At 38.8% G+C, this 130,621-nt stretch overlaps 3 protein-coding genes across 12 annotated transcripts in view; 2 read left to right on the top strand and 1 right to left on the bottom strand.

Moving 5' to 3' along the window:
• Nucleotides 1-10,118: 10,118 nt before the first annotated feature.
• IDE (insulin degrading enzyme) lies at nucleotides 10,119-79,335 on the bottom strand. 8 transcript variants are annotated; one of them, XM_074830961.1, is made up of 25 exons: nucleotides 79,239-79,335; nucleotides 68,157-68,341; nucleotides 66,552-66,759; nucleotides 65,591-65,760; nucleotides 62,254-62,376; nucleotides 58,661-58,773; nucleotides 58,083-58,245; nucleotides 57,349-57,441; nucleotides 56,708-56,799; nucleotides 55,030-55,110; nucleotides 52,028-52,131; nucleotides 41,539-41,641; nucleotides 40,445-40,567; nucleotides 37,938-38,020; nucleotides 33,421-33,565; nucleotides 30,549-30,659; nucleotides 28,386-28,506; nucleotides 26,063-26,154; nucleotides 23,981-24,092; nucleotides 22,718-22,885; nucleotides 19,682-19,954; nucleotides 17,568-17,629; nucleotides 15,951-16,023; nucleotides 13,947-14,014; nucleotides 10,119-12,748 (listed from the first exon to the last, which is right to left on the bottom strand). In XM_074830961.1, exons 2-25 carry the CDS (start codon nucleotides 68,314-68,316, stop codon nucleotides 12,653-12,655), a joined length of 2,937 nt encoding a protein of 978 aa, XP_074687062.1. In that variant the 5' UTR covers nucleotides 68,317-68,341; nucleotides 79,239-79,335; the 3' UTR covers nucleotides 10,119-12,652. The 8 variants fall into 8 exon arrangements, with proteins under 8 accessions (XP_074687062.1, XP_074687060.1, XP_074687058.1 ...); XM_074830959.1 differs by lacking the exon at nucleotides 79,239-79,335 and adding an exon at nucleotides 79,073-79,142; XM_074830957.1 differs by lacking the exon at nucleotides 79,239-79,335 and adding an exon at nucleotides 78,890-79,140.
• A 90-nt stretch (nucleotides 79,336-79,425) lies between these two features.
• KIF11 (kinesin family member 11) lies at nucleotides 79,426-104,371 on the top strand. 2 transcript variants are annotated; one of them, XM_074830953.1, is made up of 25 exons: nucleotides 79,426-79,583; nucleotides 82,666-82,708; nucleotides 83,955-84,050; nucleotides 85,283-85,407; nucleotides 89,839-89,971; nucleotides 90,094-90,191; nucleotides 90,280-90,358; nucleotides 90,695-90,880; nucleotides 90,964-91,088; nucleotides 92,889-92,979; nucleotides 93,275-93,517; nucleotides 93,630-93,725; nucleotides 94,400-94,488; nucleotides 94,998-95,085; nucleotides 95,861-96,049; nucleotides 97,178-97,385; nucleotides 97,656-97,828; nucleotides 98,116-98,238; nucleotides 99,228-99,386; nucleotides 99,787-99,926; nucleotides 100,551-100,830; nucleotides 101,879-102,101; nucleotides 102,352-102,506; nucleotides 102,822-102,938; nucleotides 103,585-104,371. In XM_074830953.1, exons 4-25 carry the CDS (start codon nucleotides 85,391-85,393, stop codon nucleotides 103,708-103,710), a joined length of 3,138 nt encoding a protein of 1,045 aa, XP_074687054.1. In that variant the 5' UTR covers nucleotides 79,426-79,583; nucleotides 82,666-82,708; nucleotides 83,955-84,050; nucleotides 85,283-85,390; the 3' UTR covers nucleotides 103,711-104,371. The 2 variants fall into 2 exon arrangements, with proteins under 2 accessions (XP_074687054.1, XP_074687053.1); XM_074830952.1 differs by lacking the exons at nucleotides 79,426-79,583; nucleotides 82,666-82,708; nucleotides 83,955-84,050; nucleotides 85,283-85,407 and adding an exon at nucleotides 86,420-86,738.
• A 21,019-nt stretch (nucleotides 104,372-125,390) lies between these two features.
• Nucleotides 125,391-130,621, top strand: part of HHEX (hematopoietically expressed homeobox) — a 5,458-nt gene continuing 227 nt past the window's right edge. Inside the window, exons 1-5 of one of the 2 annotated variants that reach the window (XM_074830950.1) lie at nucleotides 125,391-125,839; nucleotides 127,499-127,677; nucleotides 127,896-127,946; nucleotides 129,601-129,802; nucleotides 129,882-130,621. The exon at nucleotides 129,882-130,621 is cut by the window's right edge and continues 227 nt beyond it. In XM_074830950.1, coding sequence (XP_074687051.1) covers nucleotides 125,461-125,839; nucleotides 127,499-127,677; nucleotides 127,896-127,946; nucleotides 129,601-129,802; nucleotides 129,882-129,973 — 903 coding nt within the window. In that variant the 5' untranslated portion in view covers nucleotides 125,391-125,460 and the 3' untranslated portion in view covers nucleotides 129,974-130,621. Of the gene's footprint in view, nucleotides 125,840-127,498; nucleotides 127,678-127,895; nucleotides 127,947-129,600 lie in introns of both variants that reach the window. The other variant, XM_074830951.1, reaches the window with a different exon arrangement.

The following is a 130,621-nucleotide window of genomic DNA, read 5'->3' as shown; positions in this document are numbered from 1 at the left end:
TAGGCTTCACTCACATATTTCTAAGAAGTCACATGTGGCATGTACGTTCACAGCTAACACTGTTATTCAAATATCAACTGCTATTATTAACTGCTATTAAGTAATGGCTATTAAAATTTAAGGAGATTTTAGATTTACAAGGCTGAACTCGAAAGTGAATGAAGAAAGATGCTAGAACAACCGATTCATCTATTCTTTTCATACTGTGTGTAACATCTTATTAGACTTTCTATAAATCTGTGTAAGTCTGTGTAGGCCAAGGGCATGGCTTTAACCAAGCCAGTGTAATGGCTTGTACTCTCCTTCCTGGCAGGAGTTGTTTCAGTTCCCCACTCCCGACAGTGACCCAACAGCATGAGGTGGGTGGCTGTGAAGGAGGGTGGAGATACACACCTGCTGCTTTCAAGACAGCCAAGAGACTGATGCAGTCATCTCATAAAACTCACCTTCAGACTCATCCCTGTTTGCCTACATGAATTCACCTTTTCCTTTGCTGCTAGATTTAGATAATTTATTATGGCTCTCTCTATGTGAATCTGACCTGTTCTCTATGAAAGGCTGTAGCAGAGAGGGTCAGAAAAACAAAGCTTAGCAAGGAAACTTTAGCTTTCTCACTCTTGCTCTTTAATATGTAAGTAACATCACTTCAGACTTGCATCACAGTGGTTAGTAGGCATAAGTAGGTCTAAGGCCATTCAAGCTAATAAATCTCTGACTCATCTCTCCTCTGTATTGGGGTGATACCATTTCTGCATTAGCTGAGGTCTTTGAAGTAAAGAACTGATGAAAGACAAAAGGGAATTTAACAAAATGTCATAATTAATTCATCAACATTTTAAATCACCACTGCAATGTTATTCAATTTTGGTCAATGGGAAATTAAATAATTCAAAATATTTCAAATCTCAGAGCAATTATTCAATTGAAATCTTAAAAGTTCAGACCAATCTTCAGAGGGGTGTATTTCTAATGGACAGGACTTCCCTCAAGTCAAGAACATACATTATCTCTGCAATGTTCTTTCCAAGCTTACAGCTCTGAAGATCACAATTTACTCATCTGTGAGATTTTATGCACTTCTTGTCAGGGTATCATTTATATCTTATTTCCCCAAACAAGAAAAAAAAATATTTTTAGAAAGAGAGAGCAAGCATAATAAGCATTTAAATACAAATCAGCTGATTCAGAGTCCCTTCTCCATTTTCTATCTCCTTCAACCACATTGCCTTGTAGTTAGCCTTAAGTTAAACCAGTCAGATGAGCTTTTGCTCTCTGTGACAGAATTACAGAAAACAGGATAAGCAGTTTATCCTTCCAGTGTGCAAACCAGGCATCTCTTCCAAGCAGAGGTACTAGCGAGCCACCACAGCCAGGTGCAGCCCAGGGATGCTCACGCCCAGCGGTGACCCTGACGCAGGGGAAAAGCAAGCTCCTGCTGCACAGCAAAGAACAGAGGAAGGGGCAGACAATTCCTGTATCTCTGTGTAATTCTGTTCTTCCTTCACTGTGCAAAGCGTGCGGTTAATGAAAGTCACCTACTGCTGCCAAAGCAATTTCTCTTCTTGTGCTCTGTAATGAAGGCTCGTATCACCCCTCTTTCCCCAGCACTCCTGTGCCTGCACATACCTATGTGTACAGAGTTCCCCCTGACTAGAACATCTAGAGACAAGAGGAGACTATTAGTACAAACCTTTGGAAGGCTAAGGATCCTTTCTGTTCAAGGGTAAGTCAGCCTTAAGTTACAGAGCTCTGCAAGGAAATGTCTCCTCCTCCTCCACTCCCACCTGACACAGGAAGGCTGCTACCACCACCAGGTTGCCTGATACTTCCTTTAGTAACAGTGTTTCCAATTGCTAAGAGCCCTACCCAACTTTAAACACCATGCTATGTGGCCCACAGTGAGTAACTGTGGAATATTTCTTCTGCGATAGTTTGGTCACTTAATGGGGAATTGCAGCAGATCTCTGACAGTCTCAAAGTTTGAAGCAGGGAACTAAAAATTAGGTGGTAGGGAGGAGTTTCAGACTGGTGGTTGAGGTGGTGGCTTTTGTGACTTGTATCATCCCAAACACCTTGAAAATTCGAATGTTGAAGCTGCTCAGTTGGGATTTGATGAAAGTGAACTGCAATTTCCCAGGTGTTTTTGTGTAAGGGGCATGTTAAGACAAGAAATGGGTCTTAGCACCTTACCACTTTATAGCTGGACCTGAAAGCAGAAAGCCCATGTCCTCCAGAGCTCTCAATGACCTCTCTGCTTAGCCTATCCTACTCAAAGGCAGAAGATAAAATGTGGATAAAGCAACAGGTGTAGTTAGTGAAAGACAAGAAGGTTGGGGACTGAGAAGGCATTGAGAAAAATGGGTAAGAGATTGTGGGCATTTATCTGTGACACAGAGCCCAGGAGCTGCAGAAGGGCTCGGGGTGTGGGGGGGCTGTGGATCACAGATTGGGTGAAGGGGGCAGGTGATAAATGGGTGAGGAGATGAGGACTGAGGCCAGGGGAGATGGATGTGGATCCAGAGATGGGGGAGGTCAGGAAGACAGGGAGGTCTGTCACCATCAGGGGCTGGAGCAGTGTGTGTGCCTCTGCTCCTTTGCTGCTCTCCAGCACCTGGAAATGCCAGTGATGGGGGCTTATGGCACAGACACACACGTCCTCGCCGCTGGCACGTGATGGATCCCGTGGCTCTCCCTCACGAGATAACGCGGGTCTGTGTCACTAAGGTAACACATAATTAAAGCTGCCCTGCCCCCCTTCACTTTCCATTTTCTTCTGTTTGAACACTTGGCAATTACACCCCCAAGTCTGTGCTGTGAGCACTTTACTGTCAAGCCCCCCATTATGTCAAATGCTAGGAAATGCCAGAACCGCGATGGCCTATGCAACTGTATTTCTGCCGTCCTTTGTGAAAGGACCTGTTGGCGACATGACCCTCCTCTCTTTTCCACAGCCCCCTGCATGCCACTCTTTGAAACTTGCTCTGAAGGCAAAAGCGCTGCAGTTTTCATGCGTTTCCCTGTGGTGCCTGTTGTTACAGTGACAAGCACTCCAGTACAACCCTCCCCGGGGCTGCGTGGGAAGTGGGCAGCGCCGGGGGTCTGCAGTGCCGATGAGCTGAGATAATCTCAGTCATGATGCCCATGGCCTGACATTTGTAGTATTTTTCCTCCGAGTAACAGGCATCGCATCAGTCACACGCTCAATGCGCGGCAAAGACGCGGCTCCCCTCCTCCGTTAGGTGCTGCCGCAAATTAACCCCGTTAATTCGCAGACACCCCCCGCCACCCCCTAAAAAAAATAAAAGTGAGGCGGCTGTGAGGTACAACGGGGCCTGCAGCACCCCACCGCCCGCAGCGCCCCAGCCGCCGCCCGCCGGGCTGCAGCGCCGCCATATTGCCCCTCGTATCCCCGGCTCCCGCGGCAGCAGGGCAGGAGGCGGACCCCGGCCCCGGCCCGGCCGTGGCTCCCACAAGGGCCCCAGCCAGGGGGACTCTGGCTCCCGACCGCCATCCTCCATCCCTCACCCAGCCCCCTCCCGCCACCCCCAGCCCCGGCCCCTCTCACGGCCTCACGGCACCTCAGCTCGGCGGCACCTCCCCGCGGCCGCGGACCGACGCTCCGGGCCCGGCGGCAGCAGCCCCGCTCCTCCCGACGCTCGGGGCTCCGGGGGGGCTCGGGGCCCGCGGCGGGGAGGAAGGGGGCTGCCGCCGCCGGGGGAGGGCGGCAGCAATCGGCGGAGGCGAGGAGGGAGCGCCGGGGCCAACCCCTCAGGCCTCGCCGGCTCGAAAACCCTTGGAAAACCCTCGGACACCTCACACGATGGTAACTTGCAAAGATGAGGACTTCACACAGTCTTGCTCCTTATAAAATAGACATCTGGACCATTTCTACGCTTTAAAAGTGATTTATTTTCTCCGATTAAGCATTTAAAGTTATATTTTTATCTGTAGCATCATACAAACATGATTTTCCTCAGCGGAACCAAGAAAATTTTCATGCATAAAGTTGAGATGCACAACTCTTCACATTGTTACAGGGAAAGAACAGCAAATGTTGTATCATATAGCACCAAGAAGAATTTTAATTGCAGTGTGAAGATACCAAGAAAGCTTCTTGTTTCATGGTGAATCATTTAAGCTGACATTTTTATTCTGAAGTGTATGCTGTTTTCCAAGCAATGAAAATTAAACTTTACCTTAAAAAAATTAAAATATACCTGTTTAAAAAACTTGACACTTTGTAGAAATTAAGCTATGAAAATTGATTTATTTTCTTGCATAGCAAATTTTCTTTAAACTTTGAAACGGATAAGAAAACTTTTAAAAAAAACCCCTCAATTCTTCCTTTCCTGGTCTTCCCTTACCCCAACCTGGTCAAACAGTAGGAAGTAATTATTGAGTATGCATGACTGCATCACAAACCTGAACATTCCTCTGCAAATGAATCATAGAATCCTACTTTATTACTGTAAAATATGGCACTAAAGAGTTCAATATTTACTGTCAATTAAGTCACCACTTCCTGACTTTCCAGGTCAAAAAAATATTTTACTAAGTGCCAGCTCTGAAGACTCAACAAGAGACCAAAAAAAATCAAACCTCAGGTCTTTCACTCTCTTGCGTCACCATAAATAAAACACCGAGTTCTGTTGTTCATTCCCAAGGTGAGGGACTAGATGTGACAGGTGATGTCAAATACATACACATAGCCATTACCTGGAAGCACAGGTAACTGCTTGGAAATAGCACTGATTAGCACACTGTATATACTGGAAAAGAGGAAATATAATTCAACTACCCCTCCGACAAGGAGAGGGTAGTAACATTTAATATTAATATTAAATCGAACCAAAGGAAAGACCTGTTGAGTAAGGAGATTTGATTTGATGTAGCTGCTGCTCAAGAGCAGAACTTTACTGTTTGCCCAAGGCATCCGATACGGCAGGGGGCCAACAAAGACAGGATCACTCTCCTCTCCTGCTACCTTTAGCCATTCATACTTTTAGGACCAGGAAGTAACATTACAAAGTCACCTTTTTATATTAACAAGCTGCTGCTGGTCTGTGGATAGTGTAGTGCTATCCCTTCTCATTACATCTCTCGCAGTTGTGCCATCTCTCTCCCGTAATACCAGTCTACCACGACCGTGCATGTTGTTGGCAGTACATTTCTGGTATCACTTATGAGGGCACCTCAGCATGTTCAATGAACCAGAAATTGCCAACAGAGCATGTAAAATAGTTTAAGCTTACTGGTTTTGCTATCCCTTATACCCTTATTTAATCATACACATAAATCTACACTTGGTTTTGATTTTGTGTTGCAGTCCATTTTCTGAACCAGATATATAAAATCTTCTCACACAGTTCTGAGAAGGTATATTATTTACTTTAGCTTAAGAAAAAGTGATAGATAAATTACATTGCAAACACATACTTTACAAATGTAGATATACATTTTATCTTGGGGTTTATCTTTTTGCTTGCATGGTGTATGGTGACTCCTGGGGAACAGCAAGGCAGCTCCTCTGGCATCTTCGTAACAGATCTCTGTCACAGAAGATCTCTTCTGTGACCAAATTAAAGCTCAGTCCAACAAGCTATGAAACTACAGGACTCTATACAAGACTGAGACCCTGTATCTGGATCTCAAATTAAAGAACACACATGGATGTTACAAGACTTCTAGGGCTATTAAGCTATTCCAACAGTATTTAAGATTATTTTAAATGACTAGTCAGAGCTTATACCAAAACCATTGTCAAGATAGATGTATTTTATAATCTAGGGCTATCAATATGCTGCAAGGCAACACATTTACACCAGTTGTCAGGCCAGCTTAAGTATTTAGTTACTAATTATCTCAACTGCCTTTTTTTTGTGTCTGTTTGGTAGAGAATGTAGAGCTAACAAAATTAATAAGAGTTTCTGCTACTTTTATGCTGTTGCTTTCAAAGCTCAAAGAGACTTAAGACTGTTCAGACACTACAAGTTGTCCTGAAAATAAGGTCTTGTATTCACTCTTAATTACTCAATTCAACATTTACAAAAGCTGAATACATATTATTAGCAATACAGTGCCACAGTTGTGCATTGGTAGTTTACAGACATAACATGACCCCTTTTCAGAGGAATTTATAATTCATACACAACAACATGACAGATAGACATGATTATCAGACAAGAAGTGCAAAATGGCATGCAACTTGTTGCTTTCGACTTATATGCATTATCTTCCATTTCAACGTTACTTTTATTAAATGGCTCATAGTACGGGCAAGCACCCCAGCTCACACTTATATTTTGTATACACTGAGCTTAATACAATCTTCTATATTTTCACATTCATAACATCTTTAAACTAATGATTACTGACATCTAAATTCAAGTGGAAAATCCAAACTACAAACATTCTTTGTATATGCATTCTTCAAGTTACACAAAGCCTACAAGCTATTCCACTCAAATATGCCTACTTCCAGGAAAAGGCTGCATAAGGTACATTTTTATTATATTATTCACAGCAATAAAATCATATTGTGCATACAACAGCAGATCAGTCTCCTGCTGCGGCTGAGTAGCACCTGTTTTCCAATTATTTCTAAAACAGTTCTATTTGCTTAAATCTCTGACTTTGCTGAGGTTCAGCAGCAGTCCAGCCTAGCTCTCCAGGCTTAGACATACTGTAGATGCCATCTTTGTATAATTTTATGGATAAAGGTTACCATGATTAGAAGTTAAGTTCTAATCACAGAAAAAATAACCTAGAACACGCATGCAGCCCACACCCAGTGCACGCCAGTGCTAAAGGGACATCAATGACACTCTTGGCTGATGTGACAAATGGAAGTATCTGGTCACCTCACCTTGGTCAGAGACACATGATGCAATGCGAGATGAACAGCTGACATCTCTGCCTTTGAAGATGATACAAAGAGTAACATAACTAAACAATCAGCTTGTGGAGATGCCAGATCCAGTTATACATACAGATTCCTGTGTTCCTAAAATACATTTAATGCTGCAGAATTGTCACAATTACTTTCTCTTCCTACAGTTTTATCTGGAAATGAGTATTAATCAAATCTGTAAACAGAATAAATATCTGCATAAATTTTTTTTCAGATACCTGAAGCTTCACCCTTAATGGGTATATGCCAGTGAATGATACTGGTATCTCACAGTCAAAACACAGAACTTCACTTGCAGTAAGTGGTCATAAGAAACACTTCCCCCGCCCACCCCCAGTATTGCAGAAGGCTTGGAATGCACAAATATTAGCAGGCTAAAAGTTACTGTAATAACAAAAAGAAAAGCGTTGAACCCTTTGACAGCTTACTGACTCCAGAGCATTGATGGGCACTAATCTGTTGTGAACTTCCCTGTCTTTTAGATACATGCACAAATATTCATTTGGGTTGAAACCTGTCCTGCTAAACTTACTTCATTCCAATGCAAGTTGGAAAGTTTGAAGAACACAAAGTGAACCATTTTTGAGCACTATTGCTGTGAAATGTTTACATATTTCCAGTGTTTTAAACCGGTTCCCACATTGCCTTATCAAATGTACCACTAAGCAAATTTTTAAGACCCCTGTCTAATAAAAGTCATCACATTGAAAATTTAGATCTTCAAAGCCCAGTCTCAGCTTTCACTAACATTTGTACACATTCACATTTTCTACATCTGATATCCCAGAATACCATTTGTGCACATGCTCTGAAATGAATCAGCCTTAACCATGTAAAACGCATCAGTATTGATCTCCTACATCTCCCTGGAATTCTCAAGCAGGTCATGGTCTCTCTCTCCCATCAGTTTGTCCTTTACAACAGACTTCATATAAAAACGATGTTCTTCTATGCCACAACTCAGTGGTTAGTGCAAGTTACCAAAAAAAAAAAAACGAAACCAAACCAACTTCATTTCCATCTTCTATTAGAATTTTCTCTAGCCTATTTCTCCTACTTCCCAGGAGGTTAGTAATGTAGGTTGGGAACCTCCTCATTCCCTTCTGTTGAGCCTGTTCCAGTTTTGCAGAGTAAGCATTCACCACCAGAATATGTGCATGTATGTGCCACATGTACTATGGGACACCCAGGTCTGTGTACGGGTGGAGGTGAGGGCTGGAAGGGGGTCATGAGTTCCAGCTGCTGCTCCAGTGAAAAGTTTATATATCTTTGGCAGTCACTAGAAAAGTATCACAATTCCTTGCTCCCCTTCTTGAAAGGGAAGCCAAGCAGGCAGTGAAAAGCTGGAATGGAAATCTGGAGCAGGAGGAAGCACATCTAACACACAGTAAGATGGTGGCAAATCCTCAGAAAGATGTAGGATTTAAACTCTCACTAGGTTTTCCCCAAGGGCTAAGCCTAGTCACTTCCTTGCTCAGTGCAACAGTAAACTGAAGTCCCCTTGGAGCAGTGTATCTTCCCTCATCCATTGCACAGTCAAGAAATTTAATCTGGAATTTTACACTGTATCACTAAAAGGGGAGTCCTAAAAGTTAACAGCAGCAAATGCTGCACTCTTAGTTAACAGCCTTGGGGTGGCTTAGAAATACCAATTTAAGAAGCCATAAATATTTTCAATCTTAAATTCTATTTAGATGCTTGAGTTCAAATAAATTGGTTTAATTGTGACATTTCCCATTCTGCTGGGCTGTTGGTCTTACACACTTTCTTCCTTTAAATTGCAATTCAGATTTCACATAGTGTTATATTCCACCAACAGCACATACTATGAGTATATTCTTTGAATGGTAAAACAAGCTGAACTGTTTCAAAGAAAAGTCTTCCAGCAGAATCTACATAGGCCAGGCTTCTTTTGAAAATACATGAAAGGTAATTTCTGATTTCTTCTGCCTTTAAAATAGCACAGAGGTGCCTTGTATTGTGCAGCAGGCAGCAACAACATTAAAAACTGACTTGAAAACAAAGTATTTCAGAGTTGAATTTGAGTATCAAATTAGGTATCAGCTCAAGGGAAGGACCCAGGTGTCATTGTAGATGGCCGTATCAGTTCAATGGTCAGCTATTGAAAAAATATGGAAAAATATGAAGAAAGGTGTAGAAGATAATGATTTTTGACTTTACAGCAGACCTATAGCAAAAGCATACTAACCCGTTAAATGGTACAGAGAAAGTAGATTAAAATTCTGCTGGCCTTGTTTTAAAACAAGAGCTAGAAAATAATAAATGAAGTTAAAAAGCTGTGCAATGCTTTTTCCACACATTATGATTACACTGTGGAACTCATTATCAGTAAGGTCTGTTCACATCCAAGCGCTTAAACAATATTCTGAAAAAGCTCAAGCATTTTTTATGGCTAACAGTAATAGTTGAAGTAAAGTTGGACAGCTTGATCTTTTGCAAATGACAATAAAGACAATGAGACAAGATTTACACCAAACCCTAATGATTGGGAGTGGAGAAAGAGAGCCCTGATGTTGTGGACAAATAATTTTCCAGGTGAGTTGCGGGCATTTTATTTCTCCACTGAGAATGCCAACCACTCTTCCCAATGCCAAGGACAAAACCTGCCTCTTTTAACGTTGCTGTCAGATATTACTTCCAAGGAGCCCCATTAGAACAGCAGAAGTGTTTGCTGACTTGTATCTTTACGCTGTCAGAATTCAGAATTGATACTATTTACTGTTCTAACAATCACACTTACCCCTAACCTTTTGAAATGTAATCTGGTGTGCATAAACTAAAAGAAAATGACCAGGGAAAGTAATTTCTCAAAAGCAACACTGTGAAGCTGTACTAGGAACGATTCAGTCTGGCTGCAGTGATGCTCTGAATTTACAAGTTCAGATCTGATAATTAAAATCCTGTCTTGTGCAAATATTTCTACCTTTATATTATTAAGTTTTCATACACTCGGAGAGCAACAGAGGTGGATCTACCTAAAAGGTGTGGGATGCCACATGGGAAAGTTCTCTGAAACTTCCCTAGAAGTGACTGGGAACACTTCTCCAGCAATGCCTAACTAGTCCAAGCAACTGAATAGCAGAAAATCACAATTAACATATAATAATAAAAAACATGCACACTCTGATAGATGTAACATTACCAGTATGCAAAAAATTAAAATGAAACAAATTAAGAACTCCAAACACTAAATTCAGATTGTTTATTGTAAACAGAATAACTCTAGCACTCTGTCATACTGGCTGTGTCACATGCACCCAATTCCACATCAACTGCTTAAAATAGCACTTGCAAAAATTACAGTTATGTAATAATAATTTATGGTTTCTTACATAAACTAATTAACAAGCACTAAAATTGAATTACAGTGTATTCTAGGTAGTTTTTTTATTGCTTGTAGACACTGCAGCTTTGGATCCACTAAAATGAACCCATTAGTATGCCTGAGTTTATCAAAATTTACTGCTATATCAAACTCAGAAACTGTAAAATGCTGGAGAACACTTAAAAGCAATTAAGAGTTGCTGGAAAGCTACATGGGTTTCCACATCCAGTCACAGAACTTTGAAATTCTACATTTTTTCCTCTGGAAAACATGATATGTGAGCTTGTGTTAAATACACTGCTATTCCAATTTATTTATATAATTTGTTAAAATTAGAGTTGATAGTACTTCCATGAATATATATATCTATCTATTTTTACACACGATAGAAGCCATTTAATTTTATTCACCGTAAGAGTGGTATGTTTAAATACTAAATCCCAAAATATATATTTTTATAATATGTTGTCAAAACTTTTAATATATATAATACAAATACTTTTACTAAAGGAAAACTATAAACAAAAGCAAAATGCAAAAGGGTAAAAAGCCCATTTTATGTGAAGGATCCTGCAAAAATATCATTAACAGACACACCTTTACTGGTTTTGCTTATACTATGTTTAATTTTTTTTTCTTCTCAGGCTACAAAAAAAATGCTAGTGGCCTTCCTTGACAACAGGTTACATCACGAACTATCACCAAATTTATTAAAAAGATGTTCAAACATGTGCTGTTAACCTTTTAAAATACACTGTATTTATTCAATTAGAAGAGACTCTCAGATAAACACAACTTAAGGCCCTTACCCTATCAAGCATTCATTTAAGTTGGCTTCAGAACGAACATTTATCAATGACAAGAACAGCCCTACTGAATACACCAGGATTCTGATGTACAACACACATGTCACGTCAGGGCCTTAGTTTCAGGTTCTTTTAATAAGAAGCAAACTCTCAGTAACATCCCTGATGAGCAGATTTTGTATCTTCAGTGCTTTGCATACTCTATCCTGTCTGAATAATCACAATCAAACAGGTAGGAGAACTTAGTAAGATTCTCCCTTACCTGCTTCTATTTGGGGGCTGTCCCAAGCACAAGACCACTCTGTAGAAGTCAGTAAACTTGGTGAAGATTAGACACCATATATTGTTTTACCATTTTACTAGATTATGCAATATATATGTATAGTATTTCAGCATAATTCTTGATCCTTCTGGGATTTGTGCAGCTTTCTTAAAAGTAGGAACAAACATTCTGTGATGTAACCTGACCTACACCCTGTGCTAGAGCAGTACTGCTAACCCAGTACTGCACTGCCCCAAAAGCCTTCCTGAAGGACAAGAACCCACACAGATACATCAGAATCATGATGTACCTGATTCATCACAGGGCCCGAATCTAACATTCACCTGTTCTTGAGTCAAGAACTAACATGTGCTTATTTGCACTACTAAGTACTTTGCTGGACTGAGAGCTAACATTCATTTGAGGCAAAATGGACTGAGTTCTCCATCAGTACATACACAACTGAAAAAAAAAAAATGACACCAAATAAAGTATTTTATATACCAAATGGAAACAATTCACAGTAACACTGAAAAACTGAACAGGATGTTGACAGTATCAAGAGACTGGGACAATTTTTGATAACAAAAATAAGATGCACTATTAAAGTGTTTCCAGCATTTTACTAGTTTTAATATAAAATGTCCCCAAATTTGTATAGAAATATTAAAATCATGCCCATATCTTCAATTATTCTCATTAAGACAATTCTCTCACTTACTACTGTGTTGTCAAATTTCCTTTTATTTTCCCCCACAGGTCTTCATAAAACTTAAATAGAAAATATGTTGGTTGCATTAAGGATCAATTAAAAAAAGTATCATTCAACACGTCACTTCAAAAAATGTGGAAGTCTCTATTTTTAAGAAAAATTGTTGACCCCATCTCAAAAAGGACCTACTTTTCTCACCCCCTCCAGCCCCCAATAAGATAATTATTGGGACACTAAATGGTGTTTTTCAGGAGTAACAAGGACATTTCAAAGCAATTTGGTTTGTTCTGGAGGGTTATTTTATCAAAATGAAAATTTGAAGGGATATGCTATTTTAAAAATATACTGCATCTACAAGTTTTTTATTATTATTGTTTCAGTTGATTTTGGTTTTCAACAGGTTGTCTGTAATATAAATGACACATGACCACAACTGATTTTTATACTCTCTATCCCTAACACACAGCTACTGTCAAACGAACCAAGAAGTAATTCAGGACTTTCATAACGGACAGAACCATTTATCCTAATGATCTTTAATAATTTTGTTCATCATGAAGTCCCCTGAAACCATGTCAGTACTGATCATTTGCATTTCTTCATCCATTGGGGTTCTTCACAGTTTTGCAGCCATGAAATTGATATGTGGTTTCACCAGCGGAAAGAGTGGCAGGCTGCGCTTGAATTCTGTCATATTTTCAATCACGCTTGGCTGCAAAGAAGCGTATGCAAGAAAAAGTCTGCTCAATATCTTTAATCAGAAAAGTGAGAAATTCCTCCCTTTTCATTTTAACTTTTGCTACAGCTACATATGAACACATCTTTCTTGCTCTTTTCTACAATATTAGTGATTCACACTTCATTATTACAGGATCCCCCAAAATACAGCGTTATGTCTTATGAAATAAACGGTTTCATATTTACTCTAAATAATTTAAAACAATAGTTATAATGCAGTAAATTGCATTACTCATAATAGCAGGAACTTTAGTAAATGCAGAGCCTGTCTTTTAATTTACAAATTCTGCTTCAGAACATCCCAGCTACCCTTTGAATATCAGAGGTAAGATCATAAAAACAATAGCAATTCAATGAGCTATTGTTTTTAGTTGTAGTAAAAAAGTAGCTTTTAAACATTTCACTCATAATGGCTAATATATTCACATATATAGAGAAGTTTCCACTCGTGATGATTATTTCACCTGTATGGGCTGAATAAGAGCACAGATCTTCTACTGCATTGTGAAAAGTTAATTATCTATTGGGACAAACACTACCATCCTTCTTCAAGAAAATTAATTTAAGGTTCAGTAAGGGCCCAGTGCTATCATATCTAACCACACAGTGACATCTGTAACACTTGTATGAATAGCATTTCTCACATTGCTTCCCTCACAGGTTACATATTGACAGGAACGTGCATTAATATTTTAGGCTTTAAGATAATTACCAGATAGTTGGTTTTGTTGGTGGTGGTTTGCGCTTGGGTTGTGGTTTCTGTTTTTTTTTTTTTTAAATCAAAGATGATATATTTATTGATGCATATGCATCCTTCTCTTAACACTTGATACATCTGATCAGATACAATCAGTATTTTCAGACAATAATAATCTGTATTTAACCCACAGTGTAGATACTCAGTAGAGTTTACTACTATTAGCTTTCATTTCAATGGAACAGAAAGAATAAAGGTAACAGGACAGACTGTTAAAAAGAAAAAAAACCACCCAGGAAAAATCCCTGTTGTTATTGGGAATGACAGTGCATGGGGAAAAGAGCTGAAACGTTAGCCCCACAACAGCATGACTTTCAAGGAGTTTGTTTCTCCCTATAAACTTATATTTAATGATAACTAAACTTCTGTATTAAGAATACAGCCTGGGATTTTTTGTGTGTTGTTTCTTTTTTACCTGTGGTAGTGGTGGTGCTGGTGCCAGGTTCACATCATTTTGGCATGGAAATTCTCCAACAACAGGGCCTATTTAACATCACCAAAATTAATTCAGGACCATAATTTAATCAGTACCTTTTACATAATAAACTGTTTTCTTTATAAGACAGGTATCTATATAAAGCACAGGTTATTAATCTTGAAGTATTTCTAACTAAGATTTTCTGAAAATTTTGCTTTTATACTCCATGGCTGTCTTTAGAAATACAAAGAGCTTAATCCATTATTTGATTTGAGAACATGTGCTGAGGTAGTGGCTTTTATTCATTTTACTTACACATAAAGATAATTTAGAAATAAAAATTGCTAATCTACTGATCGGTGAATATTTAAAACTGTTTTTCAGTACAAATTATGAGAACAGTAGTAAATGCCAGTGGTATATGCAACAAGAGCAATGCAACAGCACATCTTTTAGTAAGGGCATGCTTATAGAAGCGTGGCGGTTACTCCACATACCAAAATTCTGGATAGCAGACTCTTCCCTGCCTGTCCCCATGCATGCCCTACTCCAGTCACCCCAAAACTTCTTTCTGCATCCAATCCACTTGTCCATAAGAACTTCTAGTCTTTCTTAAACCTCTTTTCTACCTCCATACTCAAATTTCAACCCTAACCTTCACCCTGGGAGTTCAAGTGCTTCCCCCTCCTAAAATCCCAGATCTCTACTCTACTGCTTCTGATTCTTTTCCACTCTCAGAGAAAATGGTGTGACTGCCTCCAGGAGAAAGGGAAGCTTTTTACCCTTCCTCCTTTGTGTTGCTCTCTAGAGGATGGGCACCTGCCCTTGGAAGAATACTCATCTGGACTCACGGGAAGTGCATTGAAGTCCCAACTTCTCTTTCATGTCAGAAGAGAGGCCACATGCCAGAATAAATGGTTTGGGACTGGGGAGTATGTGGAGAAAATACCTTGCTATCATCCCTGTAAGAGTAACCACTTCTTAGGTTGTCTCCTGTGCTCACCCTTGTCTTGGGAAGATACCATTCCAAGCAAATAATAAACCATTCTGGCAATGTAGTTACTACACTTTAAAAAGTTTTCTCTGGATAGGAAAAGTATTAGAGTTATTTATATTCAACAATGATTAGTCATGAAAACTGGGAAGATGCTTTAAAGCAAGTCTTCCTTACTCAGCTGCAGACTTACAAGTTCCACGGTACCATAAAAATCAATCATTCTGAAACTGCAAGGAGGTTCCTGACAGGCACACAGCTATCTGCTTCTTTCTGTTCTACGGACAAGCCTTTAATATTCTCAATCTCGGAACCAGTTACACGTTGGAATTTAAGTTCAGTATAAACTGGTGAAAAATCTGCACAAAACAACATAGAAGTTTTTCCTCTCAGTTTTTTTATATTAACCAGAGACACTTTTAATCTTTTCCTTCTTGAATTCTAAAATGGAACAATAGTTTACAATGCACAGCTAAGCTAGACTATTTTAAAATAAAACCTGAAAAAATTGAGAAAGTCAAAGTTTAAAATAGAATGTTTGACATTCCCAGAGGGTTGTTGTTTGTTTGTTTGTTGTTTTGGGGTTTTTTTTGAGAGTGCTTGAATAGAATTGTGGACATTCGTTGCTTGTCAGGAAAAAAAAAAATGAACCACATTGTATTGATAACTGCAAATCCTAATGTTGTTCTTCCCTGTAGGACTACTACAGACTTTTATGTTTGTTTTAAAATATCCTGTTGAAAAAATAAGTGGCATTTTAAGATATATTGTTTTAATATCAATTTACTTCAGGATGGCTGAAGAACTTGGTCACAAATATCAATCAGAAAATTTGAAGCACCCATGTGAAGAAAACCTATAAAAAGAAGTACTTTTTCCTCTGAAAGGTATATAATCTCCAGGGTTGAGTTTTTCTTATAGTGCATTTGTATCATATAACATGGCCGTCTAACTATCACTTGCTTGAACAGGAATTGATTAAATACTATATTCAGAACAATACTTACAGGAATCCATTTCCCTTGCAAGGACGTGTACTGATACCTTGTGTCTTCTGGGAGCATCTATTGCCAACAGCACCTACAGTAAAAAACATCAAATCTTTCAGGTGTGGGAAGTATCACTCAGGTATTATCAAACAGTAAAAGAATGAGAGCATTTAAATTTTAATTTAAGCTTTAAAATGTCCCTTCAAATATTATTAAAAGTCATCCATAAAGTACTTTGAATTATTTTACAATCAAGTTAAGAAATTTATGTACTTTTTCGGACTCAGAAAAAGTGGAAGTAATAAGAATTCAGCCAATAACTATCATAGTATCAGGAACGCAACCTAAAGTCTCTGCAGAATTTTCAGTTCCTAGCAGCCTTCTGGAAGCACATCACCCTGAACACAATTATTAAACTCAGCTGGACCAGCTCACCAATCTAGCCACTTATTTCTGCTCTGGAATACAGGATAATCATGCGTTAAGCGTTAGTGTAAGCAAAATAGTATAGATTCCTACAAAAATAGCATGTGGATACTTGTTCAAGTTTTTTATTAAACAACAGCTACTGAAATTCCAAGTTTGTCTTTGCTGCATATCTTCACCCGTGCTACCATACTATAAAAGCAAAACAAAGATGTTAGCATTCACTGTGCCATCTAAATAATAACCAGTTTGAAGCATTAAGATTAAATCTTACAAAAAAAGACTGTAATGTAAAAATTACTTTGGATAGTGAAAAGGATAAGACAGAATATCAAAGAGAAACCATTTTGAAAGACATTAGGCCACCCTCAAGAGAGAAAAAAAGAACACATAGATACACACATATCCATGCTTCTTCATGGGCAGAAATTTTTCCATCCAACAGTAAGTTCCAAAGACTTTACATCTACATTATTTTTCAAAGGATTCCCTGAGCTATTAGTTGCCCCATAAATAATATAACCCTATGTACACTTCGCAATACAGTGAATTATCATAGCCTATGAAATTTGTTACAAAACAGAAAACATGAGGCCAAATTTTTTTTTTTTTTGGGGGGGGGGGGAATGGATGGGGAGTGGGACGACACAGCACACACACACCTAGTATTTCAATTGCTTTTATTAGATATCTATCTAACAACTTCATGCTGAGTTGCAATGTACAATTATTGCATCATTATGCTGTTCCTTTGTTCTGCCTAACTATGAGAGGAAGAAAAAGAAGTGTTGATTTGTAGTGAACAAAGCTTTAAAAATATCTGTTTCATTCACAATTTATGCACACAAAATATTACTGGTTGAAGAAAAAAATAAAATAACAAATTTGCAATTTTGGCCAAGCTCGGTCATAGAGCAGCACATTTTTTATTCATAAAGAAAGGATAAATGAGACAACAGGAGAATAAAGGCTGGTAAGAAAAAGAAAACCCCACAACAAAAACCAATCCTTCTTCACTATTTCTACGGTATGCTAGCTGCCATTAAGCTAAGTAAGACTCAGGAAACAAAATTATTATTAACATATCTGCATCAATCACATCATCTATCTAAACCAGCATAAGTATATGCTTTCATAGTTCACAAAAATAACATGCAGTTATATCTACATCTCCTTCCAAGTAACATTTTAACTACGTGACTAACTTACCTTGTAGAACTGTATAATATCATCCTTGGTCAGGGTCTTTAGATAAGCCACTTCAATGTTATCTGCACAACAATAGTAAAAATTGTAACAGGTCTGCAAATCATAGCTGCTTTGTCCATTTGATTGGACTTACTAAAAAATGCATGCTTGAAGAATACTGATTGCACTGTATGTATGTTATTCAGTAGCTAAAGAAGATGTACCTACTTCTGTATATTTACCTTCAAATCAACGTTACACATTTCTAATGCAGACTGATTATAGATTTTATTCACAACTAGGAAACAGGATGGTAGGCTGTACTTTGGCAGGATGTACTTTTAAATAAATGTAAGGAACGGTGCCTACATCATACCTGTTAAGGAATAATCACCTTTAAGATATCTGGGGACAATGTGTCTCAGTAGCTACATCGCTTCATATAAATTAAATTGTAATCATGTAATATCACTGCTGCATAAGCAGGAATGTTTTTTGATGTAGGCATGCTTGCTTTTCTTAGGGTTAGCAGGAAGATCAAGAAAGAAATGTGTGCAAGAGAACAAATACACAGCTAACAAGTCTGTGAGGCAGGCTCTAAGTAATTAATATGAAGTTCTACATGAAGGAAATAAAAATCAACAAAAAACAGTTTGGAAAAATAGATGACATTTGGGAGAAAAACTTTAAGTAAAATCATAAAAGTAGTAATAATAAAAATGTAAAAACCTGAAGAAAAAAACCTTTCACTTCTTGAGGCTGGTATATGAATTCCCAATTTTGTCAATTCCAGTCATATTAGAATCATAAATGAAATAAAATTACTAGTGGGTAGAGAGGAATTAAAGATATAAAAGTCAAGAGAAATAATAAGTTGAGTGGGATTTAGATATGAAAGATATGACTACAGCTAGCAGTAACAAATTCTGGAGAGATACTAGAGATCCAAGTATGGTAAAAACAGAAACACTTAAGGCAGTGAAAAATTAAACTCCTCAGACACAAAAAAAGACTTGAGGGGATAAGTTTCCACGCCACTCCTTATACCCGGGCATGAAACCTTGTCAGTAGCTCTCATTCTCTTGAGACCAAGCTAGATGACAATTCAAAATTCTTCACTATTAAAATAGTTCAGTTAGCCACTGTCGACCAAAACGCCTGTATTTGCTGTTGTGGAAGGCCAACACTGTGCATGTAAAGCAGAAGAGGAGAAGTCACAGCATACAGAGTGAGTTTTATGTAGGAAGCATATTATGCATGGAAGATGGGAAATTAGAGCTGTGAATGAGTTGAGACATGAAAATGTGAGGAAAAGCTGATCTGTACCTAAAACTGATATTATTTTTTTTAATGTCAGAAACTATATTATTAATATACCTCAGTATTTTGGATTAAAATCTTCAAACAATTATGAAACAGGGAAAAACACAAATACTATGTAGGATCACAGTGTAAATAACTGTCAGTTCATTTTCAGTAATAACACTAGAAGTTGGATCTTATTTGGTCTTCTACAAGCTTATAATCTTCAAAGTATCATGGATGAAAAAAAATAAAATTAATGTTTCTTCAAGCCTACTCTAAGCTGAGACAGGTCACATGTTAGTTAAGCTATCTGCTGTTGCCTCTGCCATTGCTCCCTCAAAGGAACTGCACAATGAGAAGAGGAATAGGGTTCATATGAACATGTGCACCATCAGGAATGTCAAAGTATATCTGAATGCATCTCAGTCAAGTATTAGGCACATATGTAATACAGACATCTGAACATCACTTTTATGTGACATCAACATTTGCATTCAAACAACTTTCAATCCTTGACCTACTCTACATCTCCCTGAGCTTTAAGGGAAAGAATGGAAGGTCAGTGAAGTATTCATCAATCCCCATTATATGGTGAACACATTTATCCTCTATTACTAACAGCTCCCACAGCAGTGAGAGCACAGGCTCCACAAATCAGGTATTTTCTCAGGGCAGAGGGAAGAAATACAACTTACCGGACACAAATCACAAAAAATAGACTAAATTATGCACAGGTTATGTAAAAGTTTAAGTTGTTCCCAAATGAATATGACACTCAACAGTCACAAGTGTAGCCAAACTACAGCATTCAGTTTTAAAGGAATTAGTACCTCTGTCAAAGTTATACTGCTGGGAAATGATTTCTCCCCAGTATTTAGCACATTCTGCAGACAGCTTCTTTGGTTTGTCTAGACGACGAATTGCTAAAGCTTGGATATGTTTTTGGAAGGCCTCTTCTGTCATATCTTCTATGCATTTCTCCATAGTTTTTAAGAATGCTTCAACTCTGCTTTCTAAATAGTGTGGTGGCTTTTCAGATTGGATAATAAATCGCAGTCCTTGTATGCCATTTGCCCGACGTGGACCACTGAACACAATGTAACCTTGGCAAAACAAGAACAGTCACAAATTAAAAGAAATCCCTTGTTCTAGCATTAAGTTCACCAAACATGTCATGCTTGACAGGAACGCAATTTTAAGCCAAGTTTAATTCTGTATTATAAACGAAATAATGCAGGTTTTCAAAATATGCCACTGTATGTTTTTTTAAAACACCTTTATTTCACTGAGGTAAATATCAGGTCAGGGGAGGGGCGAGGAGGAGATGAGGCAGACCAAGACAGAACAAAAGGAATTCTGTCATCAGGATTAGGTAACCAGAAATTAAGCTATACTCTAGTGCTTCATTAGACTCAACATTAGGAGCTTATTAGTAATTTTTCGTAATGTGTAATCTGAATTGCTGCAATGTAAGACCACTATTTCTCAACAATTAGATAAAAAGAAAATACTATTCCCTTCCTTTTTGCTGCAGCTTTTGCGTATCTGAACCAAGCCTTTCTTCAGTCTTCTTCCCCTCTTTTAATAACAAATCTGTCACATTTCAGTCTTTTAAATGTTTTATAACTCTCTAATTGTTCCTTGAAGCTTATGTCAAAACTGGATACAGTAGTTCAAAGTCCTTACCTGAATACAGGAGTATTATTGTGTGTGCATCTTGAAAGCTCCTGTTTATATATCCCAGCATTTTACGCAGAAGCATGACACTGCTGATTTATGTTCTACTTCTGATCCACTGTAACCTGTAGATTGTTTTCTACATGTTACCTAGCCAGCTGCTTCCTAGCTTGTATCTGTGCCACTGATTATTCCTGCCTATTCCTGCCAAACCGTTCCTACCAAACTGCATCTTATCTTCAAGTCATGTTTCCAAAATGTCAAACTGATTTTGAATTCTATCTTCCCACACATTTTCAGCCTCTCCCAGCTTAATATTATCTGAAGATTTAGTAAGTATATTCACTCTTTTATCATCCAGAGTTTTGATGAAAATACTAAATAGCATTGGATCACAAAAGAGCTCTACAGAACACTGTTTTTCAAATGAACTATTCTTATCTATTCCTCAGTCATGACTTTCCAAACAGCCTTGCATCCAAATGTGTAGCACTTCCACAAAGGCAGTCTCTCTAGCTTGTTTGAGAATATTATGCGCCTTTCATACTATCAAGAAGAGACATACAACATCACCACTTCCATCCATCCATCCAAACTCTGTTTGTATAAAAAAAAAAAGTTATGTTACTTTCACCTGAGTTTGTCCAGTAATAGTCTCTCAGTTACCTTCTATGAATTTAGAAATGGTTTGATAACTTACTCTGTATTTTCCAGGAATCAGAATTAAGCTGACAGATCTGTAGCTTCCCTGCTCATCTCTTTCCTTTTTTAAGGAAACATATAACATTTATATGTGTTTATTTTTCCAGTACCTCATCTGTCATCCACAAATTCTCAGTTATAAGACGTCTAATTCCAGGATTTCATAATTTTGGGGTTTTTTAATGTAACGTAGAGTTCATTGTGCCTGAACTCTTTAAAAGCTTCTAATTACCTGAACAACCTTTAATCTGTTATTTTCCTGTTCAAATGCAAGCCTTGAACTTTGATCACTGGTATTTATTTTGGAAATCATCTGGTCACAGTTCACATTTTAAGTGAAAACTAACAAAGCCATCCTAAAACATTTTGATTTTTTTTTTTTCCACCATTGACAACTTTTCTCTTCCTCATAGTGCTAAGGCACTGCTAACTCCTGAACTACTTTTTCACTTAGCTTTCTCAGAGATCTTAATAACAATTCCATGAAGTTTACTGAATTTTGATGGTATTTCTACTTTATTCCCTCCTAAGTCTTGTGAACTCTATCATCTGGCAGTTACGCAGCGCTGAATACACTCACACAGTTCTTCCTCGCTGGTTCTTCTCTTTAGCTGTTACCTCCAACTTCTATACAAAACCTGCCATCAGCACATTTCCAAAAGCTGCTAAATAACCTGGGTCCTGCTGTATTTTCAGCAGATATCTAGATAGTTAAAATCCCTATGATGAATATGGTATGGCTGACTCTGCTAGTTGCTCAAAAAAAGTCTAATCTTGCCTGATATCCCTGGTAGTTCTTAGTCATCACACTGAGACATTCACATACCTGTCTCTCACCTTTAGAAAATCCATACTCCTCCTCATAAGTATTTCAATCATGCAAACTGTCATGGAAAGTCTCTGTCTCTCCTTGTTATCCTGTTTGGAATAACCTTACCAGTTCTCAGTCTTACTGGTTCAGATAATTATTTGTACTTACTGGTGAACAGCTGCATTCTTAAAGAGCCTGAAATGTATTTAGGTCTTCACCAACATGGCAGCTTACCATTATACATACAGCAGTATTCCCAAAATAGGACCTATGAATCATCAAGTGCACCTGGAAGTAGGATCACCAGCAGAAAAGACCGAACTACTACTGATTTTTCAAGAAGATCTAAAATTTATGAAACTGATCTAATTTCCTTTTGGTAAAAATTCTAGATATGAAGTTTTCTGTACAGTGATCAAACTTTTTTTTTAAGCCAGAGTTAGTTTCAGATATTTCAGACTTATCTTAAAAATTATGCTTGCTTCTTCTCAATTTAGAGTCTATGCACAGTAACATTCCTTTGAGTCATCAGCAGTTAAAATTATTTACATTTACCAAGTGCCCTTTAAATGGCACTCACTCAGCAGGGAAAGAACACCTCATCGTGTCTCATATAAGTGCATGAGTATGCGTGCATGTGTGTATACAGACTCAGAATCACTATGGGAAAACTTACCTAATTGTTCCTTGGTGCGCAGAGTATTGAAGCATGGTTCTGAGATAATTTGACAAAAGAGCTCCAAAAACATATTCTCAGAAGTGCTCTGCATGTCTGTCTGGTAATATATTTCAATGCCACAATTGTTATGAACTTCATTTCTCTGTTGATATACAAACCAACCTCCTAAAAGACAAAGTTAAAACATTTAAGTTCTTAAAAATGTACATTCTTATTGTCCACAGTTGTAAAGATAACAGTCTATCACTTGTGGAATGGAATTATAATAAATGGTTTAGGACTGTTAAAGCAGAATTTCTACTAACAGTATACTTTTCATGGAACAAGTAAAGAAAAGATTATTTTAACACATCGAAATGTCATATCTTGAGCATATCAGCAAGTAAATTGAAACTGGCTGCTTCTCAAGCAAATATTTTTGGAACTGGAGTGGAATTCTGCATTGCCTCTACTATATAAATAGTTTCTAGAGACAATTTGTCAGAAACATTTATGAACATTAAAAATAATTCAGCATTTAATACCAGCAGCTACTTTGGTGTATGGTAGTTTCCACAGGCTGATGATCAGCTATGCGTAATTGGCTTTGGCTGTATACCTACATATGTCACCATTCCTGTACAGTTCCCAGCAATTGCTTGAGCCTCCTTTCTTATATGTAAGATTTTTTTGCACAATAGAAGCAAAATCATATACAAGCACAATGAGACCAGAATAATTTATATTAGAAAAAACCCAATGTTACTTGTGTAAGAACTTTTAGTTTTCTCAAAAAGCAAGAGTTGTTTAGACAATTCTTCACTGAATGGTCAATTGATATTCAGAAGTGCTCAAAGAATGATGCTTATTCAAATGTGTATACTATGTGTAGCAGAGCGTGGGGCAGGGCTCTTATCTCCATAAATCATATCAAGTGAATTCAGATTGAATCATAGAATCATAGAATGGTTTGAGTTGGAAGGGACCTTAAATATCATCTAGTTCCAACCCCCAAGAAGTCCAGTTTGCATACACAGATTGAAATTGAAATAAAATTTGCTTTCAAGTATACCAGAAAATAATATATTAGTGTATAATTTTATTAACAAAACCACACCCTAATTATATTTTTTAATTTAAAGTTTAAAATAATTTGAAGTAAGTCTAATTTTGAAACAAACTCCTAAAAACAGAGTAATATTAATTTTTAAATGCCATTAGCAAACAGATAATCTCAATTTAATGAGCATTAAAAAATTGTAAATAAATCACTGAACTTACTGTCAGGAAGTTGCACTTCTCGGTATCTCACTAGCTGACTAGGAAGTAGTGGCTTTGTATGAGCGTGCTCAATGAGAGTGTCCTCAACCATCTGCATAATTCCTAATGCAGCCTGGAAGAGAAAACATAAAAGGATTTTTAACAATCATTAATTATTCTGTACCTAACAGTAGGTTAAGACTTTCCAATTATTGATGGTGACATGAGAGAAAATTAAAAAAAAAAAAAAAAAAAAAATCAGAAATAAAAAGTAGGGATATTGTAATTTAGCAAAAATACAGTAGAAGTAGATGAGAGGAAGTGTAGGGCTTGGGGGACAAGGGTTTTGTGGGGTTTTACATTTATCTTGTATACATATTTAACTACTGCTACTCCTCTCAAGTGCTTCTGAAATTAAAGTTCAATGGGCTTTTTTCTTTTCCTTTCACTTCATCGCTTTGATGTACTCATCTTTCAAAGTTTGAAAATGAGATACCTACAACGTATGTTTGCAAAGCAGATGACGTGTCAGCAGATGAAACTTTAAGAAAACAAATTAATGGTTAAGTTCAAACATGCATTCTATTGACGTGCTGGTAGCACTGAGACTCATGCCCAGATACTTTCTTTTATTTGATGGATTAAAATAATCATCAAAAAAATTAATAAAAAGTGAAAGAAGTTTAAAAATCATTAGTTTCATTCAAGGATTTAACTTCAAAAGCTTTACCTGTTAAGACTTATGTGTTCTTGTAGTGGAAATTACAGTAATGTCACAAAGTAGTTTTGGCTAAAAGCCAAAATCTCTTAGTCTACACTGCCACAAACTCATAACCCAAGTGATCTTATCAAAACCATGCAAAAGGTCTGAAAACTTAATAAATACATGCTGTCTCTCCCCAACACCCCCGAAAACCCCATGCAACATCAAAGACAAAAAGATTGAGGTCTAACAAAACACAGTTTGAAAGGTTAGAGAAAAATACTATATATTCTTCTAATCAAGTCACCATATTAAAACAAATTATTTACAACACAACTGTTCAGACAGATGTTCTGAACAGGATTGGTTTACTATTCATCCACTTGCAGGAAATAAATAAAAGGAACAGTCAAAAGACAAATATACAAATGAAATTAATTCAAGAAGAAATGGGAATTTTAAGCAGCTAGATAGGTCTAATTTTTCAAACAGAACAAATTCACTAAAAACTTTTTCAGTATTGAAAGGTGTCACAAAAGTATGTAAATTTTGATTTAATTTTAGTTGAAAAAATTCTTAGATCCACATTAAATTTTCTGAGCTTTGTCAGTGATGATCACATCATGGGCACTGAAGGATAGAGAAGTTTCCTATCCGCATCTATTCAGGGAGGTTTGCAGATCATTCCTAAACATTGCACAGCTATGGACGTAACAGTACATCCCTCCCAGTTCTCTAGCTGTAGGACTCTTCAACAGCCACAGTGTCACAGAGCTGGTGTAACACAGAAATACTGCTATATCAGCCCTACAAAAAAAGAATGCAAGAATGTACAGGCAAGGTACTACATTTTCTATTAGCACATATATTCAAATATTTGGTTAGACTTCCTATGCAAATACAAACTATTACTATTTTAATGGAAGATAGAACCAATATTTTCTGATTTTTACTAAAAAAAAGACGTAACTGAGAGCTGACACTTAATTTTTTATGGCTCACTATTCCGGTTTAGCTCTGTGCAAAGTACTTCATCTGGAAGGAGCTTGGATTCTTAAACCTTTGCTAGTTAGCCTGAAACTTCTAAATGGAAAAGCAGGGTCCGCAGCACACCGTTCCTTATGCAGCTTGATCACATCACAGTAATGACACGCAACACAGACTTTGAAATATTTAGATCATAAGTTTTTTATCGTTCCAAGAGCAATACAAGGGCAGCACTTGGCCTAATAAACCTGAAGTGGAAAAAAATGACACTATGATACTCCCATAAAGATAAAAAAGTACAAAGTCAAATTATGAAACTGCATTTGGCAAAACTGCTTTAAGATCTGAGATTAGTCTTCCATTATGCCGCTTTTAAATAAAAATTGTTTTATTAAAGAAAGCATCACACCAACCTGTTTTGTTATATTGCCATGGAGAAGAGCTTCAATGTGTAACCGTGACAACAGTTGAGCTATAAAGGCCTTGAGGCGGGGAAGAGTGACATCTAGAATAGATATTTAGACAGTTAAATCAATTATATGCATTTTTATGTTAAGAAGTACCTAACTCATCATTAGATATGGTGCATTTCTTAGAGGAGGAGAAACTCATCATCATAAAAAAGTGAATCTCTCTTAAAAATGCAACACTGGAAAGTTTCCAGGTCTAAATAGCAGCACTCATCATATAGTTTGTTTCGCTTAGAATTCACATACTGTCTGACCCAGATTCCAAAAAGAAAAGAAAAAAAAAAAGCCTTCTTTCCAATCATGCTGAACAAACATTCGTTCTCCAGAGAAAACAGTTGCTATCATTCAGGTGGTGTTCTAAGATAAAGCCTTAGTTATTAACTAAACAAGCAGCATGTAGTTTATAATGCTTGAGAAACACACTGTGCATTTACCATCCAGACTAAAAAAAGAACCTCAACTCAAATATGGTGTTTTGATAGTATCTTTGTAAGAAACAATATACAAGAAAAGTATTTTTGCAATATATCCCAGAGTACACACACACACATTCTATGCTAGCCTGTCTTTCATATATAGCAGTTTTCATATACAAGGCAAAGTATAGTTTAACATATAGAATCAGTGGAATAAGAGAGGAAGGATGGCTGAATGGATGGGGTGTTCATCCCAAAGTCAGCATCTCCAATCTTAAATCTCTGACACTCAAGAATACGCACACTGTATCAACAAATCTATCAGTTTCTCATTTTGTCATCTTCTCAACTAAAATAAAAACTAACAATAGTCATGTATTTCACAAAAGTTTTGAAAAGACAAATGCAAGCAAGATTATGAGGTCACTCAGTTACTCAGTGTGGGGTGCATACATATGTAACAGATTTGCAATTTATATTAGAAAAACCTATACTGTGGTTATCAGTCTTTCCCTCTCTTAAAAGAGGTAACTGACCACCAGTAAAAAATTCGTTTCCACATTTTTCCCCAATTCCAAATCAACTTTTTATTGTTGTATAATCCTAATCTTAATTTTTGCCTCTAGAATTGTTTAATAGTGCAAAAGATTACAGTCACATTGAGTGTGTGTGGGGGGGGAAATCACACATAAACTCCCTGTATTTCAAGCATATTTCCAGCAGTGTTAAGTAGACAGCATTCCTTTCCTGCATTCCATTTTTGGCCATTCTTATCCTGAATACAGTAGCATTAATCTTATGAAGACAACTTATACACAGAACAGAAAATCTCTTACGTTTTCAAAATTCAGTAGTCATTAAAAAAGGAATGACCTACATGTAGCTAAACCCCTGCCATGAAAAATCAGCATTAGTTTTGTCATTCACTTCACAGGCTGCACTGGCATCACTGTTAATCTCAGAGATACCTGCAATCATTGAAGAAACTATACAACTAAACAATTATACTTCTATCCTGCAGCAATCCTGTAGAAAAAACACACACCCTTGTGGCAGCTGGCTCAGGGCATCTATAGAGTCTATCTTAATGAAGAAGTTTTCAGCATCACAAACAGTATGGTATGGGTCAATCTTTGACAACTATGAATAAATACAAAAGCCAAATATTCTTCTTGAAAAGAATGTCTCATTGTATTCCAAGAAGATATTACAATTGCAAACTGTCCCAGTAACAGCCTTTTGTTGTAACACAGTAAGATACAGGTAGGAAGAGTTCTTCAGCTGTTACTAAAATCAATTAAATATCTTAATTTGAAATTTCTTCTTCCTCCAAATATAGTCGGGCACCTATTCTTTGTTAAGAACCACAATGTTCTTTATTTATTATTGTTATGTATCTTTCTCCTTTATTATCTACAGTTCTTTATTATCTACAGAAACAGAAGTTAGGATTCCCTGATAAAGGAAAAACCAACATAGCATGCACACTGGGAAGTACAATGCAGATACAATCCAACGTGTCTGCAAGATGTCAAGTAGAGACAAATGATTTTAGCAGTGTTGGTTAAGCACTGGATTCACCATACCCAGGCTCATGCCCACAAAGACATTCAAGTCTTGCCTGAACTTTTACCTGCAAGTTTTGCAAGTTGCCTGAACTATTACACTTTCTAGAAACTGGAGGACACGCGCAGAGGCGTTGACATCCACCAGCATCAGCTCAGGTTTGGCACTGCAGGGGCTTCACTTGAACAATTGGCAGAGTTCAAAATAGGTACCTTCATCAGTTTAGTAACATTTTCCACAAGAAAAAAAAAAAAAAATGACGTTTAAAACTGGCAGAACATTACCATCTAGAGCTTCTTTTAATTCATCTTTGGTCCAAGCAACTTCTGTCATCAGGAGTCGGAGATAATACATTGCATGTTGGTGAGGCTGTTCAGCCCTGAAGTTGTTAAGCGATCTCATGTACTAAAATGAAATAATTAAGTTTAAATTACAGAACTCTATTTGTAAACATAAAATATTAACCTTGTACTCTCAACTTGGTGTACCATCAAAAAGATACATTTCAAATGTCAAGAACATTCCCTTGCTTGTTAGAACTATTAAAAAATTGTGTTAAATTACCTCAGTAATAATGTGGGCTTCTGAGCCTATGGATTAAGCTGTGACCATTAATGTAGTTGGAATGAGCATGAAATCAAACTTCTCCATAAAAGTAATGACTGGAAATTAAATTATTGCAGTTAGACCCAAATTAGTATTTGTATCAAGTTGATCTACCCAGGAAATATGTATTCTTTGATGACCGTCTGGGGGTGGGGTGGTGAAGTATTGCTAATAGAAAATGTGTTTTTCTCCCAGTTGCTTCCCTGGGCTGACTTGGTTAGAAAAAATAGAGGAGCATCTGGGAAATTCTCTGCATTCTTTGCCTGGATAAAGGAGGTATGAGAGAATCAGTGATCTCCTCCAAAGAAACTCCCTTCTAGTCCTGCTGCACCTTTACAAAATAAGAAAAATCTTTTTCCCCTACCAGAGGAATTGGAAAGTGCAAACTAATAGTTTTGAAAAGATGGGATCTTTTCCAGTACAGGAGTAAAGTAACTCATTTCAGGGCATATGAGTGAGAAACGGCAAGCATGAAGTTGCTGAGGATGCACCCTTCTATCTGTTCCAAACAGGAGCCAGAACCTGGTATCTCCCTTATCTGTTTGGTGTAGCCACGAGGGGAAAAACGGCAATCTCCTCATCCAATTTGACTTTTTTTGTATTTTGTCCTTACTTTACATACACAAAAGGCCAAAGTCTACAAAATGACAAAACACCATAACACAGAGACAATCAGGGAAACATCCTAAACTAAATGAAAATCATGCAAAACAGATCATTCACAGACCTGTTGGTTGGGTTTTTTTACTTTGACATTTGTCACATCCAGTGTGACAAAATTCCAGACAATTTATAATTCTTAGGTACACAGAGCCCTAAATAAAGTGCTGCAATAATAAATCTACCTCATGTTTGATGTTCACCCTCTCAGAATTTCCTACTAAATAGTAATGAATGAAAACGGCCCTGGTGTCTGTCTAGGCCAGTCACCTGTTCAAAAATCACCAGCAGCAGAGGATTAAAGTAAGACTACAGCAAGCATGGAGTGATCTTCCCTGCAGCCCTAGCTCTCTCATCCACTGCAGACTATTTGCAAGCTTCCTGGGCCAGAAGCCAGCCTGTTCCCCAACACCAGTCTAGTCCTTGTGCACTCATTTATACCTCCACAACAACTCATTGCTATGAGTGTCAATATCTAATTTGTTCATTTCCTTTGTTCTACCTCTGTCCTGCTCTAAAGAAAGCACCAGAAGAACAATTATGTATCTTGTTTGGCTTGGCAAATGTAATCACTATTCATAAATTACTTCAGAAGCTAAAAAAACCCAAAAATCTATCTTACATTCCATATATATAGATCAGTCATTAAATTTAGGAAGTGAGACTTCCAGAAGTCAGCATGTACTTAACCAGCTGGTTACTTTTGCACCAAAGGATCTTGGCCCAGGAGCAAAGCTCCTCTTCACATCTGGGGAGAAGAAATGTTGCAAATCTTTTTAACATTTCCTTTTCCCCTTTATCCATTTTCCCCTTCTTTTATGGCTAGATCCCACTGGGGCCTTTCCAAAATGTAGAACAGGATATAAAGTTAAGATTTCCACTCCCCATCCCCCTTCTTAGCTTTCTACTCCTATCAAAGCAAGCTGTAATCCCTTGATCAATCATAAGGAAGACCGACTGAAAGAAGATTCCAGGGCCAGTTATTTTTAACCAAACAATATAATATAAACACTCCAGGGAACTCATGGCCCCAAAAAAGACAAAAGAAAAAAGCTTCTGCAGTCCCAATGAGGTGGAATTTCAATCTGTATTTCCATGGATAATCAGCCCTCAGATTTCATTTCAAGTCAATGTATTCCATTTTAAATTAATCCAAAATGTAAATTTCTCATGTAGCTTACCGCTTCCTTGATAATTTCAAATCGTTTTTCATCAATCTCAAAAGTAGCCATTTTCTCAATGATCTTCTTGAGCAATATATGTTGCTTGTCATTATAACCTTTTACAGAAAGCTATGGAAAAAGCGCATAATTTGCTTTAAATGTGGAAGATAAATAAAACAATTACGAAGTCTTGTACAATTCAATAACAATAGACTTTTTAACACTTACTCTAAATTCAATGTTATTCAACCTTAACTCATTCTGAAATAAAATCCCTTTACCCATCAAAAAGTAACTGACAAATATTGCATATTTGCCTAGAGTGATGAATGCAGAGAATTAATGTAATTTCATGTTGATGTAAGCAAATGGTACTCAGAATACAGATTTTTAATGATCACAAGTATTGAATCCAGTCAGTAAACTGCACATTTGGAGTACTGAAATGGTCTTACTCTAGGTTTCTTATTTTAGTAATGAAATCTAGATTCACAGCCTTCTTAAATATTCTCTCCAACTTACTTTTAACCTCATTTCATGTATATCTTGTTGCTCAAAAAAATATTTTATGTAAGTGGAAGTAAGCAATACTACAAGAAAAGGGGTACTGTCAACAGCAGCACAATTTATAACCAGGATGGCACTGGCTTGAAACACCAAGACAGTTAGTCTACAATCATAATGAGATATTAATCTGATCATATTTTTTTGAAAGCATACATGAAATAAACTTGGTAATTTAAAAAACAATCTAGAAACTTAAAAATGACTATATGACTGCATCAAGCTACAGAAAGTTTGTCTAGTGAAAAAAGGCATTAGGCGGCCTTTTGGGGGGGGAAAAGCTTCAAAATTTGGTACCTCGAAACAGGAATTGGATTTGTGCAGTTTAATTATTAAGGGTAAAACCAAATTTTAGGACAGAAACCAACATACAAGTGAATTCCTCCTTTCCAGTAGGAAGAATTTTTTCTTCTGTAGTTGCTGACATATCTGAACCATGAATTTGAAGAAAAAGCTATCTTAAATGGATTTATGACAAAGGCTGATATCCTAAATTAGCATAAGAATCCAAACTGTTCAACCATCACCATGAGTGATTGTTTTTAGAGTAGCATCTGTCCTTGCTTAAAGTATCAACATTGTACAGTTATACCTATCGATGATAAAACTTCTCATGATATAGAAAACAATATTAGAAGTTCGCAAATATCAAAATGGAGTAAACTGATTTTAATATGTGAAAATAGAATCCTTACAGTAGAAGAATATAAAGACCCTACAAAAACAGCTAATATTTAAAATAACGCCAGACTTCTAAACTGTGACTACAAATGAAGAAAATTACACACACACCCTTTTTTTTTTTTTTTTAAAGGAATTAACTGTGACCATAGAAACATCAGCAAGCTTTGAAACTGAGAATAGATAACCATGTTTGCAGTAAGCCAAGCGAATGCTACCAGGAAATGAGATTTGCATTGGATAAAAAAGAAATTGCAGCACTCATACAGAAAATGTAAAGACAATATACAGTATATTATCTTACTAAGATACTTTGGAAAAATAATATTTCTACAGGAAATTTCAAAACACATTTTGGTATAAAATGATGGTTAATAAAAGCTTTTAACAGAACTTCAAGAGAGACTATTAAAATCTCCTATCATAAATCTCATAGAAGCTGAGTAAGAAACAACCGGTTATCATAATATCAGTATTTATCAAGTAAGTATTGTCACCACTAATACAGATTGCAAAACGCATAATAAAAACAAACACTATGAAAAAGCCATAAATATACAGCATTGCATTCTAATGAACACATGCACAATCCATTTCCACAGCTCACTACAGCAGAATTAGAGAATTAAAACAAAATCTGTAAAGTTGAGATTAATTCCACAAAAAAGTTAATCTTTTTACACAGAAACCAGCAATAGTACTTTCAAGATTACCATGCAAGCAAGTAAAAATGGGAACTAGAATGCAACAACTGCACTGCACACATGTTCACAAGACACTGCAATCTTAAAGAGGTCACTCAGTACTGATTAAAATACAGTTTTGCTTTGCCTTTAATTCATGAGATATATGCAAGGAAAAAAACATTAACCATCTCATTTAGAAATGCAGAAGTCAAATGTTTTCTCCAAGCTCAACAACTCCCAAGCTGTTTCGTTTCCTCCTGCGTTTTTTTCTTACTTACAAGTATTGCATTCATTCCTGATGCAATGCCATAGATCAAACCTGAGAGGCGTGCTGCATATGTATACTCTTTTAAATCATCCTTCAATAACCTGATAAACAGGTATGTCATGTTGCAATGGAGAGGATCAGCATAAATGTAGCGACTAACAAAAAGAAAAACAAAAGAAATGCTTTGATACCTCAAGCAGTGACAAAGTAATGGATGAAGAAACATGACTGAAGAGTATGTATATGCAGCCTCATGATCAGTAGTTCTTGAACAGGAAAGCTGAATGTACCATTTATTTATTAGCATGAAAAGGGGGTCTTCTACCCCATCAGTCAGAAAGTTTTTAGTAGATGTCTGACAAACTGAAATAAATATGTAAGCTTGGATTAGGATTGCTTTCTTCTTTTTTTAAATGGAGGAACAAATCTTACAACTAATTAATTTCATGAATGATATAAAAATAAAGAAGAAAATTTGCTTAATAAGAATGGAAAGATTGTTGAAGACTTTGAACAAAATTCAACTTAAAATTCAAATTAAAGAAAGGATGGTTAATAAATCCAAGATCAAAAGGAGTAACAGCCTTAGACCCATTTTTAAATAAAAGTCCTTCCATCAAATCAATATAAAAATGTTGATGAGTGGAAGTAGTTTTAAGGCTCTAAGCTTTTCCTTGATTTGGGTACTTACATACATCCCATAGATGGTATTTTGGAGATCATAGTTCAAGCCAGCTAGTTCTGCTGCATATGCATACTCGTTGAGGGAGTCTTTGAGTAGTTCAAGGTACAAATAGGCCATGTTACAATGCAAGGGATCCACGTAAGCAAATGGGCTGGAAGAAAATGTTGAAAGTAAAATATGCAGTTTAAATTATTTCTCATTTTCTTTTGGCCTTTTAAGTTTGATCTGAAGGAAACAATATTTACTGTGAGTATGCTGATGGATCCCATTATGAAGGATTCTATTTCGAACTCAAATATGAACATACCTGAAAATAATTATTTAGCTTGCTTATGGTTTGAGTGATACCTAAATATATTGAAGATTCCAGAGATATTCTCTTACTTGTGCTCATAAATCAACATGCATACTTTGCTGCAGAGTCAGAATTCACCAGGAGTAAAATAAAATAAATACACCCAAATAACCAATGTAATTTAATAGACTGAAATGAAAGCCCACGTACTGAACATTAATTTAATTAATACTTCTACACTATCAGAAAACAAAGTAGTTTCTACTACAAAAATTAAGAGATTAGCCATTTGAGGTATGAAAAATATGCAGTACATGCTAAATTCAACTCAGGAAAGAAGTCTGGCATATCTATTTTCATACCTCTAAGTTTTTGTGTTATCTTTTTAATGGCAACAACTATACAAGCTCTACTGTTGTATTAGAAGCATCTGATCACATACAATACTGTTGCAAATTTCTCAAAAAGAGAAACGCAACTCAAAGACTCAAGCCATGTTTCAACTGTTCTAATTGTTAAATATCTGTGCATTTTCACAATCTGCAAAGTCAAGACAAGTTATTTGTACTATGATTGAATATTTATTTCTAAAGTTTCTGAAGTACATGTAAATTCATTATCAATTTCACAGAAATAATCAGGAGTATCTAAAACAACTTTCTGTCAGGATATGGCTTACAATTCAAAACCACACTTGCATTTATTTTCCCAAGCAGTCATATTCAGAGACATGCCATTATATATGTTTACACTTATATAGCATATTATTTCATACTGTATACCAACATTAATGTAGTAAAACAAAGATCACATCGCCACAACGCACATGCTGATAAATACATTGCAAAGGTATTTTTAAGAAGGTTCCTAGTAGTTTTTAGTAAGGCCTTGACTACTCCTTCCTTTTAGATTAAGGAAAGAAAGTGTGAGAAGAGATTTTAAAAAAAAAAAAATAATAATAAATTTTTTAAATCAATCTATTAGAGAAGCAGAGCATGCTATAGTCTGAAATCTTAGCCTAGGATATGCTTTTTTACTACCACTGGGTTATTTATTCTGGGCTTGGGCTTATGTAACTCAAGCAAACAGGTCAGTAAAAAAAAAAAAAAAAAAAAAGAAAAAAAAAGTACTCTGCTATTTGCATTTCTCCCTACAATGAGAATTTCCCAAAACTGAGCAACTTCAATATGCCCAATGATGCAAATCCAATTAATACTGAATTTTTTAATTAAGACTGAATTCAAAGCAAGATGTAGGTCAATCCTATGTTACCATAAACCTTCCTCCAAACTCATTATATTTTTTTCCATTTTGATACTAGAATAGCGACTTAATCAGTCTGAGTGATTACTATGTCCATATCAGTTATAACTTTTGTATACTCATTTAGCTGGCAAAGGCCAACAGGGAGTTTTGAAAATAATGAAGACTACTGAATCAGTAATCTTCAAGTAAAAAATAACAGAAAACAATTATTATAACACTGTTATGGGAGTTGCCCTTTACTACTGACAACTTTATAAATAAATTCTTATTATTAGTTTACCTTTTTTTGACTAAATTTGAGGAAGCAGAACAACTCAATCACTGACACTGTATTTGAAAAATCTTAAAAGTCTAGTCTTTTCCCCTTTCAAACTGAGCTGTAAGTGACATAGCTGGAATCAGTGTTGAAGCTTTGATCCTGGGTTACCTTATGAGCAACTCAACTTGCTTGAAATATTTCTTAAACTGGAAGATAGCAAGTATCTAGTTAAAAATAATTAGCATTGTATTTTTAACATCCATCTCTCTAAGCCTTGGGAAACTTTAAGTGCAGCGTTTATAACTACCTTAGAAAGTTTTCAGAACAACAGCACACTACATTGTTATTTTGCTTCCTTTTAAAAAAGGATACTTGTTGAGTTCTTAAGTCATAATTCATACAAAAGCAAAACCTTATCATCATCCTTCAGGCTGGATGATAAGTCCCATGTCAGAGGTTTTTACTGTGGTGTTTCTTTAATGCAAGACTTGTGCCATGTAAGGATTTTCAGTTTTGGAACAAGGTGACTTCAAGAGGTTCATCTACTCAGATTGTTCCTACTGGATTTGTGTGTTTGAGGCAGAAACCACCCTCGTCAACTTCCTCTTAATTCATCTACACAGCAGTTGCTGCTACAACATCTGGGTCAGGAATTCTTCCAATGATTCATGATGATCACGGCTGCAGGCAGAAGAAATCCTCGAAGTTTTTTCTATCTTACTGAAGCAGTCTGTAGTGTGAACAAATTCTTGTAATCTGCTACAAGGCACAGCCATCATATTCTGATCTAGAATTGAGGCTAAAACTTTTTATGAAAACACATGTCATTAAGATGACTTTATTCACCAATTCACTTGGCCGTAAGAGCTATTAAGTCTCATGAATAAACACTATACATTTCACCATTTTCTCCAATGACCATCAGCATAACCAGTCTCAAAAGAGAGATTTACTAACAATCTTTCTAAAGTATCAAAACCAGACAACCCTGCTTACAACTTCATTTGGAGATGATGTACCCAGCATTGTCAAAATATCCTCACATCCATTCACATACAATTACCATCTTAGTTTTAACAAAAAGGAAAGAACCCTTGCCCCCCAATCCTAAGAAAAAAGGCCAGCTTTCCACCTGTAACCATTCCTAGGAGGAAAGAGACAAACCACTAGTCCATTCCATTAGTCAGCAAAGCTCAGGTATTCCTGGCTTTTTAAAAGAGCTCACTGAAACAAAAGTACAAATCTAACTGGGAAAGACTATCACCACATATCTAAGTGAAGATGGCTCTGCAGGAGGGTGGACTAGATGACCTTTAAAGGTCCCTTCCGATCCAAACCATTCTATGATATTGTGCGTATGTGCACATACTTAGACCTTTGTGTGCTCTACATAAAATCAATTATTATCTTTTAATCATTCACAAACTGGTATAGAGATTGGATCACTCAGTTAGTTTGGAATTGATTTTTAAAAAGAACAACTCAGTGTTCATCAATAAAATCCTTTTTGGATTTTGGCTAAGTGTAGTACGAGGGAAAGCCACCAGGCATGAACAAAGAAGGCAAAGTATTGCAATTATTGTTCTCTAAGAGATGAGTTATTACCATTCTACTACCATTCTGATCTTCCATATCCTGACACATTGAATTTGAAACAGTTGTAATGTTTGCCCTGTGGTTTCAAAAAGCAAAAAGAAAGGGGAAATACGCAGGCAACATATCTCCCCCAACTAGTACTAACATCAGTACCAAGATTTGACACACTCTGAAAAAAACCCTCTATCTAAAATTCTGTCAAGAAGAATTTCAAGTGGTCACTCAAAACAAGGACTCAACAGTGCATCTACGAGCATCTATCAGAGCCCACATAATAGTATCACTGAATCATTTAATTAGGCCAAAGAAGGAGAGTTCCTGAAATTATTTTCCCTTTCAGTAGTCCAGCACAGAAATAGCTCCACTCTGAAGACAGCAGTATTATTTTTTAGTTCAATAAATCATTATTTGAAATGAACACTACGAAGATACATCGTCATGCTCACAAAAAAAAGGTAATTTTCCTGTGATGAAAATAACGCAAGACCAGAATTAACATTACAGCAATTTATCATGCATCTTGAGGTGAGAATCACACATTCATTGATAATACAGACAGTATTCTTCTAAAAAATAAAATAAAATAAAATCAGTTGTTGGTGTCCGTTAAATAAAATCCCACAATTTTAAACACTTAGAATTTTATAGTGGCTTGCATTATGCAAATTAAAAGAGAATTTTAACCTAAACCCATTATCAGAATAGTATTTTATAAAGAAAACACTATCTTAAAATAGTTGCAAATTAATGATTAAATAAAAATAATACACACCCATTTTTCAAGAGGTATATTGCAATATGTAGTAGGTCATATTGGCAGGCATATTTCAGGTATACCAAATAAAACATAGAAGAAAATTTGTTTTAGAAGTATTTTTAGATAAACTTCTCCTGTCAATATAGATGGAGCACCTCAAACTGTTCATTACTCAACTACTGCATAACTTACATGAGCCCTCCTGCTACCTGTACCTTATTGCATATTCCCAAATAAGGACAAACGTTTTAAAGCCTCATGCAAGGAAGCTTTTGCCACAGAAATGCAGAATACCAATAAACAAGAAACTTTTGGAAAGCAATTTATGTGATATACTTAACATTGCATACCTGAAAAATTCAAAGTTGAGACAAGCTTTTGGCAAAAAAAATTTGTCATCTTGCTTGAACCACAGTTTGCTCATAGCAGTGTCCTGTGTCAAGAAAAGAGGTTTTGTTATGTCACCTAACTTTTAACTGTAATATCACACTACCTTTAAAAAAGGCTCATCACTTCAAACCTCAGTTTAGTGTTATCCCCTTAAGTTCATATTCTTGCTATATACATTTGTATATACATCCATCTATCCTTACTGAGACTCTTCTTACCATATGTCACCTTAACAAGCAGTTAAACGGCTGCAGCATTGTGAATGAGCTTATGATCAAAACGGGAACTACTTTTCTAGAGCAGGAGTGATCAAAGACAAATATAGAGTTAGCTTCACAAAATTCCTTGCCAATGCTGGCATTAAAATATGTGCTATTATGCAGCACTACAGCAGCATATAGTTACATGGCTTAGACTAAGAATATAATTGTGTATTTAATGCTCTAGTAAAAAAATATTAATGCATTGTATGTTGTTTTAAAGCAACATTAGCAACAAAAAAAAACCACATTTAGAAAAAGTAGTGAAACTATCTGGAAATTAGTTAAAAGATCTGTCAGCAAAATTTTTTAGAATAATCTCCTAGTACAGAAAATAATCTAAACAACTTCCCCTATTGCTTTTTCTGCCACAAAAGCTGTGAAGTAGATACTCTCTCTTTGTTCCAACTCGAGTTAACTTTATCCCCCCAAAACCTTTTCTTTAAATTGCTATACCTAAGAAGAAGGAACTTTTAAATGTAAAATTATTTCTCTTTCTCATATTTCTGAGCAGATGTTCTTTGCTTCTCAGGGATTTGGTGTGGTATTTTCCTCCTCCTTTTTGCATAAAAGAATCTCTTACAGCACACCTTCCTCTACACAATACTCACCTCATACTAAAAAGCCAAATTACAGCTTGTCTCTGAGACAACAAAATTTTTATTCTGCTAAATTGCTACTACACAGTTCAGAATACATCTTACACCAGGGACAGAATGACAAATAGAAGAGCCTGTCTGTACTGGAGACCTGATCCAATAGCCTGAGATCCCTAGCTGCAGTCCATCATAACAATTTGGCCCTCAGGCCAAAGCCCATATCCTAACTGCCCTCTTTCTTGAGGGTTTTTCAGGGCAAGATGTGCCATTAAAACAGAGGTGACCTAGTGACATGCTGTCAGTGAAAATGGCCATCCTGTTCCTGCACTTACGCTCTCATCCCTCCCTTTCTCCACAACACTGATCCAGTCCATAGTAAGCTCACTTAGGCATATAAAGCAGCAGAAAAATTGCTTTTTTTGTACAGTTAATCTCTGTTGATTTAATTCTTGCAATGTTTTGTTGTGGGGTCAAATGTCAGGGCCCACCAAAAGGAAAATGACATACAACTGGGACAACAGACATACAACTGGGGAAAAAATAAAGGAGATGCAGGCATAGATGTCTATTTCATCAAGTACAAAAGATTAAAAACATTTTCCCTCAGAAAACATATTTTAAGGGGAAAGGAAAAACTAAAAGCAAATACATTTCCAAAGCAATGATGACTTAAAGCAAAGTTTTTGAGTGGATCAATTGCCTAGCTGCTACAGAGACACTGAAGGACCATCAAGTTTCTGTAGTAAACCAATTAATGTTACTTAACAGAGCTGTAGTATGTGTGTCCCTGCTGAGGTTTAGGGTTTCAGTTCAGGATGAACATAAACAATGCTCAAAGTCCTCTTCTGTTAATAATACTGCTTCAAGTATATACCTAAAATGCCCTGGGCAGAACAAATATGTTTTCCTGAAGGATGTCTTTGCACTGAAGTAGACTTATATTAATCTAGTGTGCAAAAAGTACTCCTGAATTGACTATTCAAGCTGGAGCACAATATGTAATTGCAGAAGACTTCTATTTATTCTCCAACTAAGCCTAGAACAGAGACGAGCATTAGCAAAGACAACTATCTTTAGAGAAGTAATTTTTAGTAAATTTTAGGTAGTCAGAAAAACTGAGATTTGCTAAACGTACTGAGATTATTAAATGATGCTTCCAGGAGACTGGAGAGTGATGTTTATTTATGTGTTTACATGTCTCTCTCCCTTTTCCCATGCAATCACAAGCTTTTTCCATCACAATTACAAAAGAATAGCCTTGTCTACACCCTCAACTTACTGAACGCTGTTCAACAAAAAAGAGTGGCAGTCACCCTTCCGCTGAATCAACAATTTTAATACTATTTCTATCAATTGTTAACATGCTTTCAAAAGGGCAAAGAGAGTTTAAGCTGTTTGCAAATTTATTTTTGTAGGAACTCAAAAATTCATAATCCAAAGTTTAGCAAGAATGAACTTTTTACTGTCTTTCTAGCAATATATTTAAGTTTTGTACTTTTTTGTTTATTATACTTTGGAATACGACATTATCTGTATTTTAAAAACACATAGGAAGGAACTACTAACTTCTCAGAAGGTTAGCTAGCAAACAGAACAAAGATAACTTACCTTGACAAGGGCAGGGTATTGTGTCGCATCTTTTTCCAATGGCAAAATCTCAAAGTTAGTAGGAATGAACTCGTTTTTCATTGGAAGCTTGAATTTCCCATTCAGGTCAGCATTTTGCCATTTCTAGATAAACAGGAGGAACAATGAGGCTAAGTAGAATTTCTGCTTAATTAATGTATCTATACTTATGCTGTAACAAAAGATTTAAAAATGTGTTCCACTAGCTTATGTGTAAATACTATTAAGATAACAGGGAAAGAGAGAAATAGCTGGGAAACCAAGCTGGAGTAAGCTATCAGCAGGATAAAGCGCTCTGAGGAGGAAGACAAAAGATAAAAAAATAATTTGAAAACTTTATAGTAGAGTGGAAGGTGATTCTATGTCTCATCTTTTCTGCTACTGTGAACTCTAAATGAAGGTATTAAACTAAATCCATAAGCAAAAATTCTCATCAAGAACATAGGTATGAACAAGCTAAAGAAAGTGAAGTATTCCTATGCAATGTCTGTTCAAAGCACGCTTGGCAGGTGCAATTTAGCTCTAGGGTGTGTTTCACAGCTACCTCTTCTTAGAAGAACAGATCAATGCAAGTTTCAATAAGGGTTTGCCCACCTCCTTTGTTGGAGTTTTGATTTTTAGAAGCTCATTTAATTGTCAAAATATACTCATTTTCTAAGTTGCAAAAATCAATTTCAGAAACACAGTTACATATAGCAGTTGTAAAAAGATCCCTTTCTTAAAAACAGATTAGTTCATTAACATTTAATAGAGACTTTTCAGTTTTCAAAAGTTAATGCTTACATTTTTAAGTAACCACTGCATATTATGGATCTTTCATAGCAAAAATGGTATGACATTCCCTGTACTTAACATGGTTTAAAACCATTAAAATGTACCTGTCTTGTGTAATAAGTATTTGAAATCTAAAGACTAACATAAGATCCTTACTTCTCATAATATTAAACAAGACTCATTGTACAATTTTCATGCTATGTAGAGCAGATTTGTTCTCTCTTCAACTAAATGGAAAATTAGACAAAGAATTTACCACTGTCACTTGCAGATGTTAGAATATATTAAAAGTTTTAACATGCCTTAATAACTTCATCTGAAATTGCTTCTTGCTTGTACTGTGTTCCATACCAGTCTTCCGTTCGATCAGTTTTTCCTTCAAAAGACTTGGAAACGATTGCAACTCTGAAAACAACGAGACAAAGCACTTTGGCGTGAATGTGCCTGAGAAAAGACTGAGAAATTATTCAGAGCACTATTTCTGTTCCATCACTAGAGTGCATTTATTTCTGGAAATGGTCCCTGGACATCTGGATAGCAAGTATATGCATACTGAACTACACACTAAGGTTAACCATGAAATCGGGTTATCAGCATAATTTAATTTTACTGTTTTTCTAGAATGTTACAATCTAGAGTTACACACAATTATTGCTGCATGCAATTTCTATTTTTTAGACTTTGTGTTCCAGAAAACACAGAAAGCAGTTCTATACTCAATTAGAAACATAAATCATAGAATCATAGAATATCTCAGGTTGGAAGGGACCCATAAGGATCACTGGGTTCAACTCCCTCCTTCCTATAGGACTACCTAAATCTAAACCATATGACCAAGAACATCATCCAGATGCTCCTCGAACTAAAGAATACACCTAAATAAGAGGAAATCTGGAATAAAGAAAATTATGAACTTAGCAGTATTTTTTCAGTAGTCTTCATAATGTGTATCAAGAAAACTCCTTTAATTCTTTTTAACAATGTACAACATAGAAGAGTATTCAGTGGAAATAAGTAGCTACCTTTAAGAGTAAATAGATGTTTATAAGAATTTTCAAATTGTCAAAAAAGGTAACACAATTAGAACATACTACATATTCTACATATATTTAACAATCCCTAGATGCCACCGAACTTTGTCAAATCTTGTACAGATGGCTAAAATGCACATTAAAACATCAAAATATACGTAATGTAAGTGTTCTTTTTTTAACGACAATATCTTAAGGCCAGGAACATTCTGCTGTGTATTTCTAACGTGCACAGCAAAGCAGGGCGTAAATCAAAACAGGCATATGGAGGTGCCTCAAACAACGGTATTTTACTTTACAGATATGTTACTGGAGAATACCCTTGGGATGAATTTTGCAATACACTGAGATTTAAATATGTAGACTATTAATATTGTAAATGCCTATGTCCTCGTCCCTCCTTTTTCATCTAATGTTTACACATAAATGACTAAATGATCCAAGAAGGTTGAAGACAACAGGATTCTGCTGTACTTAGTTCTAGATTCCCCTATTATGAAGATTTTCAAATTATTAGAAATTTAATCTGTGCATTGCAGTTTGAGTATCAGGAGAAGGCTCAGGGGTAAATAGCTAACATTAGATGCATTTAAATAAATTACAAGTGCATTTCAGAGTCACACGGGACTGTCAAGACACGTTCTCTAGCAATAGATTCAAACACTGAAGCAGGACTTGCACCACAGACCATCTAATTTTGAGACAATATTTTAAATCATACCCACTAAAGAAGGACAACCAAATCACACGTTTTAGAGATGCAGATTTCCTCTGGGTTGAGGAAGGGAGAAATTTTTACTCCCATCTTTGAAAGAACCACGTGATTAACATGAACAGGCACACATATACATACACACAAAATAACCCCTGCTCCTCTGCAAAAGTTATGCAATATCCAAACCAGAATGAGAATATTCATCTTCAAGAGATACGTTGTTTCATCTGTCATTGCAAATGCCAATAGAAATGGTTAACAATTTTATTGTGACTTCATACAAAATGGTTTCATATTTGTTTGCATGTTACATCTATTTCATTTTTTATACAAAAAGAACAATACTAAATAAATATTCAGCAAAGAACTAAGCACTTTAATCCTAGAGAATATTTGTTATTGCAACACAACAGACACTAGCTCGGTCAACAAGGTGAAATCTAATAGAGAGATTGTTGTTTACATTAAACTGAGCCATAGAAATATTCTATTATGCTTTGCATTTTAACTTGGACAGCTGGTGAGCAAAAGCTCTATCATGTACAGATGAAGTTGCTAAGAGACTATAAAAAACAAAGTCTAATAGAGTTTTAGAGCAACCACCAGGCCTTTCCTTCCATTAAATAAAAAAGGGGAAAAAAAAAAAAAAGAATAGCCTTAAGCTAAAATATTATCCTGATAAAATTCCAATAATCATGTGGTCTGAGCAGCAAGACAAAGGTGTTTTATGCTATAGACAATGTCTGTTATTTGACATTCCCTCCTTCTACCCTTCTCCAACGTATGGATGCTCTAACAGTAGTAACAATCCAAGCACCCAAACATTTGCTGTAGGAACATACTAAAATTAAAGAGCTAAAAATAATTCTGTCTCCTCAACGTATAGAAAATGAAATTGTGGAAGTCAGCATTGCAATTCTTCAAAAGCAGTTCTGCTTCAAGGGATCCTCCTGCCCTCCCTATACCCCAAATCACTACTGGAATAATTACTTACATTTTGAGCTCTCAGAAACATACCCACAATCACATGGAACAAACCAAAAGGCATTTCATCTGCCTGAGACTTACAACCTAAACCAAGATACAAGCACCAATAACAATGAACACCAGGACAGAAGAGGGGAAAAGAAGCACCACAGGTAGAAATACAATGCTATACAGTTATTTAAATGTATCATGATGCACCTTTAAAGTTACCATCTATTTAATGTTATTTTTGCATTTCATTTCTGTGGTGTTCTGTATAACACTATGAACCTCCACATGGTTTAAAACGGTGTTGAAATGCACTGGAAAAGCCAGACAGGCAATCTTTAATAAGACCTCCTTGTAGCATACTTAAACTCAACCAGTGCAATTAGGCTTCAGAGCCATTCATGAACAGGGAACACAGCTGAAACTATAAATGCAGTTTACTTCCACGTGCACATTCTTGCACATGCAAACTGTTGTAGTCCTCAGTTATGGTCAATTAACAAAACCAAGCACAATTTCTATAATGTCATACATATTTACTAGATACCATCTTGTTTTTCACTCTCCTGAAACCTAAAATGAAGCAACAAGTGACAGATCCACAGAAAAGTATTATCTAGTAAGAATGTGTGCTTTAAAATTAATGTACTTCCAAGAAAGATTACCAACTATTATATTCCAAATTTATGTAACAAAACTCAAGCTTCCAAGGGTGAAAAAGACTTTGAGACCACAGTGTTTGTGATATTAGTAATAGACATGTCAAAGCGAATTTGTTGCAAAAAAAAAAAGAATTTATACTTAAAAAGGAATTGCTTTTTTTAGAAAGTAATTTAAACTTTGTCTTCCAAATGATGATATTGTCAAACAACAGAAAAAAATTACACTTATCTCATTCAAATGCAGAAAATAACATGACTGAGACAAAAACACCAAAAGCCTAGGTTTGTTTATAACTTCCTCCAAAACCATCAGTATAAATGATGCGAGGAAATATAGGCTATTCAAAGCTACTTCCACACAAATCTCATTAGAAAACAGAGTAAGAGGGAAAACTATATGCAGAGATGTTGCTGGGGTGCAGCATTCTAATCATTCTGCAGAAGCACAAGTTATTTGTTGGGGTTCAGTAAAACTAAGTCTCTACAAACACTATGGTTTGTGGGAGGAAATAAGGGAACAAATAGTGATTTTCAAAATCTTCACTCAGATACAATGCAATTAAAAAAATAAACATATACATTCCATATTTGCAACATGTTTATCATCAGGGATGAGAACCACCGACTGCATTGAATTAACTGTTTGCTCAGTATCTGAAATACCAGCCCTTAGAAATATCTGCATCAACATTTTTGGCATTCATTTTCTTTTTCTTCCCTCTAGGATAGTACTAGTACTGCATTTCAGATATCAAGAGAGGAAAAAAGTCCACTTACTATCCATGGGAAAATGTTCTTTAGTTACTTAATCTGATGAGTCACTACCTTCTTAAATTTTAATATGAGCATTTATTCTGCAGATGATGAGGGGAAAAAATTGTGATGGAAATGATGGGAAAAATTTTTCAGCTAAGACTACGACACATGCCAAGTCTATTCCCTTATCTTCACAGATGGCTGGCAAAACCCAAGCAGTTTGAACAAGTAAAAACGATACATTTTAAAAAGGTTTCTCTCTTAGGGAAATTAAGCCACTAAATGCAACAAGTAGTGTGTGAAGGCGGGAGGGGGGAGGAGAATATGAAAACTTCCTGTTATGGTTCAGTCAAATAGAAGCACATATGGATACTTGCTGCCATCTGTGAGTATGGATATTTTTCCATACTTCTTAAAAACACAGTTTGTTAAGAAAATAACAGTCAAAAAGCTAAACTTTTAAAAAAGACATTGAACAGCAGTCTCCAACTACCCCAGTATAGATATGCCAAGAAAAGTCTAGTGTAGGTGAATTTCAACAGGGTTATGAAAAGGAAATTATAAATAAAACCACAACACAAAGGAAAAATGCAAATCAATGGAAACTAAACCATTGCAAGACACAATTTATGCAAGGCATAAAAAGAAAAAAACCCACACAAACAGGAACCCCCCCCCCCAGGCAAAGTTAGGATGATGTGGCGCACACTAATTCTTTCATAAAAAGGGAGAATAGAAACGTAAACATGAGCATAAAAATCAGTAAGTGGCAGATAACCAGAACACATATAGATATTTAAAAGCACATGTCCACAGTTTTTTATTACTATATACAATTTGCTCAAGATAAAAGAAGGAAGCGAGCTACTGGATTGATAGTTTACTACATGCGTATAGATACAGGTGTAATTAGGAAAAAAAAAGTAAAACACAAGGGGACCCCTTTATTAGCATCTATAATCTCATCTCTTTCTTTCAAGAGAGCCTACTAAAAATGCAAATCCACAGTGGCTTTCTCAAATCTTTGTAATATACCATGAAATCACTTCTAGTAATATTTAACTAAGGTTTTTTCTCCCCCCAAGATATTTTATCTTGCCAGCAATTTAAAATAAAATATTATTCCTTGTTATATTTTACTATACTTTGAAGTATCTTACTTAAGATTAAAAAATTCCTAGTTCACTTAATTCTACTTTTTAATTTCAAAAGATAAGTGCTTAAAATGTGTCTAAAAGGAATACAGTATTATATACAAGTTAATATCTTGTTTCAATCACATGAAAATAGGGAAGTTAATTAGCTCAGATCTTTAAACACCTGCTGCCCTGAACAAAATAGAAAGGACTTACACTTTTACATCTGAGAAAAATCAGCTTGCACTATTATCATAGAAGCTACACAGAAGCACAACTATAACTTTTGAGACTACACTGAAAAAAATACGTCATTTAGAGAAGCAGGAAAAAGCAATACAACACTTAAATTTGGTTTGATGTTTTGTGTTTCTTTTTTGTAAGTTATAGTTTTGTAGAAGACAGTCTAAACAAAGAGAACTAAGACGTGAATGTACAGTTGTTATGGCAATAGCAAACACTAGCGTGATTTTAGTCTACACATAATAAGCAATACATTTATCATTACTCTGACCACATACCATTCAAAGTATGCCTGCTGCTACATCATTACAAGCCTCCTGCAGGCCTCATTTGATCCATGTTAGAATATCAGGGCTTTGCTGAATACTGCTGTTAGAACTGCATTTAACCAGTCTTTGGTCACACTCTAGTTTGTACTTACTTATATTTAAGCCTTAACAGGACAGCTGTAGGCATAGCTGTGGGTATTTAAGCTTCAGAGAACTAAACTACTTATATTTACTACCTTTAAGCCCTACTAAAATCTCTGCAACAAAAAGAATACATAATTTCTTTAACAATAAACTGTAGAGGTCATAAAACCAGGTATATTTCAGTTTGGTATATTCCTTTATCTCCCAATATTTTAACTTTTTTATTCAAATGCTTAAAGTTACATAATCATTATAATCTATTTCTTAAACCAGGTAAAGTAAAGAGACAATGTGGTTAGTCCTGAGGGAAGATTAAATGCAACATATTTCTTCCAGCATCCAAAAAGAAAGCACAGTAACAACAAGCTAGAAGAAAGCAGGGCAACACCTAAGTCATGTAAAGCCCAAGATTACATGGAGACCCACCTACACAGAAGTTACTAAATGACCATCCCTCTCTGATCACAAGCTTTCTTGATTCAGTCACCATGCCACCATCAGTCTTCCATTATGAAAACTCTGAGACCTTCCTGTACAGAAAAGCATGCATATTCTATCGTATTTAGTTTCCAAAACACGCCCACCACTGTGCCTCTCCAGTCTAAATGTACTATACTTTGCTACTTGAAAAGTCATACACAGCATTCAAAACAGGCTGAATTTGAAAAGCTGAGATGAAACTGTCTCCATTATCTGAAGGATCAATGCTTCCCAGTTGGTTCAAATATTAAAGCTGATCATTTTCAGTCAGTATTTGCTCTAGATATGTTCCATCTTGAAAAAAATCCTTTTTTACTTAAAATTAATCCACAATTACCAAAGTCTAGAGAATGTTCCCATCTCCAGCAAGTCACTTTGTCAAATGCAAGACAACTGATGTAACCCTACAAAATCACTAAAAATAACATACAATAGTAAACATATACTAGTAAACAATTATCTTTGGTTCCTAACGTTTCAAATAAGTTACAGCTAAATTCCATGTCTTTTTAGAATTACTTTTTCCTCTCTATAAGATTCTTGCTCATCTTGCTCTTTCTTGCTCTTTTTTTTTTAACCAAGGACAAAAAGCAATGCAAAATTGCAACTGCAAGTGCAAATATGGGCTTATATTAACTAAAAGAACATTGTGAAACAGCTGTTTACTATGTATTTGAAAAAAGCACACCACATAACATTCTGAATTCTTCTAAAAATTGTCACCACTATTCCTGTGCTTCTGACCACATTCTATGGACTTGAATTTTCTCCCTCTGCCTATATTCTCTACACTTTCCTTTCTCACACTAATAACTTTTGAACAAGGTTAATTATGGCTATTTTATGCTGAAGTACTGTCAACTGGAAGGGATTGTCAGAAGGCTGGCATAGCCAGCAACAGGAGTAACACAGAAAACATGACTCTGTGGCATCCAGCAGCATCTGGTAAGCTTAAAGAGTCTATAAATGTATTTACATATATTAACTTCCTCAAGGAATTTTTGAAAACTTAAGCAAGCAGATGCTTTGGAAGTTCTCTGGCTAATAACAAAGACCCACTTTACATTATGAGAGGTATCCTTCGCTAAGATAATATTGACTGTTTTCTTGCAATGTTGAGCCACATTTTAAAGCTATGTGAAGCTGTAATAAACATCAGATCTGATTAAGCACCTGTAGCTTGTTTACTAAATCACTATAAAGCAAATGGTTTTGCTTGCAAACAATTCTAAAACCAGTTAAAAGTTCAAATTCATGTGGAATTTGGTTAAGCTTTCTTCAAAGAAGTAATTCTATATTCTCTTAGTTACTAAAAACAATCTTTATGTTAAAGGTAAACTCTTGTATCAAATTTCAAGAAGTTGGGCAGTAGATCAACATGAAAATACATTCAAAATAGAAGTATTTAACACAACAGGAAGGAGAACCTTCAAATTTTCTTTATTGTTTGTTCAAAATATGATCTCTCGAAATAGTCAAGCTTCAGTTGCAGTATCCCACACACATTACACATAGATGCACACCCACACACAAAGATTTAGGCCCTTCTTTAAAGGGCATTAATTACTATGGCAACTACTGTCACTGACATAGGCAGCTCCATTAATTTTCTCATTGCTTGTATACCCCTAGAAACACCAGAACCCCGTGACATTTACAAATACAGTTCATAATCCAATTTTATCCTACTTTATCCAATAATTATTTGAAATTTACTATCTTTCTAAAATCAAGTAACATTCATTTTAAACTAAAGAAATATACAAGACAGATTTTGTCATACAAACAAACATAATGAAGATTCCTGCTCAAACTTTTATGTAATTCCCAGTAACTTCAGAAGGCTGAAACACATAAACTCTAGAAATGTATGAATGCATGCCTCACTGTCCTTCTACATCCAACACTGAAAATTTCAGTGTGGAACATATTCAGAAACAGACCCCTCCCCCAAAAATCATTATTTTTTGTATTATATACCTGCTTCCAAAACACTGATAAACAGGTGTTCAAATACAGTAAGACTGATACAGAGAATCACAAGCAAGAGCTTGTTTCTGTGTTTTCATACATTTTAATAATATCTCTACACCTCTAAATTAATATTACTATTAAAATACACACAAAAGAGATAATAACCAAATTGCAAAAAAAATAAAAATTCAGACTCTAAAGTGCTAGTATAATTGTTGTGCGTGCAATCTTCTGGTAATTAAGATTGTATCACATTATAAATACATATTAATATATACACAAATTTACATATTGTCCTACTGAACCTCTGCCCTGATCAGTGCACAGAACAATTAAGAAACAGCTATTCAGTATTTTACATGATTTGCCCAATGCATGACCTGACTTCTTCTCTTTACAATATTTACCTCTTTCTCTAAATAAATAGAATTACTGAAGTGTCTCTTCTACAGCACTCAGTGTAACAGGAACTAATTTCATATTTAAAATAATCCAAGAAACATTATTTTCAGAGATAGGAAGGCAAAGGCATATAGACATCCACAAAGGTATACAGTACCCATTCATTTTAGATGCTCATTTTAAGACTACTTTTTTTTTAATTCTTTGCATTGCATGGTACCTCATAGATTAAAAGCAAAGCTTCTGTTGAGTTGCTTGTGGATTCAGGCACTCAGCAATCCCTCTGTTCAGGCCTTAAGATCTTAGGCGTACTCAAAAAAATAAAAAGGAATGAGTAATTGCTGGCTTGCTGTGAAAAGTCTGTTTTAGGAGCTTGTCTGGTGCCACTGAGGAAGTTTGTGACAAAGCAAAGGAGTTCAGTTCTCCTGGGCAGCATTAAACAGTCTTAACCCTGAATCTCTACTTTTCTCTTTCTGCAGATTCCTGTTATGCTCATTACACACCCTACAACTACATTGGTAGGTCAGGCAGAGCAATACGTGGTACTGGCATCTTATCATGTAATTCCAGAACGCTTCTATTCTGTAAGAACTGAAACAGAAGTTGTATGGGAGGGGAAAAGGAAGAAAAGCAGATATCTGCAGAGTTTAAAAAAAATAGCAAGACTTGGTAAACTTTAGTTTCTTTGCACTTTGTAGACTACACTGCACTCCATCTGCACAAGCTTTTCTGCTCAGTTCCTCCAAGTCTGGTCCCATCAGTTCTGCTGCTGTCCTACCTCGGGCTCCTTGTCTCACACCTCTTCTCTTTGCCCTGTTTTCATGATTCAGGACTCTCCTTGCTAATCCTGACATAATCTTTTCTTCTAGACTTACTCTCTTACCTCCAACTCTGTCTACTAGTCCCAATTCCTGTCCTCCTCTCATTTTTTTGTAACTATCCACAGCATTTCCACTAGTCAGCCTCTCTATCCACCCTTGACTGACATACTAGTTCCCCACAGCTACCAACAACCCCCCCTTAAATTACCCCCCATGATGTCCTTTGCTAGCTCTGTTGCCCCAGGCTCTTCCTCCCTTTATTAACCATTTGCCAGCACTTCCTCCTCCTCAATTAATATGCCCTTTTTTCACCTGTCCTCATTTTATTCTCTGCAGCTTCCAGATTCCTTCACTTGTAAATCATCATCTCAGCAAGTATTATTTCCCTCATCCTGCTCACACTGTTGTTCTTTAAGTATTCAAATAGACATTAGGCACATTTGTTCTTTCGGCCTCCCTTTTCTACCCTGCTTGGGTGACAACAGAAGATCCTCAAAAGCACAGGAGAGAGAGGCTTCCCCTTTTCCTTTCATCATCTTGTCTGACCAATTACTGAGCCCTGAAATTTTTACTGCAGCACACTCACTCTGTAAAAGAAAAAGCACATGTGCAGTGCAGTCATGCTCACATCCAAGAGGTGCTCTGGAAGTCTAAGAGATTCTAGCAGCTAAAGACACAGCTATTTCTACCCACATAAATTGATATTTTTCAGAGGGTATGCTAATCTGCACAAAGTTTCAAAGCTCTTCATAGGGAAAACATATATACAGCAGATAAAAGCCATCCTCTTAAGAGATTTCCAGACCTAGCTCCAATTTTACAGCATTCCACATAAAATGTCCCAAGAATTTAGTAAGGCAGGATAATTTTACTAGGCTTTTTCTCAGTACCAGTTGAGCTATTCTGAGCAAGTATCTTCCCAAAAACTATTTCAGTCTAAGGAAGACATCCTGCATAGAAAGGACTAAAAGCATGTTTCTGTCCAAACAGGAAGAGTTACATGCACTTCAGAGTGCTTGTTTTCAATGGAAAGCAGAGACATTAACACACAGAACAACTAACTCTTTTTCAGTGACATTTACTTTGGAACTGTTAAGAGACACCTAAGAATTTGTGTTTCCATTAGTTCATCTGCTTTCTTAAAGTGTTTGGTTAAAATACAAGTTATTGCAGTTTAACTTACCGAACATTTTCTGGTCTCAATTTATCCAGCACCATCTCTATTAAATCAGGCCTGAATTCTTCAAGCAAATATTCAGCAGCCAATACTTCTTCTATAGGATAATACTAAAAAACAAAGCCCAGAAACACTTAGATGAATTAAACAAAAACTATGCATGAAAAAACTACTGTTTTGTAAAGGAAATACAAGCGTATACTTCTGGTCACTAAATCTGTATTACCTTGGCAATTTCAAATTAGAAGTGCATAGATGTCTTAAAATCTTTCTCTTAAACAAAATGGAGTAGTACTCCATGTAATCATTTCTCCTATATTAGGTAATTTTATATATTGCGTATTACTGTTCTTTTCCGTTGAAATATTTTATGTTTCAATATAAAAAAATCACCCATCTTTAAACACTGTTTTGAAGTAAAGTAAAAATAACATGGTAAATGCTGACCCCTGGAGGATATTTTTAAAGATAAAAGAACACCAAGTACTCACTAGAGTGCATTTGAGAAAAACAAAACATAACAAAAGAAAGAAAGAAAAAAAAAACCCCACACACCAAAAGCCAACCACCACTAAGATTTTTAGGATTCTTTAAGAATTCAATTTTTATTTACAGTATTTAAAGGAAAGTTTATTTCAATTATATAACAGCATAATACAAATTTCTACCATTTTAATTCTAACATTTTTTATTCAGGATCAAACTGAAATTCTCTTAAGGTACATTGCAACTTAGAAGAAAACCAATTAAAATTCAAAAATTATTAGTGTTGTTGACAGGATAACTTTGTTGATAAACATCTGTTTACCAAGGGAAAAATACCAGGTGACCTAAGCACCAAGTACTTCCAGTTTGCCATACAAGTGTACTCCTTTTGACCAGAATTGTTACAAAATGGCTTTCTAAATTGCATACATTACACAAAAAACTACAGTGGAATAACTTCCAGAACAGAGTAACTCACACAAAGAATTTTGGAAAGAGAAAGGGCTGAAGGGGGCGGGTGGGGTGGAGACCAAGGAAAGTGAACCAAATGTGTGCTATAAAAAATTCAAATGTGAATGCTAAAGATCCAGAATTTGAAAGGTCTTGTCCAGAAGATTCATTGTACACTGAAGAATGTTCATTTAACTACATTCTGCATAAACAGCTAAACAGACTAAGTAACCTGAAGGAGAGATTTTAAGTAATCTATGCACTTCTAATCTGAAATTACCAAAGCAATACAGATTTAGTGATCAAAAGTCTATACTTTATTTCCTTTACAAACACAGGCCACAGTCTGCCCACCAACAGGAATTGAACATAAAATTTATTCGATTGCTTTGTTATTTTTGTATTGCTTGAGCAGGCGAGTTGGACAAGATGACCTCCAGAAGTCCAGTCCAACCTCAGCCATTTTGATTCTGTGATTACTTTTCAGCAAGGTCAGAGAATAACATAAGTAAAATAAAACAGACTAAACCAATCTAGATACGACAATCAGATTAAATTGAAATTTTAAAAATTATACGATTAAGGAGACAAAGCAAAACCAAAGAAAAAGGGCACTGCAAACTGGGCAACAAAACCTGGAAAACATCAAGCCTACACATGACAAATATGAAATATAATTTGACAGCAAGACCTTACTGTTGACTCCTCAGACCAGCACAACTGTGCTTTAAAGATTAACTTCGGTTTAGTTGAATAAACAGGTTTTTAAAATCCTTTTGGTAAATACGTCACAACTTATGACATGACATTTACTCATGCTAACTCATACATAGGTTCTCCTCCAAGTCACAAAAACCAGCTAGTATTCATAAGCACATGAAATCACCAAACAACAGTTCTAGCTTGGTTAATTCAAAGCATAAACTTAGTATGACTCAGAGGCAATAAAGAGAACTAGAAAAGTTATTTTTCTATTAGCGTTTAAGCAACTAATAGCAGAATCAGAATTACCATTCATACTGCAAAGCACAGCAAAAGAAAAGCAGTGGGGGGAAAAAAAAGTCCTGAATCAATACCCTGCTCTTTGGAACACTGCTGGCAACTTCCTGGCCTGATTTTTGGACACAGCAAATGTAATCAGGAATGATCCAACAAATACACACCACTGAAAGACTGTTACAGAAGTCAGAAGTCCGTTTGTTAAAGAGATTTTACGCATTTGACAGAAGAAAGAGACAGCATTCCAAATAGGAGCTCCTTTAAATATCCATTTAAATGTCTTCAGTTAAGTCTAATGCTTTTTAGTAAACAGAAAGACAATTCTAAAATTAAATATCATTATTTTAGAGTTTAATGTATAAAGGTGCAGGAATGGTAACAGGAATTCTTGCAAAGAAACCAAAAATGCCTCTGAGTAGTCATTAGCTGTGCAATGGAGAATGGCTGCAATGTATAGAAGTTGCATGAATTTCACTAAACCAAAAAAACCCACGTAAATCTTCCTTTAGTGCAAAATGAGGGAACTGAATCTTGTAAAAAGTATGAAGACTAAGTATAAGCTACACTATGATTCTTTCAGTACTGATACGTAATCACACTTGTAGAGTCAAACATTTCTAATTTGCGATCTCAATGCAAACATTTCTGCTTACTTCAGTATTTCAACATTGTTAACTATAGAAGCATTTAGAAACAGTGCTTGTGTTTATGATAAAGTATTATTTCTCTAATATTTCCCTAGAGAACATTTAGCTACTAGGTAGACACAGAATGACAAGGTACATTATTTCTTAACACTGAAACAGATCAAATAGCAACTCCAGTTACTGTAAAGTCAATTCTACCAAGTATAGAAGTATAAAATGGTAGAGAGTGAAAGAAATGTGACTTATTGACTGCCAAAACTTAATATCTATGCAGCATGATATTAGCTTCCTAAGCTCAAGAAGTGCAAAGGACCTTTGCAAATACCTGTATTTATTAAGAGTATAAAAAAACCGTACTGCTAAATGATTACTATATTGTAAAAAAAACCCAAAAAACGAACAAATAAAAAACCCACACACACTTACATGCAACATTCCTCCAAGCTTTGATGTATAGCCTCGTGGTCGTTCTTTATCTTTAAATCTGAAAGCCACAGCATTTAGATCCTAGGAAACAATGTAGGAAGGGTTGAAAAGCATGTATTAGATACTATTTTAAGAATAATTATTGGCTACTCAATTCCCTTTTATAACATAAGAAAAGGAAATTTTGTTGTAGCTGTTTTATAGTAGTTAGGTACCTAACACAAAAGTTTTCAGTAATATTCAAGTTGTTCAAAACTCACAAGCAATTTTGAGTAGTCTCACAATGTGAAGTGTTACACAAGTCTAAGTCCTGTTTGTAGCAAGAGATCTATTCCATAACTCATATATTTAAATTTGCTGATAATCTGAAAACACACCAACTTTGACACAACCAATACATAGCATTCCAGTGCAGTGTTCATTGTATGTTAATGAACTAAAGCTTCTCCCTCTTCCTTTTTTGTTCCTTTTGTTCAGTCAGCCAAAAGGTAAGTTTAGAGACAGAACAAGTGTGTTTCTTTATGCTGTCTTAGCCACAGAAATGGAACACATCATTCTTAGAGTACAATGGCAAGGGTGAATTAGAGATCTAAGACTATAAAGACAATGGAAAGGACAGTCCCTCCTTCTGTGAAACCATGCAGTCTGGTTAATTCAACAATTCAGCTGAAAATAAACTCTCAAAAGAAGATTCTTTTCCAACTAGCTTGCCAGCTCTTCTGACTCAACTCACAGCCTCAGGAGTGCTGGGGCTGATACAAGAGGAGCAAGGGAAAGCCACAGGGATGAGATGAGAGGCTGGAACTACCTCTTTCAAACCTTGTATTTGCTTACGATGTCAGTGAAACAATTCCATTGGGACTTCTAGCAGAGGGTAAAAAGACTTCTTCTACAGATATACAGTATCAAAATGCACAAAACAAAGTTAACGCATCTGCAGAATTTCTACTCTGACAGAAGAGACTCAACAGTTTTCACCAAATAAAGCTAAGATGGAACAAGAAATCTTTACCCAAGTATTTGTAGGGAACCAATAAGACTACATATAAAAATAAAACTGGTTTTATTTCACACTGTCACTGAGAAGTGCAGTACTATTTATTTCTAATAGGATACTTTACATTTTTGCTCTGTGCACACAGAACATACAGGCTTATAAGAAGCATGATAAGTTCAGCAAAGACAAGCGTAAGCCAAACTACTCCATGAAGTTTTAGTTCACCTCTCAAAAAGGTAAAGGAACAAACAGCAGATTAAATGTCCTACTGCCTTTACAATCCCAACTATACAATTTGATACATGAAAGAAGAGAGGGGTAGAGTAACAGCCATTTCAATTTCCAATTCAATGTTACCCCTCACTGCAAATACTTCTGCCCTCCACCTTCAGTGAAGACTAAGGAAGTTTATGCAAAACCCTTGCAGACAGAGTAAGATACTTCTTCCTCCACCTCCATTACGCTATCATAAAATGTCAACTCACAGCTCTGTAAGAGCATTTCACATCTACTTTAAGACAATATATTCTGAAAATACTTGTCATTTGTGTCATGCTGCACCTTTAAAATTAATAAACTTAATTACCATGTGATTATTATAGGGTATTTTCACAGTCAAGGAATCTGTTTCTACTTACAATCCAAATTTGTAAAAATACAACAACCGCATATTTCAAGTACCTTGCACTCTTGGAAAACCCATTCTTGAGGTCCTTCTGTACGTAGTTTTTGAATATACTGAAACATGTGCAAAATAATATCTTCAACGTGCACTGGAAAGAAAAAAATACTTGCTTAATAATTCACTCGGTTCTGCACAAAGAAAAAATTCTGATGAACACAAATATGTAAGGTTTTATTTTTAATTACACCCTGATACATCAAGGTATTTAAGTACATATGCAATTCCACTGGCAAAGTTAGACAAGTTTTTCTCAGACATGAATTTAAGTAAGTGTTTTAGTCCCCAGCTAATTCTGAGAGCCGCACTGAACGTGTCTTATGTTAAGATACTGATTTATAATATAATTTAACTGAGGTCTAAATAGTATAAGTAGCACACAAAGGTATTGACAGCTTTTCTTTTAAAGAAATTTACTTTATGATGTTTAATGAAATACTTTAATATAACCTCAAATAAGTTGGTTTCTTATGTTAGATGAAGTGTGCTAGCACACTGAAAGGATCTGAACACAGAAGAATTACCAGTTAATTTAAATAAATTGGCTTTCAAGCTATAAACACAATTAGTCTCTTTGAATACAAACACAAACCCAGCAGATCAGAAATAACACGGAATGCAGACATAGTGCTTCACTTACAAAGTCCTTCCTCTGTCAAGTCTACATTAATGATGAAAAACATGAAACCTCTAGCACCTTCCTTCTGTCCTCCAACAAGAGTATTTACCCATCCTGTGAAATCAAAAAGAAAATATATTACATAAACGTATGTTACAATTTATGCTACCTTTTGTATGCTTCAGCAACATTAAGTTATACTTTTTTTTTTTTTTTTTAACATTTTGACCACTTTATACGTTCTCCTTCTCTTCCTTAATGCCTACAGCAACAGTGCAAGTCAAACATAACACAACTCAGACCTACATGATTTTGTGCTTAGAGTGATATGGCAAACTCAAGATCATTTGATTACTGGGTAATTTATTTCTGTTTGGAACACAGTGATATAAAGAAAAATAGCAAAAGATACACTCTTGTAGTCTTCCAGACATTAAGAGACCTGACAGTAGTCTCTAAGTCAGTGACAGAATAAAGACAAGGCCATTAGGTCAAATTTCATGTAACCCTCTAAATAGGAGTAGATAAAAGGGGAGTGCAAGAAATAATACCTTCAGTAGTCAGAGTGCCTATTATTTATTTACTTTTACCCATCACAGAAACAAAAATAAAGCACAAAATCACAACTCAAATTACTCAAACAGTTGGAGACTTTAAATTTAACATACAGAGGTCAATTTTAAGTGAAACATAGCTAAGCTTTAAAAAACTGTGTAATAAATCACTTTTTAATTCTTTACCTTCAAAGGACTTACCTTTGGCTTTAAGCTCTGATAAAAGACTCCCTGGGCCTTCATGCCCGATCAGATGACCAAGGTAATGGCCAGGGTTTGATTTATAGTACTTCTGAAGGTCTGGTATAGGAAATGTGACATAAAGATTTCTAATATCCTTAATGGGTACCACTTTGTAAAGTTGCTGAGGGAAGAAAATAAACAAGGAGATCCATGAACAAAAGGAAACTCTCATTACTTTACTCATCTCTTATAAGGAACACTTATAATGTTCCCTTCACACACACACATTTTATTACAAACATTATCAACAAAATCTCAAAAGTAAAGGTATGTAAAACTTAGGGCAACACTTTAGCTATTCGTGATGCAAACAAAAAGAGAATTAATTATCTCTCAGTTGCTTACAGCTACAACCAAATGTACAACCTTTACTAGAAACTTAGCATGGAAAGGTGGGTGGAAAATTAAGAAAGAAATACAGAACTTAACAGGGACACTGATACAAAAGTAGTGAAGTACACAAGGTATTACTGAAACATACAAAGAAAATCATTTAAGGTATACATTCCTGACAGAAGGTGTATCTCTATACATACCCGGAGATGTTCTTCTTGGAAAGGATGTTCAGGAAACTCTGGTATAGGGACATTTTTATTCTCTACTTCTGAAAATAACTTTACCACTAAGCAAGTCAGCTCATCCAAGGATTCTAGAATAAAGAAACATTAGAAAAAGCATAATCATTATCTGAAGCTTCCAGCAAATTTGGATTTTGTATATTCTTTGGGGGAGACATGAATTATACAGAAAAGTAGTTGTAATGGTATTGATGATTATTAATTTCAGAAAGGAAATCTATATTAATACTTAAGTTTTGAACTATAACATGCTATAAGCACCATGCTTATTAAAGGAAGGCTTCAACCATGATTAAAATAAATCCTGTAACTGAAAAAAAAAAAAACTTTAAGTTTTACTAATTAGTCTAAGCTGGAACTGAAGAAAAGACACATCAGATATTGAACATTTACAAAAATAAATATTCCACAAAAAGCTTAAGGGGCATGGAATTACAGGTGCAAATTTTCCAGAGTGGAAGCATCTTTGCCAAAACTTGGATTTTCTTCAGTCTCAGCTCGCCTCCAGTACTTCACACACACTGTGAACCAGGATCATCTGTCCTAGGCGCCCCAAAATTTCATACACATGCATGACCTGTTTAAGCACTTCTACTTTTACATCCATTCTAGCTTCAGCCCGTAACTAGTACTCTCCAAAAACAATAGAAAGACCATTTGCAGAAAGAATTTGATGTTGTGCACAAATTCACCTAAATTGACCTATACAGTTTCTGTTTAAATACTGACTTCAAAATAGCTATCTGCTTAAAGAAACACATTTTGGTGCACTTCTCAAAGTGAAAATAAGAAAGACTCATCCATCAAGTTTTTTAGCATACATCTTTCAACGGTGGGTGTTGAAGAAAAAACTAGGCATTTCCTGGATGTCTCAAAGTACAACCTTAATCCTCAAAAGATTTCAAAAAGCGGTCACCTTGTTAGTCAAAACAATCCTAGTACGATTTAGAAAGCAGAATCTTTTCTGCCCAACATATGTGTGCTCCTACACTCCACAGAGAGAACCGTGCAGGGAAAAAAACACCAATGCAAACCAAGATGTGTCATTGTATAATAAAATTTTGTGAACTGCAATAATTCTATTAAACACCACTATTTTGTATCAATGTCAGCAAAATTCATGTTCACTTAAGCTTTACAACTACAGTAAGGGTTTTCTTTAGGACAGATTTCCAGTTGCCAGGGTGATTCTTACTGAAAAAGTTTCCATTTAAGTCTGTATGTGAACTGCTATACTAAAGCTGTTCTATGATTACTTGGTGAATTTTGCTTTTGATTAGATAAAAAAATAACTTAATTTCATTATTTAATTTCAGCAAACTTCTGAATATTACTATTTACTAGAGAAATTATATTCTGATTCCCCCACCACTTTTTACTGACATATATTTTTATTTGTTTTACATTACTTACAAAAAGTGGTGGGAAAATCAGAGAATTACTAGGCGGCACATAGCTTTAGACATCCATTTATTTCAGAATGCACAGGAGTAGAGAGATCATGGGGGACTTGCAGTGTGGAGCTCAACATAGTTTCATGTTATAGAATTTCTAACTATTTGTTTATGTGTTAATTAGCAGTACTGCTACATTGATAGCAAGGTATTTCAGCAAAGCATTTATGGAATAATGCTAACAAGGTTTGATTTCTGCAGTTTGTTTTTTGTGGGTGGAGCTCCCTGAAAATCTAAAAAAAAAAAAAAAAAAAAAGGGGGGGGGGAAGAATGTGGACCTTGTGAATTTTCAAATCTGATGCTAGAGGCATGCCCTCAAATACCCAAATCAGTCATTAATATAAAGCCTTCCAGAAAGCAACTGCATAATTCTCTTGCTTGAACAAATAACAGTAAGAAAAGGCATGTGTTTTTTCAGGGAAAAACAGATGCAACTTTTGTCCAAATAGCACCTCACTGTTACGGTGACAACCAGTTAATTAAATATGACAAATAAGGGTGGTTGTACAGCATTTTGTATACAAGCAGACTAACAAAAAGCCTGAGAATTACCTTTCAAATTTTTATTTATTTATTTTATAAGACTGAAAGGAAAAATCCCAAAGATCAATGTTTCACAGGCTCCTAATTTTTCCAACTACTGAACTATTTAAAAGGTTAACTCACACTAAAATTTGACTGTGGAAAATGACTAGTAAAACCACCTAAATTCAGGATTTTAACATGAATAAATTTTGTATTTTGTAGTAAAAAAGTACACCTCTGCAAACTGCAGAAATGTTGGAAAGGTTAACAGATTTGAAGACTATTTTCTACATTTTACTGATATTTGAAATGCAATGTCTGTTCTGGAATATTGTCTGTCCAGTAAAGAACTAAAGATGCCTGGAAACCTTGAAAACAGAACTGTTGAATGAGGAAGAGAATATTAATTCAATTGTATTAAACTCTGATCAACATCTATTTACCTTCAATTAATAAATAAACATTTTAAAATAAATTTTATTTTGCTCAGGTAAAATAAACAGAAGAAAAAAAACTGAGAATGGGGAAGCATCTCTTTCAAATAGCAATAAAAATAAATTCACAATATTAAAAAATATTTCCAAGATATCTTCATCAATATTACAGTGTTTACTTGCAGAAAGTTTCCACATTCCAGGAGAATAAGCAAGGCATTTCCACACATGACATACATTAAGCCCTACTGGTATTACCTACATACCTACTACTAACATATCAGATACCCCACCTTTAAAAGAATTTAAAAAAAAAAAAAAATCTAATACATTTTACTGTTCAGCTGGCAACAGTAAAAAAAAAAACTTTCACCATATTCTAATCAATATGTGGTGTTACAGCAGGTGAGATATAATAATAAATGGAATTGAAAGGAATTAGGGAGCCTGGAACTGATTCGGTATGTTAATCAGCTTCATACTTGGTATCCTGTAAACAGATAGTTGTAAAGGAAGATTTCACTTTGCTAATGAGTTCTATTCCATTCATACTTGCCATCTGAGCATTACTGTAAAATACCATAAAATACTAGTCTGCCAGCATATTTTAAAAAAGCAAGCAGTTTTCAACACACTGTTATTAAGCTTTTGGCAAACCTATGTAAAATATCATCTCAGATGTGGAAGAGTTTAAGCAGTTGGAACCTCTGTTAATTCAGAAGTAAACTAAAGTAAAGGCTTTTTATCTAAATGTTAGGTTAGGCTTATCCTTTGATAATACAGGAATTTTTGTAGTGGAAGGGTAAGTCTAACATATGAGAACAGTATCAAAAGCCTTCCCAACATCTGAAACCAGACAAGTGTCAGTCTTCGTAAGACAAACATACAATGACAGCAACTGGTGACTTGATAATGGATTTAAAATTTTCATCTTATTTTTTCTATTGTAAGCTTATAAACACATAAATTTATACATTCCAAGTTGCTTTGGAGACCACTAAACAAAAAATTATGTTTGGTCAGTCTCCACAAGTTTTACTTTCTTCCCCTTCTGTAGATTTTCACACTTGCATACACTTCATTTTTTTCAAACATAAATACATGTAAAGTTTTATTCAGCCAACAGAACAAAACTCACCTCTTCCTAAGACACAAATAGCCATTAAATTTGATGAATAATAAGTAGAATGGAACTTTAATAGCTCTTGTCTTACATCTATTCCTTCTTTGGTTGGTCTAGTTTCCAGTGTGAGTTTGTTCCCTGTAACATAAAAAAAACCCCTTAACAGTAGTTGACGTTTATGAATTTACAAATCAAAAAGAAAAATACAAATTAATAGATCTGCTTTCCTCCAGATGGATGGTAATTTTAAAAATAATTACTGTGCATAGTAAGTAAACTGGATCAATACTGTCTCAGCTTATCAAAGACAAATACTCTCGATCTGCACATTCCTAAAAAAACGAGGATGTTTTAGTCTTCCAAATTAATCTTTTTAATTTGAAAGGGTTATTTCAAATCAATGCAAGTAAGCACAGGCTCTAATTAAGAAAAAGGTTTTTCTTTGCCACATTTGGAGTAGGTTTTACTCCCATATACACACTCCTGTCATAGGAATCACTGTGTGAAATTATTTGTAGCATTGTGCACCACAAATTACAGCCTAGTATATTAAATTAAATAAATAATTGCTAACTTACAAACATGATTTGTAAATTGTGACTGTTCAGCTTCTGCTTCACAAACAGCTGAGCTGTTGCTGCAGTAGAGGAACACAACTAGAGAGGAAGAGAACTACAACTCTCCCTGAATAAGCCCATAAGCAGAAGATACCAAACTTTCTCCATTAAGTTATCTTCCTGTTAATTAGTGCAATCTTTACATCAACATCAAGCTTTTAATAATTTACTCTAAAGACATACTCTACATTTATAATCAAAGCAGAACTTGTGTTTAATAAAGGTAAGAACTCAAAATAACAGAAAAATTAAGAGTCTATGAAGAGCACACTGGATTTTAATCAACTTCACTTTTCACTACTACACAGACACGTGAAATGGTCAACAGAATCTACTCACCACAACTGCAAACTAATACTTTGTCTGTTAACTTTGAGATCAGCAACTCCCTTAAGCCACAAACAGACCAGGTATAGAAGAGAGCAAGTGATAAAGAGGAAGAGTAAGGCAAGAAAACATAGCACAAGTTGACTTGTGTGTTTGTAGGAAAAACCGCAAGAAAAAGAGAAACGACAGGGAGAGCATGCCCGCTATGCATATATGCCCAGTGCACAAATCCTACAGTCACAGATATAATACAAATCAATGAGGCAAAATTAGCTACATAAATAAGTATATTGTCCAGATGTTTGGTGATTAGATACAAGTCTAATTACAACTGCAACGGTCAACAAATCATCACAGAGGCTGCCTGAAGCAATATATTGCTTTAATTTTCAAAGTTTACATATGAGTGAAAGCAAGGATTCTTAATGACACCTAAAAAGGATAATCAGGGTATTATGTTTAAAATATTTTTTCTATATTCCCCACCATCTGCACACAAATGAAATGCAGAAATTTTAGATACCCCACTGTGTTTATTCCTGTAGAGTCAATAGAGGTAAAAATAAAACCAAAATAAAACCAAAATAAAGGTTTAGCTCAGTAACTGCGCTGTTACAGTACTGGCGTACATTAAGAGACAACAGTCAGAAAACACCTTGGTGATGTAGGAAAATGGACACTAGACAGTGCAAAAGTGCCCAGGGGGCACTGTTGAGGGTACTGATGGAGAAGAATTATCATCACAGGCATTAATTCAGGGACATGAGTGTAGGGTATCTGGGGACAAAATGCACATTCTAAGAAAAAAAAAAAGTAAGATTAAGGTGCATTTGTTTCTCTGGACAGACAAAGAGTAATAGAAGATTTGCTGGCAAAACAGGCTGCACAGCAACAAGGAGTGACCTGAAACATCAAATGAAGCTAGCCATTCCTATATTCTGCTAGACTAAAATCTCAGCTGGTCAAAAGGAAACAATAAGAAGGATGCCAACTGCAATTGTCATGAAAACCGTATTACAGTTGTCATCTCTTTGGGTAAATAAAAAACATCAAAGCTGGGCTCTACATCTGCAAAGTTAGATCTACAGGTAGGCTATGTGCTATTTCAGAATCAGAGCCTAATCTAAGAAGAGGTCAGTGTGACTCTTGCTACTGAATTTGAGCACATTTCAGGTATTCTCCCCATGAAAACATTTCACTTGTGTCAGCTATAAAACCTTCTTAGATTGTAGAAAACTATTTCTGCAGCTTCCACTTATGTCTTCTGAGTGCTATATAAAAATTAAATAATCTCTTCAGTAGCAGAGATTACAGAACATACACTGGATGTTTGCCTACCTATCAATATGTAGTTCCCAAACTTTATTTTCAAATTTACCTGTTTGGAGAATGCTGTTAGTGTTTCCCTGGTTCAGACTGCCTCTCTTTACTGGTGAGCAGAGCAATACATGCTCTTGTAGCAGCTGACTACCAGCCCCTTAACTATGCCCTCCATCAACAGGTGCAAAAATATTCTTCTCTTTCTTGAGACAGAGGAAGAAACCAGCCTAATCCCATTGTCTACCCTCCCATCATCCTACTGTACCCAATATTTGCCTCAACTATTCATCCAGCAAACTCACCCAGTCACAAAACACATTCAGGCTCAAGGATTAAATGATGAAGTGCATGAATTAATAGCCCTGTTACTTCAATAGTTTCAAAAATAAATTCATGTAGAAAATAACTTCTGTGAAAAAAAAAAAACCCATGTGGTTTTGACTGTAACTATGGAATCTTATTTTAATGCTTTTAAAATTGAGGTTTTGGGGTGTTTGTTTTAAATTGTTACTAAGCATTCTGTGAATAATAAAGCCTGAAAAAAAAACTATGGCCGTAAGATTGGTAATTGTCCAAGACTGTTTTATCTATCCATCTACTACTGTTGTGCTTTATGCTTAAGATTTTGCTTTTATATTCTTACGCAGTAATTTTCATGTTACTTTGCTGATCTTTCTGATTTGACCTAGTCACTGTCATCTAGTCCTAATGCAACACTAGCTAGCAAAAAGAGCATGTGGCTAACAACAATTTAAACACAATTCACTCCCTTTGTTATGCACAAAGACTTAACAGTACCAAATTATGAAAAATCCAGTAATTAGAAAATGGCATTCACTGAAGTAATTATCAGAATCATAAAGGATGCTTCATCACTGTACTGCAAGTCTTGGATCACTCTGTTTCCTATGTTTTTGTCTAGCTGTTTGGTCTATGATGTGGAAAATGTGATAAAGCACCATAATAAACATGTATGAAGAGGAAGAAAAGGGAATTGTTTCAGTCTGTGCTTAACAATTTTATATAAACAATACTACTATGTATGTTACACAGAACTCCAATGGATAGATAATTATATTCTGACAAACCTGTTCCAAATTTACTGAAGGGATGATTGGGGTTTCCAGTAGCCTTCTCCAATTGAAACAACCTCCAGGCATCATTCATCAGATTCTTCTCGTGCTCAGAATCAACAGCATTCACTTCCCTGTCTTTGCAGCTTTCATCAAATAAAGGACACAGGAAAAACTGGGCAAATCTGAACAGAAAAATTTTAATTCAAGTCAAAAGTACTGTACATAAATGGTAACAGAAAAGTATGAAGCTTGGTAGCTCCTAAAAACAGCTGAATATATTATTTTTTTAATGCAGAACTTAGAAATTCTGTAACAGTTTTGACATTGATTCACTCTATTTCTCAATTTCTTTATCTAAAACACAAACAACATATTAATCACATAAGGTACTACAAGGGTCAATGCCCTTGCATCAGAATTCATACACTGAAAATTTCTACTGTTTTGAAGAGAGGGTCTTAATCACACAAATCAAATCAGTCTTGTCAGACATCCAGGGAAAATCCAAAGGGAAAATCCACTCTATCTCACTGACTACACATCTTTCAATTTCTGTCCCCTCCCACAAAAAGCAGGGAATTCAGTGAGTTTCCTTTACTAAAGGCATCCCAATATATTTCTAGACTTCATCCTTCTGCTATCAGTGAAATAAGGACCCTATGGGAAGCATAGTACTTGATTATGCAGTTGAGCATTTGCACAACATATATTCATATTCTCTGCCCCACATTTCCAAAAATATTCAGTGTAAACACAACCTCTGAACTTCAGAAATTCTACCTCAGTGAAGAACTCTGCTAGCTGAAAAAAATCTGAGCAAAACTTCTGAACTGAAAAATATCTGGTATTAGTTTTAACAAAACATAGTGCTCTCAACCCTTTAATATCGTAATGATAAAACTATCAAGAAACTTTTACACAATTTCAAATAGCACCCATATAACAAAAAAATCAACATAAAAAGTGTGTTTACCTGTCTAGTGCACCTTCTAGATGTTCATGTGACACATCGAAGTAATAGTTGGTATGTTCTCCACTTGTGAAAGCATTTGAGCTCCCAGCATGCTCACTAAGAAACTGGCTATATTCATTCTCTTTTGGATATTTCTTGGTTCCCAGGAACAGCATATGCTCACAAAAATGACTAAGCCCAGCAATGTTGGGGGGATCAGACAATGATCCTGCAGGAAGAAGAATTTCATGTAACCATTCATAAAAAGTAATACTAAAATGTTAAGTCTTTTAAAGTGCTTTATATTACAGTATGTTGCTTCAGACAATTATATCAATTCTGTAGATGTAAACAGACACTCACCCAGCTACAGTCAACTAAACTCAATCTTAAAAAAAAAAAAAATTTAGAATGAGTAGCTGAACCAATTAGTGTCTCATATTGCCTCTCCAGATAAGCCTGCATTGCCTTATAGAGACAATTTTTCAACTGAAGTCCATGACTCATAATCTGTAGAGACCTGGCAGATCACAATGTTGACTTGTATACCTTGACTTTAATAACTGCACTGTGTTAAAAATCAGCAACTACCAACTGCAATTAAGGAGGTATTTATCCTGTGGTTCATAGGACAAGTGATAACCTGTAATTGCCTGAACACAAGCAGCTATTGATGACCAGCTAGTAGGTATGAAGGGAGACAGATTAAAAGACAATAACAATGTGCAAGAATGGATGCCAGAAACATGGAAGTCTGAGTCTGGCAGTCCTGCTTTGGAGTGTGCAACGATGTGCAACGGGAGAGTACAGATGAAGGCAACAGATACATCTCCTCCAGTGCATGTGCAGGAACTGGATGCTGCAGTTGACTATTGCTGTCACAGTACCTAACAAAACCTCATCCATGATCCTCTAAACTAGATAATGATTTGTGACAGCCATCTCCATAATAAAAAAGACCATAAGTTTTCAAAGTTACTCTACTACTTCTGTCCTAACACCAACAAGAGCTCCCAACTACAAACATGGCAAGAGGATGCTTAGGTAATGTGTGCATGCATCATACTTTCCAAGCAACTGAGAAACTACACAAGCTTGAGAAATACCTCAGATATAAGAAAAGGTTTCCATTATTCCAAAGAGTCAAAGTAACTGCCTTCCCCTTCTATTTCCAGTATTTGTTTGTATACTTAAACATCACTGGAGTTAGGGAGTGTCTTTCCAACTCCTCCAGCACTACAGCATTTTCTCATCTCTACACATCAACAACTTAACATGAAAAAAAAAAAAAAGCCTGACATGACAGATGGAGCTGTCTGAAATAATTGCACTCACAACCGCCCCTTTTCTGCTTACGAAAGATCTTTCATAACATGAAACTTAATGGTTAAAAGAAGTCTTTCTACTGACTGAGCTACACTTGAGTAAACATATAGTAAAATAAAGTAATTTAATTAGCTCTAATAGTTTTCAAGTTGATGTGTCAAAGAATTAAACAAACTCTAAGTTACAATAAAAGGCTAGGCTGCCAAATGGATACCACTCCTGTCAGTTTATTTGCAATTAAGATACCAAAACTTAGAGCATTTTAATAATGACATAATGAACACAACATGCATTAAATACCTATGTGCACATCAAGTGCTGCTGAAGACTTATCTGTGGTGGGGTCACTAATGAGAAGAGCTTTAATGCCATTTGCCAATTCCAGGCCACGATATTCTCGTTTATCCTCAGGTGATTTGATAATTTCATTTGTTATTCTCTTAATAGCTGGATTGTTCATTTTGTTGTTTGTCTCTTTCTGAAACCTTAAAGAAAACAGAAGAAATTTCACTTACTATTTTCACTTAAGTCCTGCTAATATTTTAATGTTATGTTAGAGAATAGCTGGTGATCCTGAAAGAAATTTAGTTCTGCGCAAAACTCATAAAACTGGCCTAAAAGTATAGTTCAGATCCTGAGAGATATTGCTGTTAAAAAAAAAAAAAATCCTGAAGGCCAAGCAACTTGATAAAATCATAGGTCAGGTAATTGAAGGTTTCAAGTTTCATACTACCAGTAATTAAAAAAAAAACTTAGTAAAGAAGTATCATCCTCTTCTTCAATTATGATAAAAATGAAATGAAGCATACACGTGCTCTCTCAAGTATACTTTCAGGCTTCAGGAAAGTATTTCATGTGTCTGAACCAGTGCTTCTATTATGAATGTTGTAACTTTGTCAGATAAACAAAATTTTACTAATAGACCACTGGATTTGTACACTCAAGCAAGAAAGGGTGACATCATTTACAATATTGCCATAAAAATACAAACACACTGCAGAATTGCCATGATAAACAGGAATAGACTATCTCACATGTTTAAACTTCTCCTATTAGTTTAACGGACATACTACAAGACATGCTTCTTTAATCGCACAATTCTGAAATGCCAAGAAACTAAGTGTGATTCTGAAATTATAAACTCTGGTTACTCAATTTGTTTAAATACCAAGTGAAAAGGTGAGACATTCAGTCTTGGATATTTGGGGAGGTAGAGTAGAACCACTTGGCTGCATGTTAAACAAAACAAACAAAACACACCAACACAAAAAAAACCCCAACCAAACAAACAACATACACTCACACACACACCCCAAAAAAGCAAACCACAGAAACAGGAAATCAGAGAGCTACGCTCTGAGCGAATCATGCATTGTATTCCTGTATATAAGGGCCACTGAATTCTAACCCTGTTTTACAGGAAGGGCTTTAGAGCAGGGCCTGTTATACATATATAGTACCAACCAAACAAAACATTTTCCTGTGGTGAAATGTTGCTTGCCATATTGCCAAGTAACCTACTACATGAGCTTCATTAGTCATTGTTGAACGAATTTCACTTACAAAGAAAACCAGATGCGAGTCTAACTCTCCACCACAACACATACACAGAGGCATGAGAAATTCTGTATGGTCCTCTCGGGATCACATAAATAACAAGGAGTTTCACAATATTTATTTTTCCATTTTCAGGTTGTACGGTTCAAGGAATTCCATCCAAGTTTTAAGACTACATACAAGCTTTAAGCCCATATGGGATGTGGAACATGAAGGACTGCACAGTTCTCAACATACTTATTGTTTCAGGTCTTCAGTAATGACATTTTAACTAACTAGCTAGCATACCAACTGCATACTCAATGTTACCAGATACACAACAAAAAACTTCAGAAATGAAAATCTGTTTATATATTTTCAGTTTAAAATTACAAATGAAAAGGGGAGTCAGCTAATAAAATCTCCTCCCTAAAATACTGTAAGATTCTCAAAACTGCAAGCAGTTCTGCAAACTACCGTCCCTCTGGATTATCTTCTTCCCATTTATTCATGTGATTCTATGATATAAAAACAACAGCCAACTTGAAGCCAGCAGATGCACAGTCATCACTGTTAGTGTTATATATTACAATGAGGCTGATAAGGAGCTCATTATTAACAGTGTGTTAAGGATAGAAAGTTTATGCACGTAACGCCTACAGTAGAATCAGTGAAAAACAGTATTTCACAAACAGAAAATTAAGGTTTTACCTGTAGCAGAGTGAAAGTTTGTAAGACTGGATTTATGCTTGAGGAAGGAGATACATATGCAAACTAGATGACTAAAAAAAAAGCAGTGAAGTAAGCATTAGATCTTCAAATACTTTTGAAAGAAGTGAAGAAAGACGACTACTTTGGAACTTTTAAATAGACTTAAGTTGTAACGCTCCCTTGTATGAAAGAAAGCAAAATTACAAACAGGAATTATAATCCAAATAAAAAAATAGAAGCACTGAGTACAGAACGCATCAATGAATAATCAGAATCTGAACCTAAGCAAGAGCCATAAACAACGTGAAGTAACTTTTTTAAAAGTGCAGCTCAATGCATTTTAGAAGGAAACACTTCCACTAGCAAAACATGGTTCTCACACTACAAATTACTTTCAAAAAAAAAAAAAATGCAATCAAGCGTAGTCACTAAACAGTAACTGAAACGCTGAATTTAAATGTCTACGCTCTTGTTTAAACCTGTCATTTATCCACTAGTTTAACCCTGCTTGGAATATCTATGGGCTTTCTTCCTCTGAAAAAATGCAGATACCATTCAAAACCAAAGTACAGCAAGTATGGCAACATCTGTGTTTCTATGCATCAACAGCACTGATATAATACATGTTTATGATTTAAAAAATGCCTCCCTGTTCGGAGTCCTAAGCAGGAATTATCATACAGAATCACAGAATGGTTTGGGTTGGAAGGGACCTTAAAGACTATCTAGTTCCAACCCCCCTGCCCTGGGCAGGGACACCTTCCACTAGACCAGGTTGCTCAAAGCCCCGTCCAACCTGGCCTTGAACACTGCCAGGGAGGGGCAGCCACAACCTCTCTGGGCAACCTGTTCCAGTGTCTCACCACCCTCACAGTAAAGAATTCCTTCCTTCTATCTAACCTAAACCTGACCTCTTTCAGTTTAAAACTGCTACCCCTCATCCTATCCCTACACTCCTGATAAAGAGTCCCTCCCCATCTTTCCTGTAGCCCCCTTTAAGTACTGGAAGGCCACTATAAGGTCTCCCTGGAGCCTTCCCTTCTCCAGGCTGAACAACCCCAACTCTCTCAGCCTGTCCACATAAGGGGGGTGCTCCAGCCCCCCCATCATCTTTGTGGCCTCCTCTGGACTCGCTCCAACAGGTGCGTGTCCTTCTTATGTTGGGTGCCCCAAAGCTGAACACAGAACTCCAGGTGGGGGTCTCATGAGAGCAGAGCAGAAGGGGAGAATCACCTCCCTCGACCTGCTAGCCACAATACTCTGCTAAACTTGAGATACTGCGTAAATTTTATGAAGTGAGAATACATACTACTTTTCATAGACAAAAATCAGTAACTAGACTGTTGTTACTTGTATTTCACTTGCACACAATTCTATTGGATTGACAAATACAAGTAAGAGAGCAAGGAGGTGTCTCAATTTCCTGATTTCACCTCTGCTAAGGAACGCCTATCACTTGGTTTTCAGCTAAAATATTCCATCTCATTAAGATACTAGTTGATTATCATAAGATGCATATATACTATAAACTTCTCAAGGTTTTTTTTAAATGTTATACAATTTCCTTGTCATCTGATATCTCCTTGTTATTTCTACACCACATCATTAAGTCACAGAACTTCACTGTTTGTTCAGATGACTCATCTTTCCAATGTGATTCACCAAATTACGCAGCTTCTGTGAAATCTTATGAGATTTCAATTGATGTCTTACGAAGCTGTACACCTCCACTTCATTTTATCATTCCCTACTTCTGCCTCCTTCATAGGCTACCTCCAGCTTGGCAGTCAAATTTCAGTACAGGAAAAACCTACCATTTTCAAAAGGTCAAAATCAGTAATTAAGCCTTCAAACCAAAGACTTAAACTTGTATCTCCATCTTCATTGTTATTTCAACGGGCATTGTGAATACAATATTCTCTTCAAATGGGTTTGCATGATTAACCCACATTTATTTCCCTGCAAACTAAATTGCAGTACCAGACAACTCATATAAAAGCAAGAGCAGATCAACTATGCAATATTCCTGGAAGGCAAGGCATCAAAAGTGCAAGACCAGTACCTTCCTGCTTCAATACTGTTCCTCCTGGTCATATGTTACTACAATACAATAGCTAGAAAATTTCATTTAAGATAAAACATTCATACAATGACTTCTTCTTAAGGCATAAACTGTAAGACATAATATAAAACATTCCCTCATATGACTGCTTTTCTGTGCAACTTCTAAGTTCTCTAAGTGCAATTGCTTTATAACAATACCATGTTCCATTCTTTCAGACAAAAATCCTAAAACACCACAAACCACTTTTTGATAACAGAACTGCTTTTGATCATAGGGAAAAGAGTTACAGAAAGAATTTTATATTTCTTGTAGTTTTTTGAGAAATAGCTTAATTCCTGAAGTCATGGTCAGACACTGTCCTGAAGTACATGTGCTGTATCTATTTGCTATGCTGTCATTACACTGAGCATTGGATGCTGATGGTCACTAGCAAAGAAATTCATCCACTAACTGGACACTTCGTGGATTTTTTGCAGAGCTAATATCCTAACAAAAACATCATTAAAAGAAATAGTCATACTACTTTCACAAAACAGAAGCAACAGAGAAAGACCCAATAAAGCAAAGACAGCAGGAACAAAGCATCACTGTGGCACTGGGAATTCTTCCACTGCCTCAAAAATTACAGGTGGCAAGATGACAGAGCTAGAAAGAAAAAGAGAAAAGAATAGGGATGTTGACCTGAGAGCAGTGTCCCTATTCAATGACTAGGAAATACTAAAAAAACTAGGAATATTAAAAAACTAGGAAATACTAAATACTACTATTCTTCCTCCTTATCAAAATTACTTCACTTGTACAAGTAAAGTATCAGTTAAAACAGATGCTGAATTTTAAACTGTAGCACTCCGAAGTAAAATTATATTCTACTTCTTGAGGCCCCGCTTTTGTAATGATTTCCAGCCAAGCAGTCCCTCAGAACCAGCAAGGCTCTCTGGGGATGCCAGCTTCCACCTGGAAACACAGTATTACAGAGCAGGATTAAGTGATATATGATTCTGCCTTACTATTTTAATCTTTCAAAGTTATTTTAGTAAATTTACTTTAATTAAAAATTAGCCAGTGTAGTCAAATCTAAGTTCAATGTTTGAACAATTAAAGGACTGTATTTGAAAACCAATTAACAGAAACTCCTGAGAGTTGTTTCAATGCAAAAATGTAACTAGCTAATAAAAATATGACCCCCAAAGCACAAACTCCAAGGCACTTTTCAAGATTTTGCCACGACAGGCTGTACGTATTTAAGTCAAATGCTGGTACACAGGTCTGAGCCAGATGAATGGCTGTAAATCAGACTGAAGTAACCAGATGAATGGCAACAGCTCAGCAGATTTTGATGCTGGCTTTCAATTTATATCTGTTGCCTTAAGATTTGGGGTTTGCTGGAAGGTTTTATGCAACTGAACCCAAATACTTCTATGGACACACTTGTGGGTCTTACAGCTTACATACCTGAAGTTTACACTGGTATATACTAGAATCTGAATTGTTGCTTGTTTTCAACTCATGTTTCATCTGTCATTTGAATACACTTGATACGTTATGCTGACTGCAATACCATCTTTATTCAAGTTCTGTGTCTTTGAAACTATACAAAAACAACTGTAATGTTCAATCTCACATTTTGCACCTGTTCCAAGTTCTGTATTTTATATACATTTATTTTTTTTATTTCCAAACTTAATTGCCTACCATTTACCAGAGTGAAGTGAAACCTTTGTTGAGTCAAAACCTCTCTCAACTCTGTCCTGCAAAGGAGCTACCATTGATAATGACTTCTCTGTATTATTTACTAATCCATCTTGGTTTACAGTTCTTAGCAACTTATATGAAGATTTCTTCAGCTGCCAATGCCTGGAGTGAAAGAAGTGCTGCATGCTTCGGCAGGAGTCCTGGTGCTGCAGAACCACCAGCCAGAGTTTTCTCACCTCTCTTACGGGAGTGATAGCACTGAACTGAGTACTCTGCAGAAGCCCATGAACTTCAGTTGCAAGCTCAAGGCTTTGCAACAATAAAATAAATCTCTGTTCTTCCACAGGTCTTCACCTCACCTCTTTGCCTCTTGCACCTACCTTTCAATGGCATTGTGACATCCTTGTATGTGTAACAGTGATGTTGCCAGTAACTCAACCAACAATCTACCTCCTCTCTTAACTTCTCGATCCACTTGCTATAATTAAAAATTATTTTTTAGACTAAACTGTAGACAGTATAGTTTTTTTCCTAAAAATCAGACAAATGTTATTACTAAGTTCTGTGACCACGAATGTAATTTTAAAAAATAGAGCACAGAAAGAGTAATCTAAAAAAAAAAAAAAAAAATTTAAATCAACCATTCCCATAAACAATACTTCAGACTATCCACCATTCTTTCAGGTTACAGGTTCATCAGTAGACAAACCCAGCAATCCTTCTTTTACACATTTAGATATTAAACCGGTACACATTATTCAACACCCATAAAACATCAATCTTCTGTGAATTTATTTGTCACGAAGCTAGAGAATGTATAAGATCCCAACACATTCCTGATGCTGATCTAAATAAATCTGATTGCATACACAAGCAGATAGACTGCATAAGTAGAAAAATTGCTCAAAATGTTAACATGTTTTATCACTTTTAAACTCATCAGGAATTCAGCATACTACACAAAAGCTCCAACTACAAGGACCCACAATGATTTAATCAGTGCTACCAAGTTATTAAGAACAACTAATCATGCCAAATCAGGCAACTTTGAAGATGATGAATATTTATAAGGTTTTGTTACGTAGTTCATTTCGAAGAAATTCTGAAGTCTTGCTACAATTAAAGCATTTTCAGAATCTCGGTCTGCAGCTTTTTTGCCAAGTCTGTAGCTGATGCGTAAAATTCCCTCCTAACGATGGAAGTCAGGGCAGATGCTTGTCTCGCTCTCATTCCCAGAAGGGTCCAGCTTCTACAGCTTCTAGATGACAGCAGTAAAACTTGGTCTGCCACAGGTTTTACTGCCAACGTGGCAGTAGAAACACCAGTGTACAGGAATTACCATAGCATTAATGAGAAAATACCACATGTGAACTTGGCAAAAACAAGGACCCTAGTAGCTTCACCTGTGGGATCAGGCCCCAGCTGAGTAATTGGCCCAAGTAGTAAAATGACGTCTGTTTTCAACAGCCTTGTGTCAGTCAAACAGGATGAGATATACAATCAAGACACCATAAAGCTAATTTACTGCCCTAAAACTACAGTCCTTAACTTGACCATTCCACAGCTTCCAAAGCACCTGGAAAAGGTCAAACAAAAAGGCAGGATTTTATACAATCTGATGTCAAACACAGCAATAAAGGATAACAAGTTTTTAAAAAATTCTAAATCACTTCAGCTTACTTTTCTTATGTCTTCAAAAATTGCCCCAAACAATTCATCAAAACACACCCTCCAGGGTAAACAAGTTTTATCCCAGTTCACCAGAAATAGAAAACAATTGAAATTAACCTTTCCCTAGCACTTCTTTGCTTCATTTTTTTACAAGACTGCTGAAAATTAGGCAAATTCCAAAAGGGTTTTGAAGTCTTTCATTATTTGAAAGATGGTTCTTTCTAAAATTTAAGTAAATTTATTTGGTTTTAATCTTTAGACAACATGACGATATAGGATCTTCAGAATTATTTCACAAATCTGGCATAGAATGTTTGCTTGCATTGTTATTTTCATCAGAGTCTCAAATTGTGTGCTAAGAATGACTGATAAGACTAGCTTCTGTGTTGCATGACCAGCTGCTTGAAAGTGTACTTTAGTCATTTTCTTCAGAAATGTACTCATTCATTCAATTAATTGCTTTATGCATCGAATACTTGCAAGTCAGTGGTTCTCATTCTCTCTTCCTCCCTCTCTGACATTTTTTCTCCACCACCCTACAGCTGCAGGGCTTAGTCCACAACCACAGTGCAGCAGTAGTGTCTAGCACATGGCCCTGCACATGCTGGGAAATATAAAACTGGATGCTACAGGAGAGACCTCTGTGCTTTATTCTAACTGTATTTTGATGTGTATTTCATACATTTTAGCTGCAAGTAGCACATCAGATTGCCCGCGACTCTTTGTAAAGCCAACTCACTTAACACTTTATGCTACCATCTGTCTCATACCCTCAAAAAGAAAAACTTGTGAGGTCTGAATTAAAAAAAACCAAGATGAAAGTAAAACTTTAGTTATACTGCATAACAACAAGAAATACACAGAAAGATGAGAGAACTGGCAAGAAGATCTGATCTAACAACAAAAACAGAAAGAACTTTAGGATTCTGAATCGTGAGAAGTACTGTAATCCCACATTAAAAGCAATTGCTTATCTAACACTAGAGCTTTGACATAACCAACAGACCTAGCAGTTTACTAGAGTCAGCGGTGTGTTTCAACAAAGTCCTAGCTATTTACCTATTCTGTGTTTTAGTTTTTATGATTTTGGACAATTCAATTCTAGTTCTACTGTTAACACTGTAAGTAAACTTTCAACTCTACAGCTTTTTTTTTTTTCCATTTCCATTGTTCATGCAAGCTACAGTTCTGACACTCTGAAAACAAGTTGCAGAAGGTCAGATCTAAATAGAAAAGCTACAGTGAAGCAACTTTCAAACAAGCTTCATCAAAACCCACCTTATTACATACATACAGTGCTATCTCATAAGCATATTTTATCAACTTACAGACATCATAAAAGCCGAGAATGTAAAGACGCTCACTGACAGACCATGCATATACAAATACATAAGTAGACACAAATCTGATCAAAAAATCAATTCCTCTACAGACATTTTTTAGCACAAACTTTTTGGTTCCTGTCTTGTTAAAAGACCAATGTATCAAAATTATTACAAAAGCATCTAATACAATAGAATATATCAAAAATATCAACCCAACATGTGACCTCTCAAATGTTCTGACAGTATTTTTAGTAAATGACTTCTACAATAACCTGCAATGACCCCTAGCTGGAAGCCTAACACCTTCCAGTTCAGTGAAACACTGCAGGTAATGAAGTTTTTGTCCCTTCCCTCTTTCTTCTTCTGGACCTAGCAGGGTAGGGAACTACTTTTGTATTCATGTGCAAAATAAGTTATATCCTTGAGACTTTGAACAAAATCCCAAAGGTACCGTTTCATTTAAGGGATCAAGCCACGGACTTACAAGCAACTGAAGACAGAAAGGAGAAAGGGAGCAAAAAAGCATGGAAACATGCAAATATGAACCCTTCTACGGACTTCCCAACTAGAAGGTTAAAAATTATGTGAGAAGAAAAAGTTAAAGCTGAAAAAAAAGGTGGAAGGATGAACAGAATTCAGAAATGGAAATAGGGAACATGTAATTCAAAGAAGATTCTTAATTTTCACATGTTCGCCATCTTAAAAAAAAAAAATCATCCCATGAAAGCACTATGTCTGTAAATCCTAATTCACAATTAAAATTAAACAGATGACTAAATCATGGTTGTAGGTAGTATGAAAACATAACAGGCCCTACTCACATATATAAAGTTAAGTCCAAATACCGCATAAATTCACATGCTTAAAGAGGAGTAATCTAGCAGGAGAAACTACAGCCTGAGAAAAGCACTGGCTCCGAATATACTTTGTGGATTACCTTTACAATACTGAAGCATACATAGCAATTATGAACAATAACGGTGCATCCGAATTTTGACACACGAGCATTGACAGCATGAATCATCATAACTCACTTTCTTTTTTTTTTCCCTGAAGGATGCTACTTCTGACGTCTCTTACTTTTGCAGTGTTAAATATAGGCTTTGCTATCAGGATAACAGATACAGTGTTAAAGAAAGAAAGAAAACAACGTAGCCTCTTCCCCTTACCCAGCTCCTTCCTGGAAAAGCTTTGCCGAGTTGTTACGCAGTTTAACTTGCCCCTGAAGTGAGCCGTGCCAAGCCTCCCGCCCGCTCCTCCCTCCATCGAGGTTACCGACTGTCTCCACTGGAACTGCTATCACACACACACACGAAAACAAGACCCACACGACGCCAGTACTGGACAGCTCGTCACAAACTAAGAGGCTGCTCCCATCAACTTTGGGTAACTCTGAGGGCAGTTTCTTTTTAAAGAATTCAAACATTTTAAAAAAAATTTATAGCTTAGGAAGACGTGACAAGTTAACCAACATGAAAATTCTGGGTTGTTTTGAGAGGAGGGGAGAAAACAACCAACAAAGCAAGCCCAGCGGGCACCTAAAGCCGCGCCATAGGCGTACGGCTGATGAGCCAGCCAGCTTTATCAACGGAGGCGCAGCTGGAGACACACGGTCACGCCAGCCGGGCCCGCCGCGCACCGGGCTCTCCCGGGCGGGCCCTGCCGGGGGCGGGCAGGGCAGGGCGCAGGCCTCCCCGGCACACACGGGCCCGCCGCCCCCAACTCCCCCACTACTTCCCCCTCGAAGGCTCCGCCGCCAGCCCCGCGTGTCCGCGGCGGCGGCCCGAGCTCCGCTGGCTACCCACAGACCCGGGGGCGAAGCCGCGCTCGGGACAAGGCGGGCGCTCCCCCGGACGCACAAGGTGCCCCCGCTCCGGCCGCGCCGCCACCTCTTACACAACACAGCGGGGGTCAGGACCGGCTCTCCGACCTCACGGCCCCTCACAGGGTGCCGGGACACGGGGGCCTGCCCCGGGACACGGGGGCCTGCCCCGGCCCACCCGCCCCGGCCCCCCGCCGCGCGCTCACCGTACCCGAGAAAGCTCCGCCGGCGGCACTGAGGGAAAAACCGGGAGGCCGGGGCAGCCCAGGGGCGCGCTAAGCCCGACAGAGCCCGCCTCAGCACAGGAAGCAGCCACTGCCGCATACCCCGGCCCCGCCGCCAGCACCCGGCCTCTCCCCGCCACTGCCGCCCGCCCCGGCCCGGCTCCGCTCGCCTCAGCACGCGCCGCTCCTCGGCGCCGCGGCCGCCGGCGGCGCCATCTTCTCCGCCCGCCTCCCCTCGCCGCCTGGCCAATCCCTCCCCGGCGCCCTCGGGGTCCCGTCCGCCCTCCTCGCCCGGCGGGGCCGCCGCCGCCGCCCAGGGCCTAGCGGGGCCCGTACCTGGGGGTGCGGGAGGCTGCCTCTGCTGCCAGGAGGGCCGGGGCTGCGGCTGCGGCTGGGGAGGGGGCAGGGGGCCTCTGGGAGGAGGCGGAGGCGGCGGAGGGGGTGGGTGGCTGGGCGGGGAGCCGGGGCGACACTCGCCGCGGCGAGGCGGGGGGGCCGGGGAGCTGCGCCCGGAGGAGGCGGACGGGGCTGCGGCGGGAAGGACTCTGGGGCGGCCCCGCCGCCGCGGGGCTGGGTTGCGCCCGCGAAGGGCCCGTGTTGCGGCCCGGCGCGGCGGGGGCGGCCCGCCCGCTTCCTGGTGGACGGGCTCCGCGTCCCTGCCGGCAAGAGCCAAGACAAAAGGTAATTAGACGCTTCGTAATTTGAGTACAGTGGGTGTGGTGTGGTCCTGAATGGCAGAGATTTCAGATCTCTCAGTGCAGCGGGTGTCAAATCTTCCTCCCCCCTGGGGAGAGAATTTCCCCCGTGGGAGCTCTCCCGCGGGAGTCTGCTCGCCGCCGCTCACCAGCCGTGGCCCCGGTGCTTCGGGCGCAGGACGGGTTTACGAGGTGTAAACGCTGGATAAGGTCGAACTTCTGTTAGAACTCCCATGTATTTGGTTTTCTGGGCAGATTTGCCTTTTACTTGGTACATTTCCCTGTAGGAAAGTCGTGGTTGTGGCTGGCTGCTTTACTGTCTTTCTAGGCAAAAAAAACCCAAAAGCCACCCCCAAAAAAACCACTGTTTGCAGTTCTAGTAATGTGCTTTCTTTAGATGCTTCTATTTTCCTATGTTTTATTTCTCAAAGCTTAAAAAAAGAAGAGAAAGAAAGGAACTTAATGTGCTATATTTAATGCCTGGTTTTAGCTTCCCCACTGCTTGCCTTTTATTACAGCTGGTATCTCACAGCTGAAAGTTCACCGAACCCTCCCCCTGTCATAAAAAGGTAGAAAAATGTGACCTGACGAGTTAGCTAAGGTTATTTCTGCACACAAAGATGGGACTGAAGATGTATCGGAAGTAGCTTTAGTCAGCTTTGGTCAAATTAGCTGTTAGAAGTGGCAGCATGCTGCTCCATATGGTCAACAAAATCTGTCAGGGGATTTGGGTAGACATTCAGCTGCTGGTTTCCACTGAGGTCTGTGCTGCTATAGAGACGCTCTTACCTGAGCTACCCAGTTTAAAACATTCATGTCTACATCAAGTACACCCACACTTCTGGCCTCAGTTTAGTCACAAAACTGTCTCTCAAGTTAACCAATCCTGGTTGGAGCAAGGCAGTTGGTAGTTTTCACCTAAATTAACTGGTTGGATTTAGAACTGTGTGGGAGCCTAATTTTGACACAATATGTTAACTCCCGTGAAAATGAAGGATATCTTTGTCCTCATGGGATTCTAGTTTGAGGCAGTCTGGTTTTTTTCCATTTCCTATGTAAAATGTGTATGTAAAAGTGAAGACCAGGCCAGAAGGAAAGAGGCCAGGATAAATGGGCAACAAAGCTGGTGAAGGGTCTGGAGCACATGTCTTAGAAGGAGCGGCTGAGGGAACTGGGATTGTTTAGTCTGGAGGAGGCTGAGGGGAGACCTCATCGCCCTCTACAACTACCTGAAAGGAGGTTGCAGAGAACTGGGGATGAGTCTCTTTAACCAAGTAACAAGCGATAGGACAAGAGAGAATGGCCTCAAGTTGCGCCAGGGAAGGTTTAGACTGGATATTAGGAAGCATTTCTTTACAGAACGGGTTGTTAGGCGTTGGAATGGGCTGCCCAGGGAGGTGGTGGAGTCCCCATCCCTGGAGGTGTTTAAGAGTTGGGTCGACATAGCGCTGAGGGATATGGTGTAGTTGGGAACTGTCAGTGTTAGGTTAATGGTTGGACTAGATGATCTTCAAGGTCTTTTCCAACCTAGATGATTCTGTGAAATTGTGAGATCTTAAATCTTACTTCCACCCCATTGCCATTGCCAGTGCATCAGAGGGTAATACCGTTGTGTCTGACAGAAAGCACACTGCCAGATGAGTGCCTTTTCCTGATCTATCTCCTCCCTCTCGGAAGCAACTGGGGGATTAAGAGGTTGTGAATTGGAGTCGTTCTCTTAAATTGGATGTATAGTAGAAGTGCTTCTGCCTTTATTAACACAAGCTGTAGGCATGTTGTATCAGTTATCATGGAGGGGTGAAAGCTATAAAAGTATACAGAATTTCAGGCAGTTTATTCCTTTTTCAGGTCCTGACAGTTTGCTAGCCTAAAGTAGCCAAATGTGTATATTTAGCTAATGCTGGTCTGATGTATAGTTGCTCTGATAAAGCCTGCCTTTCCCTATAGATCTTGCCTAGGATATACACAGAGCCAGTCCTGGGAAAATCCAAGTAGACTGCACCAACAAAACTGTGGTGGTCTGCTAATAGTTGCATCTAAAGCAAGCCTCTGCTGCTGTAGCTGTGGTGATGAAAGATCACACCTCCTCATGCTCTGACATAACTATTGCAGCAGAGGTGTGCAATAGAGGTCACACCTACTGTACTTTACACCTAATTTATCCATTGTAAGCTATTCAATGGCACTGATTTTTATTCAGAGCAGATTGTGTTCTTATAATCTAACCCCTCTTTGTTTTAGTATATACTAGCTAAAATTACACTCATCCACTATTTTGGATATCTTTTCCATGTTTTAAAGATATTTTTAGTACGACACCATCAGCAAAAGTAAAGAGGACTTTCTGTAAAATTCCTTTCTCAGTGTAGTCCAGCAACTAAGATTTCTTCCCCATTTAACGTTAATTGCTCGTAGACAATTGGTGCTTTCAGTCCTGCCTTCTTCCTCTGCCCCAGTGGAAAAACAGGTGTTGTCCAAACAATCAAATGAACTTATGTATGATTTAGAGTAAGTGTGGAAATTATTCAAAAATTCCCGTGAAGAAATGGAGTAGCAGTGTGGAGATCCCTCTTCAGGGTATGTGACATAACTGTACAGTGCAGGGGAAGTGATCCTCAAGACAGGTTACAAATAATTTAGAATAAAACCAGTATTTTATATTCCTCTTGAATATAAAGAGAAGCAGCAAGCGTAAAACTGTAAGTACAGTCTTGATATGCTTCTAATGGAAGCATATTTTTCCACCTAGCTAAAATTCTGGATTAAATTCGAATTGTAATTGTATATAAAAGGGCTTTGTAGCAAACTGGCCTCAGGCTGAAAAAAGCATAGCTTATGATTGTTATTTCTACTCCAAAATAAATAGTGGCAATTCCATGGCAAGGCATATATGAAAAAAGAATGTCTGTTGACTGCTTTTAGTATAAAAATAATGAATCACATTTTACAATATTAAAGTCAAAAGATAATGAGAAATCAAGGAGACATTTCCTATTGACTTCGGTGGGTCCTGTCAATTCTGTATGTTTCAAATTTTTCCATTCATTGTTTCTTTTCTTTTTAAAAAGATGTAAAGGATGTCATGCAGCTGCATGCCTTAACTGAAAATAGGTAAGCATATGGAAAATTATTAGTTTTACTCTCAACTAATGACACAAATGCATACATCCCCCATCATGTGGTGTTAATTTTTTATTATGGTGATTATAAATATAAAAAGATGTAAAAGTGCTCCCGTCTGTGTCAGACGGTGATCTAGCATGCATGTGGAAAAAAGAGATCCTTTATTCTGTGTATTTTCCCTGGTTAGTTGAAACCAGTTCTGGTATTAATCATGTTATATATGCATTGAGCCCTTAATTTTTAACAATAAGGTAGTTACTGCATCGTATCTTTCATTTTTAACAGTGAAATAATTATCCTGTTACTCTGACTGAATCTTAAACTCTCCACATGTTCAATACAGGTCATAGACTGTGTAGCATGTTGGTAATCAAAACAGGTGTTACTAAACCTTGAAGAAGTCTCACCCAAACTTATAATTTGTATTAATTATATCTCTCCATTATTATAACCTTTCTTAATTCTTAGCTAACCACGTTTAGTGTCAACAATTTACTGTTTGTCAGGCCTCCATACCTATAATTATCCAGGTCATCTGATATAAATCCTAGGAAAACACTAATTTTTTTTTTTTTTGAGACATGCATTGTCTATGAATATCACTATAATACAATGACTTCTTGTTGGCAAGCTTTAGTGAAAAATTGTCCTTTTTGATCGGTAAATGGGGATTAGTAATCTCTACTGAAGTCGTTACATTGGCAGTTGTGTGTATTATTATACAATTGATTTTTCTGTAATGTTTTTGTCTGTCTTTAAAAAAAAAACCCAACAAACGTATTTGTCACAGATGATGTACATGTCTTCTTAAAGGTCATTCTCCCAACCACTGTTAAGGCTATCCTAGGCATTCTTGTTTCTTTTTTCTTGTATTTATTTTTATCGCTTGAGAAATGCTAGCTCCCTGTTACTCAGTTTGTGTTTAAGTGTATTAGTACACGTTAAGGCTTTACCTAGTCTAAGAAAATGTATGACCTATGCTATAAATTGACCTTGTAAAACAGAGCTGCAGCTATTAATCTGTATGCATTTTTTAAGCTAATTTGCTTACCAGAAATACGTGTTTTACCACAGCTGTGGCAAAGGTACCTATCAGCCAGATTCAATTCCCAATAATAAAATAGATTCCTCTTGTTTAAATGCAGGTTTGAATGATCTTTTCTCTATGTTTGTGAGAGACATGTTTATATTTTGAGAAAAATTCTGACTAATGCAAGTTATACTTTCATACTAGAAAAGAACAAACAGGCAGAAATTAGAAGAAAAGACATCTTGTGTTCCAGTGCTGCTTTCTTTTGTATGATCTGTAAGAAGGAGTATAGAGCAAAAGGTAAAGATTCAGTATATTCGCATACCTGTATTTGACTTTTCAATCTACCAGTAGCTCCTACGTGAATTAATTTTTGCTCTTAGCGTATATGGAATATAAAAAGCAAGTAAGAGTAAGGGTGGTCTCAATAGGTTTGCAATGGATATTGCTTTTATCTGATATTAATTTTCCCACTTGGTTAAATCTTCACTTAACCAAAACAATGTATTATTGTGATTTTTAGTGTTTCATTAGAGGAAAAAAAAAAGCATGTGTTAGTAATACCAACTCACCAAACTCATTTTGGTTGGAAAGTTAAGCTCTGAGACTGTTAGAAAATACAGATTCCTTAGTTGTCTATGCATACAAATTTTAAGCGTTTTGTTACAAGCTTTTTCTACAGAATCATTGCCTTATTTCTAGGTTTGAGGCTAAAAGGTTAAAAATTGATGTTAAAGGGCAGTAATTCATCTGGCAGTTACTAACTTCCAAATGTCTGTCCCTGTAAAGTAGTTTTCATCTAATACATTTATATGCTATATATACTTTAAGATTGTGTTGTTTTCAGTGGCATGCAAGCAGTAAAGTCTTACATGAAGCAAACAGAAAATACTTTCTCAGAAAGGCTGGAAATGAAAATTGTTATTAATCACTATAAAGATTTCACAGCTATTGTTCTGTGTCATCATCAGTCTATATTTAGAATGGCAGACAAATTTGTTGAATGTTAATATTTTCCAAATCGATTTCTGCTCACAGGATCCTAGCAGACTAGGAATCCAACACTTCATGTCCTTTTCTATAAAAATAACGTGTGTATTTCTCAGATCATGTTCTTCATGCCTAGTATAAGATTGATTGGCTCTGACATTGTTCTAACTTATGAGATAAATGGTAGAGGAACATAATGTGATGCTGCTTCATGTCACTGTCAGAAAAATTACCGCAAGTCTTACAGGTTAGGATTCATTTGTTATTAAGAACTCATGGAGGAGGTATAACTTTCAAAGTAGCCAACTCAGAAGAAAAAAAGAGGGGGGAGGGGGGCAGAACCTGCAAAATTATAGATGGGTAATGTGAATTTCAGCAACTGGGAAGGCCCTAGAACAACAGCAAAGCACTGTAGCACTGTAGGCCTTAAGAGGTAGATGACAGTATGACAGTCTGTAGGAGCCGTGCGGATTTGTTGAGAACAAAGCATGTCAGACCAGTTAAATCTTCTCTAACATCTGCTTCTTCCCCTCTACCCACAGACCTGTTATCCTGTTATAGATCTCCATCTAGCAAAGCTTTTAATACCGTCTCAAAGGAAGCCCTCACAGGGAAGCTAGGGTGACATAAATTACACTGCTGGTCAGAGGATGCAAGCTTGTACTTGGTGAGTAGTTCACATGATACAGTTTCAAAATAAAAGGATGGATGTGTTGCACCTGCAGTGCTTTGTCCTGAGCCTTTAACTATTTATTTTCATTCAGACATAGGATTTTCCCACCAATTGAGCAGGCAATACCAGCCTGTAAACATATTGAAAATTAGGTGTAGAATTCTGAGGGATGTTGATGAATTCCGCTGGAGAGGAACACAGAGAGGGACCAGAGCAGAGCTCTGCAGGCAGGGTCTGCGCAGTGCACCGCCGGGGGGCGGAAACTGGCTGGACTGGCAGTTCTGCTGCAAACGCGTGGCAGCGGGGCACCACCGACCGCGGGGACAGCGGGCTGTCCTGCTGGGAGCCCTGTGCCCCACCATGTAAACAGAAACGTGATACTATTGGGTTTTTAAAAACAGGCAAAGTAATGCTTGTCCTGCACTGGGCATTGGCCAGGTGTTCTTCTCTAATTTTGAATGTGACATTTAAAGAAAATGTGGACTAACTGGAGAGCTGGCAGGGATGGAATGGATGGCCAGAGGGCGGGACCTGCGAGGGAAGATTGCATGGATGATGTGAATCCTGAAGAAAGAGAACTGAGGCGCGAAGTTTAGACGCCCTCGAGTATGTGGCCGTTCAGCGGCAGCTGCGAAGGCGGCAGCAGGTTTCCCAGCAGCCCCCGCGTGAGCGCGCGCGGTCGTGGTGGCAACAAACAGCCGCCTGGCAGGTTGGAGTTTGACATCAGGTAACACGTCACCGCGGAGCGGGCTGCGCGCGCCCGGCAGCACCAGCCCTCAGCAGACCAGGCCGGACGCCGTAACGCAAGCGCACGGTCTCGGACTGCGGGATCCGCCTCCCCCTGCCATCCCGCCACCCGTCCGGTCTAACGCGCGTCCTCGCCCTACCGACGGGGCGGGGCCGCTCTGCCGGGGACGTCCTGCCGTCACTCGGTCACGTGATAGCGCCCGAGCGGGCACTACAGCTCCCAGCGTGCAGTGCGCGTGGGGCGGGGCCCCCGCTTCCGGCGCGGCCGTGCGTCCCCGGCACGGTTTGAGCAGCAGTCCCAGGGTGCCCCGCGGGCGCCCGCTGATTGGCCGGCGCGGGGGGAGGTGCGTGGTTCAAAGTCGCGGCGGAGCGCGCGCTGCTGGCTGGAGCGAGGCGGCGGCTGAGGCGAGCGGTTGGCCCGAGCCACAGGCGCCCCGGAGCGACGTGAGCGACGCATTCTCTCTCCCCGCGGCAAGCTTCGCGCCGAGGCTCGCCATGGCTTCCCTCAGCTTCCAGGGCGGCGGTGGTGCTAAGAAGGAGGAGAAGGGCAAGAACATCCAGGTGGTGGTACGGTGCAGGTAGGTGCGGTGGTCCCCCCGCCCCGCCCTGGGCGAGCGTTGGAGGTCGGCCCGCGGCAGGGCCCAGCGCGGAGCCGGTGGGGCCCCTCCTCGTAGGTCCTCCTGGGGCTTCGGTCTGAAGCGTTCGCTACGGTGTCTGGGAGCGCCCGGTGTGCCCAGGCCGCTGTCATGCGACGGGAGGCTGACGGGGCGCCGTGCAGCCCGCGGCTCTGCCGAGCGGCCTCGGCGGAAGGGAGCTGCGCGATGCCTCCCCCAGTATAGCGCTGTTAAAGAGCGCGGCGTTACGCCCCGACGGCGCTCCTTACTGCGCTTTAAAACGCCGGTCCGAGGCATTCGTACGCGCTGTGCGGCGGATCCCTGTAGCCAGCAGAGATAATAGGCGCTTCCGCAAAATAACGCTGCTGTGAATAATCTTTTGCAGCTTAAAAAGGTAAAAAGTCGCAATTTCCTGGCTTGATTGAGTGCACACCCAGTATAAAGCTATGTAGGAAGGTTAAGAGCTAGATGAGAGTATGACTGATATTCAAGACACGAAAAAAAACAAATTGAATTTTTATCTTTTATGAGCTTCTGTGGGAAGCCACTACGATTTAACAGCTAATAAAATTTTTGCTACACCCAGTTTCGTATGTCTTTCATATAAATTCAGTGATGCAGTCTCTCTGAATTCAGATGAAAAGTTATGGGGGTTAACTTCTTAAGTAATAATGACCAACTATCTTGGTTGATAATTTTTTTTTTTTGTATAATGTGACAAACTTCATGTACCATAAAATTAGGCTCTCTTTGTAATTTTGAGGTGACTTTAAAGACTTGCTCACTGATACCAGATGTTAAATGTTCTTTAAGTGTTGGTTGTTAAAACTGTAATACTGCTAATGGGTTAAGAATAGTGTCCAAAATACCTCTGGAAGGTGTTTTTTGAGCCAGAACTGCAAATGTTAGCTTACATATTGTTATTAGTGCCTTCATATTTATTAATGCCTTTTGCATTCGTTATACCTCTCACTTGGAAGGTCTACTTTTACAGATGCACAATGAAGATAGAAATTAAAAGCGATTATCTCATATTTTTGCAACACAACTAAAAAGCTGCTGAAACAAATTTTACAGGATTGGTGAAAGTGTTGATGTAAATCAAGGCTATTGCAAAAGAAGAATGACTTTATTGAAGCAACTGAGTTTGAAACACTGTCAGTCTTTTTCATCTGCTTAGTTCCAGTTGTTCTGGAGTAGCTTCACTAAGTATCAGTGTATATTTTAATTAAATAAAATGCTCGATATGACAGTAGCATTAGGGTTGTCCATGGGGTAGTGTTTTGCTTTTGTTGCAACTCATAGACCAAGTTCTAAACCCTAAAAACGTTCTAGCTCACCCTTGCTCTTGCCTCTTGTACAGCTTTTTTTAATAGAACTTCAGTGTGTTTGAGCTAGTAAATATTCCTTTCACCTTTCCTTTTTCTTCTGCATCAGTCAGGTTCTATTTTTCTTACAGATGGGGAGATAGATGCAGTTGTCTTAATTTGCTTCTGAAACCTGGTGTGTCCGAGGTTTTCAAAAACCTTTTCAAGCAATGCGTTCACTGTGCATTGGTAAAACATTAATTTGGACACTCAAAATGCATGCATTAGCATTGTTAATAATCTTCATACCTAAGGGGATGAACCTGTGATCAAATGTCACCATGGCATACTAGGTTGCTGCTTGTCTAGTGGCACATGGTGATGATCTGCATGTATGCCCCAGCCTAGCTGAATTGTTCCTCTGATCTCACAGCTCTGGACCATCATACCATAAGGCTCCTGCATTTGACTCGTTCACTGTTATATCATTATAGACCAGGACATATTCATTGTTCAGCCTCCTCCTATTTTAAAGTCACAAAACCAAAGCTGTAACTTGTTCCTGTGAACAAGATTTTGGTAATCATCTGTTGTCACTGGTCAGTCTTGCACCAAAGTGTCTAGTGGTCTGTTTAGAATCTAACACTCCAGCCTCAGTGCTATGTTGAGGAAGAAATGTTAGCCATAAGTCAGGAAACTAGAGATGCTGTGTGTTTGAGTTTTTTGGGTTTTGGTTTTTTTTTTTTTTTTTTTACATTATAATTCAAAGATACAGCATCTGAAGTGCCCCTGTTGTCAAATATTTTAAAGATGGCTAAGGTTGTAGAAGTTCTATTTTCAAGTTGACTGTTCAGGTCAACTGTACAGGTAGCATAGATATTCAGTGCAGTACCACTACTAAATTAGTAATAAAATAGGATTTCATCATTTTAGTTTACAGCCCGTGGTCATTTCTGTGCTTTTTGGGATAAGTTATTGCAAGCGCCCCTTCAAGGAAAATTGAGTGCACCAGCTTTAACTTAGTGGTGAAACAAAATGATCACCATCAAGTTTCTAAACTTTTATTACACCTGTATTAAGCTTTACTTAAAACTCAATCAGAGTAAAAAGGTATGTGGGCTTTTTTCCTCCAAAATCTGATGGTTTATCTGTCTTATGAAATTCTATTCACAATTTGCACATTCGATTCAAATGCATCAACATAAAGGTTCTGGTATTGCTGCCTACTGTTCTATTAGTAGATTCTATTAGTATTTCTGGTGTTTTAGAGTGTTGTTCATCAGTGCGAGATGTAGGCTTCATTGATTGTGTAAATGAAAAGGAAATTTTTTAAGTTAATTAGTTTGATTAACTATTACCTTAACTTTCATGTATAAGTTTTTCCTTTTTTGAAGGCTCTTATTTATACAACTGTTTGGTATGTTTAATCTCCAACTCCCCTGCAACTGAACAACATCTTCTAATGCAGTTTAGCTGTGTGTGCATCTAAATGATCTTAAAGGTGTTTATGGACATGTTAAAAATATATATGTAAACAAACTAAAAGCTGTAAATACTTGAGTTGTTCCACAGTGTGTGGAAGGAGAAACAAGATCTGGAAACTGCCAAATTGTGGCAGGTTTTCCTTAAGCAATTATTAAACAAGTTAAAAGCTTTATGTTCCTTTTAGCAATTATACTATTCTGGATCTTAAATTTCGCAGTTTATGTTCGTTAGCAATGATTTCAATCCGGTATTTTTAACTCCTATCTTTTTAGGCCTTTTAATGCCTCAGAACGTAAAGGAAGCTCCTATGCTGTTGTAGACTGTGATCAAGCAAGAAAGGAAGTTAGTGTCCGCACTGGAGGAGTGACAGATAAGACGTCAAGAAAGACTTACACATTTGATATGGTAACTGCTTGTCAAGTTGGGGACTTCAAAAAACAAGCTAGTCCATTTCACTAACATGGTCTGATTACTGTGTGAGGCTATATGTTATTTATAAATGGGATGTGTTGTCTTTGCCTCAACAGGTTTTTGGAGCTCAGGCAAAGCAGATCGATGTATACCGGAGTGTTGTGTGTCCCATTTTGGATGAAGTCATTATGGGCTACAACTGTACAGTGTTTGCGTAAGTAAGCCAATAATTATTATTCTTATTAGGAAATTTTATTTGAATATTAGTTTCTTCATTACATGTTAATTTTTCATTCTCACAGTTATGGCCAAACTGGTACTGGTAAGACCTTCACAATGGAAGGGGAGCGGTCACCAAATGAGGAATATACTTGGGAAGAGGTATATTGTCACTCCTGAGATTTCTCTTGTCTGTACTATAGGCCAAAGTTAGAAATTGCAGAAAGCTAAAGAAAACCTAAAATTGATGCCTTTCAAATTCTAAAGCTGCCTTTCCTTAAATGTTTGTAAATTAACAAATGGTCTCATTCGTTTATATGTAAATAAAAACTTTACATCTTTAATGCATGCATACAAACCTTGGTGATCTTTATATGGAAGGTGATCTTTGTCCGAGGTATTCTTGCTTACATCAAATCAGACTATTTAGCTGAAATTCCACCCCCCACCCCCAAATCTCTTTCAGTGTATTTATGTATTAAATACTTTACTTTATAGGATCCACTAGCAGGTATAATACCCCGTACGTTGCATCAGATATTTGAAAAACTCACAGAGAATGGTACTGAATTTTCAGTGAAGGTGTCTCTTTTGGAAATCTATAATGAGGAGCTTTTTGATCTTCTGAATCCTACTCCTGATGTTGGTGAAAGATTGCAGATGTTTGATGACCCTCGAAACAAGGTTAGTGCTGTCTTCCAAAATTTGTTATCTTAAGGCTTTCAGGATTGAGAGATGTGTAATACGCATGCATTATTTTCTGACAGAGGGGTGTAATTATTAAAGGCTTGGAAGAAATAACTGTACACAACAAAAATGAAGTCTATCAAATCCTGGAAAGGGGTGCAGCAAAAAGAACGACTGCAGCTACTTACATGAATGCATATTCCAGGTACAGATCTTCCCTGTTTCAGAAGCTTTGCTCTGTTCCTGTTTTATTATCTTACCGAAGAAGTAAAAGATGTTGAAGCTAGAGCAAACCTAGCATGATCTTGAGATTGTGTATCACTGTTCAGAATTTCAAATGTGGGTTAGAAAGCCATAGTTAGAACTTCTTCCTTATCACATCCTGTGGGGTGATACATTCTAGTAGGTGTATGAAGGGGCATTATAAAATCTGAACACTTCTCATCTTAAATATGGGCAAGCTGTTTCTCTCTACATGATTTTTATTTTTTTTTTTACATAAGCTTCCCCACTTATATAGAGTTTGCATGCTTTGTTATGAATATATCCCCTGTTAATCCCACAGTAGCTGTGGAATGCCACCTAACTAACACTGGCTGAGATCTAAGTAGCAGGATGTTCTTAATATGACATCTAGAATATTGAAATTTAATTAAAACTCAAAGTGAGGAAGTTAACTTTTTCAAGGCTTTCTATGCCTATGGAATCAAAAGACAGAAGTCTGACAGGTACATAACTGAAATATATTGTATGTACTAGCATTAGATAAATATTCCCTGCAGTAGATATTGTACATCTTCAAAAAGAGGGCTGTAGTCCTTTCATATTTGGAAGCTTATATACCTGTATTAGAGAGCTGGGTTGTCTTTGTTCTAGTTGTTATGGGGGTTGGGGTTTTTGCCAATCCTGTTTACTAAATAAAAACTTGGTGTAAGAGTCTCAAGTATCCTTTCCTCTCCTCACCAGTAGTAGAAAACGGTATATCAGGACTTGTTACTGAAGCTGGAATTTCAAAATACTTCTAAGATCTATTTTTTACAGGTCAACACAAGACCTTCTTTTCAAATCCCAGCTTCTGAAAACTTGCAAATGGGGCTGTGGAAATTTGAGATAAGGTTGAGGGGGTGTTTTGTATAGCAATTCAGGCTACTTCATATGACTGCACCTTGTAGTCAGAATCTAGTAGAGTCATTTATTATAGATTTCTCATTCTTGAACTGCAGATGTGATATCTGTGTAACTGAACAAGTAGTGGTCCAGTGTTATACTGAGCGCATCTGTCTACTGGTGTAAGGAAATGGGTATTTGGCTACTGCAAATTAGAACACAGAACTAATTTCATCTGAAATTACAGGGAATTTAGAGAATTCATTCTGTCTGAGCTGTTGTTTTATGCATGGTCAAACTGGTCTAATTTGATATCTGTGGTTTTCTATATATTTCAGCTTCCTATTATAAAAACTTATTAAAGGAATAAAGAAAACTAAAATAATCTTAAACTGTACTGCTGTTTGAATGAAAAGTGAATTAAACTTATAAATTTTTAATATTGGATTCAGCTACTTGCTGATTTTCTTAACCTGAATAAAGAAAACTAAATCTCTTAATCTCACATTCTGTAAAACTGTTCTTAGTGTATGGACTAAAAAAAAAATCTACACAGCAGTTTCCTTGACATGTTTGTGAGTTCAGAACACATAAATGTAAACAAACCCAAAGTGTTTCTCTTGGTTTCGCTTGAAATAAGATAAAATTTACCAGGATTGAATGAGGCAAACATCATCTAGTTGCTTCATCGCTGGTTTTAAGTACCACATGCATATGAATACATACAAAAACATACGTGGTAGAATAACTTTGTATATTGAAAATATGCAAGTCCCAATTAATGGGTCAAATGTATTCCCTAAAAAGAGCATGGATACTTAACTTGCAGCAGTGTCACGTAGCAAGCAGATTATTTGGCTTTAATGGGATGTCTGTCTGAAACTGAATTCTTTTATAGCCGTTCCCACTCTGTGTTTTCAATTACCATCCATATGAAAGAAACGACAGTAGATGGAGAAGAACTTGTCAAAATTGGGAAGCTAAACTTGGTAAGTATTCAAACTAAATTTCACTGATATTCTTAAAGTAATGAACTAGAATAATCTGACCTCATTCTCTTGAGAATCTAAGATGGATTTTTTTTTTCTGAGGGGAAAAATTACTGCTTTTCGTAAAGTGATATGAACTTTATTTGTCACTCTGAGGAATGTCTGTCCCATTTGTCACCCCAATGTCTCCTGAACGACTCATAAGCTAGTTGTGTGTTGCATTCTGCAACACTATGGGACAAGGGATCTTCAGGGCGATTTGAAACAGAAGCTTGTCTTTCCTCTTGTCTTTCAGGTTGATCTTGCAGGAAGTGAAAACATTGGTCGATCTGGGGCAGTTGACAAAAGAGCTCGTGAAGCTGGAAATATCAACCAGTCTCTCCTGACACTAGGAAGAGTTATTACTGCTCTAGTAGAAAGAGCACCACATATTCCATACAGGGAATCTAAACTCACAAGAATCCTTCAAGACTCTCTTGGAGGACGAACAAAAACATCAATAATTGCCACAGTTTCTCCTGCATCTATAAATCTTGAGGTAAACTGAAGTCTGAATATCTATTCCTAAAATAGTTACTATATTTTGCTAATGATACAAAAATATGAGTTAACTCTTCAGCTTGACCTAGTGTTACATCTGTTTATCACAGGAAACATTGAGTACACTGGAATATGCCCACAGAGCAAAGAACATAATGAACAAGCCTGAAATTAATCAGAAGCTAACAAAAAAAGCTCTTATAAAGGTAAGCTAGACGTATATCTTAACAAATTAAGTTATAGGTTAGATTTGATTCTGTTAACATAGTTTTTTCTATGCAGGAATTACTGAGTTGTGGAGAAGCTATAACTAGTAGCAATGCTTTTCTGAGGTGATTTTAATTGCTGAACTGATGCTTTCAAACTAAGCTGTTCTACTGGAACAGCATTAGTCACTTTGCAGATACTGAAACTTGCGAAGACTAAAGCTGGATAGAGAGGGCTATTGCTACTAGCTATAACTCTGTATATGGATTTCCTTCTTTACAAGTTAGTGGAGAAGCACTAAACAACACTGAATATTCTTTCTGGACTTGCTGTATTAGCAGTTTCATTTCCTAGAAAGTGCCTGAATTAAAGTGGACTTGACAGTAAGTATGAATGAAAAGCCAATGCAAGGCAGCTGACAGCTGCTAAAGCTGCGATTCCCATCATAAGCTGTTATATGCAACCAAGTACGATTCAAATGGGAGGTTTCAGTGTTCTATGTATACCCAACAGTATGAATTTAAATGGTGCCATACTGAACTTACTTGAAATTAAGTTCTTTGCTCCTGTGCTTATGCAAAACTTCCACTATCTTTATGAAGTATCTGTTAAGCTAAACCTTGAAAGCAAAGTAGAAATGTTCGTGTTTACATGTGATTGTTTCTTTATGCAGGAATATACAGAAGAGATTGAGCGTCTGAAGCGAGACCTTGCTGCTGCACGGGAAAAAAATGGAGTCTATATTTCCCTTGAAAATTATGAGTATGTCTTCAAAATTTCTATAAAATGACTAACGACAAATCTCAAATAGCCATACCTATCCTTATACAGAAATGCTTTCAGATCTATTTTCACACCAGAAAATTGAAGATAGCCAGGAGAATTTAACTGACTTGTAAACTTGTTCTTTAAAAATTAATTATTACACAGATAGAAGCCTAAAGAGTAGGTTTGAGCTGAGGAATTTATTTATATGTGGAACTTACCACAAGTATAGCAGGGATGCAGATTTACACCACGCACCCTTTCTTTCAGTAGAAGTTCATATAGGAGAGCAAATGATATAGTTCACTTTGTAAGAGGGCTAGTTTATGCAGAAAGTTTACAATGGAAAATTGTCTTAAATCCTTTCTGCATTAAGTGAAAATTACCTGCTTTTCATACAGAAGTTAACAATATTTTTCAAAATTACTAAATGTGTAGTATAAAAACCAGTAGATAATCTTGAAATCAGCTCTTGACTTGTTTGTTTGTCTTAATTCTTGCTTGAGAGCCCTTAATGGAAAGCTGACAGTTCAGGAAGAACAAATCGCAGAGTATATTGACAAAATCAGCGTCATGGAGGAAGAAGTGAAAAGAGTAAGTGACATTTCTCAACTGTCTTAAATCTGCAAAAAAAAAATCTTTGGGGAAGGAGGAAAGAAGTTTGAGTAAAGAAGTCTGAAGAGTTTCTGTTCTTAAAGTTCCCTAATTAGTCAAGAGAGGAAGCTTCCTAGTCCTTGAATTTAGGAAGTTGAAATATCATATATGAAGTTGCAGGATGCAATATTTATTTTTTTAAAGCTGTTTTAATGTCTACCACTTAACCTTTAATTTGCTTTGCTGGGTTTTCTGCAAAACCCCTCTTGTAAAATGGTATCATCTCAGTTGACAGATATCTGCTTAGGAGCAAAGAATGAAGGGAGAGGGGAGAAGTTGGTGAGCTCCTTTTAACAAATTACACAGAAAATGGGAGCTTTCTCTTTAAAAGAAATGCAGATATTAGTTTGCTGGAATAGGTAACTACTCTGTGTAATCAGCTTTACTGACTCTCTTCTTTATTCTACCCACTTAGGTTTGTTTAGTGGGATTTTTTTTTTCTTGTGCTCCAACAATTGTTTGGTCTTGTGGTTTGAGTGGGGAAACAAGGGATTATTACAGTGAAAATCGTGTTGGTCTGTGGTATTTTCAGTGAATACAGAGACTATACAAATCTACAGTCTAGGTTTAACACCTCTGAGCCTTACAGTTAAAACTACATTGGTAGATGACAACTTGCCTTCTGGTATTGTGGCATAATTTGAGAGATGTGAAGCAGGACTGTTAAATTTTTAAAAAGCAGTGTTGCCCTGTTGATGTTTGTCTTCCATTTTAGATCACTGAACTATTCACAGTTAGTAAAACTGAACTTGAACAGTATAAAACAGATCTGCAAATCAAGGAGAAAGAACTGGAAGAAACACAAAAAGATCTGCAAGAAACCAAGGTTCATCTGGCTGAAGAAGAATATGTGGTTTCAGTTTTGGAAAACACTGAACAAAAACTTCATGGCACAGCTAGCAAGGTTGTCACAGTTCTTGCACCTAACTAACAGTAGCTTCCCATGTTTAGGAGTGTTGTGGGCTGTTCAAGGATGATGCGAGTGTCACAAAACCTGAATTTAAGATGGAAAACTAGGATTAGCGCTCTCTATAAATTATATTATGATGAAAAGCTACTTAAGACTGCAGGACTTTCTCTGGGGTAATATTGACAGCTGACTGCTAAAGACGCAGGTTGGTCTGGAGCTACCTTTACTTCAGGCCAGTTTGTCATGAAAGTTCCAGTGCTTTGGAGCATCTATTGTCATGAGTTGTTCTGCAGAATAAGTAGTTTTCTTTACTAGAAACTTACGGATGGCCCTACAAAAGAGTAAGTTGTATATAACTGGGGTAGAAAAATAGCTTTGCAGAGATGTGTGCAGTAATTTACACTCACTGAGTGAAAAAATGGAAACTGTTGCCCTGTCACCTCTATATTTTAGGGTATGGTTTTAATGTGTTTGTAGATTGGTCATAATTATCAAAACAGACTTGATGTGGGGAGAGAGTGTCCAGTTATTTAAACTGCAAAGTGATGGAACTTGTATCTTTAGTCAACATGAAAATTTCTTTCTGCTCAGATTCCTGTAAGGTTGGGAGGGGATGCCTAGTTTTTTGCATGTGGGTTGTGGAGTGTTTGTGTGAGAGAAATGGGTACAGAAATTATTTATGCTGACTACAAAACCAAGAATCCACTGTACACTCAAATTCTAAAACATTTATCATAGAACTAGTACTAGAAACCTCTTGCTTGAGTACTATTAAAGGATATATTTACTGTCAAATCTTTCAGAAAAAGTTGAAGTGGTCAGAAATTTTTTTCCATTACTATTCTGTGATAAATGATATCTTAATTACTTAAATACTGAGGATGTCCTATGTTAATGCCTTAATTTCAAAGTCAGAACAAATAGTCTCTAGTAGGTAACTTTTTCCTGTGTTCTAAGACTGTAAATGACATAACACCAGGATTAACAATTGTAATTTGACAATGTAAAGGGAAATACCTGTCTTTCAAGGGAGATAACTTCTTTTAATTCAGTTGCTTTTTGTTATATAATATGTGCTTGACTTGTTTAAAGGCTGACTAAAATAACTTTAAAAAATTCTAGTTACTTAGTACAGTTGAAGAAACTACAAAAGATGTATCTGGTCTCCATGCAAAACTGGACCGTAAGAAGGCTGTAGATCAACACAATGCTATCGTCCAAAATACATTTGCAGGACAAATGAATGCTTTGTTCAACAAAATACAAGATTCAGTTAGTGAAAACAGTTTGAAGCAGCAGCAGATGTTGACATCTTACACAAATTTTATAGGTAAGTGTAATACCTGTATCAGTATGTCATCCTGAATTTTTGCAACAGTAGTACCAAAGACCATCTCCTAAAACAGCTCTGTTTTAGTAAGTGGAAGAAGCTTTATTTTAAATAACATAATGATTATAGTTGCACCAGTAACAATGTATCTGGGATGATCAACAGCCTTCCTGTGCTGTAGGAGGCAGTAAAGTGATGAGCAATAAAAAGAGTTCCTATCTTACAATGGAGCTTTAAAAAAAAATTTGTAATGCTTGATTTCTTTTGTAGGTGACCTCCTGTCTACCAGTTCTTCAGCAGCGAATATTCTTGCATCAGTTGTATCAGCATCTTTTGCCTCTGTTAAAGAATTGGTGTCTACTGAAGTTTCTTACGTGTCTGAAAAAATAACACAGCATGAGAATCTGTCACTTGATTGTAAAGCTGAGCTGCTGAGATTAATTGTTAGTAAATTTAAATACTCTTATGTTACTTAAATATATGAAACTGTTCTCAGTCAAAAGGGGTTCTGTAAATATTGTCTATTTTTTCTGATGCTCTCCACCTGTCCTCCTTGCTTCCCTTCCCATGTCACCACCACAAGCTGTAATGTATTGTATAGCAAAAACTCGTAATAGCAGAGTACATGGATATGTATTTCGATAGCTTCTTACAAATGTAGATGAAGGGTCATATCCTGGTTTACTTTTTCTTTTTTTTTTTTTTTTTTTTTTTACACCCCTGTTCCTAGGAGGAACATACATCTGGATTAGGAAGAGCATTAAATAGCTTGACACCAATGGTGGAATTTGTTTTGGGGCTAAACTGTCAGTTTCAGAGTAATGTGAAGAAATACGCTGCTGTGGCTGACAAGGTACTGCACATAACTTGTCTCTTACCTTGTGCTCTTCTGTTTTATTTAATTTACAGATAACCCTTTGGTGTTTTTTCTGCAGTGTGTCAGTGTTTCCACTTCTGGCCTAGCCTCTTCTCCTTTATTCTGTCACATGAATTCTACCTTTTAGCTCTTTATTTCAGACTCTTCCATTTCTGTGTGGTGTATTTGCTTGTTACCTATATTGGCAAAACTGCTCATCTAAATGCCACAGAAGAATGGTAAAATGTGGATTCTTAAAGCTATATTTAACAAATATTTGATAATATCCTTCATATAGTCTCTTATGTATTTTAAAAATCTAAAATAACTAATTTAGACAAGTCTTATCACTCCTAATTTCTCCTGCTGTCATACCAAAATTTTTTTATAATCACTTTGATTCCTGGGGAATGTGGTGCTTTATCTTGTTAACAGTAACCGTAAGTGCAGGCAATATTGTACTAATAAAGAAGTCCTTTGTTTCAATTTTTAGTTCTCATCTATCTAGTTTATGTAGAACTGCAGCCTCACTCTTTCCTGTTTTTTCCATTTTTGTCAAAAACAAATCTTTGTTCCTGGTGACCTGTTGCTCTAACTGAAAAGATTCCCCCTTCTGTCAATTACAATTCATGAAATCAACTCCCCTTCTCTAGAGACTTTTTATTGGTTTTCAGACTTAGAAGCAAATAGTCCATGGCTTACCAGCTCCTGCTGCTTGCTTTTGTCTTAACCAAGTACCCTGTCTGTGTCTTCCTATTTAGTCTACCTCACATGCAGATATTGTGTTTGGAAAAGCCATACAAAGTTGTAGTGTGTAACTTCAGGTTGCTCTGTTATTTTTCACCTTTTATGCACAATACTTTATCGGGGCCTTTGACAATTTCCTTGGGGTAGACTTTGTTTCTATATAAATTATATTAGAAAAAAGTATCCAGTACTTACCTAAAGCCAAATATCTAACTTTATTTAAAACTTTTTTTTCAAAGATGGAGGGTCATAAAAAGGAAGTGGATACCTTCTTTGGAGATCTTTCTCTCACTCTGAAAAATTTACGGGAAGAAACAGCCAGTGTTTTTGCTCAGCTTCAGAATGATTGTGAGAATTTAAAAGAAGACATGGAAATGATGAGATTGGCACATACAAAGGTATCCTCAGAGTAAGAAGAAATCCTAACACCAAGTGTGATTGCTTGCTTTGATTTAAACTCTTTGTAGCAGTAAACCGTTGTACTTGCTTCAGAAGAAATGTTAGGACAGTAACTTGATGATCATAATTCTTTTCAGCCTTCATTGGGCTGCTTTAAGAAGCTTATGTAGGAAGGTAGCAAAAACATTTACCCTTGCTCTGAGCATGTCCAGTATATATGCCTTTACATATATCTCCAAAAGCAAAATGTCTCTATCTTCTCTACAGAAAAAATGTACCTTCAGCTTCAGAATGACAAAGCTCTTTCATTTGCTGCATTGATAATGAGATCATTCAAGTACCCTTTAAGAATGTTAAAAAGTATGGAATAACAGTGAAATGTATGACTGTTTTTAATAGAGCGCGGCTGAATTAATGTCATCACTGCAAAGCCAGCTTGACCTGTTTGCTCAGGAGACTCAGAAGAACTTAACTAATGTACTCGCAAAAAATGGAAGCTTGACGACCGCCATCACTGCTGTGCAAGAAAATGTTCACCTGTAAGGAGCAGATGACTTTTGGTGTATACTGATGCAAGATAAAACTATATATGAAGAGGATTGTAAAATTAGATGCTCTTCATATTTATATGCTTATAAAGTCTTCTGGGCAAGACCTGTGTGTTAGAGCTGAGTTCTGCCTCAGAATGTAGATCATAGTTCACCTTTCAGAGGAAAAGGTAGCTCTACAAGGCTTATCCTCAAACTTGTCTCTTGAACATACGGAAGATAAGAGACCATGGTCTTGGGAGCAATATGCTGATGTACAGCCCTCAGTATGACTGGATTTCAGAACTTTATACCATAAAGTCTTAGCTTGAAGTATAATACTGTATCTGTTGCAGCATGCTTCATTTAGTTGCAGACTGAATAGCTAAGGTCTTGCCAAAGTTGTTAGTTTTCAGTTTGTGTTCAGGGTTTTCTTGTGGTATGTGTTTGGGGTTTTTTTAGGGCATTTAACAAACCTACTGCTCCAAGTGCTGCAATTTGTAAATTTACTAAATAGAGCAACAACATTATAGTTAACTGCTTTGATAGAACTGCACTACTTAACTGGTTCTAGTCTCAAATATTTCTAAATGTAGAGTGTGTCAAAATCTCTGATCTGTTACAAATATGTTGCAGGAAAACTACAGACCTAGTCAGCAGTACAATTTCCAATCACAGCAAATTTATTGCATCTCTGGATAATTTCTCTCAAGAGCTCAGGATCATAAATGCTGAAAACAAGATGATGCTGGAAGAATCCACTGATCACTGTCAACAACTTCTCAGCAATCTCAAAAATGTGTCTCAGGATACTGATAAATGGGGTGAATTTACAACTGCTCAGATAATCAACTTCACCAATCAGCAGCTATTGTCTCTCAATGATGAGAAACAGCAACTTCAGTATTTACAAAAGGTACCTATAGTCATTTGTAATCTAATACAGTGTTTTGAGACAAACTTTTACAGTAGAATTTGTAGGGGAAAAAAGTTCTCATGGTCAGAACATAATTGTGATTTTTTTCAGTCATAGCAGACTCCTGTTACTCAACTTAAGTAGTTGCAATTAGAGGAAATCAGAAGTTTAATTTTAGAGGAAGTATTTGAACTTGAAGTGCAAATAACCTCAGAAAAATGGTGTCTTGATTAATTCCATGCAGCTAACTTTTATTCGTAATTTGAGCTTTTTACATCTTTTAAGTACTATATAGCTCTTAATTCTAAAGCTTTATCTACCAATAATGTTCCCTGGGATGTCTGCACAATGATCAAATACAGACTGCATTCTGGAGGATGCAAATGAGTTTATTGGTCAGATGGATTAACATGGGAGAAAGCATTCTTTTTAGGTATCTAGTAGTTATGGCCTCTTACCTGAGAACTTTCTCTAATTTTTTAGATTTCCATTACAAACTTCATTTTGCACCCTACTTGTTTTATTGTTCTCATAGGTAATGAAATAGGCAAATCCAACATTTTGCTAACTTTCAGAAAGAAAAACTTAACTGTTTAAAAGCATTTGCAGTCTCAAGACACCCCTGTATCTGTCATACCTACTGAACACTTCATTCCAACGGGAATGGCTAAAAATTAATGTTTTCCTTTTTTTCCCCTACAAATGCATAAAGCTTCTAGTGCTTGTAGGATTTTCACTTTCACTTGAATATCCTAATTCCGTGCAGGGTTGCACATAGAAGCATGAGGAGTTGGATCTGAACCAGATGGCATCGTCTTTATGAGTAGCTTTCTAAAATGATCATACTTTCTAAGAAACTGACTCTCTTCTGAAAATAGCTCTCAAAATGAGAGTGTAAAACTGGCACTGAAACTTCTCAGTTTGAGGTCTCTCAGTTGTTTCGTTTCAGGTCATGTCACAATCATGCACCACAGCTTAGAGAAGAAGCCATAACCTTACCTTTCCTGTTAACTTGATGGGGGTTTTTGTTTTGTTTTTTTGTTTTCAGAAAAATGAAGAAAACTGTGATAAAGCAATAGCTGAAATTGCTGACCATATTGGTAGACAAAAGGCTGATGAGGAGAAGGTACTAAATAGCCTTCTTGATCAGATAAAGGTTGATCAGGAGAGACTTCTGGAGCAGAAGCTGGCACTTAATGAGGAAGCACAGCATGGACTGACTCAGGTTAATGGTTTCCTGCAAGAGGATCTTAAAGTGGATATTCCAACAGGTATTTAAAGCAGGTTGGGAACAGAATAGTCTTACAGAAAGCAATTTGAGTTGCAGAATTCATAAGTGAAGGTGAATGGGGACATAATATTACTAGCAGCCTTACACCTTTTTTAAGGTGTGTGCAAAGAATGATGACTGAACAAAGCATGATTTCTGTACTGAGTTAACATAAAATTGAGGGTCTCTAAGAAAACAAATACTGAAAGTGTTTAATAGTGCCTTTCATTAGTGTACAATCTTCATTAAAGGGACCACTCCTCAGAGGAGAGACTACTTCTATCCAGTCACACTTGTGAGAACAGAACCCCGGGAACTTCTACTGGAGCAGTTAAGGCAAAAGCAACCAAAACTTGATGCAATGCTAAGCAGCGTGATAAAGGAAGTGGAGGACAATGCAGATCAGGTATGTGTATGAATGGCAAATGAGGCTCTTCAATTAATATTTCACATCTTTAGGAGTTTTTTTCCTGCCATTGTGGAGAGTTGACTAGGACCCCAGAGCTGTTGCAGCCTTTATGTTTTACAGGGTACTTGGAGTCACATGTGCTGAGCTTTTGACAAAAACGGTACCTTAAAGAAGACGACATTCATAATTTAGAGGCTTTCATTTCTGTTTTTCAAAAATGGTTGTGCCATGGCTTTTATAGATCTTATCATGTTTAGTACATTCACCTAGGAAATTCAGACATTACACTTTTCTGAAAACCTCTTTTTTTAGGACCTGTTGGAAGAAGAGGAAGGGTTACAGGAATCCAGTGAAAGCCTTGCTAGTGACAAATCCTTAGTGGATACAAACATGTGCTGTCATGCAAATGGTGGCGTTCCCTTTTTCCAGGTAAATTCCACAGATACTCCTATAACAGCTGTGTATTCAAGAGTGAAGGAAGATTATTGTTCCATAGTAGTTCTGTAGTCTGAAGTCACTATCATTTAGTATAGTCTCACAACTTTTTAAAATCCTGTAGAATATGCTTTGTGAAACTTGAGCTAAAATAAAAGCACGTTCTGATAAGTTAACAGCAGATAAAATAATGCAAATTTCTGACAAGCTGGACAGACAGGAGAAAACTCCTTAGCAAATAATCCTGCATGAAAAAAAAGCCATAGTTTTATTAGACATAAACACATGTGTTTTAATGGAAAAGTTGAAATTAGATGTGGAGTATTTTCTTAGAGGCCAAACAGAAATATTAGCATTCTTGATTCTTCACTGATTTTTTACTTTCTTCCTTCCTTTTAACCCACTTGCTCTACCAATAACCCCTGGTATATTAGGCTTGGGTGGGTTGGTGTGTACTTGTTATAGATCCCTTAAAAGTAGCTGCTGAACTTCCAGCTGTCTACAATAAATCTCTTCAGTAAATGCAATAGTTCTACCAACTTTTTTTTTCCTCAGGACACTATATACTGCATTGTACATGAGCAAGTAGTCATAATTTCTTTGTATTCTCTTAACATTGGGCATTTTCTTTAAATCCTAGCACAAAAGGAATCACAAAAAGGATAAAGAGAACAAATCTGCAGCTACAGTGGAGAAGAACAAGATAGAGGATATGACAGAACAGTTTCTTCCCAAATCTAAGCTTCCTTTAAGATCACTGAACTAAGATATATCCCCTGCAGATCCCTGTTTTGAAATACTTATGTCTAATTGTCTACTGAGCCATAACTTTGGTTATTCTTGGTCTGTGTATATAGCGATATATTGATGCGAAGTTGGATCAAAAGATTGGCCTGTCACATGTCCTGCCTTTGTCCCATTTTTATATGCTGTAGCCTGCAAACTATTAACAAATTTTATGTAAAAAAAAAAAAAACCACAAAAACATGCGGATTATGGTGCTGTATGTTAAATAGACTTTTATGCTGTCAAGTGACAGATCCTCTTCTATTTCTCAGTAGACTTAGAGCAGAAGGGGCTGTGGAAAAATGCTTTGTCAGCATTACCAGCTATCTTTTATTTTTTTAATTATCTGTAAATAAGTGTTATGGTTTTGTACTGGCTTTTTAGTCTGATTCCTGTTTCTATGAAGTAGATAGCTCTCTTTTGACTGGGATGCTTCAAATAAATGATTGATTCATGGAAAACAAATGTATAAGCACTTTCCTTCAGAGTAAAACACACTTACATGACTTTCTTATTAGCAGGTTTAATTTAGCTTAAACATTAGCAGCTGTGTCGTAAGTCTTGTGCTGTTGGAAAAGGATGGTTCCCTCCCTTGTTTCATAATAGACAACAGCTTTATTTCAGAGCCTCTTCAATGTAGGTAAGCTAGTCTCACTGCTGGGTTTTGCATTGCAGGTCCTATGTTGGATAGTAACCGTGAATTTGCAGTAATTGATGGTAGCATTTGACCTGCTGCTCTCCATGCTACTTACCTGAGCTTTGAAGTAAACTTCAAGCTATGATGTACTAAAAAAGTAGATTAATAGGATTATGATGGGACTGGAGAGAGACACTGGAATGCAGCCTGAATTTACATTGACACACTAGTCTTGGCTAATTGGCAAAATATGATTTAAGAGATTGTTCATTTTTCTATATCTAACTTGCAGGCTTAAGTTGATCTTTCTTCAAATGAGTAGTCCATATGTCTATTTGTCTAAGCAAGTATGCCAACCGGATATACTTCAGGCACCATTCAGACAGCACACTGCAGTCTTGCTCCTAGAGACAGGAAAACATTGTTTGAAAAATGCCCTTGCCCTGATTCTCTGAACTCTAGTATGAGATAGACCATTAATCAGTCGTGTTTGTCTGAAACACCTGTCTTGCCTCTTATTTATCCTCTGTCTTTTGCCTCTGTGGGCAAAGCTTAATTGCTTTTTCTTAACAGCCTGATAGGAAGAAGGAAAGCATTAACTCCCTTTCAAATGAATAAAACACAAATATGGATTTTTTTTTTTTTCAAAACTTTAAGGGGATGTTATGATATCTTGGAACCTAGCTTATGTACCAAATCTTTCTATTGTTATAAGGTACTGAAGCACTGGAAGCTGCAGGACTGTCTCCTTCAGAGTGTTTAGTGTATTGTCAAATTCTGGCACCAGAAACTTAATGGACTTAAGAACTCTCCAAGGCCTGGGATCCATTTTGTTGCACCACATGCCTGTTAACACTGACTAGATATTAGCATGATCTTCTAAGACTGTTCAAGAAATCATTTGCTAGCTAAAATTCAACTGGAAGCGTTGATCCTACAGCAGTATTGACATGGCCTAAGGCAAATGGGACAAGCTTGTCCAAGCCTTTTTTTCACTCTATTACTGAATTTCTCATATGGAGTTCACGGGATCAGTATGAACAAACAAACTGGAGCAGCCAGTACCCAAGGAGGCTTGCATCCATAAAATCACACCACAATCTGTGCTTCCTGGCTCTATCCTTCTTGAAACTGTCTCCCCTACCTTAGCTATTTGGGTTCTCCTGGTATAGGCACAGGCTCCTTTCTGATAACTGGGAGCCTTAACAGCTGTATAAATTTCACAGACTGCTTGCATGATCTCTCTTTTTCTAAAGCACCCCTCAAAGTCGTGTTTTCTTTTGTTTGCAATACTGGCATGGCAGATCATTGTTTTGCTGGCCTTGGTGTCTGAAGATCACACCAGAAAGCTGAACAGGATGAAAAATCTGAATGCAGAACCTGTCTTGGCTTCTCTGTCCCTGTCTCTTCTCCCACTAGATGGCTCTAACACTAAAGCATTAGTCCAAAGCTCAAGTACTGGCCATTAACCAGGACTTAGAAATAAGCATTTTTCCAATCTTTTTGTGAAGCATCTGTCAAAAACTAATATCGAATTTATGCTTCCACAAGGACAATTATGTATTCAAGTTTGGGCAAGGGGTTGTTTAATGAAGAACCGTGTTTGAGAAAAAGGTGATTCAACGTATGTCTTCAGCTGTGCTGCAGGTCTGATAGACACTCTCAGTAACTAAATTCTTGTCCTGACCTGCTCTCTGGGTTCCCCACCATGTCGGCATTACCCAAAGTAAAAAGCAAGACCTGTTTATTTTGGTATGATGTATGATAGAAAGAGAAAGGGAGGGTAAGAAAAATGAAGCAAGAGCTGTTTCTTGTACATAGTCATTGGATTTGCAGGTCTAACCCAGAGGGAAGAAATGGTGTGGTCCAGGCTAGCTTACATGGTGGTTTGAATTTGTCTTGTTATAAGACATCCTTTATAAGAAGAGTAGGAAGGCATTTCCATGGAATAACTCAGCATGACTGCATTAGTCTAGCTGAGCATGAGGGAAAGTTGTGGTGACTGGGGCTGTACTATATGGCCGTGTTCTAATTAACCTGATGAGGTTTTTTTTTATTCTGGATTAGTGGCCAAGTAGGACAGCTCTGGATTTAATGAAAAAACACAGGTAAGATGAATGGATGTGGGGAAATGAAATGAGGAAAAATGTGAGTTTAAATGCATGTTAAGGGGGAATGCAGAGAGACCAGTAAGAGAGCCATGGGAAGCACAGTTAATCAGAGCCACCAGCTTGCTTTTCGAGTGAAAAATGAGCTGTTAGGACGAAATGGAGGAAAGGAAACTTCCTGCTTCCTCCTGGAAATCAGGGAGCTGTGGCACTTTCTGTATCAGAGTTGGGGGATGCAATCTTTATTTGAAGAGAGGAAAGAAGACTAAGCTGACTGTCTGCTATTGATGGCTGGTTTTATTATGAGTATCAAAAGCAATTGTGTGGAGCTAGAGGGGAGTGAGGAGAAGGTGTGTAGTTGCTAGACTCTGCATTTCTTTTTTCTGTTAGGTGTCAGTCACCATTGCAATCATCTGTTAAATGGGTAGAGGAAACGAGGAAGTCTGTAACTCTTTGAGGTGATAAAAAAAATAAAGCTAGAAGGAACTGGAAAAATAAAATTAAAGTGTAACATTCTTTTTCCATTAAAAAGAGATTGAAAGAAAAAAAAAAAGAGTTCTAATATTCCAGAGCATTTAAAAACAGGAACAAAGAAATAAATTTTAAAATATATAGTTAGTAAATATATACTTTTTAAGCAAGTGTTTACAACCGTTTGACTACTACTTTTTTCTTTCCCTGTTAGAAACTATTTATGGTAGAGGGCAATGCTCTATAAACTGCATGCCCACCCACGCAGTTACTTTATAAAGTTAAATAACAATAAATCATGCTAGGCTTTGCATTAGTAGGCTTTAAGTGATGTAGTATTATAGGTGAGGTGTAGACCACCTAGCAAAGTAGGCCGTTCTTGTAGGTTGGACACAACCTCAATCCACAGCAGCATTGCTATGCTCAGTCTTGAAAATGTTAGAAGTATGAATGTAGTGTGACAAAGTGAATGTTTAAATCCCTATGTTCAGAATACTTCTAAAATCATCTTTGGTTCCCTAGTAAAGGGTCTAGCTAACAAAGGAGGGCACATTATAGCTACACAAGTGCTCTTCAGACAGATAAAAAGCAGCAAATGCCTGGTCCAGCAATCCCGTCAGGGAAGAAGATAGAAACAAGTTGCCATTTTTATATGAGGTCTGAAAATTGTTCCCTATTTCCAGGTTTCTAAAACTTTATGAGAAGACTGTCAGTTTTCAGGTGGTACAAAGTTAGATTTTGTAAAATAATGGAGATTAACTGGATTGTTTCCCTTTTTCCTAAAATATTAAACCCATATAAATGTTCCTTTGACTTCTTTAGTTATACTTGAAATGCTTTTGTGACTCTTGGTCTGTTCAAAACCTAAACATTGTAATTCAAAGAATGAGGCACAATGGCTAAAACTTTGAAGTTGACTGGTGCATTTTCTTTATTAAAAATGACCAAAATGTGAGAATGAATAAATAGAAATATGACTTAAAAGTACACTAGATTTTTTCATATCTTTCCAGATGTAATAATCAACAGTTGTTGATAATATATAGTTTTGACTATAATTTTATTTGGACAATGCTCAGAGCACTAAAGCTGCTATGTGAAGATTTTTTTCATGTGATAAGGAATTGTATTTTCATTGGCAGAAGTTAATTTTTTTTAAATATCTTTTTTTGCCGAATTAACACAGAAGTTTTGCAAAGTGAAAAATAACAATTAGCAGGAAAGAAAATATGCTTTTAGCATTTATGACAAATAGTAAACAAAACAGATTAAATAAATGGCAAGATACTTCTCCTCCTCCCCAGCCATTCAAGTAATAATGCTGAATGCTGCTTCTCAGAGGACCAATTTCTGCACTGCACAAGTCCAGTCTTACATGCGGCTAATTCTGCTACAGTCACCTGATTTATACTAAAGTAATAAGGTGAAGAATCAGATTCTCCATTTTCCATAGTACATGCTGAGTTGATAATGATGCTTAAAAAACATCTAAATCTAAGGCCCTGTTTGGTTTCTATGGCCAAAAGATTTCATGGCATTTAGAAGGGTTTGTCTAGGCAAGCCTGCAAGTTTTTTTCATCCCTGATTCTGTATGTTCTTTGATGGGTACTTCAAGCATATCTGCTTCCCTTCTCTAAAATGACTTTGAGATCTTTCAGGATAGGTACAATGTCATTGTTCTGCTGTTCAAAGACTAGACCCAATGTCAGTTGAAGCTAGCACTGATTGTAGTGGACACTATCATGCCAGTGTCCTCAGGCATAGTGTGTATCACAGGAAGAGGAACCTTTTAAACTTCACAGATATCCCCTGCCTTTCGGAACATAACTTCACACTGAATCTGAGCACTACTACTCCCACTTTGGAAGTAGAAAATTGTAAATGTATTTTTGAGGGAGTAAATTCCTTTTTTTTTTTTTTTATTTTATTTTGACACACAAGAGCTTAAGTAACCCCTATGTCATATAAAGACTGTTTTGGGAAAAATTTTTTTCATATTTCAATTAGTTTCCCCTAATGCTCAAACCAAAACATTAGCAGCGTTATCATTGTGTTCAGAAGCTAAAGGAAACAAAGAAATGAATCACTTATCATTTGTTATAACCACCATCTTCTATGACTTAATTAAAATATGACATTAATTTCAAAACCATTCAGCTATAGATACACATTCAAATGGTTATAACATAATAATGACAGGCGCCAAAATTTTGCTCATTCAGTCTAACAGTTTATTTTAGGAAATTCAGTCCAGCAGGATGAACCTTGAATATACAGATTAATGCAAGGAAGGAAATTTTATGATGTCTGTTAGTTAATACAGAAGCCAATCTTATTAATCATGGATTTACAGAGGGCTGTTTTATTAGATGTTAACCATAGCTTATGTTGACAATTGATTTTCATTGTAGGACAACTAAATTTATTATTTGTAATAAGATAAAGATAATTAAATTGACTTTATAAAGGTTACTATCATAAATGTTAGTACCTGTGAATAGCAAACATAAAACGGCTTTAGCAGCAAAAATTCAGTTAAGTGGTAGGTGCTTTCTTTCCATTACAGTTAATTGTCCCTGAACATTTTTAGCCTGCATTTTATTTTCCAGAGTTTATACCTACTGTTGTGAAAAACAGTTTGGGTTGAAGCCTCACTTTCAGGTTATTTTCTTTCCAATAAAACAGGATCAAAACATTTTTAAAGTTATAGAAGTAAACAAAACAAAATGAAGCAGTAAGTACAAATATATGATGCAATGGAGTTTTGTCCTGTCATTTCTCAGAGTTGTCATTAAATTATTGAGACTAGTATGTTGAAAAATCTTGGATCTACAATAAAATCTGTTTTTTAGGGGGTTTTAAGTATTAAAAGGAGTAATTATTACAGAAGTTAATTTTTATCTTGCAAAAAATAGAGTACTTGGAACTTATTTAATCTTTTAAAATTGTACTGTTTTTATTATACGTATCTCTCCATCCCTTAATTCCATCCATCTGGGTGTGATCTTTTGAAAATGTGGAGAAATACAGCAAATACTAGAGACCTTGGAAAAGTGCCTGAACTAGTATCTTCAAACCTGGTGATGGTACATTCCTGAGCTTTGACAATGTGGGAACTATCCAGGACAAAAGTAATTCTATCAGAGCACTCACAGTATATTTTTACTGTGATATTAATATTTGGTTTCTAGTTCTAATTTGCCACAATATTACAGGCTTGTAACTTGTCATTGCTTATTTGGTTTTTTGGACCAGTCATAAGAGGAAAGAGGGAGTACTTGAGGAAGACTGTTTTAAACTGTGGTGTAAGACTGAATATTTGGGAAGTTGACTTTTTTAAATGAAATATGCTTGGCTGCAGGATCTTTGTATTATTAGAGCTAATTGTGATTAGTTCTTTCATGGTTTGTGGAAAGAAGGGTTAGCGAGATGGCGGAGTACAGAGGAAATGAGCAGCACATCATAGGAAGTACAGTTTACCAGAGATGTCAGGCTGCTGGTTGCTGGGATGCAACATGGATGCCAACCCAGTGTGTCTGTTATGCTCAGTTTATAACATGGCAAATCAGCTTGGTGCCCGGAGCAAAAAGGACTGAAATTCTTTGTAACTTGAATTGATGGCCAGTTGCCCTATGGCATTGTTACTGGTGCAGCTTTCTCTAACAGAACAGCTATAAAACGCTTTGTGCCCACTGTATTTTTGATGCTTTGTTGTTCTTGTGTGGACACTCTTGATGATCTGATCCCAGAGCTCTGTGCTTCTTGCTCCAAGAGTAAGTATGGATCTTGCACTGCCAGGGTCCAAGAATTACAGATAAATTCCTCTTCTCTGTGGCATTCCTGCTGTGTGAACAGCCACAAAAATCTGATCAGAAGTGAGTACCCACTCTGAGTGAAAGCAAGAAGGGTACTAACACATGAGTGCTGGCAATTTGTGCTGCCATGCTTTGAGGGCTGACTACCACTGCTGCCTAGCTGCCCTGCCAACAGAAGCTGCTGTCAAAGCATAGCCCATATATCACTTCCTAATTTAGATCTTGTCACATTGATGGAGCTGCAATTATTTCCACTTGCATTTTGTGTGCTGAGGAGCCCAATCTCAAACCCAGCTGGGGCTCGGTGTGGCAGAAGATGGGCTTTTGGCTCTCGTCACCCCTTCAGCAGCCATGGTTGATTTCGATGGAGCTCAGAAGTTCAGGTAAAGCTTAGGCGGAGATTGTCATCTTGTGCTCAAGCCACCTCTTGGACCCAGTTTTTCCTCCCAAAGCAAAGCATGGCCTGGATTCACCCTACCTGTGTTTGTTCAGGCACCTAAATGGAGGTACTTAAGTGAGAACCCTGTCATGCCCTGCTCTCTCCAAAGTTGGGGGAAGAGATGGGAACCTCAGAGGGTGATTCAGTGCTAGGTGCCCTGATTGTTTCTCTCCATCAACTACATGGGAACCTAAGGAAGTAATGATTTTAGTTTGGATGCTACAAGTGCACAAATGAATCTGGGTTAAGCATCACTCACTTTGAATTTTCCTATTGTGTTTTTTTAATGTTAAAGGCATTTATTGAAACATAAAATACAGATGCCTTGGCTGAATTTTGACTCCACACAGCTACTTCACACTGTACTGTTAGCAACCTTCAGGTCATTATAAATAGCACTTTCTGACTCTCTGTGTGCGTATTTGCAGTGAAGGTGCTGAAGCCATTGCAAGAATCTGATATTGTCTGGTTTTAATACATTACTTAATCTGCTCAGTACTAAGCCAAGGCAGACTCATTCTTCAGGCAGTTTCCATTTTGATGTAGTATTTGCTTTAAATGAAAGGCCATGATCCTGTTCAAAGACATGATTTCCCCCTCTCTCCCCTGCTGTCATTAGACTCAGATAACAGGAAGAGACAGTAAGATAACTGCCATTTATTTGGATTTCACCGAAGCTTTCAGTCAGAAACAGGGACGCCAGCCAGAGCCCAATCAATTAATCTGAATGATTTACTGATTATCTGTGTTAGTTATTCCCTGATTATCTTGCGTAGTGTACAGGACTAGCTCTTTGCATTTGGGCTTGGGTTGGCTGTTTATTTTAACCTATTTTTCCTAGGGAATATTGTGCATAGGGAGTAGTGCACCCCAGTCTGTAGGGACAAGAATAATTGGCACTGGAAAAAATGAAGACTGGTATGTTAAGAACTGATGGACAGAAAAAATCTTGATCATAGTTTTTCATAGGGGCATCTTAACTTGTTAGTGAAACAGGGCTAATAAAGTGGCCTTTGATAGCTCCTTTCAGGACCATGGCTTGAATATTTGGATCACTGCTCTTGTGTCATAATTAGTATTTAAATTATGGACATTCCAAGAGCTTGCTGCCAAGATACACTGAACAAGGCACTGTACAGATCATACCTGTAAAAGAATTTAGACTAAAGGACCGGTCAGCGAGCAAGTGAACAGGCACAGACAGGCATGGATGCGGTGACCTGAGCTCCAGCAGCAGCATGCTGTGGGAAAGGTAGGTGTCCAGGTCACAGATTTTCAGTCCAGAGTTGCCAGACCACAGTCTTCTCCCTCCCCTGTCTGGCAGCACATTGCTACTGTAGTCACTACTGCATCCCTCACTGAGAGTTCATGTTCTCCATCCCAGCAGCACTCAAATGAAAAAAGAAAACAAGTGCTGCTCCTAAAGCTTTACTTGAATGTAAACTTTCCTCTCACAGAGTCTGCCACCATACAAGACAAGGACCTATAGCAACATTTAGGAAATTTGAGTTAATAACATTGATGCTAAAGTACTGCATGATGGAGCTAGGGTAGCAGATGGCTAGTTCAGTCGGATTGTGCAGTTTGACCTTCTCCCTCCCACAACCAAAGGATCTGAAAAATTCTTCAAACTCCAAAGAAACGTGCTGTACTTTGGAGCTTCTGGCGACAAAGAGAAAATGAAGCCTCTGAATTTGATCTCTTGCATTGCCATTACCTTCCTGGTGAGGCAGGCCCTTAGCCAACACACAGACTGTTTTCTGGCTTTTAACCACATGCATTTTAACAAGATAATGTAGATAAACATATACAGCTTTCTTCACAATAGAAATAAATCACTTGATTCTATTCATTACCTTGCCTGAGTGAATTTGTCTGCAGTAACTAAGGCAGTTAGCACATGGTCTGAGCTAATGCAGAAGTGGGGAAACAGAGCTGTGACCAAAATGAGATTCTGTCTTTCTGAATGATGCAGAAAGAAACCTCAACGACAAAACAATACAGATGAAATCAAACTACGTGTTTTGCAGCCAAACACACAGAACAAGAAATGAAAGCAACTCATGATGCTATCAGAATTATGGGCCAGTTTTCCATCCCTCCCTCCCTCCCTCCTGGACTGGAGCAACTGGTGCAGCCTGTGGGGTTAGGCTTCCCGGCCAGGTGAGAGCGATGGCCATGGGGCCAGGGTCACTACGCGCCTCGTGAGCCTGCTGTCCTCTCCTTCCTTGACAGCCTGCGTCCTCTCCTTTCTGATTCTGTGTGTGCATGTATGACTCTGCTCATTCTTCTTGTCAGTCAAGACAAATTGAGAAGTCTGAGGAGAGACTGATAAACCAGCAATTATGGAGCAAAGTCAACAAGAAGAGATGGCACCATGTTGGCCAGTGGGAGCGTTTGTTCAGGGAGGGGAGCAAGCTCCAAGAGCAGATACAACTTTCACAGCACAGATAACAGGTTTCCTCTTAACATCAGTCCCCAATGAAGTTGATCCAACCTGTAATATTTGCAAAATCAAACTTTTGGCTGGACCAACAAATCTAGTAGTCCTGAAGCTTTAAAATATCCCATTTCAGTCATACACTTTGCTGTAAACTTCACATATTAATGTCAGCTGGATCAGATCTGATAAAAACGTCCAAAGAGAAATTCAGAAGTGTCAACGTCAATTCTCAGCTTAAAGATTAATTTTTTAAACTTACAGGCTTCTATTGACATCTGTGTCTCTTGTTAGGAACGGAACATTAGAGCCGCTCTACTAAGAGACCATTAACTCCAACGTCTTCTTCCTGCCAGTGACCAGAAGAGGCTACTGAAGGGAACTGTGTGAGAAACAGGCACAGAGAGAAATCTTTTCCTGCCTTCATCAAACAGCAGCGTAAGAGCTTCCTGAGCCAAATGCTGTAAGCAAGCTACTATGTTTAATACTCATCAATGTACCTATCCTCCATTAATTTGTCTTCTCCTTTTCTGAACCCATTTGTACTTTTGGCATCCAGCGCTTCCCATGGCAACAAGTTCCACAATTTAATTATGCTCTGTGTGAAAAAGTACTTCCTTTTGTTTGTTTTAAACCTACTAAAACAGAATTACAGGATGCACAACAGAATTGCATGGGCAGACTTAAATGGGAAGATAATGTGGAACGACAATGGAAAATCAGTCTCAGCACAGAGAACTGGAAACCGGCTTTGTTTTTGCTTTACTCTGACCACCAGTACGGGGTTAGTTAGTACTTCCTATCGTTCCTCTCCCTGTCATAAATAAGCCAATTTACCTGATTAGTGTGAAGAGTTAGAAAACAATCTGAGCTCCCTACAAAAATGGCAATGTTTGTCAGAAAGGCGAGGTCCGCCGTCTTCCTTTTCTCTTAGGGCGGAAAAGATGTGCTGACTGCTGCGCCAGGCAAGGAGGGCCTCTGAATTTGTACTTGAATTTGCTAGGTGACATGACAGTTAAAAATGTGAATATGATTTGGGGCTCCTGTGGAGACACACCACAGGGAAAGAGTGAGCGAGCCTCTCTTCTTGGAACTGATGCACGATAGCATCTGGAAAAGGTGAGCGCAGTTCTCTGCACCTCGTTACCAGGAAGACAAGCTAGAGGAAGTTCAGAGAAGAAGAGCCAACTGTAGCTATCTGCTTGGAAGAGCTGGCTCATGAGAAAAAGTGTAAAGAGCTGACAGCATACAGTTTGCTAACCAACACTTAGGGAGTAAGATGACATAAGAACTGTTAACTAATGTTTTAAGTGTAAACCTGTAGGAATGGCAGAAATTAGGTTAGTGTGGAACAAGAGAGTAGCATAAGTAATGACGGGCTTAGCAGAAAGAAAGTGTAATAACAATACTTCATCATCCCTGGTTTAGCCCCATGTCTGGGTTTGACCTTGGGCGTTCCAGGCCTCAGCATGTAACGTTTGCCAGGAGCACACAGGTTATGATGGTCTTGCCCAGCAGAAAGAAGTGTGGGCACAAAATCGTCAGTGCCATTGCCCACACTATGAAGAGGGGCTTGAGCCACCTACTTGTGGCCCAGCAGAAAGGCCCAGTTGGTGTCGTTGGAGTCATTGCTCTGCATGTCCCTAAGCAGACAGAAGTGCTGTTCATGTTCCATTCGTGCTCCTGTCTGCAGCAATGCCGGCAGGACCTTGACCTTGGTTCAGACATTGTCTGGAGAAAGCACATCCCTGGGTCTAAGTTAGGGTGTAGGAAGATACGGAAGAACTAATCCTGTTTGGGCTTTATCCATAAGTCTCTGTGTACTCCTAAGAAGTTATTCATGTTGCAAAACCCACAGAGAGGGAGACTGATGTGTCCAAAGCCCAGACGTGAACTAAATAAGCATGGAATGAAAATCCAACAGGCAGACAATGAAAGGCATAGGATTGCAACAGATGGAACTGCTGCAGGGTTTTGAGGAGTGTGTACCATGTGGCAGACCTGGCCAACATGACTTCCTTCTGCTACTTGCTGTGATTTTATGGTTACCTAGAGCATCCTGACTCTTTAGGAGTTTACTCTTCAGTGATACAGACAGAGGCTTTGACAGGCTGTGGGCTCCCTCCCAAACAAATCCGTTTATCTATAGAACACACTTATCCTAGCTAACTTTAACATACATTCTTACAGTTTAATATTTTACAGGTGTCAGATGGGTGCTATGAAGGCTACATAAAGAGCAATGTCATGTCTCCCAATAGATTCAGTCCTGAGGTGAAATGTAACATAATTTGAGAGAGATAAAACTGATAGAAAAGCAGCTTGGGAAGCCACAGAAATGAAGCAATGTAGTGAGGGCTTGCTTTAGGCACATCTAAAACTAAATTGCTTATTTATCTTAATAACAGGTAGACTATTCTGACTCGATTCTGTAATCATGGTCCAGCTAAACCTACCTTTACTTCTGGTCAGATTTTCAGTGCATCTGAGACTGTGGAAGACCTTCTTTCTTCCAGAAGGAATCTCCTAGAAGGAAACGTAATGGCAAAAGTCAGGGAGGGTTCACCCAGTTCCTCTCAGGTTGTCAGATGTTCTTCAGAGAATAAATGTGAGCTACTTCTACCTTCAGTTTAAATTGGTTATATCATGTTAATTAATCCTGAAACTTTAACTTGCATTACCTTTTTAGGAAAATTACTGAAATTGTATCTATTTCCTAAAGCCAGATTACACAAATTTAAAACACACAACTACACAGAGGACACTGTACAATGTGTTCTTCTAAAAGGAAGATATTTCTCCAGTTAATTTCTAGTGCATGTTGGTAATATTATACGAGGAATCATTTTGCTCTATTATGATTCTGTAATTAGTGGGTTTCTTCCACAACCTGCAGTGTCTCTGGAGTCTCTGTCCTGGTGAGCAGTCTTTCTGCTTCTCCTCCCCAAGATGTTCTATGTATCCAGTGAGTTTGAAGAGATTTTAAAAATCCTGGGTTTGTTCACACGATGATTATATCTTTGACTGTACTTTGACATGTGAAGAACCGCATGGATTGGCATATGACCCATATGCGTAACGTTTCTCATTGCTCATTGTATGAATGACCCCCGCAAAGTGCACTGCCTGTTGCTGCCATGGAGTCCCTGGAAGAAGACATGCTTTTGAACGGTGGGGATTTGCTGACTGTGCTGGGGAAGGGGAGCCCCAATGTGGTGCTCCTTCTCCACGCATTTCCTGCATGCGCCTGCTCCAGCAGATGTAGGTTCAGAAGTGTGGACTGTAGATCTGCTTCTGAATTACTCTGCTAATTCAGCAGCTGAGCTGAGCAGTGTACAAGCATCTACACGGATGCAGCACTAAGCTCTGGGTTGAAGTCCAGCCCCCTCTTCTCAGCAGCTCAGTATCACCTGTCTGGCTGCTGAGGATACCATTCAAACACCTATTAATATCTTTTTATATAATTTTGCTGTAATGTTTTAAAGCAAGCATTTTAAAATAAATAAAGTATGGTTCGAGGTCAAGATTTAGATTAGCATCTGCATCAGGTTTGGCTCTGATGTCACGGTTTGACTTCAAGGAAACATGTGGGCTATGGTTTAGATTCTGCAACACTAAAACTCCTACGTCTGCACTTACAGTTTCAGGCCCCAGTACTGGGATAAGGTAAGATGATGAGATGGTCAAACTGAGGAAGGATTGAGAAAGAGCAGCTGTTCTGAAAAGTTAGTCAAACCCAATCCTTACAGTATTAGGAAAGAACTGTAATGTTTTGAATACAGATTTTACAGATATATACAGATTTTATATTGGCATATTTATTTTCATGTCAAACATGAGTTATTTTTTGTATTGCTTTCACCAGAAGTATTATAATGAGTACGAGTTGTGGTGTAGATATTGCAGTCCCAGCATATATTGTTGTCCCAGTTTCTGTTCAGGAGTAATTATATTTGGTATAAAGCACCTTGCTATCAGCCTGACTTCATGCCTACCAGGAGAGCTGTACTCTCAGCTACACAAGCATTTCAACAGGTTTCCATGACCAGCACTGCTGACACAGAGAAGCAAAGCATAGAAACGCAATAGCTCAACCAAGACGAATTTCCCAACCAGACTCCAGGGAAGAAAAATAAAAAACCCCAAAAGGCTACGAAATGAACTCACAGAGCATGGGAAAGCCTGCAGCTTTGCAAAAGCATTCCCCTTATTTCCAGACTCTGAAGGGACTTGAACAGTGACTTGCCTGACAGGTGATTATTGCTGGCGAGGGTGAATGAAACCAGACATGGCAAAGACCCACTCAGGATGCTCACCTACACCTTCCTCTGAGCCCGCTTGAGCTCACATCGTTATAGACAGCCAACAGTAAATACAGAGCTGAAGCAAGGCTCTATTTATTAAATGATGCATGCTTTCAGAACAGTAAAAATAAAATAACTTTCCAGGTTGGATGTCAACTGCTCCTATATCCCACACATTGAGTGGAAGACCTTACACTCCACTTTGGCTGGGGAAAGTATCCTGGTTTTGCTTTTTCTCCCAAATACTGTGGGTTTCCTCTCCACTCCATGATAGCATTATCAGGGGCCAAACCAGAGATGTCGGCAGAGTTGGACAATTCAAAAGTCAGTCCTTCCCGATTCTACACCTGAAGTGCAGCAAACTGTGCAAAGGCCAGCTTAGCTGCGCTTCCAGAGGATGTGGCATCCTCCTGTGTCACCGTCACAAAGCAGAAGCTCTCGTTGGCAGGTGCCAAATATTCTCTGCGTAGCTGAAAATGCCGCTAGTACTCTGGGACACTGAGATTTTGCTGCTATGAGGAAACTCTGTAGAATTATCAGACCTAGCAGTAACTCTCCTGTCGCCTCTGGTGTGACCCTCTGAGGTACCCTCTGCGACTGATGCTGCTGTGTTTCATCAGTCAATTCTGGGCTACACATTTTCCATTACAGGGAGACCTCAGCTCATGGGCAGGAGCGAGAAGCGGAGATATCTGCCTTAGGGAAAAATCATTCTTCCTTTCATTTCTGCCATTTAATATTGTACTTTACGAGATATTTCCACGTGCAGCCGTCGAGGCATATTCTGTCATTCTGCTATGAAAAAATACATGATTTGCCTATGAAAATCATCAGCTTCAATGGACTCCAAAGCCATTACACAAGCTCCGAATTTGTCTCTAAGGCAATTCCTCCTCTAGCCTTTTAGTGCCAATTCTACCCATGTATCTTGGCTCCTACCCATGGAAATGAAGCCTTTGAAGAGTTTCTGCACCTGAGAGTTTAGCAATCTATTTTTCAGATGAGGACAGATTTCAGATCCATCCTTCTAACTCCACTGTTAAACAGTCATTAATAGTTAGCTAGATTGTTATTGTAAGCTTCTGTATTTGACTATTAACAGCAACTGCATGTGCGTATCAGCTCCAGATAAAACAAACCTACCTAGGGATTGATTTTATGATGCCAAAATGATAAAGTTTGCTAAAAAATGTAGAGTGAATGTGTAAGCTCTGGAAAACATTAACAAAAATAACTAAGTAACACTCCCTATTCATACCTAATTCCTACTGACATCAAATTTAGCTGTGTGTACTTTGGACCCATTGGAACTGTTACAGGGAAAAATCTTGCTGCACAAGTCCTCTTTGAAACATACAATATTTTGTATTCTGATTACTCTGTAAAAAAAAAAATATATTTTGTCATCACTGTAGTTTAGGCAGATTCTCCATTGTCTGGTATCTTGTTATAGTCATTTATATCAACACAGAGTGGGTGTACGGTAGCCAGTAGTCTGTGTTAGCAGCATTTTATATTCAGTTTGCACTTACGTAAATGATTGTGCAAGAGGTGAGAGACAATCTAGCCCCTGGGAATTATATGTGTTTTTGGGTGTAATCTTTATGTGTGTAGCCAACACATAAGAATATAGAGAAGTTTTAACATGTTACAGTTGCCATCACCCCAAATAAATATAATTAATCAAGCAGATTTCAGTTGCACTTATAGGCTGGATCCAAAATAGCTCATGGTTTGTGGTGGCAGATATATAGGAAATATGAGCCTGTAAGGAACAATATATTGCTTTGTTTTTCATAGCATTGTTCACCACATTCTCATAATGGTCAGGTAAGAAACTCTTCGGGCCAAGGAAGGGTTAGGAAAGTGCATTCCAAAACACACTAAAGACTATGTAGTTTCATAGGATGCCTCTATGCAATTCAGAAGAAAATTGGTGAATTATGTCACACTTCAGCTGAATTAAACTCTGGTTTAGAGAAGTTGGTATCACAGTAATCACTAGGACAACCCAGTCCTGAAAGAAAGTGGTATTAAGCTATGTTCATAATATGGGGCCATGTGTTCCTTCCTTTTACCACACAACCATAAATGTTGCATATCCCACATTGCAAGTCAAGGTGTCCCAGAAGAGATATTAACAATATTGGGGGCTAGAGGAAATGGAGGCACCTTACCAATGTGCTCTCCTGAGGATCTGGCATGTGTTGGTTTGGAAATCCTTGACAAGACTCAAAAGAACCATTAAAGCTTTTCTGTAGTTTGTTGGTTTTGTTGTTTTTTTTTCTCAGAGCTCGTGACAGCCTATAGGAAAAGGGCACTTGCTGGTGGCAGCACGTGTCTCATACCACAAATATTCATGCCAGGAAAGAGCTCTTCAAATCATTGGTGAGCCAAGTCAGGCCCATGAGTGGCCTAAACATTCCCAAAGTGTCCCTGTCTCTCTGCAGGTTTGGGATCTTTATTTTGCCCAACTGTAAACCACAGCCCTGGGTTGAAGAGCAAAGGAAAAATCGAAGAGGCAACCCCTGGCTGATGTTTTGCTGGACACTTGCATCTCTTGAAGTTTCCCTTGCGGTGGGGCACCACAGGTTTTCAGTACAAGGCAAGGGTGTCTAAATGCCAGCAAAAAAATCTGCTTTTCTCTAACCCAATGTTCAGAAACGGCCAAACCAGTTTTGCTGAAACCTTAAACATACTCAACGTGAGGCAGATTCCCTCAGAACAGAATTTTTTCCACCTGGATGATTTAAATTTGGCAAAATCATAATCAGATGAATATAGGGATGTGGGATGGAAAATGATAAGCTCCTGCCAGCTCTGCCTAGAATAATAGTTCATATGTTGTCCACTCCTTTTTAGACCAAGATTTGTCTTGTTCTGCTACACCTAGTGAATGCATTTAAGAGTGACCTGCCTTAATGTTTATTATGGTTGTAACTCATTTAGTAAATCAAATCATAACAGTGAGGAGGAGGAAGATGCGAGAAGTGAATATCTAACAGATGAGTTATCTGGAAGACGGCAGCACTGACTGACATCACCCCGCAACGCGTGGTGCCTCTGTCTGGAGCAGTCTGGCTTCCACGGCGCTAGGAAAATCAGAGGTGAACTCCCTCCTATTTCCTCCTTGGAAGGTGTTCAAGGCTGTGGCCTCACCTTTCTTGGAAGAGTCTTGAAATATTTTCAATAATGGGAAGGGGTGGAATGGCTGCGGGCTGGATCCTCTTGGAAAGCGCCCTGTAGCATTGGGGATGACGCTGCTGGTAGCCCATTCCGGCTGTTAAAAGATGGACTTTGCTGGATTGCTCACTAATTCTGTACAGCCAAATGCAGTTATTGCAGCTGGGAATGATTAATCTCTGGTGTAACTCTCCTGAAGTCTGCAGTGTCACAGAAGGTGCTATTATGGGTGAAACTCCCAGTTTTGAGACCAGAAACCGGGCAGGTACTATGCCAAAACGATTCATGTTAGTGGTAACAGGACCTGCGAGGCAAAGAAAGAGTTCTGTGCTTCGAGACTCATTTCACTTATAAATCGCGGACTAGTTTATGTGTTGCCCAGAATAACCACCCCAGGAATCAGAAATCATCTGTGGGGCGTTTATCGCAGGTAACCGGGGGTGCGGTGGAAATGCCGCCTGGCATTTGTCGCTGGGTTTGGGAGCCCTCGTTTCCTGATCTGCCGACATTGGGGGTGGGGGGGTGGAGGGTGGTGTGTTTCTTTGATTTTTAAAATTAATTAATTTCTTTTGTTTTAAGGCATTTTCCTGACGACAGCCCGGTGCAGCCGAGCGCCCCTCCGCCGCTCGCCGCACCCCCCCCCCCCGCGCCGTGCGCGCCCGCGGTGCCGCCGTCCAGGTGTTTCACGTTACCGCCGCCCTGTAAAACCCGCTCACGAACACGGTGACACATAAACGCTAAATTAAAGCGGCGCTGCTCCCCCCCACCCCGGGGCTGGGGGGGAGCGAGGGAGACCCGGCCACCCGCAGCCGGGCCGCGGAGCGGGACCCCGGCCCCGGTGCCGCCCCCGCGGGGCTCCCGGGGCTCCGCGGGTCTAGCGGCTCCCCGCAGCACCGGGAGGCGCCGGAGCCCCGCCGGAGCCCGTGGGCTGCCCGCTCCCTCCGGTAAGGGCTTCCCCCCTCGCCACCCGAGGCACCCCGTCCTCGGGGAAAGCGGCTCCGGGCTCCACGCGGGACGGGGCTGGAAGGGGAGGGCAACAGGCCACAAGCAGCCGATGAGGGTGGCTGGGCCGGGCTTATAGCACAGCCCGGGGGCACCGTCCTGCGTGACCGCCGTGGCAGCATCACTCGGGGAGCATTTGGGGGGCGGCCGGTGGCAGCCAGGCCCCCGCTGCTTCCCCCGGGGAGCCTGTCCGACCCCGTCCCCGCCAGCTCCCCGGTTTGGGGGCCGCCCGCAGCAGCATGTACATTTGCACCGGCCTTCCCCAGCCTGAGCCGCTTGTTCCGTCCGCCCCAGGGGAGCGCGTCCCGGGCGGCGGCGGGGGAGCCGGGCGTCCCCCCAGGCACCGCCGCCGGGGCTGGCAGCGGGACCGCCTGGAACAAGTGGGGTGCCTGATATTTTTTTTTTTTTTTTAATTTTTCCTTGAGCTCAGAACTCCTCGAAGGCGGGGGATTTCACAGAAAGTGAAGGGGAGGACAGGGCCCCGAAGTTATTACACAAAATAATGAGTTCTCCAGCCGATCCCTTCGGGCTGAGCTTGTGCCAGTGCGGGGATGCACACATCCCGCCCCGCCGCCCTCCAGAAATCCCCAGATTAGCAAGAAAACTTGGGGGTGTTTCAAGTGCATTCCAAGAAAATTAATGTGAAAGGTTTGGGTTGTTTTTTTTTTTTTCCCTAATCGGGAAAGGACTGTATTTTCTCTCTCTCTCCCTCTCCCCCGAGGTTTTTCAGATAAATTGGAGTGCTTTCCGGAGGGAACCTGAAGAAGAAATAATAGAAATATTAAAGCACTGTCTTGGTTGCACTGGTCTTGTAGTGTCTACAGCACCTTACTTTAAATGCCCGCTAGACTGTAAAATCCAGTCAAAACTGTATTCATCGCAGCAATATTGGTAATAATGTATTTTATCCGAAGCTGCATTATCTCCCTCACAACAGAAACTACAAACAAAATGTATGTTCCAAAAGAAAGGGAAACGGTTTTATTTAATCCAGAAAATAATTAAAATCTCATGTATTTTTATTGGTTTTAGTATCCAGCAGAGTGAAAATATTGAAACTCCGAGACCCCTTGCATTAAAAAGTCACAACTGTTCTATTTTATTAGTTCTGACTGTGTGAAAAAAATTATAAGGACAACATTGAAAAAATCCGGGTTTTAGAGCCCCGAATGGCCATAAAAACAATAAAATCAACTATAAAACCTGCACTAGTGATATTAAAAAATTATGTAGTTCAATAAATGTGACATTTCATGAATGCGGATTTAATAGTCTCCAACCCGTGGAAGGAGGAAGGCTAAGGTCTAACAATTGAATTTGAAAGGGGCGGTGCTGTAGAACTGCAAAATTAAGTGCTTCATTTTTCTTGTTAGGGATTATGCAGTGGTAGTGGAATGTAATAACTGTGCCATTAAAACTTCCTTTTAACAAGGCCTATTGCTTGTATAAAAGTCAGAAAAGAATAATCTCTTCCTCTATTTATTTGTTTTCCAATAATACAGAAAAACATGTATTTTTTTTCTTTTCGCTTAAACTTGTTCTCAGGATTTTGAATCGACAGCTTGTAAAATATTGTGGGGGCCCTCCATACTGCTGCCTCGTATCATGCACGTCGTTATTCCAGAGGGCAACGGGTCATCGGTTTACTGTACATTTATTAAGTAAATCAAGCTGCAAATCCAACACTTCCAGATGAAAACATTAGCTAAACCCCTTGGAAAGAGCAATGCCTGGGAGACTGAGCACAGAGAGAAAAAATAATCAAAACTGTCAGCTCGCTTTACGTGTACCTGATATTTACAAGACACAAGACCACGCTTTAAAGGTGAATTTTGGCATTTGTTAACAATGTAAAGAAAAAAAGACCCCAACCTCCCTATATTATTAAAAATATATATATATTTCCATTTCACCAACACCCTTTCGTCTTGCTCTGAGCCTCTGAGTTATTAAGATCTTCGTGGGTTTGAACTGGGGACCTTTTTTTAAAAAAAAAAAAAAAAAGAAAAGTTGAACCAGCACCTGCTATTCCTTAACAGCTTTCCGTGCTCGCTGTCAGCTCGGGGGCGTGTGGGGGAGCCGGGGGACGGGGGACCGGCAGGGTCCGCGGACACGCAGGGGGCACCTGCCGCCCCAGCTCCCACGGAGGGGGAGAAAGCGGCGCCAGCCGCTGCCGTCGGGGCGAGTCCCCGGGTGGGTGACGGGCCGCGGGCAGAGCGGGGGTCGCTGCCCCTTCCCGCCCCGCCCCGGTCCGGCGGGCGGCGGCGCTCGGCGAGGGGCAGCCCCGCCGCGGGGCCGGGAGGCGACGGCGCCCGGACGGAGCGCACGTCCCTCCCCGGGGGCGGTGGGGCAGGAGGAAGCACCCGGCGGGGTTTTAAAAATTAAATCGCTGGTGCCCAGGTGGCGCTGCGCGACCCGCCGCGCCGCCCCCCACCCCCCCGCGGGGCTGTCGGGGAGCGGGTCCCCAGCGCCGCGCACCCCCCCTCGGGGGGCGGCCGCCGCCGTTCCCCGGCCGGTGCCGGCCGTCGGTGCCCGGCGAGGCGCGGAGCAGGAAGTCTCGCCGCACTGCTCTGCTCCGCGCCCCGCCGCGCTCTCGGCCTCGTCCTGGGGGACGGGGCAGGAGCCTACGCGGCCCCGCTGCCCACGCGCGGCCCCCGCTCCGCGGCCGCGCTCCCCCACTCCTTTCCCACTCCGCGCAGCCAGGCGGAGCGCCCGCGGGGGGCCTTTCCAATGGTCGCCGGAGCACCGTGATCCCCGCGCACCCGCTTCCCCGCCTCCTCCCGCAGTCCGGGGCCGGGCCACGCTGCGGGGGGGCTGAGGGGGGGTGTCAGCGCTCTCCCCCGAGGGGAAGCCCGAAAGGTGGGTGACGCCGTGCCGCGCCCGCGTAGAGGAGCGGGAGCCGGCGGGGACAGCGCCGGGCCCCCTGCCCGGCGCCGTCGGACCCCCGCCCCATACCCTCAGCCTCCCCCCCGCGCGGTGCCGTCGGGGCCCAGGCGAGCTGCGGATCGCGCCCCGCTGCCCGGACTCCCCCGGGCCGCGACGATGGTTAATTGGCGCCGCGGGGAGTTTGCTCGGGGAGGCGGGGGGAGTGTTTGCCGGCGGGGGGTGGTTTCCCCCTTCCCTGGCCGGGCTCATTGGCTAGACGGAGCCGTGGCAGGAAGGGGACAGAGACCACGCGGGCTCCGCCCCGCGCCAATAGAAACCTATCGAAGGGTAACCCGAGCCCAGAGAAACCCGCGGCGGCGGTGCCAGCACCCAGCCGCCGCGGTCGGGGCCGGCTTTCCGCAGGGGCGGCCGGGGGCGCGGGGGGTGCGCGGGCGGCGGCCGCGCCATGCAGTACCAGCCGCCGGGCGCGGCGCCGGCGGCCCTGGGCGTCGGCGTCCCGCTGTACGCGCCCACGCCGCTGCTCCAGCCCGCGCACCCCACGCCCTTCTACATCGAGGACATCCTGGGCCGCGGCCCCGCCGCCGCCCCGGCCCCCCACTCCCTGCCCGCCCCGCCGCCGCCGACGCTGCCGTCGCCCAACTCCTCCTTCACCAGCCTGGTGTCCCCGTACCGGACCCCCATCTACGAGCCGACCCCCATCCACCCGGCCTTCTCCCACCACCTCGCCGCCACCTACGGCACCGGCGCCTACGCCGGGCCCCTCTACTCTTTCCCCCGCGCCGTCGGCGACTACGCGCACGCCCTGATCCGGCAGGACCCCCTGGGTAAGCCTTGCCCCCGCCCCCCCCCCACCCCCCCATTTTTCCCCGGCTGTCGCCGCGCCGTGCCGCTCCCGTCCCGTCCCCGTCCCGCTGTCGGGGACTGGGGAGGGGGGGCAATGGGAAGTGACTGAAAGTGCCCCCCTTTCCCGCCTGCCCCGCCGCCCCTCCGCGCTCCCCCTGGCTCCCTCCGGCCCCGGTCTGATTTACAGTAAATTAAAGACGCGCCGCGCTCCGGCGCTGGCAGCGAGACCACAGTGCGCGGCCGCGGTGACTCAGATTTGTTTTCCTTCAACCAAGTGACTCTGAGAGTGTCCTTAGTAATGTCGCGTGTGGTTTTGGTGGGGAGTTTTAATTGTGCTGGGAGATCGCATGGCAGATCTCAGCCTTTTCCTGCGGATGACTTGAAAAACAGCCGGGGGGCCGGCTCCGCTTTCCGGGGCCCCCGCTCCGCTCTCCGGGGCCCCCACGGCTGCCCGGCGGGTCGGGCCGGGCCGGGCCCCGGCGGCCCCTTCTCGGCGGCGGCCGGGGGACGCGTCCCCGCTGCGGGGGCTGAGCCCCGGGCCCGGGCTGCAGCACTTGCTCTTCTTAGTGATTGCAAAACTGGACCTGAGTCACCACATTTGTGCAGTGAAAGAGGCTGACCCTTTCCGTTCATACAGGAAACCTTGAGCTCTCGATAGGAGTAAATCTGGTTTCAGAAGCTGTTAAGTGTTTTCCTGGCCGCCTGAAGCAGGCTCTTCCCCGGGAGTCGTGCACATTGCTGATTACTTTATCGACATCCTCAATACAGACAAATTCAGGAAACACTCGACTTCTGATAGCCGGGATCCGTTTTTCTGATATTGTTCATTTCCTCTGTGTGGGATGTGACTTTATGACAGCTAAAATAACCAGTTGCTTCCTATTTTTTGAGCCTGTTTTGCACCAGAATTACTAAAGCCTGACGCAAGCAAAATCTTGAAAAACAATGCAGCAAATTTCAAAGGGTGCAGGCAGCAAGACAGAAAGACAAACAGAGTGACTCAGTGGCACTGGCCAGAGCCTCCGGCCCCGGGACACGGCTGCCGCTCCGCAGCGGGGCCGGCTCCCCGACGTGCCGCCGCCTGTCCCGCCTCGCCCCGCACCGCTGCCCCGAGCCCGGGGCTGAGCCTGGCGGGCACCCGCGGCCACGGGCCACGGGCAAGCCTCCTGCCGGGGGTGGGGGGCTTGGGGCGCTTCTCGCCCCAAGCGGGTGAGGGCCCCGTGCATCCCCCCCTCCCAGCCCCGCAACGTTCCCGCGCTGCGCGGGGACCCGGGCGCTGGTGCAGAGAAAGGGAGACGGTTTCTTTGGGGCATCGCAGTGAAAGAGCAGAAGGAAGCAAAGGTCTTGTCTTTTTTTTTTTTTTTTTTCTCTCTCATTTCTTTGCGAGATAGACCAACAGGAAACACATTGACGGAAATGTTGCCAAAGCCCGTAGAGTGGCTTTAACTGGTCTTTCTGTTCGACGGAGGTGAAAAATCAGAGAAGGCGAAAGATCAGACTGGAAATTGGGGGAAATAAAATCAGGCGAGGGAAATCAGCGGGCCCTGGTCACAGCGCGCCTCCAGGCCCGGGCTGGGGCTCCCCGGGCACGCGTGTCCGCGGCCGGCCGGTGACCCTCGGCGCTGTACCTCTCTTTGAAGGGAAGCCGCTGCTGTGGAGCCCCTTCATCCAGCGGCCGCTGCACAAGAGGAAGGGGGGGCAGGTCCGCTTCTCCAACGACCAGACCATCGAGCTGGAGAAGAAGTTCGAGACGCAGAAATACCTCTCCCCGCCCGAGAGGAAGCGCCTGGCCAAGATGCTGCAGCTCAGCGAGAGGCAGGTGAGGCCGTGCCCGCGCCCCGGGCAACCGTCCCCCCGTCCCCGGGCAACCGCCCCCGGTCCCCGGGCAGCCCCCGGGGCCCCGCTGTGCGGCCACTGTGCTGGCTCGGGGGCGGAGGGGGGGGCGGCTGGCTGCTTTCTCTTTGCGGCTCGGGTAAGGGTCCTGGCGCTTACCGGCTTCGAGACTACCCCGTGCTCTCTCTCGTTGTCGTTGCTCAGGTCAAAACGTGGTTTCAGAATCGCAGAGCCAAATGGAGGCGTCTAAAGCAGGTACGGGGATGTTTCCGTTTCTATAGAAATAAGTATTTTAATTGTCTTATCTTGCGCCGTGCTCGCCTATTTCAGGTTGTATGCAGAAGTCATCTGAAAGGCTGTTTAACCTCTTCACCTTGATTAAAAAGACAAATAGTCATGCTGGAATCCATGAGGGCTCGTTCAGGCAGCACTAACGTTAAAAGCTCCTAATGTAGTTCCTATATCAATTATGCCCAGCTTTCACACACCACCTATTAAAACTCGACGCTAATTGTTTTGTAAACCCATATGTTGTTTAGCCAATTAACGTGGAGAAGATAAGTAATTGTCAGTAAATTACTTAGGCAGTTGTTTTGGAGAAGAATATTTACTGGTCTTTTAAATCGCCCTCTCTTAATAAACACAAGGCAATTTATTCCGCAAACGTTGTGAGAGGCAGGTACAAACGCCTTGTTAGTTTTGAGGAGCCACATGGAAAATTGAGCAGCTTTTACTTTTCGTTTACAAATAGTTACAGTGTATGAAGCTGAGAGGTTGAAGCGGTTTCCCTTCCCTGAGAAATTGTGCTCAAGCAGATAAATATTTTTTTACGGCCCAAAGGGCCCGATCCTGCCTGGCTCAGCCAGATCGAGGCCCCTTGACTCAAAGATTTGTGAAAAATCCCTGCATTGTGGCCTGAGTCCAGCTTCAGTAAGTGTGACATGGACGGCCGAATTTTACTAGTAAAGCAGCTTTTAATATAAAAATATTAAGAAAAGAAAACTAACCACAGCGCCGTGCTCTAGATTTATTTGTTCTGTGACCTTCCCCTGGGTTTAACCCGTACTTCAGTTGATTTTCTAATAAAATCCCTCTGCCCCGGCAAGAGGCAGGCTGGGTCCCTGGCGGTGCCTCCTCGGCAGGGCCCGACCCACACCGCAGTGTCCAGAGAGCTTGCCTGGGATCTCGGCCATTTTAAGTCATTTCCTCCTTTTCATTCAGTCACATCCATTTCTCCGAGCCCGCACGTTATATCATGGGTACATGTCTCTGCCTGCTTTCTCTTAAGAGTATCATTTCATGCCCCCTTAGGGGACTGGGCTCCCCAGACGGCTGCCGACACAGGGCTACTCTTGCCTTTGGAATCGGGGTTTTGTTTTGTTTTGTTTTGTTTTCAATGGTGAATGTTTTAATGGTGAATTTTGGCTTAATTAGTAATTTTTTTCCTTTTGCTTTTGGGCCACTGATGGATTCCGCCTCCCTCCTTTTGCTGTTGGGTGTAATTAAGGAAAGATCAGGGCAGGAGGAAGCTGTGTGTCGGTGTTTGTAGACTCATAATAAACATTTGCTTTGCTAAAGACAAAAGTTCAGAGGTTCCTGGGCTCCGGCAGCTCCTGACTCTTTTGAAGTGGCTGCGATAACCATCGCCAAGGAACCTTATTCACGGCAGCGGCCCCTGTGGCTGCCAGGGAGTGGGATCAGAGCCGAGCCCCTGTGTGTGGCTGAGCCCTCACCCGGCTCCGGCCCACGCAGGCAGGTTTATAGGCAGGAGGCCCGGGGAGGTAGCGGGACACCCACCTTTTCCTGCAAGAAGCCCGAGGTGGTTTTCCCACCCAGCACAGCTGGAATTCCCAGGCCTGTTGGTTCCGTGGCCCGTATTTTTGTATAAAGCTGCCGTCTTTCATTGCAGGAGAACCCCCAGGCCACCAAAAAAGAAGAAGTGGAAGGTGCTGACAGTCACAGTGACCAAAGGCCGGAGAGCTGCCCGACCCCCGAGCAGAAGGGTAAGGAGGTCTCCCTGGACGGCTCACAGTACACCCCCTCGCCAGCCTCACAGGAGGACCTGGAGTCAGACGTCTCTGATGACTCTGATCAAGAAGTGGACATTGAAGGTGATAAAGGCTATTACAATCCTACCCACTAACGGCCCCATGCAGAGAGTGGACCCTAACTTGGCTTGCACTTTACCAGGGGCTGGTTTGGAAGAATATTATACTACAGGAGAAAACTTTCACCGTTCCACTGAAAGAGAAAAACCACCACCAAATAGACTGATTTTGTAATAAGCAGAGAAAGAAAGATGTATTTTCTGCAAACAGTCCATTTTTGGCAGATCTCTAATTTGGTTAAAGGAACATGGTTTGTATTTAATTATTTGTAAGATATATTTGTACATTAATCGATGTTCTAACTGGAATACAATACTGCACCCTGTCCTTACTCATGGGAGGTCTGAATCAGCTGCTGTTGGTGATCAGGCAAAACTCCTCTCCAGGTAGCATGGAAGTGAGTATGGATTGCAGGACTAAGCCCTTTGTATGTGTAAACAAATGTAGTTTAAATAGATTAATTTAAACACCCTTTGCAAGCAGAGAAGTATGTTCTGTGAAATAGGGAGGGATTTGACCATCCCGACAAGTGCCTTATGCTCACACCCTTTTACCTGCTGTGGTGCTTTCCACCGAGACATCCCTCCGTTCATCAGGTAGAGTCTTTGGACAGATTCATTGTTGCTTTTGCGTGAGATGAAATGTGCCTTCTCAGTTTTTTGAGGACTTCGCCCCTCAATCTGGATTGGTTCCATTTGCAGGAAAAAAACCCCGTATTTTTCTCTTTGAAAATCTCCAGCGCTGTTTTTTACAGATTTCATCTTTGAGAAAAAAATGTAGGGAGTGATAGGGTCCTGCTGCAGGGGAGAAACTGTCATCAGC

This window comes from Strix aluco, chromosome 7 (assembly GCF_031877795.1).
Source record: "Strix aluco isolate bStrAlu1 chromosome 7, bStrAlu1.hap1, whole genome shotgun sequence".
In the NCBI taxonomy this organism is placed as follows: Eukaryota; Metazoa; Chordata; class Aves; order Strigiformes; family Strigidae; genus Strix; species Strix aluco.
The sequence above is the reverse complement of the archived record's forward strand: the minus strand, read 5'-3'. Positions and strand labels throughout refer to the sequence as shown.

Coding starts and splice junctions, on each gene's coding strand:
- IDE (XM_074830955.1), bottom strand. CDS start 78,282: ATGTTTGAATTCTTTAAAAAGAAACTGCCCTCAGAGTTACCCAAAGTT. Junction 65,761..66,551: donor CTAGAAGGTGCACTAGACAG/GTAAACACACTT, acceptor TTTTCTGTTCAG/ATTTGCCCAGTTTTTCCTGT. Junction 16,024..17,567: donor ATATTATACAGTTCTACAAG/GTAAGTTAGTCA, acceptor TTTTTACTGTAG/GTGCTGTTGGCAATAGATGC.
- KIF11 (XM_074830952.1), top strand. CDS start 86,656: ATGGCTTCCCTCAGCTTCCAGGGCGGCGGTGGTGCTAAGAAGGAGGAG. Junction 90,881..90,963: donor TTGATGACCCTCGAAACAAG/GTTAGTGCTGTC, acceptor ATTTTCTGACAG/AGGGGTGTAATTATTAAAGG. Junction 93,726..94,399: donor CAAAAAAAGCTCTTATAAAG/GTAAGCTAGACG, acceptor TTCTTTATGCAG/GAATATACAGAAGAGATTGA.